Here is a 118,580-nt window from a genome sequence, read left to right as displayed (position 1 = left end):
GTAATATGTAATATGTAATATGTAATATGTAATATGTAATATGTAATATATAATATACATATAAATAATATATAATATTTAATATATACTTATTATAGAAATTATACTTATTATACAAATTCTATTTATTATAAAAATTCTATTTCTTCTACAAATTCTATTTATTCTATTTATTCTGTTGGGCAGGCCCTGGCCAAGGGGGAAGCTGTGGCTGCCCCTGGATCCCTGGCAGTGCCCAAATCCAGGCTGGACAGGGCTTGGAGCAGCCTGGGACAGTGGGAGGTGGAACTGGATTTTTGGTGTTTGTCCCAGGCTGCTCAAGGAGTAATTAATAATCTCATTTAAATATATTCTAATGTATAATTAGAATATATAATTAGAATTAATGTATACATTCTTTTGCTCTAATATGATTCATGGAAATATTAATTATCAAGATTTTTCATTCAGGTGAAGCCTGCTCAAGCAGAGGAGCTTTGAGATGAAGGAGGAGGAGATGGATTTCTTCCTCCATTGTTAAAAAAACCAATTTCACTCACCAGAATTCAAATCCCAGAATCCTGGAATGGTTTGGGTTGGGAGGGATTGAATCCCATCCCAGCCCTGCCATGGCAGTGACACTTCCCGCTGTCCCAGGCTGCTCCAAACCCACCCAGCCTGGCCTGGGACACTTCCAGGGATCCAGGGGCAGCCCCAGCAGGGATTCCAGGAGAGATCTAGAGGATGTAATTAGGAAATATTCCAATTTAACAACAAATTAATCCCAAATCCCACCCCAGCGCTGACCCTGTGGGGAAACCTCGTGTCCTGCTGGGAGCAGAACCCTGGGAAGCCGAAGTGGTGCCTTTGAGGAACAGCCCTGCAGCACATCCCAAAATTCTCTTTCACTTTTGGCTCTCGGAAGAAGCGGCTCCTCCACGAGCTGGAAACCACAGCCTGCGTGAAATGACGGGGCAGAGGTGGGAAACACAGAGAGAAATTGGAAAATGAGGCACTGCTGCTATTGGAGCTGAAAGAAGTCTCAGGACCCGTCACAGGCTTCTTATAGGAAACAGTGAAAATAAAAAGAATCTGAAAATGCAATATAAAACTCTTGATTCATCCTGCTCCCTCCCAGTTTGACAGCAAAAATCCCGGTGACTTCACGGCAGTCCCAATGCACAGAAAAGTTTCTCGGTGCAGAGAAATGGCCACGAGAAAACAGGAGCTGATATTGAAATATTTGTCCATTATTCCAAATATTTCAGCAAAATCAAACATTCGGGCAGGTTTCCATCAGTGAGGTTTTGTCATCACGGAACCAGAGAATCGTGGAATGGTTTAGGATGGAAAATATCCCCAAGTTCTTTGAGTGGAGCCATTCCCCAGCTCTGCCAAGGCCACCCCTGTCCCCAAGTGCCACCTCCACAGGGCTTTAGATGGGGAGGGCAGCTCCTTCCAACCCTTTCCATGAAGGAATTTCCCTAAAATCCAACAGGGATCTCCTCAGGTGGAACCCGAGGCTGTTTCCTCTTGTCCTGTCGCTTTTCCCTTGGGATAAAGGATAAAGAATGGAAATGGAAAAGCTGGAGACGATTTCCGAGGGCTGGAGCTACAGAACAGAGGGGGAACGGCTTCCGAGAGAGAGAGGAGGAGGTTTAGTGGGATTTTGGGAAGGAATTCCTGGCTGGGAGGGCGGGGAGGGGATTCCCAGGGGGGCTGTGGCTGTCCCTGGGTCCCTGGGGCAGTGGGACGCGTCCCTGCCATTGGAACAAGGAATCTTTAAGGTCCCTTCCGACCCAAAGCGTTCCATGGTTTTGGGATCCCATGGAAGTTTATCTCGCACCAGCCGATCCCGTTTTTCTGGAAGCTGCTGGGGCAGGGTCCGAGGAGGGCATCCCCGGCCCCGGGCGGGATTCCCGGCCCCGCCGCTCTCGGGATGAGCGCGGCCGGCCCGGGGGGAACCCCGCCCGTCCCGCGGCCCCATAAGAGCCGCTCCCGGCGGGGAGCCACGGCACAGGGATGGAGCGGAGCGGCAGCACCGGGAGCGGCACCGGGAGAGCCGGGAATGGCACCGGGAGAGCCGGGAGCGGCACCGGGAGCGGCACCGGGAGCGGCACCGGGAGCGGCACCGGGAGAGCCGGGAACGGCACCGGGAACGGCACCGGGAGAGCCGGGAACGGCACCGGGAACGGCACCGGGAGAGCCGGGAACGGCACCGGGAACGGCACCGGGAGCGGCACCGGGAGCGGCACCGGGAACGGCACCGGGAGAGCCGGGAGCGGCACCGGGAACGGCACCGGGAGAGCCGGGAACGGCACCAGAAGCGGCTCCAGGAACACCGGGAGCGGCACCAGAGATAACACCAGAGATAACATCGGGAACAGCACCGGGAGCGGCTCCAGGAACACCGGGAATGGCACCGGGAGCGGCACCGGGAATGGCACCGGGAATGGCACCGGGAGCGGCACCGGGAATGGCACCGGGAATAACGCCGGGAATGGCACCGGGAGCGGGCGGGCAGCGCCGCCTGGCGGGGCCGCCCGGGCATTGCTGTGCCTGGCGCTGCTGCTGGGCCCGGCCCGGGCTCTGCCCAGCCCTGTCCATCCACTGCCCAGCCCTGTCCGGGCACTGCCCAGCCCTGTCCGGGCACTGCCCACCCCTGTCCATCCACTGCCCAGCCCTGTCCATCCACTGCCCAGCCCTGTCCGAGCCCTGCCCAGCCCTGTCCGAGCCCTGCCCACCCCTGTCCATCCACTGCCCAGCCCTGTCCGGGCACTGCCCAGCCCTGTCCGGGCTCTGCCCAGCCCTGTCCGGGCACTGCCCACCCCTGTCCGGGCACTGCCCAGCCCTGTCCATCCACTGCCCACCCCTGTCCGGGCACTGCCCAGCCCTGTCCATCCACTGCCCAGCCCTGTCCGAGCACTGCCCACCCCTGTCCATCCACTGCCCAGCCCTGTCCGAGCACTGCCCACCCCTGTCCATCCACTGCCCAGCCCTGTCCGGGCACTGCCCAGCCCTGTCCGGGCACTGCCCACCCCTGTCCGGGCACTGCCCAGCCCTGTCCATCCACTGCCCACCCCTGTCCGGGCACTGCCCAGCCCTGTCCATCCACTGCCCAGCCCTGTCCATCCACTGCCCAGCCCTGTCCGAGCCCTGCCCAGCCCTGTCCATCCACTGCCCACCCCTGTCCGGGCACTGCCCAGCCCTGTCCGGGCACTGCCCAGCCCTGTCCGGCTCCGCCGCTCTCTCCCCCCGCGCCTCGGCCGCTCCCGGGAGCTGCTGGAAGCCGCCACCGCGTCCCTGCAGCGGCTGAAGGTGCTCGGGAACGGGACGGGGGGAGCGGGGATGGGGCGGGGAGGCACCAAACCAGGAAATCCTGGTCCCCAGGAGGGCAGAGGTGTCCCCAGGGTGGCAGGGATGTCCCCAGGGTGGCAGGGATGTCCCCAGGGTGGCAGGGATGTCCCCAGGGTGGCAGAGATGTCCCCAGGATGACAGGGATGTCCCCAGGAGGGCAGGGATGTCCCCAGGAGGGCAGAGATGTCCCCAGGAGGGCAGGGATGTCCCCAGGAGGGCAGAGATGTCCCCAGGAGGGCAGAGGTGTCCCCAAGAGGGCAGGGATGTCCCCAGGATGGCAGGGATGTCCCCAGGAGGGCAGGGATGTCCCCAGGAGGGCAGAGGTGTCCCCAGGATGGCAGAGGTGTCCCCAGGAGGGCAGAGGTGTCCCCAGGGTGGCAGGGATGTCCCCAGGAGGGCAGAGGTGTCCCCAGGGTGGCAGGGATGTCCCCAGGAGGGCAGGGATGTCCCTGCCACGGAGGCAGAGCAATTCCCATCAAAATACAAAACCAAATCGGTGCTGGGATTATTCCCAGTCTCTTCCCTGTATCTCACATTTCACTCCCGGAGCCTCAGTGCTGGGATTGATCTGAGCACACACAGCTGAGATAAATGAAATTACTGCGTGGATTGCCAGAGAAATGTGTAAAAATGGAGAAATGGCATGGTGAAGCTGTGGAGGAGCTCTTTAAATTCCCTTTTTACCTCAGGAGCTCGGCACGCTGGGCTTTGAGTGCAGCCCTGAGGAGGTGGATGTGGAGGACATCACCCAGAACCAAACCAACACCATCAGAGCCTGCACGGCCCAGGATGCTGCGGTGAGAGAAACACAAATGACACCTCAAATTCAACCTCGGGAGTTAGCATTTATCATTAGAAATATAATTATATATATATATATGTGGAATTTATAATCCACAATTCCCATCAAATCACAAATCTCTGTTCTTGTTTCATTCGCAGCCTGGAAATTGCCCGGTTTTGGAAAGATCAACTTTCGATAAGGTGAATAAAAATTTCCCAATAAAGTTATTTTTATTCTCATTGCATGATTAAATGAGCAGCAAATTCCCACATTTCCTGACAATTCCCTGTTGTTTTTTTTCCAGGGAAAATGCCTGCAGGGAATCTCTGAGGATCTGAGAGCCTACAGGACAGAGCTGAGGAACCTCCAGGACCCACAGCTGCTGCTGGCTCTCGATGGGATGATGGAGGTGAGGATTCCTGCCCCTAAAATTCACTCCAAAATTCAGGAAACACGGGAAAAAAACCCTCAACTTCTCCTCCAAATGTATTATATTATATTAAATATAATACATAAATATTAATATAAATAATTAATATAATTATTAATTAAAATTATTACTTTAAAATCAATATATATTAATATAGAACTATATTATATTATATTATATTATATTATATTATATTATATTATATTATAGTATAGTATAGTATAGTATAGTATAGTATAGTATGTTATAGTATATTATAGTATATTATATTATATTATAGTATATTATAGTATATTGTATTATATTATATTATATTATATTATATTATATTATATTATATTATATTATATTATATTATATTATATTATATTATATTATATTATATTATATGTTGAAATAGAATATTGAAATAGAATATTGAAATAGAATATTGAAATATAGTATTAAAATATAATATTGAACTATAATATTGAAATATAATATTGAAATATAACAGATCCAATGCACTGGATTTAAAGGTGGAGAAATTAAATTTTAGCCTCTGTAAATGCAATCATGAAATAGTTGAAATTTTTCTTTATTAATGATAATATTCAATATTTTATATTTTATCCTCAGTCTATTAATGCAATTGTGAAATATTTCAAAATTTCTCTTATTAATTAATGATCAATGAAATATTTTCAATTTTACCCTCACTCTATTCATGCTAAATTAAATATTTCCAATTTTTCCTTCACTCTGCTCATGATAAATTAAATATTTCAAATTTTTCCCTCAGACTATTAATGATAAATTAAATATCCCAAATTTTTCCCTCACTGTTTTAATGATAAATATCCCAAATTTTTCCCACATTCTATTCACTATAAATTAAATACCCCAAATTTTTCACTCTGACTCTTAATGTTAAATTAAATATTCCAAATTTTTCCCTCAGTCTATCCAGGATAAATATCCCAAATTTTTCCCTCATTTAATTAATGATAAATTAAATATTCCAAATTTTTCCCTCACTCTATTAATGATAAATATCCCAAATTTTTCCCACATTCTATTCACTATAAATGAAATATTCCAAAATTCCCCTCACTCTATTAACGATAAATTAAATATTCCAAATTTTTCCCTCAGACTATTAATGATAAATATCCCAAATTTTTCCCACATTCTATTCACTATAAATTAAATATTCCAAAATTCCCCTCACTCTATTAACGATAAATTAAATATTCCAGATTTTTCCCTCAAACTATTAATGACAAATTAAATATCCCAAATTTTTCCCTCGACCCGCCCTTCCCAGTCTTCCCGTTCATCCCTAAAGGGGATGAAAATCCCAGGAATTTTTTGGTTGAAGCTGTTTTTCTAACTCTGTGCAGGCCCTGGGCAGCAGCACTGGGAAGGTTCTGGAAGCACCGCTGGCATTGGGATCATTGGGATCATCGGGATCATTGGGATTGGGATCATTGGGATTGGGATCATCGGGATCATCGGGATTGGGATCATCGGGATTGAGATCATCGGGATCATCGGGATCATCGGGATCATTGGGATTTGGATCATTGGGATCATTGGGATCATCGGGATCATCGGGATTGGGATCATCGGGATTGGGATCATCGGGATTGGGATCATCAGGATCATTGGGATCATCGGGATCATTGGGATGGGGATGGGCGCCGTTCCCGGCGCGGCTGCGCCTCTGCAGCGTGCTCCAGGCCTTGCGCATCCGCAGCGTCACCATCAGCAGGATGCTGAACTTCCTCAGCTCCCTCTGAATCCCGGGAATCCGCCAGAACCCAAGGAGATCCTGCGGGAACGGCGGGATCCGCGCCCGGCGAGCATTCCCCGGAATTCCCGTAAATGTGCGTTCCAAACTGCGCTCGGTTCCCGGGATCCGGGGATGGAAGCTCCAGCTGAGCTCGGATTTATCCACATTTATTCTGCTGCTTTCCCAGGAATTCAGAGCTGTTTATGATAATCCCTTCCAACTCCAATTCTAATCCGTGATTTATTTAGGGTGATATTCCATTCTATTCCCTGATTTATTTATGGTGATATTCCACTCTATTCCCTGATTTATTTAGGGTGATATTCCATTCTATTCCCTGATTTATTTATGGTGATATTCCATTCTATTCCCTGATTTATTTATGATGATATTCCATTCTATTCCCTGATTTATTTATGATGATATTCCATTCTAGTCTGTGATATATTTATGATATTCCCTATTTATTCTCTTTCCTGCCTAATAAAATCAAAGTTGCCTCCAAAATTGTGGGGGTTTTTTTGTCCCTTGGGATCCGACACGAATCCTTGCCAACTTTGGATATTGCTGGCATGGCAAGGCAATTCCCTGTAATTGGTGGGGTTTGAAATCTAAGTTTCCCTCTTGGAAAAACCTGGGATAGGGAAAATGTCCCTGCCCCTGGCAGGGGTTGGAATGGGATATTTTGGGATTTCCATCCCTCAAAAAAAACCCCTTTGGTGGCACCTCCAGCTTTTCCAGAGGCTGAGGAACAAATTCCACCCTCCTCTTCTTCCCAGGAAATCCAACAACTTCCCAACACTTCATCCAACTAAAACAAAAACCAAAATGCAGATGGAAATAATGGAAATTTTTCCTGTTTAATCCTTATTTTTTTAAAGTTATGTTTTCTTTTCCCAAACATACACAGAGGAAAATGATCCCAAATATCCCACGGCCTTAAAAACAAGACAATCCTGGATCTGGTCACTCCTCTCTTCTGCAAATTCCAGTTTTCCCAATTTTTTTTTCCAATCCTGCAGCACAGGGATTTCGGCTCCTCCTTAAAATTTAAGCACCTAAATTCTATCCAAGTTCGAATAAATCAAGTAAAAAACAAAAATAAAAGTATAAAAAGTTTCTCATACAAAAAAGAATTATACAAGGTAAAAAATGGGAGACAAACTATACAGAAAAAGAAATTCCATGGGGAAATTCCGAGCTGCCTGGAGTTCATAGAGGTGTTCCCAACTTTGGGAATTTCTGGAAGCAGAACCACAGCTTAACAAGGACTGGATGTACAGGAGCTATACAATAATTCCATATATACAGTGATTATGCAAAGGAATTTGGTGCAAGTTTAGGATTATTCTTCCCTGATCCATAAGAAATCCATCTCTAGATTCTGGCAATTCAGTAGTTTCTTGGGGTTTTTTTTTGGAAGGGGATAAAAGTTTCCAGGGGAATTTTTCTCCCTGTTTTTTCCCTGATGGAAATAAAATTATTTTCCAGGTGATGAGAAAAATCAAAGTGGTTCCTTCCAGTGTTTGTGATTTTCCAGAGAGGCTTTTCCTGTGGGTGAAGCCCAGAATTCCAGGATCCACCTCTCCTGAGAGTCTTGGAAGTGGCTTCAATCCACAGAGAATTCCATTCCCGTTTCTCTGGAGGATCCTGCCCGAATTTCCCTCTGGAGTGGTGATGCCACGAGCATTCCTGAATCCCAGCAGGATCCCAGGGGAGCAGAATGGTTGGGTTGGGAAGCTCCCACCTCCTCTTCCTCCTCCTCCTCCTCCTCCTTCCAGCTGGCTTAGCTCTGAGCCAAGAAACCTGAGGGAAGGGAAAACCACACCTGGATTATGGAATCTCTGCAAGCTCCTGCAAGACTCAAACCAAGAGAATTTGAATTTAAAAGTATTTAAGTTGGAAAATAAATGTATTAAACCCCCCTGTTCCCTGAGGCAGCACGGGGCTGTGGCACAGGCTGGGAGGGACAGCTCTCCACCTTTTCCAGCCAGGTTGTTTCCAGGGAGAATTAATCATGGAATTAGGTTGGAAAAGGCCTCTCAGACCATTCCCCAGCACTTCCAAGCGCTGTCCCCTTTCCAGGAAGGAATTTCCCCCATATCCAATCCAAACCTCCCCTGGCACAACCTGAGGCCATTTCCTTTTCTCCTAAATTAAGGAATTAAGAAAGAACAAAGTTTTGCTGTTGCAAACAAAGGGAAAAAAATCCATTTGATTTTTGAGGACAATTCCCCTTGTCTGAGTTCATAAAATTAAGGAATGGTCTGGGTTGGAAAGGACCCTAAAGGTCATTTAATTCCAACCCCTTCCACGGGCAGGGAAAATTCCCAGCTGCTTGAATAAATTGGATTTGCAGAAATCATAAGAACTCCACAGAAAGAGGAGGAGCTCCCTCAGGAAATGCATCCCCACATGGGGATGGAACCACCAAGTCAGGAAGGTGCTAATTAACCATTAATTAACCATTCCTGAAATAAAGACCCAAGCAGCTCCTCCGAGGAATCCCAAGAACTGGTTTGGACACCCAGGTCATGCTGGGAGTGCTCCCGACACCCAGGGCAGAAATATTCCTCATTTTGTGTCAGTCAGAGGGGAGGATAAAAACACCACAAACTAGAAAGTCAGTGCTGAAGGCGGAAAGGAGCCAATTTGTGACCTCCACCACAAACCACAGAGTGGAGATTTGGGGAATTCCCTGCTGGAACTGCCCAAATCCAGCGGGACCAGGATGGGCTCAGCAGCAGGGAGCCGATACCTTGCAGCGCCTGCAGGATCTCGTAGGTGGCTGTTTCCCCAAGGCTCCTCTGCAAAGCCTCTGCAGTGCCATTGCCCTGTTCCCTGTCTCTCCACTTCCTCAGCACCAGGAATTTCTGCATGATCACCTCCTCCTCCATGGCCCGGATGTCCTCGATGTCCTTCATCTCCATCTGGAGACACTCGATGGCCATTTCCCTCCAGCGCCGGTCCAGGAGCTTGGCGATCTCCAGCAGCTGTTTGTCTGTTAAGCTTTTTGCTCCCATTCCATCTGAAAAGTATTGGATTTTCCCCCAAATCCATCCTGAGCCTCCCCAGGCCCAGCTCAAGGCTGTTCCCTCTCCTCCTGTTGCTGTTCCCTGGGATAAGATCCCAAACCCAGCTGTCCCCTCCTGGCAGGGGGCTGTGCAGAGCCACAGGATCCTCCCTGGTCCCCCTTTTCTCCAGGTTGAGCCCCTTTCCCAGCCCCATTCCCTTCCCTGGCCACGCTCCAGCCCCTCCACATCCTTGTGAGGAGCCCAGAGCTGCCCCAGGGCTGGAGGAGCCCCAGCAGGGCCAGCACAGGGGACAATCCCTGCCCCGGGCCTGGGGACCTCCTTGGCCACCCCTGCCTCATGTCCAGCCATCACTCCCAGCTCCTTTTCCACCAGACACCTTTCCCAGCTGCTCTTCCCCGAGCCTGGAGCATTCCACAGGGAAACACTCTTGGGAAAAGGGAGCTCAGTTTCACTCTCAGGACACAAAACCAGCCCCAAGCAGGATCTTCCCCAGGCAGGCCCCACCTGCAGCGCTGCCACTTTTCTGCTTTTTGCTGTGCAGCCCCTCTTCCTCCAGGATGTTGAGGGTTGGCTTCCTCTTCCTCACACCTGGGGAGGGATCAGAGGTGCTGTCACTGCTGTCCCCTCTCCCCAGAGGGGGCACGAGGAGCCCCAGGGGATCTGCAGGGTCACTCACCGGCTGTGCTCCTCTTCTGCTCGTTCTTGTTCTGGTCATAATGGATCCAATCCCCTGGGAGAGGTGAGAGGAGGAAAATGTGGAATTGCCAGAGCCCAGCTCCAAGAATTCCCAGAGCTGTTGGGTGGATTCCAGCCCCTCAGGTTTGATGGAATGAGATTTTTTTTCCCCTTTTACCCAACGTGCTGCAGCAGGCCCAAACAGGCACGGGAGACTGCAAGTTATAATGCAATAATATGCAATTTGATATTATATTATACAATTCCATGGTTCATATATGGAATAATACGTTATAACATGGAATAATATGCAGGAGGGTTGAACTAATTTGTCTTTAAGCTCCAAATGAAACCATTCCATGATCCCAGGGATGGAGCAGCTCTGCTGGCAGGAAAGGCTGGGAGAGTTGGGATTGTTCACCTGGCCAGGAGAAGCTTTGGGATGAGCTCAGGGTGGCCTTGCAGGGCCTGGAGGAGCTGCAGGAAACATGGAGAGAGACAATTCCCAAGGGATGCAGGGACAGGACACAGGGAATGGATTCAAACTTCCAGAGGGCAGGGCTGGATGGGATTTTGGGAAGGAATTCCTGGCCGGGAGGGTGGGAAGGGGCTGGGATGGAATTCCCAGAGGATCCCTGGAAGCATCCAGCAAGGGCAGGGTTTGGAGCACCTGGGACAGGGGAAGGTGTCCCTGGGGGTGGAACTGGATGATTTTTAAGGTCCCCCCATCCCAGAGCATCCCCTCATTCCCGAGGACTCACTCTCTCGGAGTCTGGCTTTCCAGATGGTCTCATCCGAGTCCTCCTCCACCAGGGACAAGGTGAAGTCATCAGGCTTCTCCAAATACACCTCAAAGTAACTCTTCAGCTTCATGAGTGATCCATCAACAAACTTCATCTCCTACACAACAGAAATAGAAAATAAATATAAATATTTACCTAAAATAAACGAAAGAGAAGGCAATTGGCTGATGGGAGAGACCCAAACCAAACTCAGTTTCTCCAGAGTTCTGCTGTTGACTTCAGCATCAGGATTTCATCCCAAAATTTTAGGGCTCTAAGAGGCAAATGGTTCCTTTTTGTGGCATATTTCCAGGGAAGCTGCAGTGCAGCAGGTGAGGGCTGTGTCAGGGACTCACCACAGGAGTTATTTCAGCTTCTGGCTCACAGATCAATCTGTATTTCTTTCCTTCCTGCAGTAATTTTTGGCATACAGCCGGCTTTTCAATTCGAATAAATTTCCTTTTCGAGTGTTTTACAGCATTTTCGATATCCTAAAATTTAAAAACACCATTTCAAGCTTCATATTTCAATGTTCCTGAATTCAGTAAAGGAATTAACACTTAAACACCTGTGTTCAGCATCACTGAACCCCCCCCAGCTCTTCTGCCACGGGGGTGAAATGGAATAAGAGTTTTAAACTTGAATAAAAGGAAGGTTTTTGCCCCTGTCCTCACTGTAATAGGGTAAATTAAAGTCCTGCTCCTGCCAGATGATGCCACAAACCAAATTTCCTAATTTTAGCCCGCTGCAGGGCAGTGCAAGGAGCTTTCCAAAGCTGGAATTTTATCCAGGGTTAGTTCCATGGCCTCTCTCAGACAGGCTCTGCTCTCCTCACAGGTTATTTCTGACGTGACCCTTGGCAGCAGCAAAGTTGGTGGCATGTGGATGAATTCATTGTGCTTTCCCAAATCCCCAGATTTTCACTGGACACTCCACCAGTGCCCTGGGCAGCCTGTTCCAAGGCTTGACCACCCTTTTTCCAAAGGAATTTTCCCCAGTATCCAATCTAAAGCTCCTCTGGCACAACTTGAGGCTGTTTCCTCTCCTTACGTGGTGGAAGTGACTCGGATAAAGAATGGGAATGGAAAAGCTGGGAGAGAGACAATTCACAAGGGATGGAGTGACAGAAACAAGGGGGAATGGCTTCATATTCAAAAGACTGTAGGTTTAGATGAGATTTTGGGACGGGATTTTTCCCTGGGAGGGTGGAGAGGCCCTGGAATAGAATTCCAAGAGAAACCGTGGCTGCCCCTGGACCCCTGGCAATGCCCAAAGCTGGACAGGCCTTGGAGCAGCCTGGGACAGTGGAAGGAGCTCCTGCCATGGCAGGGGGTGGGATGGGATGAAATTTGAGCTCCCTTCCCACCCAAACCACGCCAGGATCCCCCAGCCCACCCTCCCCGTGGCCGGCTCCGTACCTTGATGACCGAGTGGTTGTTGGTGGCCAGGTAGACCCAGAAGGACAGGGAGGGGTGCTCGTCCACGGCTTTGTAGAGGATGACAACGCCGTGGTAGTGCAGGGGCTCCTGGCTGTGGATCAGGGGTCCCACGGGGGACAGGGAGCTCACCACCCACTTGACGTGCGACGCCGAGAACTCGGCCGAGGGCTCGATGGCCGCGCCGCCGCCCTTGACGTGCAGCACCTTGAAGGCCACAGCAGCGCCGTCACCTGCGGGGACAGCCCGGGGCTCAGCGCTCCCAGAGGGTCCCCGGGGCTCCTTCCCAAGCCCCAGCCCCGCGGGACTCACCCCCCAGGCACAGGCAGTGCGGGAACTGGATGGAGCCCAGCGCGGCGGGCGCCGAGCAGCGCACGTCGAACAGCGGCCCGCCCACGATCCAGGGCTTCTCCACCAGCCGGGCGAATCTGCTCCAGGACAACAGGGAATACGTGATCCTGGCGGCGCCCGTCACCTCAAACACCAGCCCGGTGATGCTGCACTGGTAGGAGCCCTCGGCGTCCAGCTGCACCCTGCAAGAGACGGCCAAAACCCCGGGAATGGCCGGGAGAACGGAGCACATCCCTCCCGCTTTATCTCCGCACTCCAGGCGGGGCTGGAGCTGCCACCCGGCTGCTCAAAACCACTGAGGGCCCACCCAGCCCGGGCAAAACCAGCTGGAAATGGAGCTTTGATATCAAACTTCCCGCCCTCGGTGTCACAGCCAAGGTTTCCCGTGGGGAAGGTCAGCGAGGGCACAGAGAGGGAGAACGGCGCCGCATCCGAGGGAAAACGCAGCGCTCGGGGGGAGGGTGAAGCAGGACAAGATGCCTCATGTGCATCCAGGCTGAAATAAGCACATAAAAATGGGCCTGCTGTTAATTATTGCAGCATCCTGAAAAAGCCTCCCCAATGTTGGATCTGGAGGCAGCACAGGCTCTAAACTGTGATTTTTAAGGATTTGGGTGCGCCTTCCATTATAAATCCAAATGCATTTGTGGAGCAAATGAGCTCCTTGCCCACTTCAAGCAAAGACTGAATCACCTTGACGAGCACAATGTAAACTCAAACCCGTTACATTAAAAAAATTCATACATAAATTGTCCTCCAGCAAGTCTCCTGGGGGTCACCTGCTCCTTCTGGTCCTGGAAATAGATTTTTAAAACAAAAAAATTATCTTTAAAAAGGTGAGGAGACAGTAGAATTACAGTTTGCAAATGATCTCATGCAAAATAAGTGGGTGGTGGGTTTTTTTCCCCCTCACAAACCTACGTTTTCATTCCTGCAGTGCTCACAGTGTGGCAAGCAGCTCTCTCCTAGTGGGAAAAGAAGATGAGCTCAGGAAAAGCCAAGTAATTAAGGAGGCAGGAACAAAAGAAATGCCCTCAGGAGATCTGTTCCTACCTGAGTCATTGCAGTAAGGTGGGGATTCTTTCTCCTCCCGTCCTTCATCTAGGAAAAAGAGTTTGGAGTAAATATCTCAATGTCCAGAGGGTTTCTGCTCCCACATTCACCCAGGACAACTCCACAATTTCATTTCCTTAAATTCATCAAATCTTAAGAACATTCCTGACAGTTCTTGCAGGCTTTGCACGGCCTGGGGCTGAAGCTGAACATCAGGATACAAATTTGCCAAAAGCTCCAGAACTGCCCAAACTCCTGGGAATTTTCACTGGGGTTAAAAAAAGATTTCTCCTGGGTAAAGGAGAAACTGTGCCAAGGACAAAGTTCAGCCCTGGGCATGGAAACTGGGAACAGCTTTCCCAAGGAGCAGCCATGGTCTGCAGTGTGTTTGTCCCAAAAATGGTTTAAAAGTGCCTGGATTCTCCTGGCTGAATCCAACAGGACAGAATTCCAGCAGAGCTGACACTTCAGGCCAAGGCTGTGTCCCGAGGGGGGGATTTGGGAGCAGGGGAGTGGCAGAGCTGCCAGGATCAGCTGCTTCCCATCCCACCTCCCTCCCAGGAAAAAGGGATCCTGGAGGCTGTCCCAGAGCTGTCCTGGAACTCCAACCCCCTCCTGGGCGATCCTGGAACTCCAGAGTCCCCTCTGCAGCAAACAGCCTGGCAAACACCAGCCAGCACTATCCCAGCCCCCGAGCTGCAGCAGGAGTGCAGCAGCACCAGGAACACTCCCTGCACCTGCAAGCTCGTGGCCTCCACCCCTCATTCCCTAGGGATGCTCTCCAGCAGCTCCTTTTCCCAAAAGAGATGGAGCTGATGGCTGGGCCAGCTGGGAATCCTTCCTGGCACCCCACACTCAGGAATGGCTTATCCCAGCTGGCTTCCTCCTGCTGAGCAAGGGATAACGGGGACAATAAAGCCACACTCACCCAGCCTTCCTCCATCCCACTCCTCTGCATCTGCACAGAAAAATAACATTGCAATTGTTTAATTATCAGTGTTACATAAAACCAGAATGAACAGCTGCCAGCAGAGCCATGGAAGCGCAAACCCACCAACAGCAAACACTTCCTTTAATTCTTTTCCTGTCCATCCTGTTTGGCCAGCTCTGCTGCCAACTTTTGAGGAAATTTATGGCCTCTTGGTGTTTGGACAATTCTGTGGTGTAAAAAAACCTGTGGGTATTGTGTCTGGGTGTTGAGTGTGTGAGGTGAAAGCAGCATGAACTGCTGCCCTTTGATCACTGACAGGAAATCACTGGCTCCCAAAACATTTATTGGGAAAGCAATCAGAGTTAGAATTCCCTAATAACTGTGAGGCTTTTCCCAGGAGCAGCAGCTGGTTTGAGCTGAACATCAGTTTTTAAAAAGCAAACAGATAAATAAATCACGATGTTCTGCTCACCTGACTCTTCTTCTGAGGTGCTGCCCTTTGAGCATTGATAGGAAGTCACTGGCCCCCAAAAATTTTATTGGGAAAGCAATCAGAGTTAGTATTCCCTAATAACTGTGAGATTATACCCAGCAGCTGGTTTGAGCTGAACATCAGCTCTAAAAAAGGGATTACAGGTAAATAAATCACAATGCTCTGCTCACCTGACTCCTCTTCTGAGCTGCTGCTGGAGCTGCTTTCAGAACTGGCTTCTCCTTAAAAACAGGCACAGGTGGAATGTGAGTCCAGGGATCCATCCAGAGGTTTGGATCCATCAGGCCAGGCAGCAGGTTAGGTGATGGAACAGAAAAAAAAGAAATACTGAGGCAGAGAAAAACACCAGAGCATCAAATCCCAGCACCAGGGGAGATTCTGGGGTCACCCAGACCCTTCCAAAGGGTGTTCAGAATATTTAATTCTCATGTTTAATATTTAATTCTCATGTTTTCTACAAGCTGGGATCATTTTGGAGCTTCTCCCACGGCACATGCCCATTAAATTCTGGTTCTCCAGGGCAGGTGGGAGCAGCCTTGGTGGGAGCTGTGTCCCACCAGGTGTGGATGCACCAAATTCGATTTCATTATTCTTCCAAATGTCATTTGAAGAGAAACCAGCACTGGAAAGCCAGGGATGTGCTCTGGGGGAAATTTGGGATGCAGGAGCAGCCACACCATCCCAGGAGTGAGGAAATCCCTCAGCCATGGTGTGCTCACCCTGCGGGTGCTCCTCGGCCGATCCCGATCCCTCCACGCCGTTGGGTGCCACCTCTGCAAGAGAAAAGCAGGGAATAAAAGTTTGAGAAGGGTTTGACTCTTCCCTTGCCAATTTTGTACTCAGAGAAAGGGAATAAATAACAACAGAACAGGGACTTTAAAAATCAGCATAAACCCCAAAATAATCCATAAACAAAGGGTTTACACCGAGGTTTTTAATGCCGGTTCTAGAATTCCCATTGCCAAGGATGATCCCTGATCCCTGCACCTTTTTAACTGGGTTTTAAAGCCAGGTCTAGAATTCCCATTCCCATTCCCAAGGATGGGCATTTCCCCAAATCCCTGCACCTTTTTAACTGGTTTTTAAAGCCAGGTCTAGAATTCCCATTCCCATTCCCAAGGATGGGCATTTCCCCAAATCCCTGCACCTTTTTAACTGGTTTTTAAAGCCAGGTCTAGAATTCCCATTCCCATTCCCAAAGATAGGAATTTTCCCAAATCCCTGTACCTTTTTCATCCGAGGAGAGGGACTCTGCCCCGCTGGAAGACAAAAGCAGACACACATGAAAACTCTGCCAGTCCTTTCCCACACTTCCACAGGGGCAGCATTCCCAGCTCCCGCCCGCTGGCATCGCTCCCAGCCTTGGGAATCGGGGAGCTGGGATGAAATGTTCATCTCCTGCAGCATCACCCCTGTCCTGGCTCTGTCCTGGCCCTTTTGGGGACACCTGGCTCTGCTGGACACAATTCCCCCTGGCACAGGCTCCTGGTTCCAGCCCCTTTTGCCGAGCACCAGGATCCCGTGCCAAGCGCCGTTGGATTTGGGAGCGATCCAACCAATCTCCAGGCAGGCAGGAAACCCAGATAAACTCTGAGCTCCAGCAGACACATTTGTGGCAAACCCACACCAACCTCCAGCCTCCATCCACTCCTGGAAAGGGGAAACCTGCTGTGTTTATAATTCCCAGATAAAAATCCTGCTGGGAAGCCTTTTCCAGGAGCTCCACGACATCTGTCAGGCAGATCCAGCAGAGCAAAGCTGCCCTGAGGATGGGAGAGGCGCTGGGTGCAGCCACCATAAAGCAGCAGGTGACATCCAGCTCTCCTGCTGGAAGGGCAGCCAGGGAAAATGAATCCAGCCCATTTATTTTTTGGAGGTGGTGAAGGTCCCAGAGATGCTGGGGCTGCTGAAGCCGGGCTGTGGGGCTGATTTTGGCTGTCCTGGCTGCTCCTGGGATGAGTGGGGCCAGAGCTGGGGCACTCAGCCACAAAACTGAAATACAAATAAATAGATGGGAATGGCAGAGGCAGGAAAAGCAGTGAGGATTCCTGAGGAACTCAGGGAAGCGATGCCAGCCGGGGCATCCTGGCAAAGCACAGCAGAGGGGCTGCAAAAATTTCAGGGTCAAGAGCAGGAAGAAGTGGGGAAAGCTTCTCCCCCCACAAAAAATTACACAACAGTTTGCTCTTCCAACCTCTATCCTCTAAAATAAATCAATATAAATAAATAATTGTTTATCTGGAGGATTTGCATGAAGGCTGGATGCTCTCCAGGGCCAGCACACCAGCCAGGAGATGTTTGTGCAAGTTTTCACCACGTGCTGCCTTGGCTGAACTGGGATTGCTTCCCTCGAACCCCTCCAGCTGCATTTCCCTCCTCCCGCGCTGGCAAAGAGCGCAGAAACGGGGGGTGGGGAAGAGGAGAAAGGGAAAAAAAAAACAAACCTAAACAAAAAAACCCGGCCAAACAGCCGAGCATTGTGCAGTTAATAACTGTAACCATTAATTGCGGGCTCGGGGAAAGCGGCTCCCCGAGCTCGGTTAAAGCAGGGAGAGATAAACAAACACGAGCTTTGTTGGGGGTTAGGGCAGAACCGGGGGATCGGGGAGGCGGAGGGAGCCCGGGAGAGGCGGAGGGAGCCCGGAGGGAGCCCGGGGAAGGCGGAGGGAGCCCGGAGGGAGCCCGGGGAAGGCGGAGGGAGCCCGGAGGGTGGCGCGGGTGGCAGCGGCGCTTTGTCTGCAGGAGCGGGGGATGCGCGGCGGCGCTCGGAGCCCTCGCTGCAGGTGCACGGCCGAGCTCGGGCACCCGAACCGAGCGGGATCGGGGGGGTTGGGGACGGGAAGGAGGCTCCGGGCTCGGTGCCCAGGAAGGGGGATCGGGAGGGGATGGAGGAGCGGGAGGATGCCGGGGATGCAGGTGGGGTGGGGGATGGGAGGATGCGAGGGGCGGGGCTGGGGGGGCCGGGGGACAGCGGGACAGGCCGGGGGACAGCGGGACGGGCCGGGGGACAGCGGGACGGGCCGGGGGACAGCGGGACAGGCAGGGGGACAGCGGGACAGGCAGGGGGACAGCGGGACAGGCAGGGGGACAGCGGGAGGGCTCGGGGGGTGCGGGGGGACAGCGGGAGGCGACAACAGCGGGAGGCGACAACAGCGGGGAGGGTGGCGGGGGACACCGAGCAGCCCCGGGGAGGGGGCGGGGAGGCTGCGGGGGGACAAGGGGACCGCAGGGACCCCATCCCCGTTCACCTGTCGGGCTCCTGGGCCGGGCCGGACATCGCGGCGGCTCCGCTCGGCGACAAACGCGCGGAACGGCGGCGTCCTTCGCGCGTGGGGGGCGGGGCGAGGGAGCCACGCCCCGGACACGCCCCCGGACACCCCGGACACTCCCCCGGGTACCCCCGGACACCCCCAAACACTCCCGGACACCCCCTGGACACCCCTGGACACCCCCTGGACACCCCCGGACAGTCCTGGACACCCCCCCAGGTACCCCCGGACACCCCCGGACACTCCCGGACACTCCCCCGGATACCCTCGAACACTCCCAGACACCCTTGGACATCCCCAAACACTCTTGGACTCCCTCCGGACGCCCCCGGACACCCCCCGGACACCTCCGAGACACTCCTGGACACCCCCGGACACCCCCGGACACCTCCGAGACACTCCTGGACACCCCCGGACACCCCCAGGATACCCCTGGACACTCCCGGACACCCCCGGACACCCCCTGGACACCCCCGGACACCCCCGGCCACCTCCAGGACACCTCTGGACACTCCCGGACACCCCCTGGACACCCCTGGACACCCCCGGACACCCCCTGGACACCCCCGGATACCCCCTGGACACCTCCAGGACACCTCTGGGACACTCCCGGACACCCCTGGACACCTCCGGGACACCCCCTGGACACCCCCGGACACCCCCCGGACACCTCCAGGACACCCCTGGACACCCCCTGGACACCCCCGGACACCCCCGGACACCCCCTGGACACCCCTGGACACCCCCTGGACACCCCCTGGACACCCCCGGACACCCCCTGGACACCCCTGGACACCCCTGGACACCCCTGGACACCTCTGGACACCCCCTGGACACCCCCGGACACCCCTGGACACCTCCAGGACACCCCCGGACACCTCCAGGACACCCCTGGACACCCCTGGACACCCCTGGACACCCCCTGGACACCCCTGGACACCCCCTGGACACCCCCGGACACCCCTGGACACCCCCTGGACACCCCCGGACACCCCCCGGACACCTCCAGGACACCCCTGGACACCCCCTGGACACCCCTGGACACCCCTCGGACACCCCCAGGATACCCCTGGACACCCCCGGACACCCCTGGACACCCCTGGACACCCCCTGGACACCCCCTGGACACCCCCGGACACCTCCAGGACACCCACGGACACCCCCTGGACACCCCCGGACACCCCTGGACACCTCCAGGACACCCCCGGACACCCCCTGGACACCCCCTGGACACCTCCAGGACACCCCTGGACACCCCCGGACACCCCCGGACACCCCCGGACACCCCTGGACACCCCCTGGACACCCCCTGGACACCCCTGGACACCCCCCGGACACCCCCGGACACCCCCGGAGCTCCTGCTCGCCCCCCTCCTTCTCCCCCCTCGGAGCTCGGGTGTCCATCGCACCCTCCCTCGGTGTGGGTACGGATACAGCCGGTATCGTTCATAAAAACCGAGATAATATTCACACTCTGGGTGTTAGCTGTTAGGGTATTTGTATTCTACACGCGAATTCGATGGTTCTAAAATCCCAGAACGCTTCGGGTGGGAAAGGACCTTACAGCTCATCTCCTTCCAGAGACAATTTCCATGGATCAAGGGATCCAACCTGGCCTTGGACACGTCAGGATCTGCCTCCTGCTGGCAGAGCTGTTTAGGGGGGAAAAAAAAATAAATTAAATTTACAAAACCAGCCCAAACCTGCCTCACATTCAGATATCTTTATTTATTTATTTTAGGGGGAAAAAAAAGTAATAAAAAGAGAATAAAAGCCTCTTAACCAGAAGTATTTTGATGCTCCTGGAGCATGTCAGCAATGGGATAAATCCCACCTGTCCACACCCCTCCAGCATCCCTGCAAACCCTGGCTGGGGGGAATTCCAGAGGTCCAAACAAGGAAACCTCACAGCCCTTCCCAGCTCCTCCAGGGCTGGAAACATCCAAAGTCACCTGGGTCTGTGCCCAGAGAAGCCCTTGGAAAGAGTTCAGATGGGTGCTTTGGGGGTATTTCTCTTATTCCAAGAGCTGACCCAGCCCCAGTCCCCAGCTCAGGCTCCCTGGGGTGCAGGTGTGCTCTGGGGTGACCCTTCTTGTGTTTGCCCAGGAGCAGAAATGAAAACAATCTCCATAAAGAAATGTAAGTGCCTGAGCAAACACGGGCTCAGAATGTTGCTCCAGGCACCTTCCAAGAGCTCAGCTCCCCGCTCCTGGGAATATTCTGGATTGGGAGACACCTCAGTCCTGCCCCTCGCCCCAAATTCCAGCTCTGTGGAGCCCCAGGACACCGAACAGTTGTGGAAAATCCGCATTCCCAGGAAACTCCAAGCTCACAGGAAGGAGCTGCCACGGCTGGGCTGCAAAGGGGAGGTGGAAAACTGATGGAAACCCCACAAAATGAACCAAATTCTAATGGGAAACCCTGGAAAAGTGACTTTGGGCAGGGATGGAAGTGCCAGGGAAGGAAATCCCCTGTAAATAACCAGGCACCAGCAAATCCAGCCTGGAACAAACTGAAGGAAGAGGGGAAAGTTCATGGCACAAAGACAGTTGAGAGTGTAAATAATCAGCCACAATGGGGAGTAAATGAGGAAAGGGAAGCAAAGACACGAGGAGGGGAGGGTGGGGGTGATGCAGAGGGGCTGAGCCAGCATTTTCCAGCTTTTCCAGAGGTGCCCAGGCCCAATTTTTATTGATGCAATAAAAATCCCAGCGCTGAGGATCCACAGGGACAGCCCCAGCCCTGCGTTTGCTGCTCGTGGCAGCTCAGCCCAAACCTCTCCAAAGCCCAGTTTTCCTCTGAGATTTGATTTTTTTTTGATTCACCCCCAGCAAAAATTGACCCAGTTTACATCAACAACCCTTCCCAGTTTAACTGGAGTCTGGTGGTGCTGAGGGATTCAGTTTCTCAGGACATAAATCAGCTTTTGTTTTTGTTTTTGACAATGGGGACAGATTTAAGGCGCAGCTTTGCTGACACTTTATAACCCGGGTTTTTCTGTGGCAAAGGAAACTGGAGCTGCTGCTGCAGCCTGGGCCAGGTCCTTGCAGGCAGCTCCCAGGGGAATTCCTGCTGCTCCCCCGGGATCTGCCAGCCCTGGGCCCCTGGCCAAGCTGGGCTGAGGTGCCTCAGGGTGCCAGACATTTGTCACTTAAAAATCGGGCTCTGATAAAAAGCCAGAGCGCTTTCAGCCTCCCACAACCCCTCTGGTCTTGCAGGTCCATCCCCTCAGCCTCACATTCATCCCAGCTTTAAAAATGGGGATAAAACATAGAAATCCAGAGCCTGAAGCAAATATGTGGAGGGCAGCAGGAATATCTAAGGAGGTGAGCAGAGACATCTCTTCTTTCTCCCCTGGTGGATTGCATCTGGGTTTTCCAGAGGATTTTCAGCACAGAAGTTCATTGCACCTCTCCTTTTTCTTTTCCTCCTTCTCAGTTTTCTTCCTCTTCTTCCTTCCTTCCTCTTCTTCTTTCTCTTTTTCCTCCTCCTTCTTTCTCTTTTCCTCCTTCTTCATTTCTTTGAATCTTCTTTTCCTCCTCTTCTTCTTTTCCTCCTACTTTTTTTCCTCCTTCTCCTTCTCCTTCTCCTTCTTCTCCTTCTCCTTCTCCTTCTCCTTCTCCTTCTCCTTCTCCTTCTCCTTCTCCTTCTCCTTCTCCTTCTCCTTCTCCTTCTCCTTCTCCTTCTCCTTCTCCTTCTCCTTCTCCTTCTCCTTCTCCTTCTCCTTCTCCTTCTCCTTCTCCCTGCTACTACTGCTATTCTTGTTATTTTTATTATTACTACTTACACCAGACTATCCATTCCCTTTTGGAGTATTATTTGAGCAATTAATGCATTTACCAGATCACTAAACAGAAAATAAGAAAGAGGCACCAGAAGATTGTTGTAAACTCCTGGAATCTCCCTGGAATTTTCCTGGAATTTTCTGGTGCTGGCTATTTCTCTTTTCTGCCGAGGGTGGGAAGGGTTTGCAGTGCTCAGATGTTGGAGCTGTGGGGATGCTCATCCCAAGAGCAGCCATGGACTGAGTCCTGCAGGAATCCCTGAGGGTTCCAGCCTGGGAATGAGGGCTGGGATTGTCTGCTCAGCACAAACCCTTTTTGTCAGGAAATGGAGATTTTTTCATTTCAGCCACAACTGAAGCCCAGTGAGCCCTTTGCCCTCAGCTGAGGGATGGAATTAACGCTCCTGTTTATCCTGAGAGAGAATCCTCAACTCATAAATCACTTTTCAGAAAATCACTGTGTGCTTCAGGGTGGAAAAGCCCTTTAAGAGCATCCATTCCAACCATTCCCAGCTCTGCCAAGGCCACCCTGGCCATGTCCCCAAGTGCCACATGCCACAAACCCCTCCAGGGATGGATGGAGCCCTGTCCTGGGCAGCTGTGCCAGGCTGGACTCCCCTTTCCAGAGGGAATTCTCCCAAAATCTAACCTGAACTTTCTCTTGTGCAGCTCGAGGCTGTTCCCTCTCCTCCTGTCACATTCCCTGGGATAAGATCCCAAATCCCTCCTGGCAGGGAGCTGTGCAGAGCCAGAAATTCCCCCTGATCCCCCTTTTCTCCAGGCTGAGCCCCTTTCCCAGCCCCATTCCCTTCCCTGGCCTCGCTCCAGCCCCTCTGGAGAGCCCAGAGCTGCTGGAGGAGCCCCAGCCGGGGGACAGGGACACGGTGGCACCGCTGGATTTGGGATAAACAGCAGGGATGTTGTGTGGATCCCGGGATCCCGGCTGCTCCTGCATCCCCAACCCTTTCAGAGGCCACTTTTTCCCAGTCCCACCAGTACCCGGTGATCGTTCCTCGCCAGAATCCACAGGGATCTGCTCCAGAGCCGCCTGCAGATGGCAACAGCATCCCAGCCCCACGCTGCTCTCCCGGGATTCCTGCAGGCTCCATCCCGCCCCTGGATACACCGATAAATAATGATATTCTTAATAATGAAACCGAAATAATGACCCAAAATAATATCAAATAAATAATGATATTCTTAATAATGAAACCTAAATAATGACCCAAAATAATATCAAATAAATAATGTTATTCTTAATAATGAAACCGAAATAATGACCCAAAATAATATCAAATAAATAATGTTATTCTTAATAATGACCCAAAATAATATCAAATAAATAATGTTATTCTTAATAATGACCCAAAATAATATCAAATAAATAATGTTATTCTTAATAATTAAACCGAAATAATGAAACCAAAATAATATCAAATAAATAATGTTATTCTTAATAATGACCCAAAATAATATCAAATAAATAATGTTATTCTTAATAATTAAACCGAAATAATATCAAATAAATAATGTTATTCTTAATAATTAAACCAAAATAATGACCCATAATAATATCAAATAAATAATGTTATTCTTAATAATGAAACCGAAATAATGACCCAAAATAATATCAAATAAATAATGTTATTCTTAATAATGACCCAAAATAATATCAAATAAATAATGTTATTCTTAATAATGAAACCGAAATAATGACCCAAAATAATATCAAAGAAATAATGTTATTCTTAATAATGAAACCGAAATAATGACCCATAATAATATCAAATAACGAAGTGATGTTGTAAGAATAAAAAAGAACCGAATCACAAAATAATAATTAAAAAAAAAAAAAAAAGTGGTTTATTGGGATGGTTGATTCTGGAGGAGTTGGAGCATGTAAATTTGGAATGTGGGGCTTTGTTATTCCATCCCAAATTCCCAGTGGGTTCAGGAGCCCCCTCTGATCTTTCTGCTTCATCCCTTGGGCACGTCCAGCATGGGATGGGATAAGGCAGGAAGAGCTGCCTGTTGAAAATGCAGTTTTCATTTAGTTCCCAGCTCTTTGTTTTGCCATGACAGCAGATTTAAACTGCCAGAGGGCAGGGTTAGATGGGATATAGGGAAGAAATTCCTTCCTGTGAGGGTCAGGAGCCCCTGGCAGAGCTTTCCCAGAGAAGCTGTGAATGTTTTTGCTGTTTTTGGTGTTTGGGGGAACAGCAGGTCAAGAGCACTTTGGGGGAAAGTAGAAATGAAAGGAGAAATGGAGTTGTAGCTTCAGTACTCATTAGGCTGCTCAATAAAATACAGATTTTACTCTATATAATTGATATATATCATGATAAATATATACACGTTTATCCTATGTGGGTTGCAAGAGTGATGGTCAGAAAATCAACATTTCCCCTCCAAATGACAGCCAGGGACCCCCAGGGGAGGGGATACACCACAGCCACAACAAATATCCCTGATTTTAGCAGCAAAACCACAATCCTGATGGCCAGGGATGCATCCCAACGCCTCCATCCCCATCCTGCAGCATCCCTCATTCCATAATTGTGCCAAATAAACTCGAGCTGGGTTTGATTTGAACCAGGTCCTCACCAGCCAGGATTTTATCTGCCTCTGGAACTGGCAGCATCCCCCCTGGAGCAGCACTGGAATAATTCCAAACATCCAACATCCCCTTTGGCCTGGAAGAGCCAAAATTGTGTCACTGCAGCTCCTGCTGTACAGAAATGGGGGACAGCCTGGCTCTGGTGATTTTTGCTGGATATTCATTGTTTTTACCCCATTCTGCTCCAGGCTGGGCCATCCTGGAGCTCCAGAAGGTGACAGGAATTGCAGGAGCCACCAAATATTTTGTTGTAACTCATTGAGCGGCACAGGGAGGGAGGAGGATGCTCTGGTGGATCAGAGCTCAGAGTCACTGCAGATTATTTATTATTTGCTGGTTTTTGGTGGTTTTGGTTGATTTGTGTGGAACAGGAAGGTCTGAGGCCATCACTCACCCCCAGCCCCTTCCCCTCCCGTGTCTGAGCTCAGCATCCCCAGCCTGGGGGACCCTGAACCTCAGAGCCACCCCCAGGGAGCTCTTCCCTGACTCCCATCCCCGTTTCCAGCGTTAAATGTCACCGAGTGAAACCCAGCCCGAGCAGGAAGCCGGGGCTGGACACGGCAAATCTGCTCTTGAGGCTTGTCAGGAGCCACCCACCTCATTTTCCAGCAGGGAATATTTGCCCTTCTCCAGCCATCCCACCAGTTTGTGCTGCCCAAAAGGGACACAGCAGCATCCAGCAGGATCCCCAAGGCCTGGGATGGATCCAGGGGGGGCCATTCCAGAGCTTTTCCCTGTTTTCCACGCCGCCTCCAAGGCTGACACGGTTGTTTAAGGAGAGTAAAAATAGCAGGGTCAAAGCTCTCCTGCCCCCTCATCATCCCCTCCTTGTGTCTGCATCTCTCCCTGAGGATGCTTCCCTGTGGAACACACAGCCCTGTGCCCACCTCTCTCCTGGAAAAACAGCTGGAAAGGTTTTCTCCCTTTTAAAAAAATATTTTCTCCCTTTTCCCCCCCCTTTTTTAACAGCCTTTATCAGCCTCAGTTGGGGGTGTTGGATTTTCCCCCAGGAAAACTCTCTGGCTGCAGCCTGCTGCACAGGGAATCCAGGGAATTCAGGTTCCTGTGGACAAACTGGGGTGGGAAATGTTCTGTTTGGTAAGGAATAAAATCTCTTCAGAAGGAAGGGGAGAAGGAGAGGGAAATGGGAAATGGGAAATGGGAAATGGGAAAGGGGAAATGGGAAATGGGAAATGGGAAATGGGAAATGGGAAAGGGGAAATGGGAAAGGGGAAATGGGAAAGGGGAAAGGGGAAATGGGAAAGGGGAAATGGAAAAGGGGAAATGGGAAATGGGAAATGGGAAAGGGGAAATGGGAAAGGGGAAAGGGGAAAGGGGAAAGGGGAAATGGGAAATGGGAAAGGGGAAAGGGGAAAGGGGAAAGGGGAAAGGGGAAAGGGGAAAGGGGAAATTGGAAATGCGAAATGGGAAAGGGGAAAGGGGAAATGGGAAAGGGGAAAGGGGAAAGGGGAAATTGGAAATGCGAAATGGGAAAGGGGAAAGGGGAAAGGGGAAAGGGGAAATGGGAAACTCCCTGCCTTGGCATTGCCTCACTCTTCTGACCCCCACAAAAACTGGGATCCCTGAAATTCCTGGGACATGTGGGGCGGCAGGGAAGCAGCGGGGCTGCAGGCAGGAAAACTGGGATTACCTGGAATTCCTGCTGGAATGGCAGGGAAGCAGCGGGGCTGCAGGCAGGAAAACTGGGATTACCTGGAATTCCTGCTGGAATGGCAGGGAAGCAGCGGGGCTGCAGGCAGGATGATCCCTCCTGGAATCCTGGAGCTGGCAGAGCATCCCGGGCTGTGTCACACGAATCCTTTCACCTCTCGCTGCTCCGGGATGCTCCAGGGCAGCCGGGGCGGGATCATCCCGCTGGGAATTGCTGCTCCTGACTCATGCGATTCGTGTGGGAGAGCAGCAGGGATGGGAAAGAATCCGCTGCTATATTTAACCACAAATAATAGGAAGAGGTTGAGTTTTTGGGCTGAGTTGTAAATAACAGCGGGATGAAATCACGGCAGAAATCCACGGCTGGATGGCGGCAGCCTCTGGAGAACCGGAATGACTAACAAGGAAAAATGCTGCTCCCTGGAAAACACAAAGAATTTCAAAATGAGAAAGGTTTTGGTTATTCCAGAGGGACACGGGGATCCTTCCAGCTGTGACAAATTGTCCCTCAGTGCCTTTGAGGATATTTCAGTGTTTCTGTGCCAGCTGCTCCCACCCAGCCCTGGGTGGGATCTCCTCCCTGGATCCCAGAGGGATTCCATATGGATGGTGTGGGATCGGGGCTTCATCCTGGAATCACCTTTAGGAGTTAAGATCATTTGATTCAAAGGAAAAACAGCAAATCATCCCTTATAGGAAGAGATGCTCATTATTTGTAACTCTAAAAGCCTCTGCCAAAGTCATTGCATGAGTGGGAGCCTTTCCATGGAGTCAAGGGATAAAAATCCTAATTATGAGGAATTATTGCAAAGGGAAAACCAGTCCAAGCCAATCTTTCTAAAGCTTCTGTGTAGCAGAAGGAATAAAAAAGAACATTTTAAGTGTCACACGAGAGCTGGAAGCCTGAAAACCCATTGATATCAACATCATTGCCCTGATATTTCCACCTTTTATTTATTTATTGGAGAAAATTGTGTTAAAGAAATAAATATTTTATGCATAAAATAGAGAAATAGATACAGAACAGATAGCAATGAATAAATTTTATTTATTTATTCAATTGGAATGATTTATTACATAAAACACATTTCATTTCTGGAGGACACCCAAACTTGTGAACAGCCTGGGAAGGAAGCAGAGTTGTCCAGGAGGGTTTCAGCCTCTCTCTCTCACTTTCCCTGGTTTTTAAACAGTCCAACAGCAAACATTTGCTGGCAGAGGAGATTTCTGAGCTGTGAGGTAATGGCTGGTGGAGTTGTTTTACATTTGCAGAGTCATCTCCTCGGGTTTGGGGCCTTATTGCAGTTACAGATGTGCTGGAGCAAGGGGAGGCACTGGAGCTCAGCTTTGGGGTTTAATTCCAGCTTTCCCTGAGCCCTGCTGATGGCTGGGCTTCCTTTGGAGCTTCTCTGGGAGTTTTTACATGAATATTACGAAGTATTTTGTTCTATTCAGAATGATTTAAGAATTTTTTTGGCCTTGGAGGAGGTTCCCACCAGGCTGTGTTTGATTATCATGGAATCCTGGAATGGTTTGGGTGGGAAGGGACCTTAATCCCATTCCACCTCCACCATCCCAGGGTGCTCCAACCTGGCCTTGGACACTTCCAGGGATGTGGCAGCCACAGATTTTCTGTCCAACCTTCAGTGCAGCAGCATTTTGTTCCTTAATTCCTATAAAAAAACCTCAATTATCACAAGGTTTGGATCAACCAGATATAAAAATATCATTGAAGCTGAGAGTGCTGAACCTGTTCCTACAACATCCAAAGCTGTGCTTCCCTCCATCAATCCATGGGGTTTTTCCAGCTACCAAACACGTGAGGCTTTCAGAGTCTTCCCAAAAAAACAAACCTCAGGTCATCATGATTTTTTTCCTGAGTAGTTTCCCCATATTTGGGGGAAAAAACACATCAAAGGGAATTCAGATGTGAAGCATCACTGTGCCAAGAGCATTTTTACGGAGCAGATTCCCGTGGGGAAGAGTTTAGAGCTCCCCAAAAGCCAATTTGGGGACAATGACACCATCAAATGGTTGTTTTGCTGTGTCAGCCCTTTGGCAGCACACCTGAAAGGTCTGGGAGTCCTGGAGCCTTAATGATCCTGCTGCTCCAAAGGGATCGATGGGTTTCTGCAGGGGTCATTTGCAGGATCAATAGTTTTTCATCCCCTGCAAAACTGGAGAAAATCAACTTGAAAGCTCCTTCCCAGCACCAGCGCGGCGGCTCCGGACTTTGCCTGACTCCAGGCAGTCTCAAAGTGGTTTTCCTACAGATTCTGGGATGGGGCAGGCAGGATGTGGTCACTATTGATGAGTTTATTCCTGTTCACATCTCCTGGTCCTGCCCCAGTGCTCTGCTGTGCTTGGGAGGCACAGAAATTCCAGCTTGGATGGAGCTGGGAGCAATCTGCTCTAGTGGAAGTTGTCCCTGCCTGTGGAATCCTGATGGAATTAAAGATCCCTGCCTGCCACCACACTCCCACTCTCCACAGATTTCCAAAATGCAGCAGCTGAGCCAGCTGCACCTCCCCAAATCCCCCAAAACCCACAGAGGACGCAGCCCCTACACCCACAGCCACCCCAGGATGAATCCTCTGGCCCAAATTCCTCCTAAGCCTGTATTTTTCCAAGTATTTCCTCCTGATTCCTGCATTTTCCCAGCCAGGCATGGGGCTGAGGGAGCTGGGGCTGCTCCAGAGCAGGAATCCTTATTCCTTGTGCCCTGCTCACTCCAGCCAGTTTTCCTTGTCCGATGGGATTTGGAGCTGCTCCTGAGCCACTGCTGCAGGCTGAGCACCAAATCCCAGCTCACAGCACACAGGGCCAGGCAAAACGTTGGTTTTAACGAGTTATCAACAGGCTTTAATATTTCATGGAGCTCTGAGGGAGTCCCAGCTGATCAGAAATGCTGTTAAAAGGCTGAGCTCTATTAACAGCCGGGCAGGTTTTGCCAGGCGCCTGCTGTTTACTCCCAATTAGATATCAAAACACCACATAGCAGTTCTTGTCAGGTCTGGAGGGAATGTGGCCCCCAGAGCTGGAGCTGGAGCTGGTGCTGAGCATCCCAAATCCTGCTGGCCACGGGCAGGGATGAGCCACCAGAGCAAAGAGTCCCCAAAGTCCCCCCTGTGTGAGGAGCAGCTCCTAAAGCAGCTGGGGCTGCACCCGCTGCTGGCACCTCCTGCCCTCCTCTCCCAGCTCCTGCCCCCTTCTGCAGGGAGAAATGTCCCCAAAATGGGGAAACAGATGCAGAATAAACCTCTGAAATCCAGAAAGAAACAGCAGTTTCTCCTTGTTTGCCAGAAGCCCAGCACCACCACCACCTCCATCCTCAAACTCCGGATCACAGCTGAGATTTTTTCCCTCATTTTTGTCCCTGAGCACTCCAAAATGTGTCATAACTACATTATAACCCCAAACTGGGGCTGACAGCAGGGGGATGGCTCGCAGCTATCAGCAGTGAAATCATCACAATAAACAGGACAAAGGAAACAAATTTACCCCACCAGACGCTCACGTAGGTGGGTCAGCAGCTGCCTATCAGATTTGGCAGGGTCACCTAAGAGGAAACCAAGCAGAAAAGGTCTTGGGCAGCTTTTGCCATGTTTGATGCTAGTCAGTTTTTCCATGATGAGAGCTCCCTCTCCTCTCTCCCTTCTGCTGGAGTTTTGCAATGAAGCTGAAGGTGATCAGCAAACCACACATCTGAGGGGCTGTGCTCATGGCTTGGGACACCCCTGGGTGACACAGGGACCTGTGGAACCTTCATGGCAGGAATAAAAGACAACAGAAAGAGAAGGCAGAAGGTCTCAGACAGGGCCCCAGTCTGTCAGTGCCTGCTCTGACACTGCTGGAGCCCCCATTTTTAAGCTGCAGAGTCAGTGCTGGGCTCTGCACCTTGAGTTGCTCAGGGTTCAGGTGTAACCCTGATGTCCTCGGCTCCTGCTCATGTCTGCACCTTTGGGTTCATCCCTCATGCTCAGGTATTGCTCATCCCCACATCCTTAAGTGCTGCACATCCCTGTGGCCTTGGATCCTGCTGCTCCCTGCATCCTGAGGTTCTCTCTCCCACCTTGGGTACCGCTCATCCCCCAGTGCTGGGCTCCTGCTCATCCCTGCACCCTCAGGTTCTCTCTCCCATGCTCCCTGCACCCTGAGGTTCTCTCTCCCACCTTGGGTACTGCTCATCCCCCGGTGCTGGGCTCCTGCTCATCTCTGCATCCTCAGGTTCTCTCTCCCACCTTGGGTACCGCTCATCCCCCGGTGCTGGGCTCCTGCTGCTCCCTGCACCCCCAGTCCCCACCCTCGGGTTATCCCTGTTGGGGCTCAGCCACGACTGCTGCCGGGGCCATCCCGCCGCTGACCCCTCTCCCGAGGCCGCTCCTGGCCTCGTGCCCGGCCCCATTAGGCGGTGAGCGGCCGCCAAATGCTGCCATCAATATTTGATGCGGCCCGAAGCGCTCCGGGCGCGGATAAAGCGCGGCGCTGCGGGCGCACCGAGGCGCTCAGCGGGGATGGCGGGCGGCCGGAGCCCGGGGCCGTGCGGCCGGGACGGCTGCGCTGGCCCGGGGGTGGCGGCCGGTTCGGGGGCGGTGTCGGCTCCTCCGTGGGTGCCGCGGGCTCGGTGGCTGGCTCGGAGGCTGGCGGCGCTGCTGGTGCTGCTGGCGCTGCTGGCCGCGGGCTGTGCGCTCCGCCGCCGCGCCTGCCCCGCGCCCCGCCGGCCGCGGCCCCCGGCCCGCCGCTCCCCGCCCGCAGCCCCGGGCCCCGGGGACACCGCCGGGCCCCCGGCAGCGGGGACGGCCGTGCGGCTGCCGAACCTGCCCAGCTACGAGGAGGTGAAACACCTGCCCAGCTACGAGGAGGCGCAGCGCTGCCCGCCCGCGGAACGGGCCGGGGATGCGGGGATGCGGGGCTGAGCCCCCCCGGCTGGGCACCGCTCTGATGGAGCATCCTCTTCCTCATCCTCATCCTCATCCTCATCCTCATCCTCAGGACCCTCGGGAGACACAGCGGACAGCCCCAGGGTGGCCCAGGAGGGATGCGACACCAGGAACCAGCAGCGTTCTCTGGAGGGACACTGGGGATCCCCGGGAATGCTTCTCACTGCAGTGACCTCCAGGATCTGCAAAGGGACCTGACAGGGACACTGGGGACCCCCGGGAATGCTCCTGGACACCTGGCTGTGTGGAGGGACACTGGGGACCCCGGGAATGCTCCTGGCTGTGTGGAGGGACACTGGGGACCCCGGGAATGCTCCTGGACACCTGGCTGTGTGGAGGGACACTGGGGACCCCCGGGAATGCTCCTGGACACCTGGCTGTGTGGAGGGACACTGGGGTCCCCGGGAATGCTCCTGGCTGTGTGGAGGGACACTGGGGACCCCCGGGAATGCTCCTGGCTGTGTGGAGGGACACTGGGGACCCCCGGGAATGCTCCTGGCTGTGTGGAGGGACACTGGGGACCCCGGGAATGCTCCTGGCTGTGTGGAGGGACACTGGGGACCCCGGGAATGCTCCTGGCTGTGTGGAGGGACACTGGGGACCCCGGGAATGCTCCACACCTGGCTGTGCAAAGGGATGTGTGGAATTCCCCGGAGGGATGGGACACGCTGCCTGGAGCCGCTGGAATGGTTCCTGGAGCCCAGCCCTGGAAGGTGACTCGGGGACCAAAGCCAGGACACGGAGGGATGGGAAGAGCATTCCCAGCTGCTCCAGCTGGGCTCGTGTCCCTCGGGAATTTTGGGATTGCTCTGCTGTGGGACTTTGGACACGACTGGGTGATCCTCACCCGCACAGGGAGCTTTTGGGACAGCCAGAGCTGGCTGTGCCCCCTGGCCCGGGCAGCAGGGAAGGGGGAACCTCTCCAAAACCTGCAAATCAAATATCAGTGCCTCCTGCTCTCTGAGGGAATATAAATAAATGTCACAGCTCCTGCCCAGAGCAGGGAGATCTCCCAACAAAACAAAGCCCAGGAGAGGCAGAAACCTCCTCCATCCCCAGTGCAGCCCTGAGCGAGCCGGGAGCGCCTCCCTCACTCCTCAATTCTGCGCCATCAGCCGAGCTCAGCCCAGCTCTCCTGGCTCTGGAACTGCTGGGTGCCCACAGCTTGCATGAAATTCCTTCATTTCTCCCCTCCCAGCCTGACTTCAGCACCCGGAACCGAGGATGTGGTCAGTGCAGGAGCAGCAGCCACCAGCGCCTCCCTGCCGCTCCTCTCAGGGGTCTCTAATGGCAAAGACAACCTGCAGGTTTATTTAAAATACAGATTAGAGCTTTTAAAAAGGGCAGGGCTCCCACTAGCACAGTCATTTCTTCAGAGAAAGGAAAATTCTTGTAGACCCTTCATGAGAAACCCAGAAATAATGAAATGTTTTGGTTTTTGTACAAGGAAGGCCTGTGCAGACCCATCCCTCTCTCTCTCTCCCTGGAGAGAGAGCCCATCCTATTTCCCCAAACTTTTACAGCAGGGCAAAGGCACCTGAATTAAAATGAAAAGGTTAAATTGGACATTTTATAGCACCCTGATTTGATTTGGATGAACAAAAATAAACTTTGGGAATTGAGATTCTCAATTTATGAATTGAGAATCTCAATTTATGAACTGAGAATCTCAATTTATGATTTTTTTTCTCCCTGGCTCTTCCCCATCCTCTGCAGAGCAATGTGTCATCTCTGAAAATAAAGAAATGGAGGTCTTAAAATTAATATATTTAATAAAAAAAAAAGTGGAGAAAACGATTTCAAAGACATACCTATAACATCAAAAATAATAAATTGCTTCTAACTCCCCCCCCCCCATCTGTAGGTGATGTAAGCTTTGTATTTATATAAATATCTATTAAAATTTCAGAATAAAATTTTAGAAAGTTTCAAGCTTTTATGGTTTTGCTCATTTATAATTTTGACTATTTTGAAGTGAATAAGGCAAAAATCACCAGGATTTCTGCAGGAAATGGTTCCACATGATCTGTAAAATCAAATTTTCATGTCAGATGATTCAAACCTTCCTCCTGTTCCGGTCCCAAAGGGTAAAATCCCACAGATAAATCCAGATTTCAAAGTTTTATTGCCTTAAAAACCAGTAAACCAAAATGTATTTTTAATTTTTTCCTCTGACCCATTACAAATATGCAGCAGGTTTTGAAACACCCACCTGAGCTTTTTGCTTTTACCTCACTTGAGGATTTTATTTTTCACCTGAAGGTTTGTTTTCCAAATTTTTATCCCTTTTTATCAGATTCAAGAGATCCTTTAAATCAGAGAGGATTTACTGTGGCCAAGGATAAATGAAGTGAATGAACTCAACTCTCACCCTTGCAACGGCAAAATTTGGGTTATTTTTGATTATTGATCCATCACAGCAGCACCTAAACAACCGAATTTTAATCATGTTAATTAATCTCTGTTTCTTAAATTGGTTTATGATGGTTTAAATCAAGCAGGAAGCAATTAAATAAGAGGTAATTCTTTTTAAAAGTGTGTTTTTTAAATAATTTCTCATTCTGGGCAATAATGTAACCAAAATGTACCTGAAACATCTGTAACCTTCTGCTATTTATTTTTACTTAATACTGAAAATAACTGAAAACAGGTGAAAATACAATGCAAAACTTTGAAAACCCCAGAAAAACCAGCTCAAAAATTCCCTTGGCATGGATGGATGGAATTCCAATCCCAAAATCCCAATGCCAGAGAAGCCACACAGGAACATTTTCCCCTGAGAATATCCTGAAATTTAAATTTCATACCCAGGGTCATAACTGTATTTAGAACCTGATGAAAACAAGGAATGGAAGTGCTTTTCCAAAATATTTTGCTTTGTTTTCTATTTAACACCAGGGTGCTCAGGACTGGTTGTGTGTGATAAAAAAATGGAATTAAACACCTCTCCCATCCCCTCCAAATGTAATTAAAACACCCCAAATATCCTTTTTTTTGAGCACTCAAGTGGAGATCCCCACATGCAGCAGCTCTCAGAACCATTAAAAACCTCCACTTTTATTTGGTTTTATTAAGAAATTTATGAAATGTGCAAGATTTACAAATTTGCTTCATGTACAGATATTTTACATTTTGCTGGTAACATTTGAAAGATACATAATAAACCTTGTCAATGCTGAATAAGCTGCTGATGTATTTATATAAATGAAGAGAATGCAGCCAGTTTTGGGTATGAAACAAAGAAAATCGTATCTATACAAAATAACATAAATTAAAAAAAAATATTTACAAATCAAGTACTTTGGGTAAAAAAAAAATACATGAAATATTCTCTCATTTTAAATATTCTTGTCAATTTTACACATCAGATGCTACAAATGCTTTTTGTAATTTCCAACCACCCTGAAAGTACATTCCAAAGTATTTTAAATAACAAAAAAAATTCCTTTTACTGCTGAGTGTTTTTCTCAGTGATAAACCTGAGTTGGTGAAATTATCTGAAATCATCTATTAAAGAACTCATTGGTACATCCTAACAAATATGAATTCCCACGACTGTGAGGGAAATATTTGTACTTCAGAGGCTCAAGTTCCTTTTTTTAATTGCATTTTCAGCCCTTCCAGTTTGCTAAATTTGTTTTAGGGCAATTGAAAAAAAACTGGAGAGGTTGGGAATAACCAAACTTCTTAATTTGGGGCTTAAATTGTGATTTCAGTAGAGACAACCCAGGTTAAAGAATATTAATGGCAATAAAAATTTAAAATCACCAAGAGAGGAACAGTTAATTGCCTTTTTTTTCCTCATGTATGTAGCCATCACTGGCACTAGAATATAAACCCAGCTCAAAATGAAATAATTCATCTTCTGTGTCACCTAAGGATTCAAATTCACAGAAATTCTCACTCCTGTGGCCCACAAAATATTTGCTGTGGCTTTTTTTTTTTATTATTTTTCACAAGAAGCCAGTACCAAATATCAAAGCAGCACTTTGAAGGTGCCCAAAATGTGAATTATTGCTGCACAGTCACGCTGCTCCTCACTGCAGCACTGGCTGCTGCTCGTTCTCTTTCTTTAGCAATTTCCATCTCTATTTTGGCTTTGATTTTATTCCAATCCACTTCCAGCTGTAAGAAGAGAAAAAATTAAACACACAGAGCTCAATATCAGAGAGAGACAGGTCAGTTATTCAATTTAAAAATATAATTATGAAGTGTTGAGTGCCCAAACTCACAAAAGATGTGAAGGCACAGCTGAGTTTTAACTGAGCTTTCTTTAAAATAAACCAAGCCTGAGATAAAAATAAAATAATAGTAATAAATAAAATTAACCAAGCCTTTGTGTCTGGCAATAAAACACAAAAATAACCTGTTTCTAATTCAATATGACGACATCAGTGTCCTGTTACTGAAAATTTAGCCCTGCATCATTAATTTAGGAGTGGTGTCTCCTCCAAGGAAGCTGATGGGATATTAAACCAGTTATCTGCTCCAACAGAAATCCAATTCCTGCTTGGAATGGCCCTTCCACATCGATAAATGTTTTAGTTTGAACCTTGGCATTTCTCCAGCTGAAGAGAAATTGGCATTTTCTGGCTGTGTTTAGTGGCAGTGAAACCTCAGGCAATACACACAGCACAGTATCACAGCACAAATCAGGGTAGAAAAGTTGTTTCTTCCCCAAAAAAATGCTTGACAAGGAAAAGAAAAAATGGATCATGGTACATTTGATGACCATAAAAAACATCCAAAAATGTCATTGTGCAGTTCAGTTTATTGCTGGAGAATTAATGCTGTCAAAGGTGGGATGGGGGAAGAATTTCAAGGGCTGTACAAGGAATTTTAGTCTGTAATTAAGTAATGGGATAACTGGGGAGATCCTCCAAGAGGGAAAGTGAAATTAAATACCCACATTCTCAGGTAAAAAAAATAATATATTATTATTATTATTATTATTATTATTATTATTACCTCTGCTCTAGAAGTACTGACTGGGTCCAGGATTCCCAGGATATGTGTTAGGTATTAAGAACCTGATATGTAAAATAAGCACAATTTTAGATCCTGCCTGGCTGCAGAAAATAAAGGAAAAAGCTCCTTATTTAAGCCTGAAGAGGTTTTAGGTTGTGAGAGGGAAATGGAGACTCTTTTTAATCCCTGAGAAGGAACTGCAGCACAAAATCTTGCTTTTCTTTTCAATTTCTTTCTGATTTTGGTTTTTGAGTCTGACAGGTTGCATGAAGAATTTAATTACAGTTTAAAATTCACATTATGTGGATCCTTTCTAGTCTCAAATCCAGCAAAGACCTCCAGCACCTGGATGTGGAAAAGGACTTTTTTCCCTCCAGAAATCTCCTGAGTGAGACCCAAATTTCAAGACTGAGCAGCTGAAAAATCATCCTGCTCACACCTCATCACTGCCAGGGTGGAATTCCTGAGGAATCCTGGTGGAATCTACAGCTTTCTCCAGGATTTTAAGAAAATCAGGATTATCTCCAATGTTTATCAGAAGCATCAGGGAATTCATGTGATTTTTGCTCTGTAATGGAACACACACTTCCTGCACAGGAGCTGGAAAAGCTGCAGGATAAAAATGCTTGGAATCTGTGCTTTAATTTTCTGTATTTTCTAGATAAATTACTCTGGAACGGTTCATTAGGGGCTGAGTTTTGTTTAGAAAATAAGAATCCTTAAAAGTGCTAAAAGCTAATGACTTCCATTAGAAAGCCAGCTTTATTCCAAGTGTCCAGTGAAAGGATGTGAATTCCCAGCTCAGCTGCTCCCTGATCCATCAGCTGCAGTGGATAAAAGGATTTCACACAAAGGAAAGATCTCTTTCCATAATTTCTCCCTCAGAATTCAGAGGAATAGGGAAAAGCAGAAAGGCTGCTCAGTGGAATTGTGCCTCTCCTGAGGGAAATGTGTGGAAATATTCCAGTGGAATCCAAGATCCACCTTCTGAACTTCAGGGTGTGCCCTCAGGATCTGTGAAATGCTAATAAATTGATTTACTGGTGATGCAGAGGGTTTCCAATAAAGGTATATTGATCTGCTTATCATATTTATCAGAATGGCAGATTCCTTCCAGGTTTGTTACTGTTTCTATCCATAAAATGCCACAAAAATGTTGGAAGTATTGGAGATTCTCATTGAACCATGGTGAAGTTTAGCTCCCTGTTTATAGAAAACAACTGTGTCTTCACTTGTGTGATCTTTACCAGATATTAAATATATGTATGTCATGAATCTTCAAATAAAACCCAGAATGCCCAGCTCTTCCTGGCCAAGCAGCCCAATATAAGGCCAAAAATGGTAAAAATTCCCCATTTCTGTTCACATTTGAAGCACAGAAGGTGCAAACTCATCCCACCCTCCCAGCAGGAACAACCCTGAGGGACACTTACACCTTCTGCATATTGCAAAAACCTTTGGTTGGTTTCTTTTTTCCCAAAATCTTCCAAGAATTTCTGTCTGTAAGCCAGGACCGTGTCCACGTGTGTCCTGTGCTTCACTGCCAGATCCAGGGCTCTGCAATAAAGCAGGAATGGGTTGGGGAAATGCTCTGGCACCATCACAATCAGCAAGGTTTTGCAGAATTTCTGAGGGAGAAGGCAAAGATCCCAAATCCAATTCCAGATTAGGACCAGCAGGTTAAAATACCCAACAATTATTCCCACTGACAACTTCATCACATCAATAATTTGACCCCGTTTCAAGGAAATGCAGAATATTTCAGTCTAGCACAAAAATAAAAATGTTTAATAACTTTTTTCTACTCAGAAATAGGTTCTGAACAAGCATAATACATATTTATGATAAACTGTATATAATATTTATAAATATTGTATAGATGGAAAAGATCAGGCACTGGATTAATTAAATTCATTACTCACACTTGGTTTCTTCTCAATGACTTAACACTGATATTTGATATACAGAGATTTTTTTTAGATGATAGAACAAAAGAATATTCTTTTCCTAATATTCAGCTTAAACCTCCCCTGACACAGCTTCATAACAAAACAATATTATAGATTTCTGGGGGAAAATCAACCTTTTGCCTGAATATCTGAATAGAACAGCAGAGAAATCAGGAGGAAACAACTCACAGGATTCTGTTCAGAAAGCGTGGGGGTTTTGTTTAAAGGAGAAATTCCTCCTTTGTTTTCTCAGCCTTAATTCACATTTTCTCCACCTACACAATTGCTGGGAGTCTGAGTAGCCACAGTTTTATTTTTAGCAACAAGACATTTTAAAAGCAGCCCAAATTCCACAGCCAGTCTGGGGCATCACCGAGGGCTCCCTCAGTGCTAGCAGTGATGAAAAAGCAAAATGTTATTTCAAAATGCTTCCAGGAATATTTTGGGCTTTTATCACCAAATATTTGTATTTTTAAAATATGACACAAAAATGCTGGGTTTTTTGGTTACTGTCAGGCTATAATTTAATTCGTTTTTTTGAAGTTGTGGGTGATTAAAAGATAAAAAAACGAGTCAGCAATAAAACAACTGATGGAAATAATTAGGAAAATGCATTTTAGGGGGAAAAACCCCTACCTTTCCCAGTTGTAAAGATTAATGTTGACTTGGATAGCTTGGTAAACCAGGCCTGACTGAAGCAGGAGGGTTTCAGCCTCCTGGGTGTTCCCACTGAACAGAAGCATGTGAGCCAGCCTGGATTCCTTGGATGGCAGATCCTTGATGGAATTGATGTACTGGACTTTGTCAATCTGCTCAGGAGGAGGACAGCAAGGAAATTAATTAATCAACCTGGTTTTGCATTTAATTGGGATTGAATTCTGTTTCCTAATTGCATTTGCTTACCTCGCCAATGGCTGCATAGGCAATTTCAGCTGTGGTCATGTCCTTGCTGGCCACTGCCATGGCAGCCAAACAAGCCCACAGGGTCTGGTCCTGAAATTCAAAATAAAAACAACTTGTCAACCTTCAGATGTTTATTAGCATGCTGCAAATGCCTCCTCAAAGCAACTACACAAGGCCTGAAAATGATGTGTAATATTAGGTTTATCCGTGTGTCATTTATGGCACTGTGTGGTCTAAGTCTTGCATCAGGAAATTATTCATTATTCCTCAGAACTAAGAATTAGAAAAACTTAAGGGTAATAAATAATATTATACATTATTATTAATATGTATTAGTATTTATTATTAATATTATTATTTATTATTATTTGTTATTTACTATTATTTTTATTGTATTATTCTGTTGTTTCTGTGAGGTTTTTTTGGGGTATTTTAACCATGAACTCAGAATCTAGGAAGATCCTAAATGACATTTTGATGGATTTTCAAGTGATAACATGAGGACAAAGACACACTAATAAACCATATTTTAATATAGTTTAAGCTACCACATCTAAAATTCTATTCAGACAGGAAAAATGAAATTTTGGACTTGCTAGTCCAGGAATTAAGAAGGTTTTAATGTTGAGTGTGTTCAGAAAGAAATCTGGCAATAAAGACTTAGCACTGTGAAGGTTTTCAGGAGGATCACTCTTGATTGAAATCTGAATTAACAGCTGCACTGAGGATGTTCTAAACACATTCCTGTATTTCCTGACTTTTCCATCACTCAGGACAAAGCCTCCTGCAGGAAGCCCAGAATTTGTGAAAATTCAGATTGTTCAGAGAATCAAATGCTCCTAAAACCTTTTCACATTCTCTTCCCCCTTCCCTTTTATTTAGAAAACCAGATGATAAAATCCTGAAAGCTCAGCCTGAACTTATCCAGGAGATGAAATTCCCAGGAATTGCTCCTTGATGGCTCCAAGTTGGTTTTTGTTGCTTTTTTTCCTCTCAGAAACATGAACCATTTTGTTATTCCTGACTGGAAATACTTTTTACTCTCTCAAAATTAAAATATCCTGACTTGGATGCTTAAATCAGGTGATGTGGACACTGCAAATAAAGATTCTCTTACAATTCTAATTATACAACCCAAATTATCTGGATGTGCATTAATTTAACAATTGGCTACACAAATATCTGAAATACACATTTAGGGTCATGACAAAAGTGCTAAACTTTTCAAGGAATAAATGGGAAGGAAGGTTTGAAGGGATTTTGTTGTTTCAAAAACTACCACACTCACCTCGTCTGTTGCTGTTGTCTAAATAAATACAAAAGAAAGCAATGGAAAAGGGAAAAAAATAAAAAGAAGTGAAATAAAATATGGAAATTAACAGGTAATTGTGGAAATGTCACTTTTAACTGGTTATGTTAAGGCCCAGACCTGAAAATTTAAGTTCAGAACTGAATTCTGTGAGCACCTGTGTTCAATCCAGCTGGATTCTGGTGTGACTGAAAATAAGAATTATTATTTATCACAGAAGTAATGGAATTCTCATGTTATGGAATTAAGAAAACCACATCATTTTCCATGAAATGAGTGACAAAGCAGGGTGGAAACGAACCATAACATTTGATATGGAGAGATCACTATGAAAGACCACTTAAAACAATAAATATTCCATGGAATGGGATCAGAATATTCCCAAAAATCAGCTTTACCTTGACAAATCGGCAGAGCCTGACCCCATCCTCCCACCTGGAGGTGCTGATGTAGTCGTGGAGAATGGCAGGGTAAGGGGAGATGTGCAGGTGCACCAGGGACCCGTCTGCTCTCCTAATTGTCACCTGATTTCCTATAAAACTCACAATCTGGGGGTTTTTGCTGAATTCACTGTGTGCAGAAAGAAAAAAATATAATTTTAATATTTATTTGTTCTTATGAGAAAGAATTTCAGATCAGTTATTTGTCACCTGCTATTTTGCTATTTTTAATTTCTGACGTAATCCAAACAAATCTTTTCTGTTTGTTTTTTACAAAACATGAGGTAATATTTTATGAGAAAGAATTCCAATTTTGCTTTTACCTCAAGGTGCTGCTCTCCTTTCAAACCCTGCATCATCATTTCAACCCTAAACTTTATAATTTTCCTTATAAAACCCTTTTTCCTCGTTTCCCAATCGAGAAACAGGTAAATTTTTAAAAGTTGCAAGGCCAGTTTTTACTTCTCCTGACCACAATTTGTTAAGAAAGGAGGGAAATAATTAAAATAAATCATATTTGGATTCAAAAGGATTTCTTACCTGGCATCTTTTTCATACAGGGTTTTTGGGAGAAGATCTTTATCCACATAAACAGTGTTGGGATAATACCAGACTGTGAACCTGGAATCCTGAATCCCACAGAGGATGTTGGAGGTGTCATTCCAGGCCAAACTCTGCACCATTGTCCCTTCATTTAGAGACAATAAATAATTAGAAATAATTAAAACATTTCCAGAAGAAGCTTATAAATAAAGGGAATTCTAACAGGGTGGTTATTCAGTATTTTTAGTTGCTTTTCTAAGGTTTTAACCCCAAATTTGTAATATTTTAAAAGCTGCTTTGCATGGAAGTGATAGAAAAATTATCAGATTTCAGATAAAGTTTCATATAAAAGCCTCAGTTTATTAAAAATTCAATTTCACTGCTAATTAAACAAAATGTTGTCTCTTGTATTAAATAAAAATTTATTTCCCTCACAGCATCTTCTCAAACATCCATTTGAATTCTTCTCACCTATCTTGACAATCTTCTGCTCTTTCCCAAACCTTTTCACAGAGGTGATGAAAAGATCTCTGTTCTTATCAATAAAAGCTATTTTTCTCTCACTTGTCAGTCCTTTCTGGTCCAAAGCAATCTCCACAATCTCTGTCTGAAAAGATAAAAGAGAATTTTTATTTTTAGATTGGATTTTTATATTGGATCTGATTTTTATTTTGGAGCTTTTATATCTGGACACTCAAACTGATTTTTTTCCTAAAAACAAGACACAAAATTCTTTGATAAACTGGGTTGGAAAAACACTTTGTGTGAAATTTCTCAGTGGAATAAATCATTCCACGGGGTTAGAATTAAGATTATTTCAAAGTCCTTTCTAACCCGACCCATTCCATGATTCTATAAATTGAATTTAATGAAGATTAAAACAATTCTGAAGACAACACAAAGCACTAAAAGTCAGCTGAAAAGCTCCTTTCTATTAAGATTTTAAAACTTTAATGGGTTTTTAGTCCCAATATTGAGGAAAACCATTAGTGGTTCTTAATTTCTGAGTAAAATAAAGGCATTAAAACCCTCACTTTACCTTGTGGGTCAGATGTTTTCCATCACCCAGTGGCTTCCCAGATAAAGCTTCAAATATGTAGATAACTGAAGGAAAAGAATTATATGGTTTATTAATGAAAAGCACAAATTCTTAATGGATTTTTCCAGTGATTCCATTCTTTTTTTTTGAGTGTAATTTAGTGCAAGTGGATAAAACATTCTGTGTGAGCTTCCCCAGTGATTTTCACACGGTGGTGAGAAAAAAATCTTATAAAAAACTGAATTTTCACTTCCTACTCCTATTTTTCATTTCCTATCTCAAATGGGGCTTTACAGAAAATGACACCAAATTGTGATACAAATCTGCACCCAGAATTTAAATAAATCCACATTTCCAATATCAGATTTTCTCCATCTTGACCCACAATTTAATGAATGAGCATGTTTAGGAAGAGAGAAAATTGAAAAATCCCACCAGGGAGTAAAAACTTAAATATTTTCTGTAAATATTCCATGGATCAATTGAAAATTCAGAGCCAGACCGTTCTCTTGAAGTTTTTAAATTAATTTTAAGCAATACCCATAACTTGAATTAATTTTTATAATAAATATATGTATTTTTTATCCTAAATAAAACAGAATTTACCCTTCTCATCAGCTTTGTCCTTCACTGCCAGGGTGTCATTGCTCAGGGACACTGTCTTGGCATTTAAAATGTCTGTTCTCATGCCTGGATATTTTGGAGAGGAAATTAATCTGCCTTCATAGGAATATAAATAAAGTCCTCCACCATCCACAAGAAGAAAATGCCTAAGAAAAAAAAAAACAAACAACCCAACAACAAAGAAGTAAATCACTAAATCATATTAAAAATGGTATTTTCAACAATGGGAATGTCGTTGTTTAACATCCTGCAACTGTTCTTCCAGTTTCCATCAGTCCTATGTGTTAAATTTTCAAGATATTCTGCAAGTTTTGTATGGAAAAGTTTGGTTTTAATGTATTATCCTTTTCCAGGAGAAATATTTATGATGTGAAATATTTACCATTTTATCTAGGTATATTTTGTTTATTTCTCATATTTCAACTTGAGCTTATTTTGTTATATATAGATATATACACATATATAATAAGCATAGTTATTTATAATATAGATAATTAATTTATTAATTAATAGCCATATTTTGTTCATAATGAGCATAAGAAGAATTTAAGAAGCCAGGTACCTTTCTGCTTGGAGAATCAAACTCACAGTTCCTTCCTTCAGGTCAAAAATCAATGGAGTGTTCCAGTTCTTTGTCCTGCAAATATAAAAATATCAGCATTAAAATTACTAATTTTCACATTATTTCAAACACAAAGTTGCATTCAGCAAGAAAAACGCACATTTTTCACCATCAAATATTCCTAAAAGAGAGGTTTTCCAACTTCAAATAGCATTTAGGAAGCCAAGGAACACAGATAAGCACAAAATCTGATGGAATGACACTTTTGCATTCATTGTTTCATCCCCTCCCACCAGCAGCAGCTGCCCCAGGAGCCTTAAAACCAACAAAATTATATTGATATGGACTATTTTATTTAAAAACTGTTTTTAAAACATTCCTGACTCTTTTAGAGTGATCTGCACTAGTGTTCACTGAGCGGATATTCTACTGAATGTCTCAATTAATTAAAAACGAATTAATGATTGTGCTTCCAATCAAGTTTCTGCCACTCTTTTCTAAAGAATCAGAGCAAGAGGAATTTGCTTTACTCACGAGAACACGTAACACTGCAGGGAAGTGGAAACCACCAAATATCCATAATTCAGGGAGGCTTTAATGACCCTGTCCCGGAATTCCAACAAATCCACGGCATCGTTGATGACATTGTGCACCTGAGCAAAGGGAAATGATCACGGAATTAAAATTAATTAATGAAATATTCCTGTTGAGGAAATAATTTGAGATGGAGGAGGTCTGAAAATTCCCATTTTAAGACTGTTCAGTTGTTGATTATTTGAATATTTGAAATAAACATGGCAATGTTTATTTTATTGTTATTTAAATAAATGTCAGTGTTATTTAAATAAACATTTCATCCAAACATCTCATTGGGATGATGATGCTGCAGAGCTCTGGAATTTGAGTGATTCCACACTAGGAAGCACAGGAAATTCAGGAGATAGGCTGGGTGAGCAGGTTGTGGTTTTATTATTCTGCTTAAAATTTGCTCAAGAAAATCAGAATTTGCCTCAAATCAACACAGATTTTTCACCTCAGAGATTTTATGGAGCTAAAAATCCAAGGGGGAACCTTAAACAAAAAAGTATCCTGTTTTTTTTGTGGGGTTTTGGGGTTTTTTTGGAAGATGTCACCCTTCTGAGGGTGGTAACTTCCTTCTGCTGTTCTCCATTATGTACCAATTGCAAAACAACGACTGACCTCAATTATTCCAAGAGCCTAAAAACCATTTCCAAGGATATGTTAATTGCTATGCCCACCACAGCATCACTAATTAACTTTGCCATTGTAATACTCAGGAAAAAAATCCATCTGCAAGTTTTTTTTGTAGGATTTTCCTACAAAATATATAGGAATAAAATCACTGTAAAATACCGAAAATTAAAAATGAGTCAGGGTTAGCTACACTTCCTCACTCTCTGCATATTCAAAAAGAGAATTCAAATCCCAAGGAGATCATTCCCAAGTCCATCTGGTACGAGTCGATGTCTGGGAATGAGGGAAAAAATTGGGAATTTTGAGCTGATGTGCGCTGTGTGTTCCCAGACACTGACTCACAACATCCCACCCACGGCCCCAAACCCAAATCCAGCTCTTCCCAAATCCAAACCCAATATGAAAAGAAAAACCAACCCATTTAATGGTTTAATTAGGAATTTAGGATGCTGAAAAACCCAAATGTGTAATTTGAAAAATGTGGAAGGATGGAAATCTTTATTATCCCAGAGAACGAAAGTTGTGAGTCAATGTCTGGGAACACAAATTCAATTCAAAATTCCCATTTTGCATGAAAACAAGCTTTGTGAGCAGGCTGCCCAGCTCTGAGGTGATTTTACCTTCATGGTTCTTCTCTTCATTAAGGTAATTTGGAAGTTTTTCCACTCCCAGTGTTGTTCCACCACGTGGGCAAAGATGACCTGGCCGTTCCCACACGCTCCGGCCAGCTGGGTGCCATCGATGGACCAGGAAATGGCAAAAATGCTGCCAGTGTTGGGCTTCTCCAGGGAATAAGACCACTGGAAAAAAAATAAAAATCATCATTATTTCAGTTACTCTGTATTTTTTAGAAGTCATTTATTGTCATAAATAGGTTTGCAGGGTTGGGATTTCTCAAGGAGCGACGATAAAATGAAGTTTTTGTTGCATTGGGGTTGGATGTTTAAGTCAGACTCTGGGAAAAAAAAAAAGGGGAAAGCATCAGGTAAAGCAGAAATTAAAAATGCACAATGCTTGAAGCACATCAGGCATCAGTTTTGTACTCATAACTTATTCCAAGTGTATTCTCATTCATAAATCCAGGGAATCACTACATAAAATTAAGGTGCTTAAGAAATAATTACATTTTCTCCACTCTGTTACTGTCCAAGTAAAGGATTAATTAAAAATTTCCTCCAGTAAAGACCTTAATTCTTAATTCCCTCTGCCTTATCGTGAGACTCCTCTTAAATTTAGATCCTTATTAATAAATTCTTATCAAAAATTTGAATTTTCAGATCAAGATCCTTTGTTCAATTTCCTGCATATCATGAACACAAACCATTCTGAATATTCAAACAGATGTTTCCCTGAAAATGGATGACAAATAAAAATTAAATAACCTTTTCCAGGGAATTTTAGGAAGATATTGAAGCAGATTTTGAAACAAGAGGCAAATCTCAATTATTTCCTCTTCATGTAATAGAATATTAAAAAAAAACGTAGTAATTGAAGAACTACCTGAATATTCAAATATATTTGAAGTCTTAAAGAGCAAATCAATAATAAAAATCATGTGACTGAAGTTAAAGGCAAACATTGGATTGACTTTTGGATACCTGAAATTATCCCAAAAGGAGCACAGCTGGAAGAAAATCCTCACCTGATGCTTCTAACACATTTCATAATCTGATTACTTCTGCAGAGCATAAAATCCCAAAAAATCCAAGTATTTGTATGATTTAGATGGAAGGAAATCACAAAAATTCCAGTAAAATAAAGGGGTTGGACTTAAAAGGTTCAGCAGGAAGGAAATTCCACTGGGTAAAATCCAACAACAGTTGGAATTTGGGAATTCTGAGTGGAATTAAATTAAATTAAATTCTTTTTTTACACATCAGGGTGAGTTAAAGGTGATGCTGGCACTGCCTGAATTTCCAGTTTCAAGTCTTGATTTTAATGCTTCACCTTCCTCATCATCCCCTGTCTGTGTGAGCTGCACTTGGGAAAGAAATTCCCATTTTTGAATTGCAAGGTAGGAAATTCCCATTTTTGAATTGCAAGGTAGGAAATTCCCATTTTTTGAATTGCAAGGTAGGAAATTCCCATTTTTTGAATTGCAAGGAAGGAAATTCCCATTTTTTTTTGAATTGCAAGGAAGGAAATTCCCATTTTTGACCAGTCCATAACTGCTCCTCTGCCTGACCAGGATGAATTCAGCCCCAAACACTCTGCAGTAATTAACCCCAATAATTAAAGCCTGCCTCCAGCCCTGGAAGCTCCATCCCAGATGTTTTTCCCAGCTGGAATCTGTCTGGGAACACTTTGAAGGAGTCGTTTCAAGCTGAGCCCTGGGATCCTCCCAGCCAGACCCGGCTGTTTCCGAGGTCGTTTCCCTTGGATCAAGGATCCACCCAAGAAGGAATCAAAGGACATCAAACCATAATTAAAAACCACTTTAAGGAGCTCCAGGAATGTTTTTTTTTGGAGTTACTTTTCCATGGAAAGCAGAACCACTGCAGCTCTGACGAGATCCATTCCTAAAACTCCTTTTTTTAATAAACTTTTTTTTTTTTTTTCTTCAGGCCATTGAAAAATCACTCAAATATTTCCAGATCATAACCTACATTTTAAAAAACAAACCAGAAAAAGCCATTTCCAAGCTTTATTTTCCAGCTGTTTTGAAGGCTCTGTGTAACTCCAGTGATTCATGCTCCCTGCAGATGTCTGGGGCATTTTTTATGGCCATAAAATGTTATCAGAAAAATCATTTTACCTCTTCATTTTTAAATAGAAACAATTTTAAAACTGGAATAGCTGCTGTAGAATCCTAAATAAATGGATTTTTTATTTTTTAGGAAAGGTCTGACTGTGACTCCAGCAATGAATGTTGACCCAACATTAATGCAATATTTTGGGTTCCATTTTTCCTGTGCCATAATCAATTTTTCACTGAATTCTTTCAAGAAAAAACCCAGAAATTCTTAAAGTTTCATTTTATTAAATCAATCCATAAAAGCAGCAATTTCTGATTGCACAATTCTGTTTTCAGAATGTTTTCCTCTATTTTCCAAAGATATCAGGCAATATTCCATATTTTTCATAGAATTTCCAGCAAAATTTGATAGAACATAAAAATGTAAGAGGATCAAATATGCAAACTGCCAGTGTAGTGAAATGGCCAAAATTCACTCTGCAACACAAGAAAAAGTTTGAAGAATGCACAAAATAATATTAAAAAATGATGGATTAATGGAAATAATTGCTTTTATTACACAGAATTTTCTCAGCAGAGTGTTGAAGACAGGAGTAAAGCAAAGGGCAGGATTTAACCAGAAAATAAATGTGCAACAAGAAGATCACAAACAATTTGGAAAATAAACAAAAACATTCAATTAAACTGATCAATCCCATTCAGGGTAACTAAGTCATTAAGAGAAGATGCATAAATTTATTCAGCATTATTTAAATATTAATTGGATGCCCCTATTTAGTAACTAAAATGATTAATTTGACCATTTAATGTTTTTTTATCACTGATGCCTCTACACTTCCAAGGCTCTGGGAACAAAACTCGCCTGCAGGACAGCAATAATTATTTATTTTATATGTAAATACATCATTTCTTTTCATGACTTTTAATCAAAAAAATACAATTTAAAATGTTGTTAATAAATATGTAAGTTTGATCTTTACCATGAAGCTGCTTGAACATCATGGGGAGGTAGGTAAAAAACGAGAAAAAAAGAGCATTGAGTGCAAGAATTTAATTTAATTATGCCTCAAAATGAACACATATGCTGGAGAAGTTAATGATAAATATTTATTGTCCTGATGGCTCCCTGGGGAGCAATTTGCCAATGCAGCTCCATCCCATCAGACACAATAAAAGTGTCTGTGCTGAGCAGGAAAAGCAGCCCTGCTTCCATTCAAACCCCACCCCTCTGTGGGATGGGAATCATTCCCTGCTTCCCCTCTATTCCAGACACTTCTTTAGGCAATATTTACATTCAATGCCATTATTTACATTCAAAAATCCTGAATTTCAAGAGAATAAAACCTGCTAAATGCACAAAGCATCTGGCAGCAGCTACTGTTCATTTCTGTTTTGCACTGAGCAATAAACCAAATAAAATAATCTTAATTTTATACAAGAAATAAACCTGTCTGCATTAAAATTCCCAATAACATGTTCAGTATTAAATGCTGATTAAAACATTGATTTTTTGCTTGCAGGAGCCTGGCTCAGACTTACAGGAAATTAAATTACAGATCTGTAGATATCAAAATGAAACATTTTTAAATCAGCAAATTGACACTTTGCAAGAGAAAATTGCATTTGAGTACTTTTCCTTCGAGATAACTGCAATTAAAATTTTACTTGCAAACTTGTAATTAAATTCTATTTATACCCTGTCAGTGAAAATCAGTGAAATCAGAATCACAGCACAAAAGTGAAATAAAAAAACTCAGATTTTATCCTTATGCCTCTTCTTAAATAATCTTTCAAGGTTCTTCTTCATGAATGTAAAATAATCTGAAATACAGACTCCAAATTCATGCCATGATTGACTGAAAACACCCAAAACACCACAGCAATTTTTTCCCAAAAAGAGCAATAAACACAACAAGAAAATAGGACAATAAAAGTCCCCAAAAATCAAGGTTTGCTGCAAAAAATCTGAGGAAAAATGTGCAGAACCACAGAGACAACGAGGTCAATCTGAGCTAACTCAGAACACCAATGAAGGGAGGTGAAATTGCATTAAATTCATTTTAATTGGACACCAAGCTGCAAAAAAACCCTATAAAAATAATGATTCAGGAGGAAACCTTCAAGGGAAAAAAAATAAAGATTCAATACTAAAAGTGCAGGACATGGTTCTTCCTTTTCTATCAGATTATTTTTATAGATTCCTTTTAATGGTTAAAAATTGCAATTTATGATTAGTGATGATCACAAGACATGCTTGTGAACTCTGTGGTTTTCAGGTACAGAATTTCATGTCCCAAAATGCAAAATATATTAAAAATAAAATATTCTGGTCAGCAAAAAGGTGCTGGCAATCACAAGTAGTTTTGCTAATAAAATACCCACCTGCACAGTGATATCCTGAGGGATATTTTCTATATTATCAATAAATGTGAACAACTGCCAGAGTTTTACACTGGAATTTTATATATTTTTAATATTTTTATTCTATTTTTTATACAGATATATAAATTTGCAGAGTTTTACTCACCCCAGTTTTATCACAGAGACGTAAAGTGTTAAAAGATCCCACAGCAAATAATTCTCCATCCAGAGCCCAGGCAATGGAAGTGATGGGATACTCGTGGGGCTGGGAATTGTACAGGGCACGGCCAAAACTGTCCCAAACCTGCAGCAAAATTCAAATTTCTACCATGGCAACACGCTTTGAGTGCATTTTTATTATTCCACAAGAATAATTTCCCCTCATGTTTTATTGTCATTTGAAAAATCACCTATATTATGGTTCACTTTTGGTTTATATATATATTTTTTGGGGATTTTTGTTACTCCAGAAGTGTGATTTCCTCTCGTGTTTTAGCATAAATTGAAAAATCAACTGCATTATAGTTCACTTTTTATATTTTTTGTATTTTTATTACTCCAGAAGAATAATTTTCCCCTCATGTTTTTAGTATAACTTGAAGAATCACCTGTATCATACTTCACTTTTGTTTTTTTATATATATATTTATATATTATATAATTATATACAATATATATTATATAATGTATATTAAATAATTTTATATATATATTTATATATATATAAGTATTATTTTCCCTCATGTCTTCAGTGTAATTTGAAAAATCACCCATATTATAGCTCACTTTCAGTTTATATATATATTAATACTTTTGATATTCCAGAAGAATAATTTTCCCCTCATGTTTTTGGTATAACTTCAAAAATCACCTGCATTATATCTCACTTTTTAAAATATATATATATATATTTGGTATTTTTGTTATTCTACAAGTATTTTTTTCCCTCATGATTAAGTGTAACTGGAAAAAATTACTTTTATTTTATATATACAATCATTATACTTTTATTATTCCAGAAGTATAATTTTCTCTCATGACACAGAAATTGTAGAAATAATTGCCCAAGTTAATTAAGTGTAACTATACATATATACACACATTTATATATATTTATAAAAACATATAAATTATTATTTAATTGGTATTGGTTTATTTAATGCAACATTTGCTTTTTGCCATGGCAAATGTCACATAATTCTGGATAAAATATTCTGTATAAATTATTTTCCACCCCTAAGTTTTATTTCCTGTAAATTACCCCAAGTCTCTAAAAGAACCACAAGGTTTATTCTGTTTGCACTCATGAGGTCTCTCTGCAATTTTCCAAAACAAAAAAAAATATTTTTTTAATGGAAATTAACAGAATACCAGGAAGCCAATCCACAAAACAATTTCATAATTTACTGGATTTTTAAAATCTCTTAATTGTGTATCTTCAATCCCAGCCATTACACAATTAAATGACAGAACCAACACACAATACATTTAAAAATCAGTTTTTATTTAAGGAAAGATACACAAAATGGGCTTTGTATTTTGGATGCAGATTATATATTTCCTGCATCTAAATAGATATTAATATATTCTTAAAATTACTGAGGGATTCATTAAATTCCTGTAGTAGAAAACAGCAGTTTTATCTCCTCTAATTTGATAATGTCAGGTTATATTAATTCAAATAATCACTTCTATATTTGTACATATTTTTCTTTCTGTTTCACTCCCATTTTACCAATTTTTATCCTGCTGTATTTAAAAAAGATATTTTACAAGATAATTACAAGGTATTATAATTTTATGTTACTACACAGTGTGAGGTGTATTTATAAATAATACACTTTTTTCTTGAAAAGTGAAAGATTCCTCATTTCATTTTGGGCACCCAGGGTAAAATTCAAAAAATTTCAGGACATCTAATAAATTTTTTGGTCACTTAGTTAAAACTGAACCAGAACTCACCTTGTATCTACTATCTTCCCCTGCAGAAAGAATCAGATCATTCACTGAATTCCAGTCAGTTTTTAGAATCAGGCCATCGTGGGCTTTCCACTGAAATGGGAAAAAAAACATCAACAGATGTAACAACTCTGACAACTTCTATTTTTAATATTTATCACTTGTCAGAGGATTTTTCCAACATTAATGATTCTATGATTTAGCAGAAAAAGAAATTAAATAAAGCCTGAACAAGGCAAAATCAAAGCACTGCATTAAAATCAAAGAAATCTGCATTAAAATCCTGTTTTCAACTACTGTTTTTTGACAAGAGAAAAGGGAAAGACCTCTGTATTTTTATTTATGTAACTAAATGTTATTAATTAATCAGATTATTAATGGTACCTGCAAAACTTTAGCATTTGGCTGGAGGGGTTTAATGATCAACTGCTTCCCTGAGGTGTAGAGAACTTTGTCAGAGTCAGGTGCCCAGGATACTGAGTACACTGGTGTTCCTGTGGGCATGGAAAACAGGATAAAAAACGTGGAAAAAAGCATGGAAAACATTCCTGGGGTTTGCCTGAAGAAATCCTGCAGGAATTCCTACAGCAAGGCAGGTCACCACCTGTCCTTTTAATACTGTAATACTATTATTATTATTATTATTATTATTATTATTATTATTATTACCATTGTTGTTATTAATAATAACAATAACAACAATAATAACAATAAGAATAAGAAATAGTGCATAATATAGAAAATATAATTATATATAATTATATATAATTATACATTTATATTAATATATAGAAATATATATAATATGTAAGTACACAAAATACAATACATAATTACTGCATTAAATATATTAGATTTATATTACATAATTATCTATGTAGATAATACTGTATTATATAAACATACATTACACCTTTCTCAAGCCTCCTTATCTATTGCCATTTACCACATTATCAATTTCTAAAACTTTTACAAGTGAACAGTTTTAAGTCCAGAAAAGTCCAGAAAACCAACAGGAAATAGCTGCATTTTGTATTTATATTCAGATTTTATCCACTGGTATAATTTTAGTCCCAAATGTCACTCCAGACATACAGAAAATCTAAATAATAACTCACCAGAAGACATCAGAAAATAAATCTTTTCACCCCAAATTATGAGGCTGAACACAAATGTGGGTGGAAAAAGTTTTGTGTTGCACCTAAATTATTCTATTTTAGATTTTTAGGCTCTATAATTAACCCAGATTTTTATTTTGCTGCACAAACATCCCATTCACAAATAACTTCCAAAATAAATGACAATAAATAAAACTGGCCCACAGACTTGACAGATTTTTCCCAATGAACTGAAACTTTCTTAGACTGAAACCCCCAGAATTTTGTAGCTGGAAAAAAGCTGACTGTTCCATTTTAAAATCATGTTCCAGTTTTCAAATTAGATTTTTTTGAAAACAGAATAAAGCAAAAATGACATGGAAAAACATCCACGGAAAAGAAGAATTTTAAAAAGTCAGGCTTGCCAACGATGCAAATATTTTCCATATTTGACAGGATTTGTCTCCTCTGAAGAAAAATCAAAGGATTTTGCTACTTGATTCCTTGAAATAAAACTGAGAAAGTTAAGTAAAAACCATCTCCAAGTATTAAACTGAGCAACTGAATTAAAACTGTTCAAATAAAACAATTTTTAATGTAACTTTATGGTAATAAAAAACCCCAAAAGGCTTAAAAATGATTTTAAAGGGTAAAATACTCAGTGACAATTTTGGCAGATTAAATTCTCTTCCCAAAAATGACTCAGGAATATTTTTGTATGGGAATATTTTGATGAGATTTAGATAATTCAGTGATTGAACTGCTACAGCTGCCCTAAAATCATCCAGTATCTCCCCACTTTTCCTCAGTGCAAAAAGCTGATTTTATTATGGTTAAACTCGATTTGAGCTCCCAAATATTCACCCTCTAAATTGAGACCTGGTGTCGTTGCTCCTGAGGATTTCTGTGTTTCACAGATTTTCTTTTAGGGAATTTTATTACTTAAAAATACAGAATTATAGCAGATTTTTTTAACTTGTCAACCATCAGAGCAGACAAGTCCCAGAAACACAACATATATTAAATAAATGTGGCTCTGGCTGTTTTCCTCCTGGCAATTCCTGGTGAAAACGCCATAAATTCTGTCACCAGCTGGAGCAGAAATTCTAAATAAACTCCTTTTTTTTTATTTTTTTTTTGGTCCTGTCCTAATGCTGATCTAACAATCAGAAGAGTTTTCTATTTAAACCAAATGTTTCCCTTTTTTATGATGGCTGAGGACTTAACCACAATTTCCAGGGCTTAACAGCAGGAGCTGAGTTAACTCATTTCCTTCTGCACTTAACAAGGGCTGGGTTGGGAAAACGCTGCCAACACCCTGGAAAACCCAGAGGAACGGCCACACTGCAGGAATAAACAGGAATATTCTGGGAGAAAAGGATATAAAAAGGCAGAAAATTGGGATTTGAGGAAGGAAGACCTGGCTTATCCCACAGCAGACTCGGTAATTCCAAGAGCTTGTGTGGGGTTTGGGGTTGTCACAGGAGGAGAAACATTAATTTAAAGAATTTTCGATCTTGTGAGGGTGTCTCCAGAAGAATATAGATATCAGGGATAAATTCCTCCTTGGGAAGGTGGGGAGGAGCTGGGCTGGAATTCCCAGAGATGCCCCTGGATCCCTGGAAATGTCCAAGAGCAGGTTTGGGATAGTGGGAAGTGTCCCTGCCATGGAGGGGATGAGCTTTAAGCTCCTTCCAACCCAAACCATTCCAGGACTCCATGATAATCCTGTGGGTTCCCAACACATTATCTATGAAATCCATGGAAAAAAAATTTCCTCATCAAAATGGATCAAATGGATCAAATACAACATTTCAGTGTGAGGAGAAGGAGGAACAAAAGGAAGAATTTTAAGGGAATCTAAGGAAGGATAAAGGCAAAAGACAGAACAGGCACGTGGATCATCATCCCAAAATATGAGCCTGAAAATTTATTACTAACACAAAGAGTGGAATGAGGCAAAAGAATGTTGGCAAAGGGAATTTTTTCAGTTCTTATTGTAATAAAGGAAGGGAAAAATTGGTTGAACATGATGCACCTCCCTGAGAGATTAGCATTCCTGCAGAATTCTGCAGGAGTTCCTGTTCCCCTTACAACGGGGACTGGGGGATTCTGCTTCTGAATTTCAAGGATTTCAGGGCCTCACAAGATTGAAAGCTGAAAACTCAAATACAAGGTGACAGTTACTCCTTGGGGACTCAGCTGTGCTTTTGTACTGCACCAGAAACTTGAAGAAACCAATGAAAATTCTGATTTTAAAGTACAGCATAGAATTTACCTTATATGCTTTTTCAAACCTCAAATGAGCAAAATAATGCATAAAAAATCTGACAACATCAACTGAGAAATGCTCAAGAAAATGGGCTTCAATTTGAATTTTTTTTTTTTAAATTCTAGTTCAGTTGGTTTATCTTCTAACCTGACAAACATTGCATGAGCATGTGAACTTCCTTAAAAGAACTGAAATGTATTTTACATTCACTACTGTGGTTAAAATGCCTTCCCTGGGTTGAAAGAATTCAGATCATTTGTTTCAGACAGAGATAAAGGCCTGACATTTAACCCAAGCCCAGGTGCATGTGGTTTCTTCAAAAATGTCAGAAGGTCACATGGGCTCCATCTATGAAGTCTGAAAAACAAAATTTAGCTGAGGATCTTCACTGAAATGGCACCAAATACTTAGGGTGGGACTGAGACTGCTGCCTAAAAATATTGCAACACTTTTAATTTGAAAAATGAATTATTGTTTTAAATCTTTTTAAAATGCAACTCTGATTTACATTTAATTAAGTCCTTAACACCCTTGAACAAACCATCCCTGCCATATTTAGGATCTAAATATATTTCAGAATAACCCAAATGAACAAGTTCTGATGGAGCTTTGAGCAAAGGAACTCACCTTGCTGAGCCAAAGTGGATCTCAGCATTCCACTTTTAGACCAGATTTTCACTTGCCCATCTTCCCCAACTGCAAATGAGCACAGAAATCAGCAAATACCATGCAATAATCAGTCTAACAAATGAATTTGTATTTACTCAGGAAACACCGAATTAAAATAAATTCAGGTTTTTGTTCTGAGGCAAATTCCTTTTGTTTATTCTTCCAAGCATGCAATAGGAACTCTATGAAGGGAAAATACTTAAGATGGTTCTTTTGTTATGTTGAACAAGTTTTAACTTTCCTGAAAATCCCTGAATTCTTTTTTGAAGCTGGTCCTAGGAAGGGAAAGTCCATCATTACTCAAGTATCCCAAATTCTGTATTTTTGATTCCTTCAATGGCCCAGAAGCTGCTTGAAGGAGTCTGAGGAGCCCCAGGGGAGCAGGAGCAGATTTGATGGATTAAACTGGAGATTTCACAGCTGATAAATGGTGGAAGTTAAGATAACTCTGTTTGGATGGTTTCAATTTTCTACCATAACTGTGTGTTACCAAATAACTCAGTTTATTTATGGAAGAATTAATTGCTAAACACTACACAGCACAGTTAGGGCTGTTTTGACACAGAAATCCTGGTGTGGTGTCATTTTTAAAATGCTCTGGTCCTTCAATTTAGGCCTCCCAGAGCCAACTCATGAGGAAAAAGATGCACAATGAAATGAATGGATTCTTCCATTCAAATGTAATTTATTTACCACATTTCAGGATTTTACATCGGGCCAATGTTGTTTTAAATGTTTTAAAAAATGTTCAAATAAACCCCTGAAAATAAAAAATCTTATTTGTGCACATTTGATGCTGTTGAAATATAACCATAAAAATATTTTAAGTGGAGCAGTAGCAATGATTTATTCACTCTTCCTCCAAGTACAGCTGTGGTATAAGAGGAGTTGATCTCCTCAGAATAAACTGGAAGTGGTGATGAATTCCCACACTCCCAAAAAAGTGTCAGTGTCATGCAGCCTCATTAAAAAAAAAAAAAAAAAGGGGGGGATTCAAAAGACAATTTTGACTTTGTCTTTGGAGAAGTTCCTGAGGCAAAGCTGTCTTGAAAAAGAACAATATTTCCATCCCTCTGGGATTTCAGAAGAACAGGCCAGACAGAGTTCCTTGAAGCAGCATTTCAGAGTCTGGAAATGAGCAGATCCAAAATTATCTTCAGTTCTTGTGGCCTGAGCTGGAATTTGTCCAGAGGAATCAGCTGTGCTCCATCAGCAGGAGGCTGACACCACCAGAAACCCCAGCAAGGAGCCCAGCACAGAGAATTTCAGCAGCTCCCCTTAACACCGAGATGGAATTTGGGACAAAAAATGCCAAAAGCAATGAATTAACAGAAGATTTAGGACAAAAAGTGGTGTAAGAATGAAAAAATTGTGGGCTCACTCTCCTTGCATTAATATAAACAAGCTGTAGGTGATAATTACTGATAATTAAGCAATAAAGCACAGGAATATTCAAGATCAATGAGCCTTTTTGGCTAAAAAAACCCAGATGTGCAGGGATATAAATGTACAAACTTAGCAACTTTCTCTTGTAACAGATAGAAAAAAAAGAAATCAAATATTCTCCTTTCTGAAGTTCAGAACAGCCTCAAAACCATCTAAGCACTCTGATATTAAAACATTTACTTTCAAGTGGATTGGATGACTTAAATGAAAAAATAGAAATATTTTTACTAGATCTATAAATTAAAATGGACAACTAAATAATTACACATTGCAAAATGAACTCCTAGTAAACAAGGTGATAACAACCTCTGTGATAATTAAGACCAAAAAAAAAGCAGATTATTATTTTAGTTTTTAAAGCACTTTATTAATATAGGAATGCTCACCTGTAACCAGGGCTGTTCCCTCATAATTCCACCTTCCTGCAAGGACAGCTCCACAATGTGCTTCTACACTTTTCTCCACTCTTCCTAACTTGGAAATCAAGTGGAATTTCCCTAAAAAAAAAAAAAAAAAAAAGATACAGTATATGTAATTTACATAATTATAGATAATTAATCATATAGTAAATTATTAATTATATTACACTATTAATTATATTATATATTATTATGGCAGTGCTGGTACCTTCTGTGGAAAACACACAGAGAAAATAAAGCAAGAAACCAGCAATATAAAGAAAACATCCAATTGTTTTTCACTGTTCAAATCAGAATTATTCCTGCTTCCATGCTGGAGCTGGGATGGAATTCCACAGGAGCCAACCCCAAAGTTTGAATGATTTCAACAGAAGGATCAGAAGTTTTTCTTCCCAAATAAGGGATGCTGCTTAAATCCAGGAAGATCAAATTTAAACTGGAGCAAAGAGCAGACAATGCAGAGCCTGGAAAAATGAGCAGTCCAGCAATTAAAATTAACTACTTTAAAATCAAATTATTTTTATTATTATTTGATTTAAACTGCCAGACTAACCCACTGCAAGGAAGTTCTTGAGTGACCAGAACTCTTGGCATAATCATCTAGCCAAATCTCCGCAAGGTTTCCAAGGAAAAGACTTTCAACACTGATAAAAAACTACGGTTTGGATAAATCCATTTATTTGAACAGATCATTTAAAATATCATGGAATTCCAGACTGGTTTGGGTTGGGAGGGATCTTAAATCCAAATGGTCAGGGTCACCTTTCACACACCTGGTTGCTCCAAGCCCCCTCCAACACTTCCAAGGTGTTCATTTAATGAATTCCATTATTTTATAACTATAAAATAGAATTTCTCTCATTAATCTATCACTTATTGGATAGAACATCTCTCAGGTTTGAGATTTCCATGTTTCATGTGTAAGCAATAACTGGATTTAGAGGAATTTAATGTTATTTTCTCCAATTCAATTGGCCAAATGGCTTTTTCTGCTTTTACATTAAAAATAAATTTTATTTTCTGATAAGTAAATCTTTTATTTTTTGAACTTTTTTCCATGTAGTGTCTCTGTTCCATCTGTAACCAAGATCTTTTTCATTGGAAAATCCTTAAACCCAGTCTCCCAGGACCAGGAATATTCCCATGCCATCACCCACAGACTCAGCATGAAGTGGCTGAGCTCTCCAGAGCCATCACTTTTTTCAGGATATAAAGAATTCCATGGGATTTTATATATTGAAACAGCTTCCACTGATCGAAGCAGAATCCCTGAATATTTCTGTAAGCAATTCCCCAACTCATAAAAGACAAAATTCCAGTGGAAGCACAAGCAGCTGGGAAGGAACTGAAGGCTTTGGTGAAGTCAAAATATCAGGAAAATGGGAAATGTCAAAGTATCAGGTAAAATCCTCTTATCCAGGGAAAACTCTACTATTTTCCCAATCTTTTGCACCCTCTCCCACTCCACAAGCTCCTACTTCTCTCACAAGGCCCCTTCCAAAGAAGGAACCAGAGGAAATTGTAGCTGAGCAGGGAAGAACATGGTTACATGTAAAAGCAGGATCAACTTTCCAGAATTCCTCTGGAAAAAATGTGATCATCACTTAAAACTGTATCATAATCACAGGGGAGATCAAGTTTTCATGGGTATCACTTTCACTTCTGCAACTTCTTTGCTTTTCCAACAGGGGAATTTACAACTGCTGACAGTCAAATACTTTCTCCATGGAATTCCCACAGGGAGGTTTCTCCATTTTCATGGATTTCTGTTCTTCAGCTGGGGGAACTGAGACTTTCAAATTACAACTTACTACACAAAAAAAATGGAGAAATTTTAGCCAAATGCCTGGAGTAGGCAGAAGTGATTCAGCTTAATCTCTGGTCCTTTATTTTTACTAAGTACTGAAGTCAGAACTGTCCTCAACCTGAAAATGACTCCCTAGTTTTGAAGGAATTTCCAGTGGGAGAATCCCTGCCTATCTAAAAACAGATTATAAAATATGTAGGTTTTGTTCATTAACTTCCATGGACTCCTAAATATATTTTATATTATATTCCTAATATAAAATTATCAATAAAAATTTTTAAAAAATGTTTGAATCATTTATGATTTGTGCTTAATTTGAAGGTTAAAGCCAAACAAATTCTTCATTTTTGTTGAAAAATAGCAACAAGACCAATGTCAGTAGGAAATAAAAGAACAATATCCCCCAGGAGAAGCATTTCAGAAGAAAACCCAAGGGGATAAATTTACATTTGCTCTGATTTCAAACATCCACAGTTCAACTAGGAATTAATGCAACCCTGTAAAGACATTATCCTCCTTTTCCATTGGATTCAGCAAGTTTCCAGGAATCCTTATCACAGAGGGGAGTTTGCTGCTGCAGGAAAAGTTCAGGAATAAGCTGGTACAGGAAAATTCATGCAGGAAGAAAAATCTGGCTGGGTGCAAAATCTTTTTGGGGAGAAGGGAAAAAAAAAACCCCATCCCAAGCAATTCTCAAAGCCTCTTACTTCCCAAATAATGCCTTGTACTTGAGTGACAGGAGCACAATAAATACTTTAAATTTACCTAAATATTTTCAATTGCCTTACCATCAGAACTGGTCAGAACAAAGCTCTCAGCCTGGGATTGCTTCTTCCCACCAATCCCTCTGGGAAACCAGTGCAGATCTATGGGATAAACATCATCTGGAAGCTTCACCACTCGAGTGGTCTCGCTGGTCACAGGGTTCCACTTCATGATCTGGTGGTCATCGCTGCAGGAGTAGAGCTCATCAGCTGTTGTCCATCCCACACAGCTCACCAAGTCCTTATGTTTCATTCAGTTAAAGAATCTGAAAAGTTTAACTCCTAAGAATCATCAGATACCCCATATTGGATATTAAGAACTGAAGGGACAACATTATTTTGGTAAGATTGCTTGGAATGTTTTATCTTAAAAAAAATAAAACAAACCTTGATATTTTGCTCTTATGTGTCAAAAAGAGCTGGTAAAAATCCAGCCAAAAATAAAGCAAGTTTTCAAGTAAAAGTGGAACTGCTATAATGATGTAAAGTTATCAAAACATGGCTAAGATGCTGGGTTAATGAAGGGCCTTAGTGCAAAATACAAGTGCAAACCATCCAAGTATCATTCAAAAGCGTTGGTTTATTAACACCACATCTTATGTAAGTGTTCAACATCTCTTAAAACATTGTCCTTAAAGGCTGCACTCAATGACAAGGGGAACAAAAGAAAAACAGGGGGGAAAGCCATCTGCAATTTACTAATATTTTACTGTAACTTCAACAATAAAAAAATATTTTCTGGAAGAGCCTATTCAGAATGAACATGATGTTCCATGTTTTTGTCTGTGACAAAGGATATGTTTTGGCTCCTTTAAAAGGGAAGTCTTCAGTCTCATCTCAGTTGTTCAGAGCATTAAAACCATGTGTTACAACTGTAATAAAAGAAAACAAATATATATGTAAGTATGTATAATTTGCATAATATATGTGCATAGACAAGCAGATAAAAAGGAAGACATTAACACTAAAATTGAAAGTTCTGAAGTAATATTGTATCACTGCTAGGGAAAAGTAAGCACCAAGAAACACCTGAGTTTAAAGAGAATTCTGTTTTCACATTATCCAACTGGATATAGACAACTTGAAGAAAAAATGATGCTGTGAACAGTGAATTCCTGAATAATTAATGTTGGGAAAGACCTTTAAGATCAAGCCTGAAACATCAGAGGTTGGAGCACTGGAGGTGCCTTGTACTGACACACAGCCAGGAAGGGAAAACCTGATATTTTCCTTTCAAAGCTCAGAACTTTATTAGAATTTTTAATGCATTTCAATCGCTCTGTATGCGTCCCGGCTGCTAAAAGGCTGAACGCCCAGTCCCGGCCATCCACAGGTACATCCATCACTATCAGTCCACGTATTCCCTACATCCCAAGGAATCCAGCAGCGGCTCCGCTGGAGCTTTAGGAGAGATGTGGCAATAACCAGGAATTAAAACCAGGAATTAAAACCAGGAATTAAAACCAGGGATTGTCCCGACTCGGAGAAGCCAAAGTGCCTCACGCCTCCTCCCTTTCCCATCCGGAGCTGCTGGCCAGGAGACGAGGATCAGGGACGGCGTTGGAGATGGAGCAGGACGGGACGGGGGGAGCAGGGAATGCCAAAGGCGGGATGAGGGCAGCGCAGGGAAGCAATGCCAGAGGGAAGGATGGAGAAACACCGGGAAGGAAAACTAGCGGGCGGGACAGGGAAGGCAACGGGAAGGGATAGGGGCAGAGCAGGAAACTGAAAAGAGCGACAGGATGGGGGCACCGGGAAGGAACGCCACAGCAGGATGGGGGGAATGCTGAAAAGGAAGAGCAGCCGGCGGAATGGGGAGCACGAAGGAGACACCAAATCCTCGGGGCAGCCTCGGCCACCACTGCTGTTTCCAGCATTCCAAGGAGCAGATTACCCAACCCCTCCTGAGGGCCGCCAGCAACCGGGGGTCCCCCGCCCTGCCCTCAGCTCCCCCGGAGCTCTCCCTCCCCTCCATCCGTCCGTCCCACGCCCGGCCGGGGGTCACAGCTCCCGACCCTCTCGCCCACCGCGGCGGTGACTCAGCCGAGGGGAGGGGGACGGCGGCCGCCGCCTCCTCAGCGCGCCTTTACCTGCGCGAGCAGCGGGAGGCAGCGCGCAGAGCGGCGGCCGGAGCCCGCTCCCGGCAGATCTCGGGACGATCCCGCCGCCAGCTCCCGGCGGATCCCGGGACGATCCCGTCTCCCGCTCCCGTCGCCTCAGGAACGGCAGCACCCGCTCCCCCCACCGCCAAGCGCCGCCGTCTCTATGGCGACTTCTCGCGAGACCGCATCCTCTTCATCCTCCTCCTCCGCCACCTCACGGGTCCCCCCCGGCCCCCCCGAGGTGCCACGGCGCCGCCCGTTAATTAATCTAACCCGATTCAAAATCGCCGCGCTGTCACCATTTAAAAAAAAAAATCTTTTTCACTTGCAAAAAAATTTTTTATAATTTTTTAAAAATTATTTTTCAACCAGTGCGCGTCGCCCAGCAACCAAGCGCCGCCCACTGACCTACTTCTAAAATTGAAATTAGCCCCTTTCTCCGCCGGCACGGCCGCGAGGCTGTGTTACCGCAACACCCTCACCCCCCAATGCCTCCCATCCCTCAGTCTCTCCCCAGAAAAAGCCGCTCCCCGCGGATTTCTGGGCGCTTTCCCCTCCCTGCTGTAACGAACACAAGATGGCGGGCAGGGGCGGCGGTGCCGTTCAAACCCGCGGGCCCGGCCCCTCCCGTCCCAGCCTGCCCCGCGCTTTTCTAACGAATTTCGGTTCGAGTTCGCTATTTCGGCGCCATTTTCGAGTGTGGAAGCGGCCGAGCTTCTACAGTAGCCGGGGCCGCCCGCGTCGCCGCCGCCTCGCCGGGGCACGGAGCCGCCGGGACGAGCAGGTACGAGCTCGGCGGGAGGAAGCGATGGTGGTTCCCCTCAGGGCGCTGGAGTGGGGGGGCTTGGCAGCGGAGGAAGTGCCCTCAGGGGGCTGCCCCGGGCAGGGGGTGCTGAGGGGATGGCGCTGGTGGGGAGAAAAGAGATGCTGAGAGAGTTGAGGGGAGACAAGGGATGCCGAGGTGGAGATAAGGACTTTTGAGGGGAAGGTACTAAGGAGGAGACGAGGGGTGTTGAAGGGAAAGTGCTGCGGGGGGTGCTGAGGGGATGGCAGGAGGTGCTGAGGGAACAGCGGGTTCTGCCCCGCGCCTTATTTCCCCATTTCCCTCCTCGCCCGGAGGGAGCAAAGGCGGCGGCAGCGCCTCTCCCCGGGCCGGGCTGCCCCGCTGAGGTCCCCCCGAGGGCTGCGGGCACGGCGGGTCCGTCCCGGCTGCTGTCGGCACAGGGCTTAGAGAAGCGGCTCCCAGGGGGGCTGTGCACCCCAAGGGCTCCCGCTGTGCCCTTAGCGAGCCCCGGGGACCGCGGCTCGGAGAACGGGGAAGTTCAAAGACGCGTTTGGGTAGCGGAGAGATCCGATTTTAATCTGCTTAGAGCAGGGACCCTTCTAGCCCCGGCTTTGCCTGCTGCGTTGATGCTTGAAGGATGAGAGAAAAATCCCAAGAAAGCCCTTAACGATTGGTCATTCGCTTAAAAGTGCTGGACTCGATGATCCCCGTGGGTCCTTTCCAACTCGGAATATTCTGGGATTCTGTGACTTGGAAAGAGCGTGACAGGGGTGCAGTCTGGCTCTTTAGGCTTTAAAAAATCCCCAGATTTGTCACTGACAGGGCTTGTCGCGATCAGATTTAATCGGCTGTTAATAAGGAAGCTTTTCTGTCCGGCTCCGGCTCCTTTTTCGCCATCCCCGTAAGGAAAACTGCGCTTGGCAGGAGAGATGCTTTTACCAAACACCTTCGAGCTGGCTCGGGGGAGGGGCTGGGCACGAATTTGTTAAATTTGTTAGAGACTATGTGGCAGCTGATTTATCGCGATTTAAAAGCTGAGGTCAAGTAGTTCGGCTTGTTCATTCTGATGAAGTATCCGAAGTGGGGGGGAAGGGGTGGGAAGGTAAATAGGTCTGTATTGCACAATTCTGTTGGAGTGGAGCAGTTTGGGGGGGAAAAAAATAAAAATAATAAATGTGCTTTGAGAAGCTGTAATTGTCCGCGACAGCCATTGCGGAACAGTTCTGAACGGGGGCATAGACTCAAATAGCCTGAAAATGAGTTCTGTCTCTCATTTCCCCCCCTCCCCCATTGTCCCAAATGAAGGACTCTCATGAGAGTGTGGGTTGGGGGTAGGTCTGAAAACGTCAAATGATTGGCACCAATTGTAAGATGACTTTCTAACCACGTCAGTTTTTTATCTTATGAGAAGTAAACTTTCTCATGTCTGTTTTTCTGCGAACTCACTTCGCCACTTGCTGCGATTTCAACTCTTCGGGGAGAGTTTTGCTCCTCACTCGCCTTTTCTTCTCATCGGGTGCTTTCTCTTCACCCGATTGGGGAGCTGTGCTCAAGTGCCAGCTGATGGCTTTTGTAATGCTCGTCCTTGCTCAGATCACTTTAACATCCCAGCTAGATGAAGGTATTTCGTTTTCTGCTTTCTCTGAAATGTTGAATGCTGGCAGGAGGGGTTTTGTTGTATTTTGTGAGCAGAGTGTGTTGATTTAAATTATTTAAGAGTCAAGTCTTTGCTATGATCACGCAGGGCTTTTGTTTCTCTGTTTATCAATTTCTCTATAGCCATAGAAATATTTAGCACCATAGAAATATGTATGATTACTGAAAGTAAAACGAGTGTCAGCTCTGAAATATAATTAGTTCTTCCAGGAGAGTAGCGACATGTGGCTCCTGGGTTTGTTGTTCAATGTGTCTTTAACTCTTTTGCCCCCAGCACGACTTTGAGGCTTTCAGGGAGCAAAGTCACTGCCCTGAACGTGTCCCCACGAGTTGGCAGCAGGTAGATAGATCCATGCTGCTAATACAGATTAGGCTCAGCCTCTCATTTTAGGGGTGATGTATGTTAAAATATATCATTATGAAGCTAGCCTCGATATTTTGTTTCCAAATTGGATTTTTGTCTTCTCAATACCTTCAGTCTTAAGTTCCTAAATGAGTCAAGCATCTGGGCAGAGGTGTAGGTGAATTCCTTGCGGGGCTGTAGCTCGGTGCTGAGATCACGGGGTTTTCTTGTTTGTGTTAGCAAAGGAGATAGAGCCCTTCAGTTTGATTGCTTGGAATGGAAGGGGAGCAGCCAACAGGGACCGTGCCAGGCAAAAGCACCAAAACCTCCACTGCAGCCCATGGGAAGGGCAGGGAGCCCTTGGAGGAGTCTTCCATGGACATGGAAGTGGAGAACGAAGGCACCAGGAAGCCTGACAAAGACCCTCCCCAAGGTAGGTCTGGGCTGGCTGTTGTGGTGCTGATAGAGCCTCCTTAGCAGCAACTTGAATTTCCCAACTCTTCCAGATTTGCTCTTTTCCCTTTTCCAAAGCAACGTGAAACGCCTGCCTAATTAAAACTGCTTTTAAAATGGTCAAAAGAGCTCGCAAAGAGTTAAAGGGTTCGGCCCAGTACAAGTGCAAAAGCAATTTGTAGACTTTCTCCTAATAAAGCTTATTTCGGAGCTCTGATCCGGAGCATTGTACTTCAGATTGTGGTACAACAGCAGGATTTTCCAAATTTATAGGCAGCCAATGGTATGGGATTTCTTGGAATGGAATAAATGTCAAGTTTATTTACTTAACTCTTAAAATGATTTGACTTTCTTTTTCATGAAGCAGTGTATTTTCTTGAGTTCCTTGAGCTGAGCTTTCGCAGAAAAAAAATCTGCAAAACCAGCAGCTGTGTGATTTTTTAGGGAGCCAGATGTGCAGTTGTTAAAGGCAGGTATTTAACAAGTAGATGAATACATTGAAATTGGTGACAAAAACTGCTGCCTGTTGGAAGAAGGAGCTGCTGGTGCCTGGGGAAAAGCTGCTCTGCTGATATCCAGGGGGCCAGTTTGTTTTCGTAACAAACTTCCTGTCTTTGCAGAGCAGCCGTGCTGTCATTGCAGCTTTCAGAGCCTCGTGCAGAGATCCCCAAATCTTGCACAGGGACTCTGAAATGTGGCTTTGCACTTATTCATTAGAAAGGCTTTGCCTGCTTCAGATTTGCAGATTTATTGTGATCGTTGGAGCTGTTGGAATTGCAGGGGGCCTGTTAAAGTGTGTTGGGATAAGAATTACATAATGAAAGAACAAACCCGGCGATGGGACATCTTAAGTAGCTCTTAAAAAACATTTTGTTTGTGGAAAGAAGAATTTTAATTCCACTCAGCTCATATTAATAATTACAGGTCAAAATGTAGTTTGGTTCAGACAGAAGTGATGTTTGCTTTTTCGGTTCAACATTTTAAAGGCTGTCAAATCATTGAGAGCTTACAGTTGTTTTTTGTTTTTCTTTTTTTTTTTTGTTATATTTCTGTTGATTTGGATGGGTTTTAGCAACCTCGGATGAGGTGGTGGATAATCGAAGTTTAGAAGAGATTTTGGGTAGCATCCCTCCTCCCCCACCTCCAGCAATGACCAGTGAACCTGGTGCTCCTCGGCTCATGATCACTCACATTGTAAACCAGAACTTCAAATCCTATGCAGGAGAGCAAACTCTGGGACCTTTTCACAAGGTATCTTTCTTTTTCCTTAAATAGTTTTGAACTGAAGGTAAGGCTTCACTGGGTGGTATTATTCCTTCCTGCATTTTCATCTAAGCTGACCTCAAAAGAACTGAAAAAATATTTCAGGTTTAGAAATATTTTCCTAGCAATATTCTAAATTAAGTAGAGAAAACAGTTAAGTGCAACTTTCCAATGCTGTGCAATTTTAATTTGTCAGCACAGCTTAGTAAAGCTCTCTTTTCTCTTGATTTCGTTTGCTGGAGAACTTTTAGGGCTGTGTTTGAAGAAAGAGAATATTTTTTAGTGCCCACAAGAGACTTACGTGGCTGAGCATGAAACTTTGCTTGTGAAGCCTGCGAAGTGCAGGGCTTTAGGTTAACCAGTGCTGCTGGGAAAGCTGAGCTGAGGTGTGGGGCTTTTATTCACTTTTACCTTTGGCACCAAAAGCTGAGCTCTCAGCTCAGACACTTGCACTCACGAGGAATAATTGTGCTTTAAATGGGTGATGGACGCTGGGCAGGAGTTATTTCCCTTTGAAGATCACTTTTTTCCCCTTCTCTGTGCAGCGTTTTTCATGTATTATCGGGCCAAATGGCAGTGGCAAATCCAATATCATTGATTCCCTGCTTTTTGTGTTTGGCTATCGAGCCCAAAAAATCCGGTCCAAAAAACTCTCAGTGCTGATCCATAATTCTGACGAGCACAAGGACATCCAGAGCTGTTCTGTGGAAGTTCACTTCCAAAAAATCACTGACAAGGTATGTATGATTCCAGGTTTTTTCCTTTAAGGAGCTGAGAAACTTTTAATATTTGCTTATTTTTGTTGGAGCTGGGGAAAATTTCATAGCATGATTAGTTTACCTTTGGGATATAAACCATCAGTGTTAATTAACTTTAAAAATCCTCTGTTGAGTAGTGCAGCTTTTAAAATCTTAGTAAGGATTCTTTTATTTGCTGCAGGACTAATATGTGGTAGATTTCTGTTTGAAAACAATTTAGAAAATTTTAATCATCATTTTAAGAAGAACTCGTTGTAATTTGTAATCTCGTTTACCTCAAGTAAATAAATTTGTTTCTGCAATTAAAAGAATAAAAATTTATAAGCCTATGTTTGGACACAGTAGATATTCTTAAATGTATAACACAAACACATGTATTAAGAAATAAAACCTATTTAAGCAAAACTTTTCAACCCAATTAGAAATTATTTTAATTTATCTAAACTTAGAAAAATATATAATGAATCTGAAACTTATTTACACTTTATTTGCTGTAAATGTGCCTGCAATTTTATAACAGATTTTTCAGCAAAATTTCTGGACCTCACAATTTACCACTAAAATTTTTTGAAGCTGACATTTTGTTTGAATGAAATAGAAGGAGTTAGGAAATTACAAAAATATTTCTTTTGCTTGCTGCTTTGTGTACTGATAAAAACTTTAGCACTTTTTTGTTGATTTATTGCAATTGTGGTGCAAAAAAATTATTTCTCCTAATTTAAATTTCTTTTTAGTGCCCACATCCAAACTTTTAAATTTCGGGTCAACCAAAAAAGTGGGAAGTGTACATTGAAATTTCAAAACTGCTGGTTCATAAAGTGGCAGCACTTACAGCATTTTTTAGGAACTGTTTGAAAAGACATTTATTATTTTTTCTTTCTGTATTTATAATAACCAGATTAAAAAATTCATCTATTTAATTTTTTTTTTCAACTTTTGTTTTACTTTGTGTTAACATCCAGAAGCTGAGTTTGAATTAAAACCAGAGAGCCATTTGAGAGCTCTTGGGGGGTTAATCTGGGTGAGTTTTAACTTCTTGAAGCCTGGCACCAGCTTTATTTTGGCTGCTGCTCTGGAGGTAAATGGAAGCTCTCTTTTGAAGCTGCTGATGTCACATTTGTCACATCTTTAATGTTTGGCTTTTTTTTATCTTGTGCAGTTTCTCTTTGGAGCTCTGAGCTGAGAGCAGCTCTGGAGGAGCAGTAAATGCTCTGCAGTCCCCAGGGCTTCCCAGAGTCACTCCAGGCTGGGACAGCACAGCCACTGCAACCTGGGGCACTGCAAAGGCAATTCATGCAGCATTTTCAAAGCACTATTGATATTAGAGGTGGGAAAGACATCAGATGGAGAAAGCTCTGGGTATTTTTTTGTCCACTTCTCAAAGGATTTTTTTGTTGTTGTTTTTCCTCTTTTTTTTTTTTTTTTTTTAAGAGATGCAATTTTAAGACAGCTCCCACTTCTACAACTCAGAGTCCATGATAAAAGCATCCCATGATGAAACTTAGCTGCTTAATTGTGAAATAGGAGGTAGATCCACAGCTACAGTAATTGTTTGTCTGGCTCTGTGTTTCCTTAAAGCAGGAAGGAGATGATTACGAAGTCATTCCTGACAGCAAATTCTGTGTGTCTAGAACTGCCTATAGAGATAATTCTTCCACCTACTGCATCAATGGCAAGAAAAAGACATTCAGAGATGTTGGGATGCTCCTCCGAAGCCATGGGATTGATCTGGATCATAACAGGTTCTTAATTTTACAGGTTGGTGCGAGAATAAATCCAATTTGAAAGTTGTATTTCCAGTTAAAACTCTAAAAAAAAAATGCAGGTTTGAAATAGTGCCTTGGAGGCCTTGAGGTGCTGTAGCAGCACATCATGGTTTGCATGTTCTGCTCAAGGTGCAAATCATTATTTGCTGCTGTAGGAATTGAAGGCCCAGAAGCAGTTGGGGATTCTGCTGTCCCCTTTTCCAGGAGGGAATTGTGTTCCTGACTGCAGGATTGTGCTCGTTCCGCCCTAGCAGCACGTAAATATTGGCGTGTAAAAGAAACCTTCAACCCCAATATTATTGTGCTGCTTCAGCGTGGCAGAGGCTCAGCAACTGGGGGTGCTTTTGGCTGAATTCTATCAATATTAATTAAAATTTGAATTTATTTTTTTTAAATTGTATAATCTGGTGTTGTCTGCAGCTCTCAGAGAATCATGGTTTTACTGAGAAATGAGTGTGGAAAAATGAACTGTGCATAAAATAAGTGCAAGAAAAATCCCCTGAATTGTGTTTGTTGTTTACACTTGTGTAGCTCCAGAAATAGCACATTTATAACCAATTACACTTTACACCCCATACGGTAAAAATAATCCCAATTTGTCAATATCACATCATTTATATTCGTGTTTGACCTTCAGATTCTGAGGCTTGCTTGCATCTGTTTGCTGTTTTAAAGTCAGGCTGAAGGGAACAACATTAATTTTTTTTCCAGTTTTTAAATAATGAGAATCTTGCTAGGTGCCAGCCAATTAAAATGTAAATTAAGCTACAAGTATTTAAATATTAATTCTTTTAAATATCTATTTCTGCCATTATCTGTAATTACTAATGAGTCCCAAATCTACTCTGGCCTAGAAATCAGTGATCAGTGGGAGCTTCCCCAAGGTCTGAAATGTTTTAATAGAGTTTATTTTAGGCCTGTTTCTGTCAAAGGAGCTTCCAGTTCCCCTCTAAGAAACCAAAATATTTAAAAAACTTGTAGCTGGGTGGCTGTGCTTGCTTCACTTCCTCCAGGCTTTCTGTACAGTCCTTTTTTACAGCTACACCCACAAAAAGAGGATATCTCTGTTTGCAAGTCTCCATGCCAATTAATTATTTCCTCCAACACTTTATTCCTGTATTTTCTGCTTCAAGATGGAGCGAGAAGCACCTCCAAGAAAACAACCTGGAGTAAATACATCCTTTTTATTTTTTATTTTTTTTTTTAAATACAGTTGTTCTGAAATCTCACTTTGCCAAAATTTCCAGAAGGGAGAAATGTAAAGTGAAAGGTGAAGGGAATGCTGGGGCAGAGATACCCAAAGCTCAGAGTCAGGGAACACTGGGAGCAGGGGAGGGGAACATTTGGAAAAGAATATTGATATCTTCATTTATTTTATATTATTTTTCCCCAAAATGGGATTTTTTTTTTCTTCTCTTACAAATTGTTTCAATGAGGGGAGCATCCCTTTTTTCCTAAAAGCTGGAATTTCAGGCTTCCCACCCTCCAAAGGGAAACACGAGGAAGCAGAGTAGATATTAACCATAAACCAGAGATTTCCCACCATAATTTGAATATTTCATCCCACCAGGCTTTGTCTCAGCAACTGCACTGAAATTTTCTGCTTTTTTTTTTTTTAGTCTTTCTGACTGAGGGCAGGGCCTTTCTCTTTGCCTTTTTGAAGAGAAATCCACTGATCTAACTGTCCAAAATTCAGTATTTCCACTTGGGAAATGTAGCAATATTTTCCACAGAATGACAGCAGAACTTCAACCCCCAAATTCTAAAATTTATAGTTAGAAGGAAATAAAACCATCTAAGGCTGTGGATTGTTATCACAAGGATTGCATTTTCCCCCACTAATGTTTTCCAAATTATTTAAAATTGAAGGGATAAGTAACAGGTTTATTTGGCTCTTACTAATTTTTTTTTTAACAGCAAAACTAAAAGTTTAATTAAACTAAGTTTAACCAAGTATTTCTCATTTAAAATAAATTATAAATCTCTGATTTTTTTACTATATCAATAGGGTGTAATTAAAATATTTAATTTGTACTCTAGATTTTGGGGGAAAATATTAATTAAGGATTATCAAATGCTGGTTTGGGTGTGTGACAGAACATTTGCTGTCAGTACTAAAGAAAATGTTGTTGGAGAACATGTCCTACATGTAGTAACAACACCTTTAGAGCTTTGATTTTATCTTGCTCACATAATTGCCATTACTCAATGGAAAATATTTGCTTTTTAGAAGACTGCTTCAGTTTTTTTGCTTCATTTTCCCCCTTTCACCCCCTATTTTGCAGTAGTTTTCTGCTGATTTTGGTGCTTTTGAGGGTGAAATTTGAAAGCAGAGTTCTGATCTAGATATTTCTGCTGATGCCAAACTGAAAATATTCAAATCAAAATGCTGCTGACTTCTGTGAATAGCATCACAAAAAAACACCTGTGGGAAAACAGAAAATGTGAGAGTAATTGAGTAGTTGTAGAAAAATTACAAATTCTGTGCCTGAAGTTGCAAATTGAAATAAATCTAGTCTCAAAATTCTTCTGGTTCCAAAGGGATGTTGCCAGCACAGAACAGGAGGAGTTTGTCACTTCTGGGATCCTTAACTCCAACACTCCACAGTGCATGTTTTTAATAAATTGCCCTGTGCTTTCAGTACTTAGGAATAGACAATCATTTTACATTATTGCAAGAATTATTGTTTACAATTATCACAAATATGTTTCATTTTGAATGAGCTTGCCACAGCCTGAAACTATAGCAGGAAAAAAGTGCATCTTTGTCACTTAAAAAAGAGAGTTTGGGGGAAAATCTGGCACCTTGCTGCTGCTTTTCTGTCTTCCACACCTTCCAGGAACTTGGAGAGGTGTAAAGAACAACAAATAAAATAATTGAGCTTTCACTGAAAGCCTTGGAACCCTGCTCTGCCCAGGCTGACAAACTCAGAGTAAGTATTTGTGCTGTTCTCTGCAGTGAAAGTCAGAAAGAAATTAAAACATCTCAGCCTCTTCCTCTCCTGCCTGCTTTCCCCTAAGCAATGCTGAAAGAAATGGGAGCACTGGAGGAACACCAGGTTTGGAAGTGCAGGGGGGGAATATTTGGGATCTGTGGCCCATCTTGTGGGCAAGGTGAGAGGCAAAGTCACCAAAAAGGGGTGGAAAAGCCAAGTGGAGCTGCCCAGGTGACCCCCAGGCAACCCCTTTGCCCATAAATATTGCAGAATTCACTCTACATTCATGGCAGTAAAACTTATAAATTGATTTGACTTTATTTCAGAATCTTACAAACAAATTACAAGTGTTTTAAATCAAATTTGTCCTCATCAGAGTGGTGTTTCTCTTGAATATATTTGCTAGACTTAATTAAAATATTCTCCTGTAATCTTAGGTGTAAACAACTGCAGGGATTTTATCTGGTGTGTTTTCTAACTGATTGGAGCTCAGTTTTATCCTGTGGCAGGATGAGGTTGCCAGGAAGGAAATTCTGTCAGGCTTTTCACCTGCTCCTGTGTGGAAACAAGGTGGGAGTCACTTCCAGGGGAGTGGGGAGGAAATGAGGGAGAGATTTTCTTCTCCTTTGAGATAAACCAGAAATTCCCAATTGTTGAGGTCTGTGCTCCTGATGGGACATTGGAGCTGAGGCTATAAATGGGATTTTAAATGGGATTAGAAATGGAATTATAAAAAACTCTGGGCTGCCAGCATTGGGGGTGAAGAGAGAGTTGTTCCTGTAGGAAGTTCTGCAGAAAAACATGAAAAATGGGAGGAGCAAATGAGTGACAATTGAATAATTTCTTAGAACACACCAATTAAAAATCAACCGTTGCAGGTTGGGTTTGCCAATTCCTGACTTAAATTCCAAAGTGACTCTGGATTTACACTCACTTTATGCTCATATATTAAACACAGGAATATCCTTAAAACTTCCAAACTTATTTCCAGAATGCAGAATTGTAGTTTTGTGCAAACAGCTGAATGTTGAGATTTTCCTCCTCTCTAGGCAGTGGTGACGTTGTAGATTTTTATACATACATTTATTTTTTAATTTGACTTTATTTCCCGCTGAGTTTTCCTGGAAAGGAAGAATTTTTGATGCTTTTTCCCCCTCCTGTGTATTCACCACATGGTAAAAATTGAAGGATAAAAATAAGATAGGACTGCAAACATTAAATAATAGCAACAATAACATGGAATTACAGGGAAAAAAAATCCTGTATTACAACAATTTATTAAATTACAACAATCTGTTGTAATCTTCCCAGAGCTCTGTTACAGCAGGAGAATAATGAGATGGGAATATTGGCACTCTCCATACATATTCCAGAATCCATGGATGCAGAATTGGAATTCATGGGCAAAGCTTTGTGAGATGAGATAAGATAAATAAATTGAAGATCCAGAAATTTAGAACTTATTTTTCCCATTCTTTACTGTACTCCTGATTAAAAATGAGAGCTACCACTGTGGTAAAGGGGGCCAAAATAACCCCAAAGCCAAGTGTGAGCACATAAAAGACAAATAGAAAATTGAAATTGTGGGGAGAGGATGAAATCAGTGGAAGCTGCAGACAGGGAAGGGGAGACACTTGTCTCATTTTGCTGCCTAAAGGCTTTTTGAAGAGAAAATTGCACTTTTGGTTCCTTGTTATCAAGAAATTGATGGCACAAAGCAGCCAGGAAATAAAAATGTAGTGAGAAAACAAAATTCTACAACACCCAGGCTACTTTTCCTCTAAATTTTTCCTCCCCCCTTGGCTTTTGCTGCAGTTCCAGGTTGTGTCAAGTGGAATTGGAGCTGAATGAGCCAAAAGCTGAACTCAGGAACAGTAACTTTGGAGTAATGCTGATTCTACTCATAAGAGTAAAGAACCAAAGGGAAAGCAGGAATTAGGCTTGGATTTTCTCTTTTCAATCTTTAGAAAAACAACTTCATTATAAACATTTCAGGTGTGTTAATGGGATTTTCCTTGGAGCAAATCCAGTGTCCTTGTGTCACTCTGGCTTTGCTTCTCGTGGTGCTGAGGAGGTTTCAGCTCCTGGAGAAGCTCTTGCAAAATCTCTTCATTTCCATTTGCTTCAGTGTTTGAGAGAACTGAAACATTGCTGTGCTCTGGAAAATAGAGTAAAATATAACTTTTATTAAGAGAAGTGTGCCCTGTGCTGGCTCGCTTCTGTCCCAAATTCCATTGCAAAAAGTTAAGTAAATAATTGAAATTGTTGGAGTAATTTGAATTAAGATGGGTTTTTTCCATTTCTACCAGCAAATAACAGATTTTAGCTCTGACTGCTCTAATCTTCCACAGAGATTGAGTTAAGGTGGTTTTTACAACTCCAAGCACTGCTTACATTAAATTCCAATTACCCATGCATTTATAGTGCTAGTTCTTCACAAATATCCCTTAATCTTGTGATGCTTGATAAATTATATTGTCTTAATCACTGCATTCAGATATTAATTCCATTTCATTTATGTAAAATATCATAAAATTGCAAACTAATTTATGTAATCACCTGATTTAGAAAGCAAATTGTACATATTGATAGTACAATATTAATATTATTACAATATTAAGGTGTTATTGTTGTTAAATATTAAGTTACAGGATAATTGGAATTGTGCTGGAACAGGTGTTATGGTTGGATTACAGTAAAGTTTGCTGAGACTGAAAGATTTTGGTCTCAATAAGAAAACTTCCTTTTATGGGGTTTTAAAAAGCCTTAAAAAGTTTTCTGTTATTAAAAATATGCTGCTGCTACAGTGAGACTACTAAAATATCCTGAATTTCAAAAAAATGTGTTAAAAATACTAAATAATCTTAAAATGCTGAGTATCATAGTCACAGTTGTCATACATTAAATTTTCTGGTGGTTTAATGGGATTTTGAAACAAACTCATATATTTTGACCTGTTCCCAAACCAGGGAACATTTTCCTGATCCATAGTGTTGTGTTTTCCAGGAAATATCTTCTCTGAAGCTATTTCTCTTGATCACAACAGTGATTTTCACTCAGATCTTGTATTTCTCCACCTCTGAATAGTGGTGGAGAGCTCTTCCAAAAACAAACCCCCAAAATCTAAATGACCAAAACCACCCAAACTTCCCTGAGCTCCTGCCCAGAGCACAGTGCATTCCCAGACAGCAGAAATTGAGAATCTAAAATCCTGACAAACTGTTTTTGCCTCCTTGGTGCTGGAATTATTCTGTGGGACATTGACCAAGAGCTCTGGGAATGCTGCAGTTCAGACAAAACTCGGGGGGTTTGAGGTGCTGCCATCCCAAATGTTCAGGGATGAACAGAGGAAGCAATAATCACTAAAAACAAACATCTTCCTAGGTTCTCCAGGAACAGCTCATCCTGCCTGATGGGATAGTGGGAAGGAATTCCTGGCTGGGAGGGTGGGGAGGAGCTGGGATGGAATTCCCAGAGAAGCTGTGGCTGCCCCTGGACGTGTCCAAGACACCCTGGGATAGTGAAAAGTGTCCCTTAAAGGCTCCTTTCAGCACAAAAGGTGTTGTTTGTTCTTCATGAAGAGTTCTTAGGTTGCTGTCAGTAGTTTTTCAAGATGGTGGAAGCTTTTTGCTATCCCTGTTTGTTCCACAGCAGAATTTTGGGATGGAATGTGGTGGCTGGATCCCAAAACTGCCTCATTCCTGTTGAGCACTATTCCAGTGCCCCACAATCCCAGTTCCACCAGTGGGGCTGGGTCCTGTTTGTGCCATTCACACCCCTTAGCTGTGGGGAACAACACCCAGTCCCAAAGGGAAAGAGGAACACAGCGCAGCAAACGAGAGTTACCTCTGTTAGGATCTTGATTCCAAACCACAGTGGCAGGAAAAGCCTCAGGAGCAGGTCAAACCTTCCCTTTATCAGACAGTTAGGTAACCTTGTTTAAAATTCCAATCCATATGTGCCAGAAAACGTTGGATAAAACTGGACAGCTCAGGTTAGAGCTGTGCTGACAGGATCAGCTGTTTTCCTTCTTTTAGAGAAAACAGTGGTCATGGGCAAATTCAGAATTTTAAACCAGCACTGGAACGTGCTGCTGGTCTTGCCAGTCCTGAAACTTCTTTTAAACTTTTTACTTAGGTATAATAGAAAATTAAATTCTTGAATTGAGGAAGTATCTTAAACATCACAGCTGTGAATTATTCAGCTGTGCAAAGAAACACAGATTCCAGACTGCAGAAGTTTATTCCTCGTGCTTTTTGCCAGAGGAGCCACTTCCAGCTGAGAAGGGCTCTTCCCTTATTCTACAGTTTGGTCTCCAACCAGGTTTGTCCTGATTTCCCCCAGGGCTGAGTGCTTGGAAATGTTTCCCCAGATGAGGTGGTGGTGTAGGATTGCCGGTGTTTGTTCCCTGAGGAATCCCTGGATGCTGGGATGTGTGTGCATGGTACAGAGCTGGAGCTGGCCACTTTCAGCTTGTGCTGTATCTGCATCCCAGTGGATCCACGTGGATGTGGAAGGCTCCACACCCTGCAGAAGCTGGAATTTGGTTTGCAGTTCCATTTAGAGCTCTTGCACTGAGCATAGAACCTTCCCAAAGGGCTTGATGGATGTGGAAATGTGGAATTGCAGGATGGTTTGGGTCGGAAGGGACCTTAAATCCCATCCAGCCATGGGCAGGGACCCCTTTGCTATCCCAGTCTGCTCCAAACCCTGTTCCAACCCGGCCTTGGGCACTGCTAGGGATCCAGGGGCAGCCACAGCCTCTCTGGGCACCTGTGCCAGGCCCTGCCCACCCTGCCAGGGCACAATTCCTGCCCAAAATCCCATTTATCCCTGCCCTCTGGCAGTGGGAGCCATTCCCTGGCTCCTGTCCCTCCAGCCTCTGTAAACAGTCTCCATCTTTCCTGTAGCTCCTCCAGGCACTGGAAGGTCACAGTTCAGTCACCCTGGAGCTTCTCCAGGATGCATCCAAGGCTGGTTTTTTCCAGGAATTTCTTCCCTCGTGTGGACATCTGGTTTCTTGTTGGCATCGCCCATGGCTGGGTGTTGACATCCATTTTGATTGTCTGAACAGAGCCTGCATTTCCTTTTTATTTTACACATTTTTCCCTGTCCTGAATCCCTGAGCCACAGGAAGACAACTGAGGGAGGGAATTCCAGAATTCCAGGGGTTTTGGTGGGAACCTTGGCAAAGCTGGGTGCCCCAGCTCTGAGGAGCTGCTGAGCTGCTTCCCCTCATTGCTCAACAAATGTCTGCCTGCCCCGCCTTGGTTTCACTTTCACAACGCCGGGGCATTTCAAAATTCAGAAAGCAAGGAGGTTTGGGGTTTGTAAATTCATAATTCAGATAATGGATCGAGTAATGAACACTGGGAATTAATTAAGAAACACTTGAATTGAGTTTTAGCAGTTGTAAAATCTGTTTGCTCTGTTAATCATTGTCAAGAAGAGCAGGTACAACCTTTTCACTCTCCTTTATCAATTAAAGGAAACTTATAATTTCTTTTAATTTTTTTTCTGCAAACTTTTTTATTTCTTAAATCTGAGCTAAACTAAACATATTTCTTTATATATTAAACTTAATAAATAGTATAAATATTAAATAAAAACACTCTTATTATTTAATTATTAATTTAGAAATATATTTATTTTTACACTCAGTGAGAAAATAATTCAAGAACTCCTTAGTGAGCTACAGAGAAACCCCACAACTGCATCATCCTCTTTCTTAGAGGTGGTTAATTATATTTAGCCAAATAATGGAAATTGGATTAATTCCTTGCTTGTCCATAATTGCCATTTTTCCCTGTTAAATCCAAGGTGGATTTGTGATTTACAGCACTGAACACAAGGGGTGTAAAGCCAGTGTAAAACCTCTCAGTCCCGATCAGCATTGAGTTAAATCTTTCCTGTGATTGTTTTCTCCTGGGTGTAAACAGAGGAAATGCTTTAATGCAAGAAGGAGAAAGACTTCTGACAATCCCAGAATATCTGAGGAGGCTGCAGAGTTTCCTCCCCCAAGAGCTGACAGGCAGTTTTGGGGAGAGAGCCACACTTTTGTGGCAAGGGAGCAAATAATTGGGGTTTTATCCAGTCCAGCAGCAGTTACTCACAAACTGATTTGCTTTTTGAGTTACTCACAAACAAATTTTTGCTTTTTTTTGCTTTTTTTGCAAGAAATAAAACTTAAGAGTTGGGTTGGGGTTTTTTGTCTTGTCAGACCTGCAGCAGTAACACAAACTGTCCTTGTCACTGGCTCTGTTTAATGCTTTCTAAATCTTATTTTTAAAAATTCAAACTATTTTTAATACCACCAAATTCGCTTTAAATTAATGCAGTACATAAAGGGAAATTACACAAAGGAACCCTCATACCTAAAGAATCCTTTTCTTTCTCCACCAAGGAAGCCTCAGTTAATTGAATTACAATTCTAGTTCATCCATCAGCCATGATTTGATGAACTTTCTGTTTCTAAAGAGACCCTTCAGGGACTTCAATTCTGATTAAACTTTCTTCTTTCCAAGGGCCTGCTTTATTCTCTTCTTTTTTTTAGGTTGGGGAAACACATTTTGAATCTTTAGAGAATGAAGGAATGGTCAAACCTGGAGAGGAAATTTCATTCTGATCTATATTTTCCCAAATAAATGTGAAGGTTGGACTTGTTCTTGGAGATCCTTTCCAACCTTAATGATTCTGTGACATTCCAGTTGGAATCATTTTGATTGCTGCCTTATTTTATTCTTTCTTTATAACATCTCATACTCATTCCATAGATATTTTTTCAGAATATTTTCCCCATCCCAGAAAAAAAAAAAAAACCCAAACTAAATCAGAAAAGACCCAGCCAGCTTTTGTTTCCCAAGGGGGAGGTGGAGCAGATTGCCATGATGAAGCCCAAGGGGCAGACGGAGCACGACGAGGGAATGCTGGAATATCTGGAGGATTTGATCGGGTCGGCGCGGCTCAAGGAGCCCATCCAGACCCTGTGCCGCAGAGTGGAGCTGCTCAACGAGCGCCGCGGGGAGAAGGTGAGGCTGCAGCTCCTGGGGCATCCCAACCAAATCCCAGCATTTCTACACACAGCCCTGTGGAGAGCTCAAAATACACACAATCACTGCTGCCCAAGCTGCTTTTGGAACGTTTTATTGGTGTGTTGAGGGCTAAAAGGACTAAAAAAGCTCTAAATAAAATCAAAGTTCCTTTTCCTTGATGCGTCTATGGTAAATCCTGTGGCAGACTTGTTTTAAAGGTAAACAACACCTGTAGTTGTAGGTGTTTTTTAAATTAAAAATGGCCTGTCAGAAGGTTGAGGTAAAGGAAATCACCATAAAATTGCCTTGCAGAGGTAATTCCTGATACCATTTTTCCAGAGGATTCACATCCTACAAAGGGTTTGGAATTTTCTCCTCATGGTTTCCTCCTGTAGTGCTGGCCCTGCTCTAGCTCTGCCCTTCTGTTTTCCCCAGTTAAATCGAGTTAAAATGGTGGAGAAAGAAAAAGATGCCTTGGAAGAGGATAAGAATAAAGCCATTGAGTTCCTTTGCTTGGAAAACCAGATATTTAAGGAAAAGAATCAGATGTGTCAGTATTACATGTAAGTAATTCTCAGGCTTTGGGTTGGCTTTCACATGGTGGGGCTGCTGTTAAACTTTGCTTCAGTATCTCTAATTACAAATATTTTCTGTTTCTAACTCCAAATTATTGTTATTTTTCAATACTTCACATAATCCTGTTGTTACACTGAGAATTTGAACTAGAGATTCATTGTGAAGATGGAGAAAAGTGAGGATTTGCTGTTTTATTTTCCTAGCCATGACCTAAAGAAACGAATAAATGACCTGGAAATGCAGAAGGAGAAAATTAATGAAGAAACTAAAAGTATTAATGAGAAAAGCAGTAAACTTGCAGAGGAAACAAAAGCCAAGAATAAAACTTTGAAAGAACTTGAGAAGTGAGTACTTTAGTGATGTGTAGTACCATGTTCTACGTGTTTCCCAGCAAAAAATGAAATTATCTGATGAGCAGAGTCACTTCTGGTACATCTAAATTCACGAAGAAGCATTTAAATAAATGATACAAAAAAAAAGAAATGCACAAAAATTAATTAAAGCAAATTCACATTGGTTTGATTTGGTTCTGGGTAAGATTCACAATTACAATAAGAAAATGTCTGATCTTTTTAATAGATTTTAAATATTTCTTTTTATTGACTGTACAAAATAAAGAATTAGTAAATGATTTTTAGATGTACAACTCTAATACTTGGAGACATGGATTTGGGAATCTTCCCCTGAATCATTTTTGCATAAGTTGTGTTTGTTTAAATTGCTTTGCCTGGGTGCTGATCCCCAATCTATCTGCAATATTGACTTGCTCATCCTCAGGGAATTACTGGGGAGGGATGGGAATTATCAATTCTGTCAAGAAAAAAATGAAAATTTCTGAAAATACAATTAATATTGCTTGGGTAGTTGATCTATTTCTGATGAAACATCATTTTTTCCCAGGGAAAATACTGGGAATATAGTGAATATTGGATGTTGTTAATTACAAAACCGGAGTAATACTAATTTTAATTCTACATGTTGACTTGTTAAACCAAGCTTAATAAGCCTTATTTTTATACTGTATGAAATCATTATTTTTTTTCTTTCTTCCTTCAGGAAATTCAATAAAATTACAAAGTTCATAGAGGAAAATAAAGAAAAATTCACTCAGTTGGATTTGCAGGATGTGAAAGTGAGGGAGAATCTCAAACATGCCAAGAGCAAGGCTAAAAAACTGGAGAAGCAGCTTCAAAAGGACAAGGAAAAGGTAAAGGGGATGGATCAGCTGGATTGGCTTGGAAAATCCAAGTGGACAGAACTTGGAAAAGTTCTGTTAATTGTGGGAGAAAATGGGAAGGGCACAGAGAAGGTGGAAAACTGGGGTTGGAATTGTTTTAATGAGTTATTTGAGGTCATTAAATCTGCCCCAGGTTTTGTTTGCTAATCCCTGACTGCAGTGATCACTCCATGAATGGAGTTAATTCGTGGATCTGTGCCATCCACTTGGTCAGTGAAGCTGTTGGGATGCCTTTGGATCGAGGAGGGGTTCAGGAATTGCTGTCCCAGTGGGAGAGGAGGTTCAAAGTGCTTTCCTGTGCAGGTGGAGGAACTGAAGAACGTCCCCGCCACGAGCGCCAAAGCCATCGAGGACGCCACGGCCAAGAAGGAGCTGCTGGCAAAGGACAAGGACAAGGAGGAGGCCAAGCTCAGGCAGGTCCTGGCCAGCCTGCAGGAGGAGACCAAGGGAATTCAGAAGGAAAAAGAGGTTTGGACAAGCAGGAATTACCCACCTGCTTTAACTTCACTCTTCTAAAGGAAACCCGCACCAGGTGCTTCATAATCTATTTATTGAAAATTCCACTGTTCCTTAGTTCAGAGGAGCTCAGTGGGAAATTAATCTTAAATTAATAATTACACCTAAACTCTTGGCTGCTTTTTGAGTGCTCAAGCATCATCAAGTAGCTCATTCATAGATTTAATATGAATTATACACTCTGACTTTCTGCCACCAAAACATTTAAGCCACTTAAATAAATAAAGATGTTCTGGAATGATCTGTTCCCAGCCTTTCCCACACCATCTGTGAATTAATGGACAACTCCTTTAACATTTGGTCATTGGTGGTGGTGTTGTTCAGTACCTGGAGGCTGGAAATTTATCCTGTAAATTTGCAGGGTTCTTTTCTGTCCTTGAAAACATGGATTCTCCATGGATTTGAGCTGTAATTTAGCTCAGTGTGTAGTGCTCCTCCCACCTTTGAGAAAACCATAAAAGCTTGTATGGAAGTGCTCTGGGAGAACTCCCTGAAGTTCTTTATAATTAGGAAAAGCCTTGTTAAGCCATTAATTAACGAAGAAATGCTGCTTCTCCCAGAGAACAGGAGCATTTCCTGCTGCCAGGGCTGGAAAAGCACATCCCATTTCCCCATGCCTTTGCCCAGCTGAGGGGCTGAGCTGTCCTGGGTGTTCCTGCAGGGCAAGGAGAAGGAGCTGATGGAGTTCAGCAAGGAGGTGACCGAGGCCCGGTCCAGCATGGAGCTCGCGCAGTCGGAGCTGGAGCTGTACCTGAGCAGGTACAACTCGGCTGTGGCTCGCCTCAGCCAGGCTCAGGAGGCCCTGCAGAGCACCTCCAACACCCTGAAGGAAAGGAAAGCTGCCATCAGAGACATCGCTGGGAAACTGCCCCAGGCTGAGCAGCAGCTCAAGGAGGTGAGACTTGACTTTGCCACTTCATTTGGAGTCACACACAAAGCAAAGGCCCGCTCCTCTCTTTGGCAATAATCATGGTGAAAATAAACCATGACCCACCTCCTCCAAAACAACTCGAGAAAATACTGGATTTCAAACTTAGTTTGTTAAGCCAATGTTGACTTCAGTTAAATCCTACATATCCCTGCAAGGGAATAGATTTCACACTGAGATGTGGCTGCATTCCTGAGCCTTCTTCAGGGTGCTGAGGCCCTGGCACAGGATGCCCAGAGGAGCTGGGGCTGCCCCTGGATCCCTGGCAGTGCCCAAGGCCAGGCTGGACAGGGCTTGGAGCAGCCTGGGATAGGGGAAGCTGTCCCTGATATGGCAGGGGTGGCACTGGGGGAGCTTTAATGTCCCTCCCAACCCAAAAACCATTCTTTGAATTTAATTTCTTGCTCCTCAATCATTCCCCAAAGAACAAACAGAAGACTCCCTGAATCCAGTAGATTTCGGGAGGCTGAGCTAATGTCTTTGAACCCCCAGAAAGAGGATGCTCTGGAGAAGCTGGGAAGGGAAGAATCTGGGGCCAAGGATCTCCTGCGAAACCTGCGCCGAAAAGTAGAAGAAGCCAAAAGCTCTTTAGCACAAAGTCGCAGCCGAGGAAAAGTGCTCGAGGCTCTGCTCCAGCAGAAGAAATGTGGGAATATTCCTGGGCTCTATGGAAGGCTGGTAAGATCTAGAAGGCTGTTAAGAGTTTTAGTGTTGAACTTTCGAGGAACTGAAAGGTGTTCCTGTGATGAAGTGTGGGATGCATCACTTCCCTGGCATTAGGAATTTGGGGAGCAGAGCTGTAAATCCTGTGGACTTGCTGTAAAATCAAACATTTTTCAGTTCTTTCCAAGCAACTTTGGTTTAAAGTCCTGAAAATTCAGAGCTGAGTTTTTCATTCCTGTTGCACAGCAGTGTAATTGTAAAAATGCTGGTTTTGTATTCTGCTGTTTTTTGTCTAAAGAGAATTACCTCTGCTTCAGAAAAATCAGTTTATTCCGATTTTAAAAAGTGCATTCATGGATTTACTGGGACAGAACTCAAAGAGCAGCTCAGGTGCCAGCTAATCAGTGTTTGCCCCTGAATGCTCAGGGAGACCTGGGAGCCATCGATGACAAGTACGACGTGGCCATTTCCTCATCGTGTGGAGCCTTGGATCACATTGTTGTGGACACCATCGACACCGCCCAGGCCTGTGTGAACTTCCTGAAGGCTGGAAGGATTGGAGTTGCCACCTTTATAGCCCTGGACAAGGTGAGTCCCACCCTTGGGAAAACAAATCATTTTACTGTTAATTGCAGTCTAATTACATAGAATAACGGAATGACCTCAATATTTATCCCAAAGATTCATTCCTTGATTTCCTTTGTGGGTGTAGATGGCTGTGTGGGAAAAGGAAATGAAGAAAATCCCAACTCCTGAGAACGCCCCACGGCTCTTTGACCTGGTGAAGGTGGAGGACCCAAAGGTTCGCCTGGCGTTCTACTTCGCTCTCAGGAACACTCTGGTGGCCAAAAACCTGGAGGAAGCCACCAGAATAGCATTCCAAAAGGAGAAAAGGTGGAGGGTGGTAACCCTGCAGGGACAAATCATCGAGGTGTCAGGTACTGGAGCTCCACTGGAAGCACTTAGCAGGCAATATCGAAGTCTGGGGAGTTCTCTGACCTCTTTTCATCCCTTTTTCTGTAGGAACCATGACTGGTGGGGGAGGAAAAGTCATGAAGGGCAGAATGGGCTCCTCAGTTGTGATGGATATCTCAGAAGAAGAGGTGAGTACATCACAGAAATGGAATTCCAGCAGAATTCCTTCCTTCAGGCAGTTCTGACACACACATGCCTTTCAAAGCAGCTTGATCAGGAGCAAGCTGGGATGGAAGAGAATTCCAAAGGTTACAAAGCCAAAATTCCCAGTGTTTTCACAGGTTATATATGATGCTTTGAAGCGCATCAGGGATAAGAGGGTTGTCATTGGCAGGGGCTGCCCAGGGAGGTTTGGAGTCCCCTTCCCTGGAGGGGGCACTTGGTGCTCTGGGCTGGGGACAGGGTGGTGACCAGGCACAGGCTGGACTCCGTGGTCCTGGAGGGCTTTTCCAGCCTCAGGAATTCTGGGATTCTGGGTTTGTTCTCAGCCCAGCCCATTCTCACAGTGCTCCTTTTGATAGCTTGGACACCATTTTGGCAGAGCAGGATACAGTTAGCTTTTCCTTCCTAATTCCATTTAGGTTTTAATCTGGAGCTGCTCCTCTTCTTGTTTCTTGCTGGCAGAGCTGATGTTCCCAGCACTCAGACTCCCCAAGCTGAAGTTTTTACTCCACTTTCTCCTGTGTTTTAAGAGCTGCTGAGCACAGAAATGAGCCCTGGCTTGGTTCTGTCGTGGTGACACCAGTAAATAACCCTCTCATTCTGTGTAGATCAGCAAAATGGAATCCCAGCTGCAGAAGGATTCCAAAAGAGCCGTGCAGTGTGAGGAGGAGAAATCCCAGCTTGAGGAAGCCATAAGGAAACTGCAGCAGGACATTCGGGAAATGAGGAACACCTCGGAGAAGTACACAGCGAGTATCCAGGTGAGAATTCCTGAGCCCTTCCCAGCCTCAGCCCCACACAGGCCTGCCTGGGGCCAAGCAGTTTCCAAGGACAAGATTCCAGCCCAGTTTTGTGTTCTCTGCAGGGTTTTTCTGAACAAGAAATTGATCTCAAAAATCAAACCAAGGAACTCGAAGCCAACGTCGCTGCTGCTGCCCCAGACAAAACCAAACAGAAGGAGCTGGAAAAAGTCCTTGAGGGTTATAAAAAAGGTACATTTTGTGGAGAGGAGATTAGAGATAAATAATCTCCTCTAGCATTAGAGGAAGGAATGGGTTTGGGTTTGTGCTTCAGTTCCCTGTCTTGGTTTAGGACCTCGTTTTTCTAAGGTCTTGCTGGAGATCACAGAGTAAAACCCCTTTTCTTTGTGATTGCTCAAGTTTCAGTCATTTCAGTCATCATGACATTTCAGTCAAGCTAAAGATTGATTTCAGTAGTTTGTGTCTTTGCTTGGATTTTTGTGGTTGTATCACACATTCATAGGGAAACTTAGTTTAATTAGGGGTAAGAATTGTTAATGAGGAGGTAATGATAAAAAAGTCAAGTGAAGGTTTTTTGCCAGGCTCTGCCAGTAGTCTGTAATATAAATCCCTGTATTCTTTGTGGGAACACATCCCTTTTGTGCAGCCATGCTGAGCAGGAACAGGAGCCTACACAGTTACACCAAATCCTGGGAAATCCTGGTGGCCAGTTCTTAAAATTGAATTTTTGAGCATCTTCCCATTAATTAAATGCAAAGAATGAACTTGGAGAAACTTCTAATGCACCACCTCATGTATTTAAATACTCTGTGTACATTAACTGATCCCTGCTGCGTGTTTTTTATGGCAGGAGAGCTTTGGTAGAGCAGGGGCAGAAAGCAGTGGGTAGATTTTGATATTTGTCACAGTTAAACTCATCATTTGTCACAGCATAGAGAAGATGTGCAGTTTTCAGTAGAGGAACAGAGCAGAGCTTCTGTCTGGTATCGTTTTCATCACTTTATCCCTCCAATCCTGCTGTCCATGAGCAGCCCCAGGGCTGGCACCCCGCCCTGAACTCCCCTTTCCCATGGACAGATTACGAGCGCGTGGCTGAGAAGGCCAAGAAGATGGAGGAGGAGGTGAAACGACTGCACCAGCTCATCATGGACACCAACAACCAGAAACTGAAGGCTCAGCAGGACAAAATTGATAAAATTGACAAGGAAATAGATGAATGTTCCTCAGCCATCACCAAGGCCCAGGTGGCAGCCAGGACTGCAGACAGGTACAGCACGGGGAGCCTCAGGCTGGAGCTGCACTCACTCAGTGCCTGTGCTAAGGTGGGGCTCAGGGAGGGAAAGGGAAGTAAAATTTTGTAGTTTTTAAGAATTTAAAAGTCACATTTAATCAGTATTTCTCCAGTATTTGTCTGAATTGTTTCTCTAATATTGCCTAAACTGCAACACTCAGGATAAAGTCCAAAACAGCACTGGAATGGATGTGCAGGAGCAGTTCAGATCTGAAGGGACTGGTTTTATTAGGAGACCTAATATCAGGAAATAAAATGGGATCTAGTTTTTATGGGAGCTCACCTTTCCATAGAGATTCCAAACTCTGAAAGAAGAGATGGAGTCATTTAGTGAAGCCTGGCTGCTGAGGAAGACAACTTTGTTTTCCTTGGATCCCTCTGGAGTGCGAGAGTTGGTGCCTAAAGCAGCACTTCCCCCTTGTCAGTGAGATTGTGCTCCTGGATTATTTCCTGTGAGTGCACAAAGATCCCTGTCCCTGGGCAGGAACCTGAAGAAATCCGAGGAGGCTCTGCAGCGCACAGAGAAGGAGATGGAAGACAATGAGAAGGAAATGAAGAACTTGGCAGCAGAGCTGACAACGCTGGAGGACAAAGCCACCGAGGTGATGAACGAGTGCAGGAACGCTGAGGTGAGTCCTGGGACCACTCTGGGCTCCAGGGAAATGAGGGAGAGGAGTTAAATCCTCCCTGTATCCCACTGACATCCCATTCTCTCTGCAGAGCAACCAGGCCGTGGCAGTGGTGTATTTTTATATTTTATACTCACCTGAAAATTTATCCTGACCCAGTTTAGGAAAAAACTTAACACTGAGTCTCCCCAGAGAAACTGCTGGGTTTAAAAGTTGCTTAAACATAAAATTTTTTCAGTTATGTGGGATTTTAGTTTCCCATCTAGAGTTCTGTGAGAGAGGGAAAACCAGGATGGTTGAAATACTTTCAAATAAATCTTAAGATTTGATGTCTTTTCTCTAATTAGCTAAAAATGAGTGTAGGACCCATTTGATTCAGATCTGGAATGAAAATACAAACTTGCAGCATTTTCTCAGTCATTCCAGAATTCAGGGATCAGTTATAAATCCAAGAATATTTATTTGTTTCCATCAGTAGCCATGAGTAAATTAAACAAAAACAGACTTTTTACCCAAAAAAGGGGCAGCATTTTTGTAGGTAATTGATTAATGCCCTTTTTGGGGACATTTGCCATTTTTCTATTCAGGAAGCTTTGCCAGCAGTGCAGGAGGAGCAGAAGAATTTAGTGGAGGAGATGAAAACGATTCGGGATGCTGAACATGCCCTTCAAAGTGAAGCTCTGAGCATCAAGCTGAAAATTGAACAAATCGACAGCCACATTTCCACCCACCAGGGAAAGGTTAAATTCTGGCAAAAAGAGGTACAAAAGCTTCCTAAAACTTAAATCAGGGATCTGTGGGTTTGGGTTGGGAGGGACCTTAAAGCTCATCAGGGACACCTTCCACTATCCCAGGTTGCTCCAAGCCCTGTCCTTGCCTTGGGCACTTCCAGGGACCCAGGGGCAGCCACAGCTTCTCTGTGGATCTCAGGATGAACTCATCAACATCCCCTTAGAAAACAGGATTTGGGTGCAAATTCCTCTTCAGATCACAGCTTATTTCTGGATATGCAGGAGCAGGCTCATAGGCTAAAGGGTTATTTATTCTCTTTTTCACACCATATTTTAAAGGGACTTGTGGGAAGAACCTTGTTTGGAGAAGCTTCCCTGTACCAATCCAGAAAAAACTCATTTTAAAACAGCTCCAGGTGTTTGTTCAAGGTTTCCATCCCCTGGGTTTTACATTGCAGATCTCCAAGTTATCCCTGCACCCCATCGAGGGCCAGGCCCCCGAGGAGCTGCGGGTGCTGAGCGAGGAGGAGCTGGAGGCGCTGCACGAGCCCGACGCGCTCAGCAAGAAAATCGCTCTGCTGGAGGCACAGCGGCAGCAGCTCCGGCCCAACCTGGGCACCATCGCCGAGTACAGGAACAAGGTACAGCCCTGGGGGGACAGCCAGCCCTGGGGGGACATCCCAGCCCTGGGGGGACAGCCAGCCCTGGGGGGACAACCAGCCCTGGGGGGACATCCCAGCCCTGGAGGGAACAACCAGCCCTGGGGGGACATCCCAGCCCTGGGGGGACATCCCAGCCCTGGGGGAACAACCAGCCCTGGGGGGACATCCCAGCCCTGGGGGGAACAACCCAGCCCTGGGCATTCCAGAAAAACAGCCCCATGTCCTCCTCCTTCCTTTTGGAAGCCTGGAATTTGGCTGTTCTTGTTAGCAGCTCATCCTTAGCCAAGGTGAAAGTTGTTTCTAGGAGCTTGCACACTGCCTTTATCAGGTGACAAGTTCCTGGGTGATCTTGAAGTTTTTTCCAACCTAAATAATTCCATGATTCTCCTGGGAATGTTTATTTAATAGAGTCAACTATTCATAGCCAAGGCAGACACACAATATTGGGATTTTTCCCTCCTCACATCACTAACTGAACCATTTAACAGATGAAATACTTTTTATTTTGACACAGGTTTGGTTTTTTGTTTTCCCTCAGCAGCAGAGAAGGGAAAAGAAGGACAATTTGGGGGTTTTGTTTTAGGGTTGTTAGCCCAGCTGAGGAAAGGGAATGTTCAAATGGTAGGAAAAGTGGTTTAAATTCAAAACAGAGGAGACAGCTGCTCTAAGTGCCCTTGGGTTGTTTGCCCCTGCAGGAAGAGCTGTACCTGAAGCACGTGGAAGAACTGGACAACATCACCAGCGAGAGGGACAAATTCAGAGAGGCCTTTGAAGAGCTCAGGAAACAGAGGCTGAATGAATTCATGGCAGGATTTAATGTCATCACCAACAAGCTGAAGGAGAACTACCAGATGCTCACGCTGGGAGGGGATGCTGAGCTGGAGCTTGTGGACAGTCTGGATCCCTTCTCAGAGGGAATCATGTTCAGGTTTTCAAAATACTTTATATTCTATTAGTTTTTAATCATCATAGTCCTTTTCTCAACCTGTTTTTAAAGTAAATTTCCACTGGTCATCAGTGAACCAAGACAGGCTCAATGTGGGCAGTGACAGAAACCACAACTTTTTAGCTCTCAGTTTCATTTCTTTCTCCTGGAGAAAGAGGAACTAAAGCAGTTGGAAAGCTTTGAACTCATTTCCCAGCACTTGATTCCCAGGTCAGTTCATCCTGCCGAGGGAACGCTGGCAGTGTTCAGTCAGAAATGCTGCCAGGATAAGTGCACTCACTGGGAGCTGAGCTGGGAAAGGCAGCGTGCCGTGGGGCTGAGACCCTGCAGGAACAGCCCCTGCCACCTGCTGAGCTCAGGCAAAGATCAGAATTCCTCACAGACACAGCTCTTGCTCTGTTCCAGTGTCCGGCCTCCCAAGAAAAGCTGGAAGAAAATCTTCAACCTGTCAGGAGGAGAGAAGACCCTGAGCTCCCTGGCCCTGGTGTTTGCCCTTCACCACTACAAACCCACCCCGCTGTATTTCATGGACGAGATCGACGCCGCCCTCGACTTCAAGAACGTCTCCATCGTAGCATTTTACATCTATGTGAGTTCCCCATGGCCTCATCTCCCTGAAATGGGCCCTCCTCCCCCAGAAGGGACAAAGTGGCCACACAAAGGCAGATTTAAGGTCTGCAGTTTCCCTCTGGAGCACACAGAGACTTCCCCAAAACCATCAGCTGTTGTCAGACTACACAGCTTTAGCTGCTCCTGATGGCTTCACCATTTTCCCATTTATACTTCCATGTCATTCCTATCAGTGTCTTTGATCTCTGTCTTAATTAGTGGTAATTAATTCTATTCATGCCTTTAAAACTTCCGCCCTCACCATATTTAATCAAAGCAAAGCCCTTACACAGCTCCAGTTCAGGTAATTAAACATTGAATATTCAGACTTGTTATTAATTGCAGTTTTAGAAGCAGGTGGCAAAGATTAGGAGCAGCTCCTTCAGATTAGGGAAACACTTGGAAGTTCCCTTCCTGCAGCTGCAGTTTCAAACCTGGCTTTGTGTGCCACACCAGGACAGAGGGAATTTTGGGAATGCCAGGCACTAACACAAATCACTTCTGTTTCAGGAACAAACCAGGAACGCCCAGTTCATCATCATCTCCCTGCGGAACAACATGTTTGAGATTGCAGACAGATTAATTGGGATTTATAAAACCCAAAACACCACCAAAAGTGTGGCCACCAACCCCAAAATCCTGGCTGTGAAAGGACTGAAGGAACTTGGTCTCCCTGAGTGCAGCGTAGCCCAAAAATAGGGAGGAAGCAAATTCCAGCCCATGGCTGCTGTTTATTTTTGTGTGATCTCAATTTGTATTGTAGACTTCGTTTTGTTTTATAAATTTTGTAAAAAAATTATATTCTTAATATAAACCCAGCCTCAATAAATTCCACTTTTTTGAATATCATGTAAAAATTGAGGAAAGGGAGATGAAAATAGAGTTCATGGGATTTACCAGGGGGCAGGGGCAGCACCAAAGACCCAGACAGCAATTTAAGGGATTTTTACTATAATGTAAAACTGCCAAGAGTGACAGGAGAAGCTCAGCAATGCACCTGATCTTTGGCAAAGAATTCCAGGAGGATGTTAAGGACCAAATTCCCAAGTTGTGGATTGAGGCAAAACTCTCCTCACCTTAATTGGATCAAAACTTTAGTTCAAGGGAAATCCATGCAAAACAGGAAAGGAAGGATAGAGAAACAGAACAAGTGTAGAGCTTTAACAGCTTTTAAGTAGAAATTGAAGATAATGCTGGATTGCTGCACTAGGATTTCAGTTTAATTGAAGCAGGAAGAATTGTTCTGCACGACTCCAGAGCTCGGGCAGAAGTGAGGCACAGCTCTCTCACTCTGTCCTGCAGGCAGAGGCAGGAATCCTGATAAATCTGCAGCAGGAATTCCCAGAGACACTCCAGAGGAGCCAGGATGGTGCCAGGTGAGATTTCCTCGTGCCATTACCACACAAGTGAGATCAGGATCAGCAGAAGAATGAAAAGTTTGGTTCAGTAAGAGCAGCCCAGGGTGCAGATGGCGCCGTTTGCTTTCCGGAGCGTTGGTTTTTGTGAGCCAGGTGGAGCTTTGGGGTGGGAATCCCGTGGAGCTGCCTGAGTTCAGTTTTACCCCACGTGTCCTGCAGCACATTCTCCATCCTCAGATGGGTCTCCACAGGCTCAGGCTCTGGGAGTTGCTTCATTCTGAGAGTGTGGAGCTGCAGCTGCAGCCTGTCCAGCTTCTCCAGGAAAAGCAGCAGGGACTCCTCCTGAACAGCTGAATGCAGCTCCTTTAACTCTTCTAACTTCACTTCTTCCACCTCCTCCATGAGGAAATGGTGGAATCTCATTTCTCTGAGATGCAGCTGCCCAGCTCATCCAGCACACTCAGCAGAGCTGCTTTTTCCTGCTCCAAGGCATCACCAAGCTCCTTAAACCAGCACAGCACGGCTTCCCTGGCGCTCTGCAGGGCACTCTGGCACCGTGTGTCTGCTGCTGCAGCCTGTGGGAGCACACAAACACCTTGGAGCGATCCATCAGCTCCTGCAGGAGCTGTCCCTCAGCCTCCCTGGCTCTCCTGGAGGAGCTCTGGAGTCCATCGATGCTGAGGCTCCCCAGCCACAGGTCCTGCAGCAGGAAATGTTCAGAGGCTGCCGGGGGTGAGCCCTGCACGTCCCGCGGCTCCACCGAGATGTCACAGCACAGCTCAGCTCCTCCTCCAGCCTCTCCATGGCCTGCAGGGACACCACAAACAACAATCCATCTCTGCTCAGCCCCACGGCACAGTTCCTGAGCCAGAGAGCCCTCCCTCCGCACCTGGGGGGAACAGAAAGAGTGGAAGTGAGCAACGCTTCGAGCAGCTCAGCAAATTCCAAGCTGCACCAAGTATTCACCATCCCTATCCAACCCTTCAAATCCCAGGAAAATCTAACACCAGACACTGGTTACAGTGGGAAACAGCAGCAGAGTGGTAAAAGCCAGAAGTAGAATTTCTAAATAAGCTCAGAGCTATGGCAATTTTCTCCCACCAGGACTAACATTTTCAATGTGTAGAAAGAAGTACAGAAGAAGTACAGGAATTTTTTTCTCCCACTCGTTTCCAATGTTACTTTTGTAACATAAAATAGTTATAAGTGCATTTAACAGTCACATTTAGAAGCTCTCTCAGGGCTCTGGCACAGAAAGTCCAACTCAGCAGCCCTCACAGACAACACCACACCAGGAATTACTCCTTGAGTTACTTTACATAATTAATTTTCACTTTCCATCCAATGCAATGTTGCTTTTTTCTATTTCCCAGCTGAGTGAAATCACACTGCAAAGTCCCAAGTAACACTAACAGTATTTCCATAATAAATCATAATTCTGGTTTTCCTTCTGCTAAAAAATGGGGAAATTGGTACCAAATTCCCTTTTCTTTGTGCCAGACTTTCCTGCCCCCTTCATCAGTTGAAGTCAGTTCTGTGGACTTTGCTACACTGCAAAAAAGGAATTGTCAGAGCATTTAAGATCAAAGCCTGTTGATTTAGGGTCTGACCTGAGATGTGCAGCTGGGCTCAGGATGAGGGAAGGCAGGAGCTGACAGAGCCTCTGTTCTTTGGGAGTTAAACCAGCTCTGAGCACAGCAGCCTGTGCTGCTGGCACAGAAATAAGCCTGGCTTATCTCACTGGCTTAGCCAGGCTGGGCTCGGTTAAGGAGGGCAGCCTGGGCTGCTGACTCAGCCCCTGTGCTGAAATTGAGGTGAAATGAGGCCAGAGAATCAACTGTGATGTTTTATTTATGGCAGCAGGAGTTCCAGCTTTGAAGGAGAGGAAGGAAAGGGGTTGCAAAGAGGAAAAGCTCAGGATCAGCACCCAGGACTCACACTTGGAGGAGGGAAATTTCCTTCCTGGAGAACTCACATCACCTGAGCTGTGGAAAGGGTGAGAGAAAACATCAAACTGCCGAGGAGCTGTCTGCTGCCAGAAAAGCAAAGGAAAACCTTTACAGGAAGATTCTTGGCTGTGTCAGGAACGCCCTCAGCGCTGCAGGAGCAATGTCCCTCCCAGCACACGGAGCTGCCCTGCCCCAGGCCAGCCCCAGGCCGGGGAAATGACATTCCTGTTCCCCCAGAACACTCCCAGGCAAATCCCAGCCTGGATTTTGGCAGGAGTCCCCAGCTGGAGCAGCGGCCAAGGCCAAGGGGGACACCCTGCTCTGGGCACCTGCAGAGGGAACAGCGCTGGAGCTGCTTATTCATTCTTCATGTCCCATCTGATCTGCAGTGCTCACATTTGCTGTGGACACCCAGTGTTTTCCTGCTTTGTTCCACACAAAGTAAAAGGTGGAAATCCTGAAATTCAGTTTCATCCACCTCTGGCAGAGGAGGAAACGTTCATTTACTGATTTATTTCCACCCACAGACTGAACAGATCGGAAACAGACTGGGAACACAAGGGAGAGGACAGAGGAGACACCACAGAGTTCAGCAAAGAACAAAAGGTTTTCCAGGGGGAAAGAAAAGCAGCAGGAAGCTGGGAAACGCTGGCTTCATCTGCCAACAGCAGCAGGAAGCTGGGAAACGCTGGCTTCATCTGCCAACAGCAGCAGGAAGCTGGGAAACGCTGGTTTCATCTGCCAACAGCAGCAGGAAGCTGGGAAATGCTGGCATCATCTGCCACAGCACCCACGCCATCGGTGTCCAGGTAGAGAAGGAACTGCTCCTGGGACAATCCCAGCCCCATTCTGCTGTGAGAGATTAGAAGGGAATCTGGCATGGGATAAAGGCTGTGCCAGCCCTTCCTAAAGGCTCCTTAGGAACGAGAGCTGCCAGGCTCCTGCTGCTCTCCTGAAGCACTGAACCACTCAGAGCTGCTGACACAAACCAAGGCACAGCCGGGGATGTTCTCTGCTCTTAAATGGCAGAAAGGATTCAGTGCCAGCCCTGCCTTGGAAGAAATGCACAGCAATTTTCACTCAACTTTCACACTCTGCCTCAATCTCAGAGATTTTTCAAGACCACTATGGGCATCACTTCAATGAAGACGTTTACAATAGGAACTGATGTTGGTAATCTGAAAACCAAACTCAAAGCAGTAGAAACCCGGGCCAGGAGTTTGGTGATGTTTGTGGGTCTCTTCCAAGACCCCCAGGGTATTTTATGATTCTGTATCTCCTCCCTATCTTTCAATTCCGTTGCCAAGACTAACTCTGCATCCCTTCTAACCCTGGTAGTGAACATTTACCTGTTTTTCCCCGCACGGTCCCGGGCACTGGAGCCAGAGGCAGGAGCACACCTTGACCTGTCCCCCGCAGCTCCCGGACACCGGGGATCGGTGGCCGCCGTCCCTGCACGAGTGGCTGGGAAAAGGGATCCGTCCCCACCTGGACCTGCCGAGTCACAGCGACAGCAACAAACTGAAATGCCATAAAAGCGGTTCCGAACCCCGCCGTGCCCCGGGCCGGGCCCCTCGGGCTGCGGGAACCTCAGCACCCGCCTGGGCCCGGCCCGGGGAGCTCCGCCCGGCTCCGGAGCCCGGCCCGGGGAGCCCCGCCCGGCTCCGGAGCCCGGCCCGGGGAGCTCCGCCCGGCTCCGGAGCCCGGCCCGGGGAGCCCCGCCCGGCTCCGGAGCCGCTCTCGCCGCGGAATTCCCTGGAGTGGCAATGGGAGGGAGCGGGGGCGGGAGCGGGCGGAGCTGCGGGAGGGAGCGAGGGCCGGGACCGTCCCTCCCCCGGCCGGAGCGGGGCTTGCGGCGGAGCTCACCGGGAAGGGACCCAGCGGCAGGGAATCGCTGCAGGGCTCGGAGGGATGGAGGAGCGGGGATGGTTCCGATCCAGGAGGAGGAGCGGGGATGGTTCCGATCCAGAGGGGATGGAGGAGCGGGGATGGTTCTGATCCGGGACAGGATGGAGGAGCGGGGATGGTTCTGATCCAGAGGGGATGGAGGAGCGGGGATGGTCCCGATCCAGGAGGAGGAGCGGGGATGGTCCCGATCCAGAGGGGATGGAGGAGCGGGGATGGTTCTGATCCGGGACAGGATGGAGGAGCGGGGATGGTTCTGATCCAGGAGGGGATGGAGGAGCGGGGATGGTTCTGATCCCGGAGGAGGAGCGGGGATGGTTCCGATCCAGGACAGGATGGAGGAGCGGGGATGGTTCCGATCCAGGACAGGATGGAGGAGCGGGGATGGTTCCGATCCAGGACAGGATGGAGGAGCGGGGATGGTTCTGATCCAGGACAGGATGGAGGAGCGGGGATGGTTCCGATCCCGAGGGGATGGAGGAGCGGGGATGGTTCTGATCCGGAGGGGATGGAGGAGCGGGGATGGTTCTGATCCAGGAGGGGATGGAGGAGCGGGGATGGTTCTGATCCAGGAGGGGATGGAGGAGCGGGGATGGTTCTGATCCAGGACAGGATGGAGGAGCGGGGATGGTTCCGATCCCGGAGGAGGAGCCGCGTTCAGCCCCGCTCCGCTTCCAGCGCCCCGTTCCTCTCCAGAGCCCGGGAAAAATCCACCCTGAAGGTGGCAAACGGGAGACGCGGATCCTCCAGCGCACCTTGTGCTCCTGCGGCCGAAGCTCCAGGCCAGGGAAATTGAAATGATTTCGTCTTTTCTTTGAAGCTCGTTCATCTGCCTGGGCTGCCCAAGACAGCTGAGAGGTTTTTTAGGGTTTTCAGGACGCAGGGAACAGCTCCCACTGCCAGAGGTCAGGACTGGGTGGGATTTTGGGCAGGAATTCCGCCCTGGGAGGGTGAGCAAGCCCAGAGCTGCACCCAATGAAGGCTTTTCCCATATTCCACATTATTTTCTATTAATTTACAGTTCACTGAAGTTACTTTCAGCTGTTACAAAGTGAATTTGAAAGAGAAACAAAACTGACTGAACGTTGTGATGTAAATCATAATGCACCATCACCCAAAACTTACCTGAACAACTGTGTAGAGAATATTAAACAAATACCTGGGAAACAACTAGAATTACATTTCAAATAATAAAACCCCTCAAGCCCAAATCACAAATTTCCCAACACAACAGGAATATCTTGGGGGGAAAACGACAGGAGCAGAAAATCAGGGAGCTTTTACCATTAATTCACAGCGCTGAGAGTATTGAAATGGACAGTAAGAACACAAGTTGGTTTTCATCTCTTTTATGTACTTACATTAAGAATTCAAGATGAAGCAGCATTTCAAGTGCAAACTGCCATTCCAGGAATTAAATCTGTGATTAAACCCACAATCTGTGTTGCTGATAGGAATCCTGACCCCCATCAAATTACAAAACTTCTGGAACACGTTTAACAATAATTGGCATTTAAAGTTGCCCAAAATTGTTCCTTTTCTAGTAAGAGCAGCTTTTAGTGCTTTATATCAATTTAAAATTGAAAGTATTGACATTTTAATGACAACTTAAAGTCTTCCTCAGCTGTGGGGCACACCAAACCAGCAGGATAAACACAGGATTTCTAATGGATTGACTAAGCAAAAATGGGAATTATTTGATGGAAATGAAGATTTCCCAGTGATTCCCGTGTGTCCCCCGAGTTCCACTGGAGCAGTAGCTCCAGCTTACCCCGAGTTTGTAAACTTGACACGTTTGCAGCTACTAAGTTTCCTCTCACCAAGATTTGATCCAGATGCAGAATTCCTCTAATTGCTTCCAGCCTCAGGAGCAGCTTTCCTGCCAGGAATTTGGTGACACGCAGAGCTGAGGAAACATTTATAGTTAAAAGTGGTAAAAAGTCTCCCAGTTTTAATCTGAAGACATCCTAAAGTGAGGAATTGTCTCTGCCAGGGTTTCATTTGGTCACTAGCTGACTGTTCCATGCAGAAATTTGGATTTTTACCAGCCTGTCCCACTCCCAGAGCAGAAATTCCCAATTTACCTGGAATATCTGGGAAGGAGGATGGGATGAGGTCTGCCCAGGGAATGCTGGAAACAGCCAGGGATAATTCCAACTTTTCCCAATAAATCCCTTTCCACTCAGCTTCTTCTTCTTCCCAGATCCTAAAATTCCAGGGTAGCTGTTTTTTTCCTTAAAAGAAAAAATTCCCACCTGGCACAGCTGATTTGTGCATTCATTTTTGTCCTTTTAATACTTTAAATATTTTCCTATTTGCTCTCCTAAACTCAGATGAAAAGATAATTTCCTATTCCAAAGCAGAGTATATTATATATATATATAAATAGGATATTGATTATAATAGAGGATATTTTAATATAACTAACATATAAATATGGATGCAACATCCAAACTCAGTGATCAGTATTCCCAATTTTTTTCTTGTTTTTATCCCAAGATTTCCCAACAAATCCCCCTTTCCCCAACAATGTAATCACTTCAAAAATTCAAATTTTGGGAAAAAAAAGGCATCTCACAAAGCAGCTTCAGGTTTGTTCCTGGAGAGCTCCAGTGGTGCCACCCTGTGGAGGCTGGAAAATTTCACATTCCCACATTTTGGTGAAGTAACAGCGACAGGGGAAGAGAATTTCCCTGTTAAAAATCCACCCCAAAAGGGAAAAAGCCGGGCCAGCAGCAGCCCAAGGGAATTTTCTGGAGTTATGTTATCCAAGAAGTGCCCAAAAGGGCATTTTCTGGCATTAAATATTTAATTTTGGTGGTGTTTTTGTTTGTAGAAAACCAGAAGTTGCCACAAACACCTGTTCCCTATGGAAAACCCCTCACAAAGGGTGAAAATTGTATTTTACTGGTTAGAATTTTCCTTGGAACGTTGCAACTTCCAGAAAAAGGATTTCATTTCCCTCCTCCGTGGATTCCATGAAAACAGCCCTGATTTATTTAGTGAATACACAGAGTTAATTCAGTAAAACTGAAGTAAAATTGTTATTTTTAAACATTTTTAGCAAAATAACTCCAGCCTGCAACACACAAAACACTTAACAGGTAAAACAACCTCAAAAAAAGCCTTTAAAAAGCGATTTTAAAAGTGAAAATTAAAATCTTTAAAATCTAAAATCATTTTTAAAATTTAAAATCACATTTTCAAAGTGACTTTCTTCAAATCATCTCTGTGTTTTAGGATGAAAAACGTGAATATTTAATAAAGAAACAGGCAGAGCAGCAGAATTGCAAGTTTTATTGTTTATTTCCCCAAGACAGCCTAGCCTGCACTCTACTTGGATAAATTCACAAGCTAGTTTTCCGCTGCTTCTAGTTTTAAACTTTAAACTCATGTTTCTGATGACAAGGAATGCTGCAAAAATACTCTAGTCCAACAAAGAGTTATGATCACAAAATAATCTTTATCCATTCTACAGTGTTTCAGAATTACCAGCTGATTTGAAAACACAAGGTAGATATAGATGCTAATGGTGGCTAACCTGGGATGTTTTATTATAGCAAACTGTTGTTCATGCAACACTTGTGCTCAAAGGGGAAGGCACAGCATTTCCTACTATGAGCCACCTTATCAAGAGTTCACTTTGTACAAATTTGTAACATCACCTTGAATTTAGTGTGCACCACCTCAAAACTGAGGCATTCCTCCAATTATAAAAACACTTGCATCCTTTTTGTGCAAGTTTTAAAAATACAAAGGTTTTTTTTTTTATTTTTTTTTTTCTCTCTAAAGTGGCTCAAAATAGATTGTTCATGGCTGCCTACATCTAAGATAAAAAGAGTCTAAAACAATTGGATTAGGCATATTAAAGGTGTTCAAACCATGACTTGATTTGTACATCTATTCACACCTCTTTTTTTCGCTCTTTATTCAGCAGTACATATGCACCAAATTTCATTTTTAGACGTTTCCATATCATTTTCATAGAAAACAAAGTTTGAAAACAAGTAACATTGAAACACAGCACGGTATCCTACCACAACAGAAACATTTTGGTTACAGGACTCAACAAAATCTAAAAATGAACTATGCTGGAGATTACCACATGCAAAGGTCTTCATGTTATCTTTGAAAATGAAAAGGATGAGGTTTTATTACCACATTTTACTGCTTTCTACTATTATGGCAACTTGTGTACTGCAACACAGTCTAGTTTGAAGGGAAATGGATGATTTTTTTGTTTGTTTGTTTGTTTTGTTTTTCCATGCAAAAATCTACAAATTAGTTTTGATGATATGGAAAAGCTTTTCATAACATCAAACATTCATCTGGTGCAAATGCACAGGGAAGCCTTCCTGAAATTCTGACTTTACAAACAACTAAGAAGCTGTAACAGGAAAAAAAAAAAAAAAAAAGAAAATTCAAAAGAATGGAAAGAAAAAGGAAGAGGGGGGGGGGAAAAAAAGGAAATGAAAAAAAGGAAAAAAAAGAAAAGGAAACAAAAAAAAGGAAACAAAAGAAAACAAAAAAAAAGGAAACAAAAAAAAAGGAAAAGAAGAGAAACACACAGGCTGCAGGAGTAAACCAGAGTCTGCTGCTAAACCGGTCTCGGTGTGTCCAGTGTAAGTCAACACTTCTGAAGTCATTGGATGATTTTAGGTTTCTCAGCCCCTGGAGGCGACTCAAGCTCGCACGCGTTCACAGACACTTCACAAGCACTCTCTGCCCTCGGGCCGGGCCCGTGGCTGCAGACACTCACTCACACGGGGCTGCAGAGCAAGGCCTGGGCTCCTCTCGCTGCTGTGCCGTGGGCGTCCTGCTCGCTGATGCGGACGAGGCTGATGATGAGAGTTCTGCGTTCCCCCCGCTGCTCCGGGAGGTCGGTGTTCCTTCTCAGGCACTGAAGATCTGTGACCTGTAGCCCTTTTTTTTTTTTTCTTTGAACAATCTAAAGAAGCATTCAGTGTGAAGTTTGTCGTTACATTTTGCCACTCATTCTCACTCGCACCCACTCGCCATCTTGACTTCATTTGGGCTTTTCTGTAATTCCAAATGAAATCTTCACATTTACTTCCCCGATTTAATGCAGCAGCGGATCCCATGAGCCAAGATTGATGGATCAAACCTTTTTTTTTTTTTTTTATTCGGTGCTGCATTGTACCTAAACTTCCAAAATACCACTCTAAAACTGGAACCCTTCTGCTGGTACATTGGCAGATGAATTGAAACCGAATGTTCCGCCTTGGATCGCTTCCGGAACAAGGCTTGGATCTTCATCAATCTGGAACGCAACGGGAACACGGTGAGCGGGGACACCACAGATCCTCCCTCCACAGGAGCTGGACAATCTCAAAAATCCCACAGCAGCTCTCTCTCCACCTCCAAGGCTCCTGCTCACTCTGGGAACATCCGTGGGGCAGGGGGAGCCCTGTCCCTTCACCTCACCCCCAACACCCAATGCAGCCCTGCCACCCCTCCCCTCATTTAGCTAAGAGAGCGCTAAAATGAAGTCATTCAAACCCAAATGTTTTGGCTCATGTTTACACAATCTTCTCTCCTGGCAGCCTCAGAAACTGCCTCAGTTCTTAGGAGAACACCAGCACCCCTAAACCCAAACTGAAAATTCCGAGTCCAGCTGTAAATGCCAAAGTTGAGTTACTAAACAACACTTGGATCTTATTGTTCACATCAAAGTGAAACTCCAGCACAAAACGATCTTCCAAGTGAAAACAGGCCACGAATGCAGCTGGACTCGAGCATTTCTGGCACTCTTCAATGCAGCAGAAACCCTCCCTGCATGGCACAGACTGCCAGGGCTGCACTTTCCCTCTCTGCAATCAACCCCTGGCTTGGAAGTGCACACAAATCAACCCTGCCTCTGATTTCTGTTCCATGTTTGAAATGGGAACAACCTTCCTGATCAGCACATTCCACCTCTGGAATTATTCAGATATTCCAACTACTTCCTTAAGCAGCAGCCTCAGCCCCAGAGTCAGCAGGGAGCTTATCAAATGGGAAATGTCAAGCTGAGAGTTAAGTGAACTATTCCCAGCCTGGGATTTTAATCCCTAGAGATGAGGTTTAAATTAGACATCAGATCTTCTTTAGATGCTTCCTCATGAGCAATGGCAGGAGATGCAGTCGGTTCAAACCAGGGCTCCTTCTTCCCTGAGCCCAGCAAGTGTCCCAGAGCAGCCCTGGGGCTGCTGCTTTTGTCCTGGAGTAAATTTACACCTGAAAACAAGGAGCACCCTGCAGGGAACTGCACACTCACATCATCTGAAGAGAAGAACTGATCAATGATCTCATAAGCCAGTTTGTAGATGTCTTCATTTTCATGGTTTTGTAGCTGTTCAATTTTCTCCAGGCCTGCGATCAACACACAAGAGATCTCAGAACACCAAATCCAGGCCAAACAACTTCCAACAAAGAGATTAAAAATACATCTGGGAGTAGAATTATGAATAATCTGGTTATGAATAAGATGCTGTTAAACCCACCTGGCATATTTATATATCTTTTATACACAGAAATCTTTTTGAAGCTCTAACAGGAAGAGTTTTGGCACAAACACCTCTTTTCTCCTCCCAGCCATCATTTATGACTTGATCTTTCTGCCCTCCCTCAAGATTTGATATTTTAGAAGTTATTCTACTCCATGCTAACAAATCCCACAGTTTTTCACCTCTGCCCAAATTTAATATCACTGTTCTCTCATCCCTGAAAAGTTTCAGTCAATTTATATCACAGCCAACATGGAGAAAATCTCAAAGCCATGAGGAAATTAAAGTTATTACATGTTTACAACCACTGTATGTAGAATTATTTTTCCAAGTTCACCTGGACATGACTCATGCATGATTAAGTAAAGCACATCACCCCCACATTGACTAATTTGATTTCTGTTAATTAGACTAATTTGTCTAATATGCAGACTGCTAAAAATTAGCACCTGATGAACTTTACTGCCATTATCCTCCACATTTCATTTGATCATGAACTTAGGAAAAGCTGTGGATATTCACCTGATAGGCACCAGAAGGGCTCTTTGAAACAGGTTTACTTAAAATATCTGTGCCAACAATAAACCCAACACAAGCAGGATGCCAAAGCAGCAATCCCTGGAAAAGTTATTAAAATCTTGCTCTTCCTACCTCCACACTCTTCTATAAGATTGGCTATGGTTTCTGCTTCCTCTTCAGCCATTTTTAATATATTACTTAGTCCATCCAGAACCACTTGCACAACTTGTGCATCTTTTACTGTCAGCAAATTGCAAAAGGGAGGAATTACATTTTGTTGAATTAAGTAAGCCACCTGAAGGGGGAAAGCCAAGAGTTAGAGCAGGAATGAGGCAGCAGCACAAGCAAACACATCCCAGCAAGTCCAAATCCTCCAAGTCACCCACCCAGCTCAGGCCATTCTGCAGTGGCCACTTCAGGAATCTCTTTTTGGAACCTTCAGAGGTAGCGTTTGGGTATTAAACTATGAATAGATTCGGGATTTACAACACCCAAGCAGTAAATCCTGTGAATTTTTCAGTGTCAGATAAGGAGTGTCAGCTTCATCTCTGAAGAAGCACCACCCCAACCCTGCCACAAATCCCAAACTCTGGGTTTACAAGAGGATTGTGTTCTTCTACTCATTGGTCACTGTCCTTTCAATTATCACATCCTCATGGTTGGGGAAAAAAAGGGTAAAAAGAAATGTGGAATGTTTGAGAATCCCATCAGAGCCTGACTGAAGTCAAACCAAAGCCTTGGGGATGCTCCTGATCTCAAGTCACTCCAGAAACAAGGGAAGGGCATTCCCAAATCCCACTGAAGGAACAGAGACATCCATAACCCCAGCACTTCCCAATACAGGAAATGGAAGTTTTCTCAAAGCTGGACTCACCTGGTCTTTTCTCCCACTGATTGTTAAGTTGCTTATTGCCCAAGCAGCTTCTTTCTGAGTCCCAAAATCCCCCTGAAAGAGACAGGAAGAGTCATTCCAGTGTTTAGGTCAGGCAGGATTCCCACAAAAGCTGCGTTTGTTACAGTCCCCTCTGCATGGTGCCACTGTAGCAGTTTGCTGTGAGAGTAACAAATAAATCCTGTCCTGTTTGAGTGTGTTCATCCCTTCCCTACAACCACGGTCTGCAACTGATCTTCCAGCTCATCCTCATGGAGAGCTGTGAGCCAGCACTGCTGCACACACTGCAGCTGCTCCAGCACCCCAGGGCTGCCATTACATGGAAAAGCCTCCAGTCTTTTCTCACAGATCAATAAATTGGCAATTAACAGAGCTGGCTGTGACCAGCTCTGTGTTGTCTTTTCCCTTAAATAATTCCCCATGTGCTTTTAGCTGTTCCTTCTTTCTGCCACAACAGATCCTTGGGAGCACAAAGTTGTTTGGGAAGTCACTTTTTAAAAGACACCAACACCCAACAGATGGAAAGGAACACAGGATTTGAAGCCCCAACACCAATCCTTGGGATCTGACCTTATCTAGAAGATGGATTATCATTGGAACAAGGTTTGCATCTATTACTGCCTGAACTTGCTGCTGGTTTCCTGCAGTGATGTTAGATAGGAACCACACTGCTTCCTGCAAAAGGAGAGATCAGCAGTTAATTCACAGAAGGATTCCAAACCATTTATGTCCACTCTTATTTGAACATTTGCAACTGCCCAACCTTAAACACAACCAAGCATTCAATCAGCTCGACTGTGCAGAGCTGAACTCTTGCTAAGACAAACCACAATCTCACCTTAGGTGACTCCACAAGACTCCTCAGTCTCTCACTGTTACCAGCTTCAACCAAATACTTCAAATTGAAAGGAAAAATTATGTGGAGACAGAAAATGCCAGATGAGCACTTCTGATTGCTTCCAGCAGTGCCAACAAGCAGGTCTGAGCTGATGGCCAAAATGCCTGACAAATCCTGTACTCCAGACACCACAGTGCAGGAGACAGTTATTCATCCCCTTCCTAATGGCTCTTCTCAGCTTCAGGAAAATGCAGCACTATTAATGAACACTTGATTTCTAACAATTCTCTGAAGTTGATGACTCTTTATGCTCATTCTGCCCACAAGGCCAGGAGTCTCCTCCCAGGCAAAGCAAGAACAGATCTCTTCCCCGGCAGCCCCTCCCTGAATGAGATTCAGAGCCCTCAGCTCCCTTTTAGAGTAAGAATCTAAACTTTAATCAATAAGTAACAGTTTTAAATACAATTTTAAGAATATTCAGTGTATCAACCTTTAAAAATCCTACAGCTGATAGATTTTTCCCTTCCTAGAAATTCCCCACCATTCAATTCCCTTCTCAACCTCCCCGAAAGAGAACTTTTTAGCTGAGATTTCTCCCAGCTAAAATAAGCTCCAGCAGTGTTCATCCTCCACTCACTGACTCTCTGAGATCAGATCACAGGATCACAGGTGACCCTGGGAGAGATTTGGGCTGCCTGGGGCTCTCCTGGTGGGCTTTTTTTTTTTTTTTGGGGCTTTAATCACCGGCAGTGTTGCAGAGGGGCCCCGGAGGTGCCCAACACGCCTCAGATGCACTCCTGGCTCAGCACTGCCATCAGTGCCCCCACGAGAGCCCCTCACACCCCACACACAACCCCCAGCCTGCCTCCCCTCCCCTTCTCACACACACTCCATCCAAACACACCCAATCAGCTCCGTGTCATCACTTCCAAGAGAGTCAGTTTAATTAAGGTGACATTTCACGTATTGACAACTCCAACTTTTAAGTCAACAGCCAGATTTAGAAGAGAAAGCTTTGATTTCCTACAAATATTGACATTCCTGTCAAGCACAAGTCTGCAGCTCCTAAGAGACTTCCCTATGGATATTAATTTCCAGAAAAAAAAATAGAAAAAAATCAGTATTTGCTGAAATTTGCCACAAACTGGTGGAAGGAGTCAATTATTCACATCTTTATGATGCTACACAACGTGGAACCCAAGCTCAGCCAAATATAAAAGTCACCAATCAGGTAAAATCCCTGGTGCAGCTCACCTTATTAATTTTTTCTTTGGGATGTGTCAGAAGTGCTGGGAAATGTGAGAGAGCTTCGCAGTTGAGAACCACCTGTGTCTGCTCATCGGTGCCAGTGACGATGTTCCCCACGGCTCTCAGTGCAGCCGTCTGAAAACAAAACATTTCCTTTCAAAACAATGGGTTTTTTTCAGCAAAGATGAGCACAGAGAAGGTTTTATGCAAAGGTTTTATGCAAATGCTGCAGCATAAAGGAAAAAAATGTTTGTTAAATTTCAATGTGAGCTATGAAAAGAAAGCTTTGTCTGCAGTAGCACATTTTGGGGGTCACATGTTCCAAAATGTGATCCAAACTCACCTGGACTTTGACTTCCTGGTGGCTGAGGAGAGGAACCAAGTGAGGGACAATTCCAGAGTCTATCACCATCTGGATCTGCTCGTTGCCAGCATCCGTGAGATAGGAGAGGGCCCAGACTGTATCTACCAATATCTGACAGGAAAACACAACAGCTCTGGCAATAGCACAGAAATGGCTCCCAAAAAATGAACATTTATAGATAAATTTATAATTAATTGGAATTAATATGTGTGTGCAGAAAATGTGAGCATTTCAACTGACAGCTTGCAAAAATATTGAGTGAGTGTTGTTTCAGCTGACAGCTCTTGACTGGCTCACCAATACAGGCATTTCCAAAACTCAAATAAACTTAATTTCACCTCCTTGGAGACAAGAAATTAAATCTCATAATTGCTATATGAATAGTAAAGTTAATATAGCCATATTTTTTGCAGAGCATTGTTGCCATTAACTCACCTACAATTGCTTTAGGAAGCAAAGAATTAATCTTAAATTCTGATTTACAGTCAGACAAAAAGATGACTTATTCCATAATTTCAATAAAGTTCTGCTCATTTACTTCCCTTTTAAGTAACAATTTCATATTTAACACCTCAGAAGTTACATGTACCCCTGTCATTTGACAAGTGCACCAGACTCTGATTTTCCTTTCATTCACACTGATTTTCATTACAAATTTAAGTGCTGGGCAAAAAAAATCCTCTATTTCTCTGTGAATGAATGCTCACAGAAATAAAAATAAAATGCAGTTTCAGTTGTAAGTGCAGGGAAAGTACATGCAAATAAACAATTGCAAAGACAGAAATACCAGGGGGGAAAAAAAATCACTATTTAAAAATAACATCAAATTTAAAAATAAATAGTTAATAGATATCAAAAGTAGTTTATCCTAATCAAGGGGAACATCACAGATTCTAATTTTATTTTCTATTTCAGCTAAAAAACTACAGCAGAAGCTGCAAGTGGCTTTAGGAGGGGTCACTCACATTTACATCCGTGTGGTGAATTAAAACACAGAGCGCCGGCAGGATCTGTGGGGGGAAAGGAACACCTGAGGGTTATTTCTGAAGCAGATATTTCTAAAGTTCTTTCTTTCCAAACCCCCAGCTGGAATTGAGCCCCACTCCAGAGCAATCCCATCACCTCCTGGATGGTTTCCATCGGTGGAGGGGGGTCTTTGTGGCGGCACAGGTTGACCATGACCCAGGTGACGTTCCTGAGGAAGGTGATGGGGATGGAGGGGCTGATGAAGGACAGCAGTGGCTTCACTACTCCAAGACTAATGACATAATCTCTACACTGGGGTCCATCACCTGTGGGAGACAATCAGTGGTGCTTTAACAGGAAACAGCAAAGCATTTCCAGATTTCAACAAAACACACCCCAGCATTTCCAGATTTCAACAGGAACCAGCCCAGCATTTCCAGATTTCAACAAGAAACACCCCAGCATTTCCAGATTTCAACAGGAACCAGCCCAGCATTTCCAGATTTCAACAAAAACCAGCCCAGCATTTCCAGATTTCAAAAGGAACCAGCCCAGCATTTCTAGATTGATGGTGGTGGCAGACACCACCAGACCACCAAGAGCAGTGAGAGCCCAACATATTCCTGAGGATTCCTTGAGCTTTCAGTTTCCAAACAATAACCCAGCATCCCCAGAGCTTGGTGGTGGCAGGAGGAACACCCACCTATGATATTTCCTAAAGCCCACACTGCTTGCTCACAAACATTTTGATGAGGTGAATGCAGCAGTCTCAGGAAAAGCGGCACAGCATCTGAAAGGCACAGAAAGAACCCAGGGAAATGGTTAAAAAATGCATCTCAAAAGAGCAAATAATTCACAGAATTAACTCTCACATGAGACATTTTTCTCCTGTTAAGAGCTGGTGAAAGCTTCACTAATTTCCCAGGTGATACTAAAATAAAACACTGCAATAATTCTTCCTCTGCTGCATATTCTTACAGAGCCTGCACTCGAGAATATTAAACCCCTGACATTTAATTTGTTTGCAAGTCTCGAGTTTACTGAAGCTTGTCAGGATCCAAATTCAGTTCCATTTATTGAATTTAGAAATTCTCTGCTAAGTTCTGCACCAGACCCAAGTGCAAAGACCAAACTCAGCCATTCAAGTGAAGCAACTCAAGAATAAGCAGGAATGGAGTGGGAATTGAGGAGTGGGAATATAGGAAGAGGGCAGGAAAGGAATCCCCATTTACATAATTGATTCTGTTTGATTTTCCCCCAGCACTGAGGTGTTTCTTACATAACAGCTCAGTCTGTAAGGAACCCATTTACTTCATATATTTCAAGAGGAATTTGAAATTTTCAGTTGGATTTTTTCTTCATGTCAACCACGTGTTTGCTAGAGAAACAACAAATCAGCAGGATTCTTATTTCCTGTTAAATAAAGGTATTTACAGTGTCTGTATGCAAGGACAAAAAACATCTCCAGCAAGCAGATTAATAAATTCTTATGGAAAAATTACAGAAGAGCATCTTTTTAATTTAAATAAATCATAATTTCATATGTCACAGCTATTAAATTGACTAAGAGAGTGCAATACAGACCTACAGAAATCACTGAAACAGTGCTCAATCCATTGATAAATTAGATTTAAAGTGTTCTAGACCAGGGGTGGGATAGATTATTAATGACATTTCCCAAAGAAAATTCAGGTTGCAACTGGGAAAGGAAGAGGACAGAGAAAAAGGTAAAAGTAGTACCAAAGGTACATCCTATAAATGTGAAAACCAAATTTTATCAAAGCTCACAAGCTCTTAACACTGAGTTTGCAAAAGCAGAAGCAACTGATTCTGCAGCCAATGTAAGTTTTGTGAATTTCTTTCCTTATATTTTAGGAAAAACTCATTTCACGCTATCTTTGATGCTTCAAGAAGCTCTGGTGTGTTCACTCAATTAAAAACCCTGCCCACTTAGTTTTGATTTAGCAACAGAAGCTCAGCTTCAGGACATGCTTGGAGTCCAGAACAAAGTTTGCTCTGCCTGGCAGCTGAGATTCCAACGACAATTCCTTCCCACGTTTCAGATGTCTCAAAATACGAAGGACAGGTTTTTTAATTCAACTAGATTTTGAAAGAATTCGGTGTCAGGTGCATTAATACTCTTCCCTCTTCACAACAGGGAGCTTTTCAGAGGGGCTGTTTGGTTTTATTTCAAGTTTTTTGGGGACTTTTAGGGTTGTTTTATTTTTAAGTTTGAAAACTGGAAACCAGCAGATACCAACTCTGCTAAGATATTGTGAGTTTGCAGCTGTTTCACCATTAGGAAACCCCAGTGGGTTTAAACCCTGAGAAAAGGAAGCCAAAAGCAGGTGTGTCAGGTAAACACCTGGCAGCAGCTCCTTCAGGACACCCTGATCCCAACCAAATCCCAGATGTGGATGGAAACAAATCCACCCTGCAGGACTCACTGGATTGAACTACGGCCTGGGTTTGTTCCGAGGTTCCAGAGGCGATGTTTGTCAAAGCCCACGCAGCTTCAAACTGTAAGGAAGGACTGCAGAGACAGACAAACAACAGGAATTATTATTCACATCAGGGGCACTTCAGCTAATAGTAAGAATTGGTGCAGTAATTTGAGTTTTGGCAATACTCACTTGTCATCTCTTTCAAGACAGTGCACTAAGATAGGTAATATTCCTGATTTTATTAGGTCATCGATGGGTGGATTGCGGTCGCTGGACAGCAGCTTCCTGTGCAGGGAAATGGAAAAAAAACCCAAATTACAGACAAATCCTGCCTGGAAGGGAGCAGGGAGCTGTTTAATCCAACTTTCCCTTCAAAAAGGGATCAGTGCTAACACTGGAGCACGTCAGTAAAGGCTTGCTCTGGTTGAGTTTGGGAATCTCCAGTGGAGCCCCCACAACCAAGCTGCTCCTGCTGGGAATTCCTTCCCAAGTGTTTCTCTCCTCCTCCCAAAGACCCACAGGATTTGTTTCCTTCTCTTTAAGTGAAAATAATCCCCCAAAGTGAAATTATGGAGCCACTGGAAAAGCAAAGCCATTACATCCATTGGCCATTTCATTCCATGTTTTCTCCCCTTTGGAAGTTTATCACCAGTCAGGAAAATAAAATCAGAGTTATTCAGTTCCAGCTTTTCCCTTCTCCACCCAGCAAAGGAGACACTCAACTCTTTCTGCACTTAAAGCCAAAGATTTTACACTGCTTTAAAGAGTGGATTTTACTCTGTGAGAAGCATCAAGTCTGCACCAAATACATCCAGGTATTTACATCTAAAGAAAATCCACACTGCTTAAAAGGTCTGTGTATTCTGATTTCTTTACAGTTCTATTTTCTTCTTAAAAATCAATTAATACAATTTCAGTTAAGCTAGACAACATTTTCTGACCTTAAGAGCAGATAAAATCAGAATAAAATCAGGATATTTGAGCAAAGTGTGTTCTTACCTTGCTGCCTGCACAGCACTTAACTGAATACCCTGGTTGTCACTTGAAGCATTCTAAAATAAGAAAAATTAGATTTTTCACATATCTGTCATCATGCCATGAAGAATAGTCAAACAATTTAATTGTTTTTACCTGTACTATTGCCTCCAAAGAAGTGTTTTGCTAGAAAACAGAGACAAAAAGCAGTCAGAAATTCCAAATGTCTTTTAAGTATGCAAAAAGAAGAAATTATTGTGAGTTAATTCTTACCACTCTGAAGTCCCCATCTATATCAGAATCTTCACAGATATCTTCATGGGGGACATTCCTTCTCTTTAGGAGATGCTCATCTCTTTTGTTCTTAAAGAGAAAAACGATGGGATGCCTTTAAAACTTGGATTTAGAGGAGGGTGGGGGTGTTAAGAAGGGAAGGGAAGTTTCTGCTTCAAACAATCCTAAAAGACACCATCACTGACATTTAAATTTCCCAAAAGAAGTTGGAAAGGACTGCACAGAGAAGCCCATTTTGGGAATTCTTCCTAAAAAATCCTGCATCCAACTGGCGCTGGAAGTTTGATGTGCACATATCCATCAAAATTCCAGTTTATTTCTCAGCATTTCTAACAGGACACAGCAATTCCCAGAAGTTTCCTGTTCAGCTCAGAAGAATTCTAGTTGTGATTCCTTTTTTCCAACAATTCCACTTTTACCTTCACACTCTTCCTCACTTGCAAGGGCAGTAACTTTCTGCCTGCAGATGAGCAGGAACAGCCGATTTTCAAAGGAAAATCCAAGATGTATAAAAATCTTTAAAAACCTCTGGAAGTGTAAAAATGATTCCCTTAATTAGGTCACAAATGAACTCCAGGTTTTCAGGACAAAAGTTTTGGAATTTCCCTAACTTCAGAACTTTTGTGTCTTTAACAAAAACTCTTACCATTGGTAAGAATCATAATATAAAATAGAATAATAATAATATAAAATGGAAGAATAATAATTCTCACCTTTCTCAACTCCACAACAACTTCATTTCTTTGTCTTCTCATAGTCTGGAAAGAATAAAGATCAAAAAACCCCCATCATAATCTGAATTTAGAACAATTTAAAAAGTTCTTGTACAACTATTTCAGTTCATGCACTTTAAATAACTTTTACACACATGGTTTAATTTTCATTATAAAAGCAGAGATCCTACAGGAAATGGAAATAACTACAATACTTCTGGTATTATACAGTAAAATGCTCTCCTAAATCTTCATGTTGAGGAAAAAAGGAATTAGGAATAAAACCATGTCTTTCAAAGGAAAAAATGGAAAGGAGTTGTGCATAAAACAGCACCAAAAGCATTAAAAAGACCATGGAAATTTATAAATAAGCTCAAATTAAGAGACCCTGCAAGCAAAGCTGAGTTCCAGAACTATTATTTATAAATTAAAACCTTTGACATTCTAAGATTGATTTTTTTTTTGTCATTTTCTCTACAGCTGCCATGGACAGTATTCAGGAAAAAAATCAATGGGAAATATACATAAATTGGTTTACTGCTGCTTGTGCTACTGCAGAGAAAACAGAGAAATAAATCAGTCTGGAGTGATTTTGTTCTACACTTTGAACTCTACAGCAGTGAATGAGAACAGCAAAATTCCAAATAATTCCATTTTTATTGTGAGAAGCCCAGGGAAAGCTGGAAGTCCCTGAGCACAGGACAGAAGGAAAAGGAACCTCCTGAAGAGCAAGAAGATCTGAAGATAAGCATTAAAACCTCACTTTCAAAGTATCATTATTTTTATCAAAAAGAACATGCAGCCCATCAGATCAAATTTCAGCTGAGCACGACACCGCAGCTCCACAAAAAAATGTGGAAGATAGGAAAAACATGGAAAAGAAGGGTGGTTTCCTGCTGCTCTGGAGGCAGAACTTTGCCTGGTCTGAGGGGAAATCCAACCTTTCCTCAGGGACAGCTTCCTGCTCTGGAAAAGGCAAAGTTCCCAGGAGCAGCTCCAATTCCTCACAGGGCTCCACATTCCCTGGAATGCCCGAGCCCCCAGGCAGCTCTGCAGAGCAGAGTGAAGGCAGGAATCTCTCCGTGGATATTTCTCCAGCAGCTGATTCACCGCTGGAGCCCACCCAGAACTTCCAGGCTGGGAAAGATGCTGCAGCTTTACACCTGACTCTGGTACTCCAGGCTCCTGCTCTCAAATGCTCGCTGGAGTTTCTCCAAACTCTTCTGATCTGGCACATCCAAGATGAAATCAATGTGAGGGAAGGCTCTCATAATCCGATTGCAGAACTGTACCACGCCCCTGATGATCTCACAGGGCTTTTAACACCTTCCCAAAGTACAAGCCAACAAAATCAGCATTCCCACCCAAAAGCTGCCCTGGGAGTTCGATGGCTCTTCCCAAACCCCAGGGATGACATTGCTGCTCACAGCAAAGCTGCTGCTGACATTGGGAGAAGTAAGTGGGATCAAAACAAATATTACAACAACAACAACAAAAAAGCCTCAATGTGTCATTTAGAAGATTCTTTACTTGAAAAATCCTATCTGCAGGTGATCAGACTTTAAAAGATCCTCTGCTGGGACAAGAAGAATGTTCTCCCTCCTGCCACAAGCTGACAGGCCCTTGCCTGAATTCCTGCCTTGGAATCACAAAAGCCTTCACATGAAAGACAAGCCACCGGTGAAGTCACACTCAAGCACAACTTCCCAAAACCTGGCTCCACTAAAATCACCCTGTGTACACAGAGTTTGTTGACAGAATAGCTACAGGTCAACCTGGCACTGCTCATCCTCTGAGGAAAAGCACAACAAATGAGAACTGAAGTCAGCTCTGCCATGGGATTTCCCGATGGAACAGTTTGGAGAAAGTAAAATGCTGAGCAGAGCCAAGATCAACTCGTGCTGCATTTTGGAGAACAGCTCGAAGGGCAGAGATGAGGGATGGTGGTGCCTTGGCACGTGGGGAGTTATCCCTTCTGTTCTGGGGGAGATCTGAGCTATGTGCATCAGCTGCAGCTCACACCAACACAGGAAACCACTCTCACCAGCAAGGCTTTAAAGCAGAGTTCAGAATGGCCCTGGGAAGGGCTCCAGTTGAAAAACATGCACCACTCTGGCAGGAATTCACGTGGCTCTTTCAGTCACTGGATCCTGTTTGTCATTTGCTACATCAAAAATCAAATGATCCGATCTATTTCTGTCAGCCTATGATGGCCACCCCTCCATCCTCCTTTTTTCAATTATATTTAGCTTCAGATTTATCATAAGGGCTATTTCTGACCATTAGTCATGACTGAGCCCTTCAGCTTATCATTAAAATCTCGTGTTAGTGATGCCTGCAGGATCCTGAGACATTCTGGGGGTTTTCACAGCAACACCAGGAACATTCCAAGCAGTTGGGATCCACCAGCCCATCCTAAATACACCAGGGATGGGATCCTGCCCCCTGTTCCTTCCCTGCAGGGATCAGGAACTCAGCCTGCAGTCACTCCTGGGTGGGGTGGCGTTTTTTTTTTTGCTGTTATAAAATACTCCCCTCCATTTATACCCCTCCTACAGGAAGGTCTGACAGCACAGGAGTAACTGTAGAACCTTGGCTGCTCCTCTCATCCCAGGGAATGGTTTCCAAAGGCACATTGTTTCTGCCGGGGAACTGCAAAGTCAACAGTTACTGTAAATAAAAAATGAGTTGGTTGTGCCATCCTTCCTTCCTTCCTTCCTTCCCAGGAAGTTGCTACCAGCACCGGTGTGGTCTGGGATTCCAAACAAAAACAAAAAACACCCCACAGGGAATAGATATATGAAACCAGACCATTTTTCCTCAGTTGTATCCAGTGATCCAGGCCCTGCTACATCCATTATTCCCCTCCTATACAAATCCCATCTCAACTCCAAACGGGAGCAATAAAATCTGCTCTCAAGATCACTGATAAAAATGCTTTGGGATCATAAAGCCAAGCCAAGATACCCCCAGAAATCACATCTCAGCAACTCTTTCCCCTTCAGAATGAAAATGGGAGTCTGAGTTCCAGATAAAAAAATAAAAATCAATATGACATTACAAGTTCTACCAGCCCCATTTTTCCTGGAGAAGCTGTGCATGGCAGAGAAAATGCCTTAAACAAATATCTCAGTATCATTTGAGAGTGACAAGATGGATGAGCTTCACCACAGAACTCCAAGTCAGCTTAAAGGAACCTATTTTTATCTCACTGAGTGAAATTCCTGCTCTCCTTCAGTTCTTCCATATTTAATCCCAAGCAGACTATTTTGTGTGGGATACAAAAAGGGTTGAAAAGCTCCAAAGTACCTGCAATATTCAATATATCTCACACCAGCACCTTTTTTCCCTCCCTTGGAGCTTCCTTGGTGTTGTAAAATTTTAAAGTCCAGTGAATGATGCTGGCAACTCTTAAAATCCTGACATTACTGATCTTCAAGCATCTTGATGCAATGGCTGCTCCAAAATTAGTTTTGAAGTGCTCTGCATCACGGAATTATCAGCATTTCCCTTCATGCATCTCTCAATTGCAGAGCAGAAATCTCTATTTAACACCTCTCCTGTGCTAGCACTGCTCAAGCAATCCTTAATCTCCTGCCCAGCAACACAGGTGAGGAAGGGGAAAAAAGATTCAGCAGATTCTTCCAGGACTTCCAGAGAACTAAAATGCAGGAAATATTTTTTATTTCATTTAAAAAAAAAACCCTAAATGTCATTCATTGCAATACTGCAGCAGGCAACAATCACCAAGAGAAAATGAAATGTTGAATCACCAGGTGAAAGAAAATGAAGCAAATAAAACACCCCAAAATTCTGCAAACCTTCCCAAATCAAGATCCCTAAATTCATGACTAAAAAGGGCATTATTTAAACTCAAATTATTCATAAAACTCTAGCACAGACACAATGAACAATTTGCACTTATCTGACCTTTGTACAGTAAAGATCTGATATTTAACTCTGAGATCTGTGGTACTACCATTAAAAAGAGAGGTTTGATGGGTGTCAGCACAGCCATGCCCACAATAACCAGTAAAAAACAGCTCAACCTTTCTCATCCAAGGAGGAAAAAAAAGCCCAAGTAAAACCTGTTCCTCACTGAAGACACAAGATGAAAAAAGTCACCTTACCCTGCTCCCTAATGGATAAGTATTTGCATAATTTAATAGCAGAGTCCAGATAAGCCCTTCTTCAAGACAGACTTTAGGGTTGGAGGTTAAAGAGAAAAACTCTGGCCACTTCTGCAGTTTTTCAGGCTCCTCTTTGTGTTGAACCAATTCCAGTTTTCCCCCCACAGCTCTAAAATCTTGAAGACCCTAAAAAAAATGTTGCAAGCACCGACCAGAAATCTTCAATTTCCCACAGAGATGCTGCCTCAGCTCCAAATTACCACCCTCCCAGCACCAACTCTCCCACTATTAAAAACTTTATTACACCGTGTATTCCTTTGAGCAGGAGCAGAAATCAGGGAAAGGACAAGGAATTATTGGAGATTTCTGGTCCCACTGAATCCCTCTATTCCCAGTGTCACCACAGATTTGTCATCTCCAAACACATGGCAGCAATTATTTACAACGTGCCCGTGCAGGAAATGTTTACCCAAGACTTCAGCATATGAAGGAATTTTGTTAAACACCTTATGTAAAACAGGTGCATGTGTAGGGATTTGTTTTCTTTTTTCCCCTCTTTTTCCCAGGCCAGAATTTGTATTTTCAGAAGTATATTGGGGGAAAAAAAAAAAAAAAAATAAATGAAAGTTCAACTTCAACTTAAGTATTCAAAAAGGTGAATAAATGTTTGGTACTTTGAGGGATGAAATGTAGGAAATTCCCTAATTTATGTCAGAAATGCAAGAACTTCCTGTGAAAATGTAAAACCTGGAAGGCAAGGACAATGTGACAGGAACTGCTGGCACTGTAACTGTCAATGGACTGATCTGAGCACATGGAATTAAGAGAACATTTTTAGGAAGTTGCAATTCACAACATGGCAACCTTTCTTAACCTCTAGAAATCTCTTCATTTGGCATTGACCAAAATTCAGGTGATTTCTTATTTCTCTAAGGGTGAACTGCCATGGAAAATTTGATAACATGACAGTTTTGTAAAAACAACCCAGGGCCAACCAGAATTTCAGCGGAGATAAAAAGGGGGAGGAGTGAAGGAGATAAAGATCAAACGTTGACTTCCTCTGCCAAATAAATACACAACTTTCTGCCCAAACAGCCCTGCAAGTTGGATTTTGGAGGTTCCCAGGAACTTGGCTGAGAGTGGGCAGCAGCAATTCCCTGAGCCTGATGCCCAGGGTGATGTGTAAGCAGTTAATAAGCAGCAAGGACAGCCAGAAGCCTGAGCTATTGTATGAAAAATAGCCCTGCACTGTGGTTATTTTAGGGAGCAGGCGTGTGCTCTAGGATTTGCTGGATAAATGTCACTCTCTAAAATTTAACACGGCCCAGCAGTGGGTTTGGAGTGTGGAAAAAGGTGTTTAAGGGTTGCAGCAAATAATAATAATAATAAAAAAAAAGATTGAAGAGCTTCCCTGCCTCCTGACACACTCACACGTGGTGTTACCTCTGTGTGTCCATCCTGAACCTTCCCTACTTCAGCCCTTTTCCCTCAAAATTCTGCACTGAAACATCTCAATTCCAACCTGTGTCTTCTCATGAATCCCATTTTCCACTGGAATGGCACATTCTGTGTGCACTCCTAAAGATGCCTTCCTAGAATTGTTTATTCAGTGGTCACAAAATTTATATAAAAACAAATTAATATCTAAGGCAAGGCATTACCAACCATCTCAAAACCCTGTTAGCAAACACAGCAATGAATTATTCCCGCTCCCAATATTTTTGCCAAAAGTTTGGACATAACTGAATAATCAACTGTTTTATCAATCTAATTGGACAAGCTAAAATTCCAGGTGTTACAGACTTCAGGGAAACTTGGCTGATGTCTTAATTAATGCAGGGACATAAGGTAATTTTTACTTTTGAAACATTGTAATGTCTTCATATAAAAACCTGGAATATTATGGAAAACACAAAAGACACTTCAAGGCTAGTAAAAAAACAGCTATAAGAATGCCAAAATTCTTGTCCAGAACCTTGTACAGACAATTTTAAGCTCTAACCAGCACTCCTAGCCGAGTGTTTGAAGGTGAAGATTGATACCTAGTTTTAAAATTTGACAATTTCCTAAGGAAACCCCAAGTTAATTATGTATCCTGCTGTATTTAGGAAGCACCTTCGCAGTTCAAGTAATCGAACCACCAAAAAAGTTCAGGGGCTCTGTGCTACAAGCCAGAACTGCTTCTCAACTATTTGAACAGAAAATAGAAATATTAAAAGACAAAAGAGGAAAAAAAAAAAAGAGGGGAAAAAAAGTGATTTTTCAAAAGCCAATCTTGCTATGAAGATCAAAGCGTTATTTATTTAATTCGATATCCTGGAGACACGCAGCAGAACACCCAACTGGGCCCTAATCCTGACTCAGGCTTTTAGGGGCCGCTCGGAGAGATTGTTCCTGCAGGAATTCCGGCCAAGCCTCCCCGAAGCGGGGCCGCCGGGGCAGGCCCGGCCCGAGCCCCGGGGAGGCGCCGCCGCTGCCGGGCCCGAGGGGCCGCGGAGCCCCCGGAGCGGCGCCGGCCGGGCGCGGCCGCTGCCCCTCGCTCGGCGGCCGCAGGCCCGGCCGCGCCCGGCCCACAGCGCGGCCTCGGCGGCTCCTTCCTCCCTCCTTCCCCAGCCTGCCCTCCCTCCCCTCCCGGCCGCGCCGCTCCCGCCTCCCCGCGGCTCAGGGCGGGCGCCTCGGCCGGGCCCCGCCGCGCTCACCTCCAGGTCGCGGCCTTTGTTCTTGAAGTTCTTGAGGCGCTGGTTGTCCAGCTTCTCGTTGTCGGCCATGGCGGGGGCGGCCAGGGAGGAGCGCGGCCCCTCCGCCTCCGCCCGGGCCCGAGCGCGCCGGGGGCCCGGCGGGCCCGCTCTCGGCCTCGGCGAGCCGGGAAGGGCCGGGGCGAGGGAGGCGCCGCCGCGGGGCCGGGTGGCGGGGCCCGGAGCGGGGCCGGGCGCGGTGCGGCGGGCAGCGGCGGGCAGCGGCGGGGCCCGGAGCGGGGCGGTTCGGAGCGGGCCCGGGCCGGTGCCGGCGGCCCGAACGCGCCGGTGCCGCCGAGCGGGGGAAGGGACGGGGCGAGCGAGGCAGGGAGGGGGAAACAGGGGCAGCCTCGCTGTGGGCGCCGCCGCCCATTGGCTGCGCCGCGCGCGCCCCGCGGCCAATGGCGGCGCGGAGGGAGAGGGCGGGAGCCGTGACGCAGCGCGGGAAGGGGCAGGGAAGGAGGGGCCGCCTCAGCGCCGCCGCCATCTTGGCTGTTGGGGCTGAGAGGAGGGGCGGTCGGACGGGCGCTCCCCGCGCCTGCGCTGCTGCTGGCCCGGCCGGGAACG

General features: G+C 44.0%; 6 protein-coding genes, 2 long non-coding RNA genes and 1 other non-coding gene across 26 annotated transcripts; 2 read left to right on the top strand and 7 right to left on the bottom strand.

The window, feature by feature from the left end:
• Window positions 1-945: 945 nt before the first annotated feature.
• Window positions 946-6,831, top strand: IL12A (interleukin 12A). Its single transcript, XM_086844164.1, has 6 exons — window positions 946-959; window positions 3,186-3,297; window positions 4,026-4,133; window positions 4,279-4,320; window positions 4,425-4,529; window positions 5,933-6,831. Exons 1-6 carry the CDS (start codon window positions 946-948, stop codon window positions 6,329-6,331), a joined length of 780 nt encoding a protein of 259 aa, XP_086700290.1. The 3' UTR covers window positions 6,332-6,831.
• A 334-nt stretch (window positions 6,832-7,165) lies between these two features.
• On the bottom strand, window positions 7,166-18,438 carry CARD8 (caspase recruitment domain family member 8). The gene is made up of 16 exons (XM_086843368.1): window positions 18,329-18,438; window positions 16,308-16,339; window positions 15,800-15,853; window positions 15,251-15,301; window positions 14,585-14,614; window positions 13,657-13,704; window positions 13,525-13,568; window positions 13,348-13,397; window positions 12,565-12,785; window positions 12,235-12,485; window positions 11,173-11,307; window positions 10,796-10,934; window positions 10,036-10,089; window positions 9,864-9,947; window positions 9,083-9,352; window positions 7,166-8,130 (listed from the first exon to the last, which is right to left on the bottom strand). The coding sequence occupies exons 1-16, from the start codon at window positions 18,355-18,357 to the stop codon at window positions 8,111-8,113; spliced, it is 1,512 nt and encodes a 503-aa protein (XP_086699494.1). The 5' UTR covers window positions 18,358-18,438; the 3' UTR covers window positions 7,166-8,110.
• A 1,390-nt stretch (window positions 18,439-19,828) lies between these two features.
• On the bottom strand, window positions 19,829-26,707 carry LOC111941124 (uncharacterized). 2 transcript variants are annotated; one of them, XR_015274439.1, is made up of 4 exons: window positions 26,402-26,707; window positions 25,348-25,508; window positions 23,133-23,249; window positions 19,829-20,001 (listed from the first exon to the last, which is right to left on the bottom strand). It is a non-coding gene; the product is annotated as an uncharacterized LOC111941124 (long non-coding RNA). The 2 variants fall into 2 exon arrangements; XR_015274438.1 differs by lacking the exon at window positions 25,348-25,508 and having other exon boundaries at window positions 26,402-26,693.
• Window positions 26,708-34,416: 7,709 nt separating this feature from the next.
• On the bottom strand, window positions 34,417-63,261 carry IFT80 (intraflagellar transport 80). 7 transcript variants are annotated; one of them, XM_086843828.1, is made up of 21 exons: window positions 62,913-62,986; window positions 61,206-61,274; window positions 60,427-60,652; window positions 57,799-57,909; window positions 55,925-55,993; window positions 52,313-52,422; window positions 51,932-52,021; window positions 50,136-50,273; window positions 45,534-45,713; window positions 44,233-44,351; window positions 43,699-43,773; window positions 43,119-43,282; window positions 42,513-42,577; window positions 41,945-42,080; window positions 41,471-41,618; window positions 40,889-41,060; window positions 39,182-39,271; window positions 38,915-39,087; window positions 37,763-37,886; window positions 37,314-37,343; window positions 34,417-35,486 (listed from the first exon to the last, which is right to left on the bottom strand). In XM_086843828.1, exons 2-21 carry the CDS (start codon window positions 61,236-61,238, stop codon window positions 35,373-35,375), a joined length of 2,367 nt encoding a protein of 788 aa, XP_086699954.1. In that variant the 5' UTR covers window positions 61,239-61,274; window positions 62,913-62,986; the 3' UTR covers window positions 34,417-35,372. The 7 variants fall into 7 exon arrangements, with proteins under 7 accessions (XP_086699954.1, XP_086699953.1, XP_086699955.1 ...); XM_086843827.1 differs by lacking the exon at window positions 62,913-62,986 and adding an exon at window positions 62,493-62,616; XM_086843829.1 differs by lacking the exon at window positions 62,913-62,986 and adding an exon at window positions 62,430-62,482.
• SMC4 (structural maintenance of chromosomes 4) lies at window positions 62,949-91,037 on the top strand. Of its 10 annotated transcripts, XM_086843822.1 has the most exons (26): window positions 63,199-63,288; window positions 65,528-65,720; window positions 66,813-66,991; window positions 67,549-67,740; window positions 69,343-69,519; window positions 72,368-72,460; window positions 72,973-73,033; window positions 79,327-79,491; window positions 79,930-80,057; window positions 80,274-80,414; window positions 81,127-81,277; window positions 81,611-81,775; window positions 82,485-82,718; window positions 83,244-83,429; window positions 83,841-84,002; window positions 84,127-84,352; window positions 84,438-84,517; window positions 85,160-85,312; window positions 85,417-85,543; window positions 86,390-86,579; window positions 87,088-87,232; window positions 87,820-87,993; window positions 88,422-88,604; window positions 89,321-89,553; window positions 89,977-90,160; window positions 90,691-91,037. In XM_086843822.1, the coding sequence occupies exons 7-26, from the start codon at window positions 72,974-72,976 to the stop codon at window positions 90,877-90,879; spliced, it is 3,276 nt and encodes a 1,091-aa protein (XP_086699948.1). In that variant the 5' UTR covers window positions 63,199-63,288; window positions 65,528-65,720; window positions 66,813-66,991; window positions 67,549-67,740; window positions 69,343-69,519; window positions 72,368-72,460; window position 72,973; the 3' UTR covers window positions 90,880-91,037. The 10 variants fall into 10 exon arrangements, with proteins under 10 accessions (XP_086699947.1, XP_086699942.1, XP_086699943.1 ...); XM_086843821.1 differs by lacking the exon at window positions 72,368-72,460 and having other exon boundaries at window positions 62,949-63,288; XM_086843825.1 differs by lacking the exon at window positions 72,973-73,033 and having other exon boundaries at window positions 63,174-63,288.
• LOC111933289 (uncharacterized) lies at window positions 89,106-96,221 on the bottom strand. Its single transcript, XM_086844163.1, has 2 exons — window positions 94,837-96,221; window positions 89,106-92,427 (listed from the first exon to the last, which is right to left on the bottom strand). The coding sequence occupies exons 1-2, from the start codon at window positions 96,219-96,221 to the stop codon at window positions 92,148-92,150; spliced, it is 1,665 nt and encodes a 554-aa protein (XP_086700289.1). The 3' UTR covers window positions 89,106-92,147.
• A 504-nt stretch (window positions 96,222-96,725) lies between these two features.
• On the bottom strand, window positions 96,726-97,298 carry LOC111933290 (uncharacterized). The gene is made up of 2 exons (XR_002866618.2): window positions 97,213-97,298; window positions 96,726-96,812 (listed from the first exon to the last, which is right to left on the bottom strand). It is a non-coding gene; the product is annotated as an uncharacterized LOC111933290 (long non-coding RNA).
• Window positions 97,299-98,679: 1,381 nt separating this feature from the next.
• On the bottom strand, window positions 98,680-118,136 carry KPNA4 (karyopherin subunit alpha 4). 2 transcript variants are annotated; one of them, XM_086843815.1, is made up of 18 exons: window positions 117,978-118,136; window positions 111,149-111,193; window positions 110,415-110,504; window positions 110,298-110,327; window positions 110,166-110,218; window positions 109,356-109,451; window positions 109,170-109,255; window positions 107,426-107,512; window positions 106,879-107,048; window positions 106,722-106,766; window positions 105,736-105,867; window positions 105,399-105,527; window positions 104,145-104,201; window positions 103,877-103,981; window positions 103,289-103,360; window positions 102,547-102,709; window positions 101,667-101,761; window positions 98,680-100,673 (listed from the first exon to the last, which is right to left on the bottom strand). In XM_086843815.1, the coding sequence occupies exons 1-18, from the start codon at window positions 118,044-118,046 to the stop codon at window positions 100,575-100,577; spliced, it is 1,623 nt and encodes a 540-aa protein (XP_086699941.1). In that variant the 5' UTR covers window positions 118,047-118,136; the 3' UTR covers window positions 98,680-100,574. The 2 variants fall into 2 exon arrangements, with proteins under 2 accessions (XP_086699941.1, XP_086699939.1); XM_086843813.1 differs by lacking the exon at window positions 104,145-104,201.
• On the bottom strand, window positions 104,790-105,075 carry LOC111933636 (small Cajal body-specific RNA 7). The gene has a single exon (XR_002866816.2).
• Window positions 118,137-118,580: the final 444 nt, after the last annotated feature.

The sequence above is a fragment of the Cyanistes caeruleus genome, chromosome 10, assembly GCF_971803275.1.
Source record: "Cyanistes caeruleus chromosome 10, bCyaCae1.hap1.1, whole genome shotgun sequence".
NCBI lineage: Eukaryota > Metazoa > Chordata > Aves > Passeriformes > Paridae > Cyanistes > Cyanistes caeruleus.
The sequence above is the reverse complement of the archived record's forward strand: the minus strand, read 5'-3'. Positions and strand labels throughout refer to the sequence as shown.

Excerpts from the sequence above, each read along its gene's own strand:
- KPNA4 (XM_086843815.1), bottom strand. The coding sequence starts at position 118,046 with ATGGCCGACAACGAGAAGCTGGACAACCAGCGCCTCAAGAACTTCAAG. Across the intron at positions 111,194-117,977 it reads ACAAAGGCCGCGACCTGGAG|ACTATGAGAAGACAAAGAAA; the intron begins GTGAGCGCGGCG and ends TATTCTTTCCAG. Across the intron at positions 107,513-109,169 it reads CCAGGCCGTAGTTCAATCCA|ATGCTGTGCCGCTTTTCCTG; the intron begins GTGAGTCCTGCA and ends TGTGCCTTTCAG.
- SMC4 (XM_086843816.1), top strand. The coding sequence starts at position 65,564 with ATGGAAGGGGAGCAGCCAACAGGGACCGTGCCAGGCAAAAGCACCAAA. Across the intron at positions 80,058-80,273 it reads CAGATGTGTCAGTATTACAT|CCATGACCTAAAGAAACGAA; the intron begins GTAAGTAATTCT and ends TTATTTTCCTAG. Across the intron at positions 86,580-87,087 it reads GCAGCCAGGACTGCAGACAG|GAACCTGAAGAAATCCGAGG; the intron begins GTACAGCACGGG and ends GTCCCTGGGCAG.
- IFT80 (XM_086843828.1), bottom strand. The coding sequence starts at position 61,238 with ATGAGACTGAAGACTTCCCTTTTAAAGGAGCCA. Across the intron at positions 43,283-43,698 it reads TTGATTCTCCAAGCAGAAAG|GCATTTTCTTCTTGTGGATG; the intron begins GTACCTGGCTTC and ends TTTTTTTCTTAG. Across the intron at positions 37,887-38,914 it reads AATCTTTACAACTGGGAAAG|AGCCCTGGATCTGGCAGTGA; the intron begins GTAGGGGTTTTT and ends GCTTTATTGCAG.
- IL12A (XM_086844164.1), top strand. Across the intron at positions 4,134-4,278 it reads GCACGGCCCAGGATGCTGCG|CCTGGAAATTGCCCGGTTTT; the intron begins GTGAGAGAAACA and ends TTTCATTCGCAG. Across the intron at positions 4,530-5,932 it reads CTCTCGATGGGATGATGGAG|GCCCTGGGCAGCAGCACTGG; the intron begins GTGAGGATTCCT and ends AACTCTGTGCAG.
- LOC111933289 (XM_086844163.1), bottom strand. The coding sequence starts at position 96,221 with ATGAACGAGCTTCAAAGAAAAGACGAAATCATTTCAATTTCCCTGGCC. Across the intron at positions 92,428-94,836 it reads GACCGTGCGGGGAAAAACAG|GTGCGGAGGGAGGGCTCTCT; the intron begins GTAAATGTTCAC and ends TGTTCCCCCCAG.
- CARD8 (XM_086843368.1), bottom strand. The coding sequence starts at position 18,357 with ATGTCCGGCCCGGCCCAGGAGCCCGACAG. Across the intron at positions 11,308-12,234 it reads ACAACCACTCGGTCATCAAG|GATATCGAAAATGCTGTAAA; the intron begins GTACGGAGCCGG and ends TTTAAATTTTAG. Across the intron at positions 10,935-11,172 it reads AAGCTGAAATAACTCCTGTG|GAGATGAAGTTTGTTGATGG; the intron begins GTGAGTCCCTGA and ends TCTGTTGTGTAG.